The 139,153-nt window shown below is 33.0% G+C and overlaps 4 protein-coding genes and 1 long non-coding RNA gene across 7 annotated transcripts; 2 read left to right on the forward strand and 3 right to left on the reverse strand.

Moving 5' to 3' along the window:
* Positions 1-916: 916 nt before the first annotated feature.
* LOC148618402 (uncharacterized) lies at positions 917-7,212 on the reverse strand. The gene is made up of 3 exons (XM_088576878.1): positions 6,937-7,212; positions 4,401-4,469; positions 917-1,409 (listed from the first exon to the last, which is right to left on the reverse strand). The coding sequence occupies exons 1-3, from the start codon at positions 7,154-7,156 to the stop codon at positions 1,381-1,383; spliced, it is 318 nt and encodes a 105-aa protein (XP_088433004.1). The 5' UTR covers positions 7,157-7,212; the 3' UTR covers positions 917-1,380.
* A 916-nt stretch (positions 7,213-8,128) lies between these two features.
* On the reverse strand, positions 8,129-12,217 carry LOC148618403 (short-chain collagen C4-like). Of its 2 annotated transcripts, XM_088576880.1 has the most exons (4): positions 11,875-12,217; positions 11,564-11,632; positions 11,174-11,343; positions 8,129-8,833 (listed from the first exon to the last, which is right to left on the reverse strand). In XM_088576880.1, the coding sequence occupies exons 1-4, from the start codon at positions 12,155-12,157 to the stop codon at positions 8,804-8,806; spliced, it is 552 nt and encodes a 183-aa protein (XP_088433006.1). In that variant the 5' UTR covers positions 12,158-12,217; the 3' UTR covers positions 8,129-8,803. The 2 variants fall into 2 exon arrangements, with proteins under 2 accessions (XP_088433006.1, XP_088433005.1); XM_088576879.1 differs by lacking the exon at positions 8,129-8,833 and having other exon boundaries at positions 10,832-11,343.
* A 4,355-nt stretch (positions 12,218-16,572) lies between these two features.
* On the forward strand, positions 16,573-71,647 carry LOC148618404 (glutamate receptor ionotropic, NMDA 2B-like). Its single transcript, XM_088577255.1, has 17 exons — positions 16,573-17,139; positions 29,945-30,485; positions 31,070-31,272; positions 36,971-37,096; positions 37,667-37,812; positions 38,138-38,330; positions 38,846-38,999; positions 40,309-40,544; positions 57,795-57,942; positions 59,207-59,393; positions 60,172-60,297; positions 62,876-63,096; positions 63,963-64,123; positions 64,919-65,100; positions 65,790-66,025; positions 66,681-66,844; positions 70,681-71,647. The coding sequence occupies exons 2-17, from the start codon at positions 30,072-30,074 to the stop codon at positions 71,045-71,047; spliced, it is 3,264 nt and encodes a 1,087-aa protein (XP_088433381.1). The 5' UTR covers positions 16,573-17,139; positions 29,945-30,071; the 3' UTR covers positions 71,048-71,647.
* On the reverse strand, positions 21,015-24,858 carry LOC148618405 (uncharacterized). Its single transcript, XR_015921365.1, has 2 exons — positions 24,767-24,858; positions 21,015-23,474 (listed from the first exon to the last, which is right to left on the reverse strand). It is a non-coding gene; the product is annotated as an uncharacterized LOC148618405 (long non-coding RNA).
* Positions 71,648-89,594: 17,947 nt separating the features above from the next.
* On the forward strand, positions 89,595-127,741 carry LOC148618406 (glutamate receptor ionotropic, NMDA 2B-like). Of its 2 annotated transcripts, XM_088577256.1 has the most exons (17): positions 89,595-89,657; positions 105,755-106,263; positions 106,521-106,723; positions 111,826-111,957; positions 112,290-112,429; positions 113,847-114,018; positions 114,326-114,467; positions 115,196-115,434; positions 115,989-116,136; positions 117,017-117,203; positions 118,563-118,688; positions 119,318-119,538; positions 120,271-120,434; positions 120,695-120,882; positions 125,809-126,044; positions 126,256-126,419; positions 127,253-127,741. In XM_088577256.1, the coding sequence occupies exons 2-17, from the start codon at positions 105,835-105,837 to the stop codon at positions 127,533-127,535; spliced, it is 3,174 nt and encodes a 1,057-aa protein (XP_088433382.1). In that variant the 5' UTR covers positions 89,595-89,657; positions 105,755-105,834; the 3' UTR covers positions 127,536-127,741. The 2 variants fall into 2 exon arrangements, with proteins under 2 accessions (XP_088433382.1, XP_088433383.1); XM_088577257.1 differs by lacking the exons at positions 89,595-89,657; positions 105,755-106,263; positions 106,521-106,723 and adding an exon at positions 107,641-107,721.
* Positions 127,742-139,153: the final 11,412 nt, after the last annotated feature.

Below are 139,153 nucleotides of genomic sequence, written 5' to 3' on the forward strand. Positions count from 1 at the left end.
ATCCATGCATGAAGCAGCGACCCCGAAACCGTATTTTTGTTGATTTCATTTATTTTTGATTTGTTTCCGCGTGTTTTAACTCTTTGTTTTATCGCTTTGCCAACATGTATTGCATGCTCTGTTATTTATGTACCTTATGTCGGTTATAAAAGCTCCTGAGAGCGAATGTTTGTATTGTTGTAATGAACTTGTCGACTTGAAATAAAGCTTATTTGATTAAATTGATTTGAGCAATTAGTCGGTAATACACGGAAATTAGTCATGTAACTGTGCGAAAGCATATGCTCATGTGTGTCTTAAAGGAACGACAACCGAATGAATTGACAAATTATATATTTGTTATTACGTTTTTTTATATCGGTTACTTCCGGAATCCGTACAAATGTACTCTCAATGGAAGCTTGTATTGAAATATAAAGTTTATTTATGAAATTGCCAACAGAAAATCTTATTCTCAATGAGCTTTTGACGCGTGTCGCGGTTTAGAATATTTATAATATACCAAATCAACTTTAAAATATTGATTTGAGCGTAGATTTGAATATCTTTGTCCGAGAGGTAATGAATTGTAACCGTTTTATACTTGAATTTAATAAAGTTTTTTCAGTATGTAAACCGTGCCGATATCTTTGTTATTGTTAATACGTAGGCTTTATTGCTACTTTAATATAAGATATTATTATTTCGTCAAAAGGTCAATGAAATAGTTAAATAAACTGAGGTATTTTCTACTAGACTTGTTGTTTTCACCAGCTTAATGAAATCATTGATCTTAGAATCATACACTAATACTAGTTTCTCGTGCTAATAGATGTTATGAAATGATTTGGCGAATGCATGTAATAAAGTATAACTTATTTGATAAAAAAGTTTTAAAAATAATTTACAAGTACTCCTGAAAATGAAATAACATAAAACGGGTAATCATTTTTATTTTGAGCAAACAACACATTTAAGATATTTGGAGTCTTCATATGGAGGGCAAGGAAGCGATCCACAGACAGTGACAACAGGAAAGAACAACTTTCCATCAAGATTTGATCTTCTTCCCTCAAAAAATTGAGGATCTTCATCAACGCATGCGTACTCCGAGGCTGCTCTGTGTGCAAAATAGTTAGCCGTTAAAAATCCACTATAATGCTTTCGCCATTGAGTAGGGCACGTGTTTTTGGCTGGTATCATGATTGACACTGAAGATGATGTATTCATACATAAAGCACAAGGAACATCATCATTCACTTTAACATTACCATAGGAGAATTGAAACTCTGCACCCCAAATTCTCCCCTTGTATTCACTGTGTTCTAAAGCAGCTGGAAAATCCGGTGGAGCAAAATCAGGGTCGTGCGGTAGACATAAAAAATCCGTACCGCTTCCAGTTTACCCATAAGATCCACCGCTTGCGACTCCTGCAATGTAAATGAGTAATATAAAATCTTAAGCGACAGATTGTTCATATAATTTTTGTGCTTTTTTACTTAAATTGTATACCATTCAATATCTTCTAGAAAGAAACATGAGTGCATCAGATGTTTTGTCACAGCATTCAATTTCAATATCAATATTTAAAGTTTGTTTTGTCCCCCATTGACAAGAAGTATGGTTTCAGCTGTTTTTACATCAAACTTTAAAGTAAAAAACAGTAAAGGCATACAGACATGGCATTATAATGAAGCCTAAATATGGTTAGAAAATTATAATATTTTTGTAAGGAACTCTTAAGTGATATAATCAATCCAGATAACTAAATATCTGAGAATGCAAAAAAATATACCACTGATCCATTTTAAACTGTAGCCATAGATGTCAAAATAGTTACAAAAATCATTGTTCGAAATTGGTAATAAAGAAAAATGGACATTGAAATCATAGGACTTTTTAAGTCTATGGATTCAGATAATCACTTTCTCCAGAAAGCAGTTTTTCAACTATCAAGTTCAGATACCTGATGCAGAAGTCCAAAATTAACTAGAAGGGATGAATTTACTGATATTTCTCATCATTTAATCAGCATTATAGATGACGAAGTGAAGAAAGCAAATAATTACTTTCTTTGTATTTTTCTGTCTAAAATTAGAATTTTAGTTACCTGTTAGATATTGATGACTTTGGTTAAACTAAAGACTAAAGATGTGTACAATCAGAAAAGAAAGTTTCAATACCTAGTGCTTGATTTGATTGAATGTCATTTTGAAAGACTTCATTTCATTTTTAATAATGAATGAGTAAAGGAGAAGAATAGAACAAAGATAGTTTTACTACAACCGTTTTGTTTGAGCAGGCAAAATACACAGACTGTACATTTCCAAATGATATAGATTAATAACATTTTGCTGCGACAAGGCAAAACTTACATTGTTTTGAAGTATGTTGCTTTGAAACGTTGATGTTGATTTTTTTCTGCCTTAAAGGGTCAATTTTCTTTATGTTGGTAAAGACAATAATAATACACTGACTTGGCAAAGACCTTCCAATACAAATTCTTCTCAAACCGATTAAAGAACTCGGTCCAGGCTCGAATGTTCCCTCGGTTCTAAGCCAAATCTGTTAATCCGTTTAATGTTAAGTCAGTGGCATATTATTACATATATCTATATCACCTTGTGAAAATAATAACATGTACTTAAATAACACTATAACAATAAAGTTGAAAACGATAGCACTTCCATATATCCGTTCATTTCGTGCATTATAAAGCTAGGACATCGTTGTTTTGAGTCGATAATTCGACTATTTTGTGGAAATAAACCACTAAAATCCCAAAAAATCTTTCGTAATACAGTGTTAGCCAATCATTTGCACGATATGTGTGACGCTGACCATCAGCTGACTGTTCCTATACTTGGTTTAATTTTCGTTTTTGTGCTAACATATATACTCAATGCTGTTATAGACACGGTTTGCACGCATATGTAATATTTGTAATACATGAGGGGCAGAGGGGTTTCTTAACGCCCTCGGCTATCATTTTGGGTCTCTCATGGACGGTGTAAAGCATTGAAGCGTTTAGGTTACAGACCACCAATTCAACCAATGAGCATTTGGAACGTACGCAGAAATTACCCCTCTTCCTCATAGTGCTGTGAAAAAAGTTCTCATCTCATTTAAAAAATTTAAACAGTTTCTGAAAGGAAAAACATTTCTGTACATTTTATAGGTGCATTTTGCTTCTTGTGATGTGAAGCCTAATCTCCAGAATGATTTCTAAATATACCCCTATCTTGTGAAAACACTGGGATTTCCCATGCTATTTATAGACACTTCACTTCCGGTGACCAGTACTGCACTGCAAGTCTGCTAACCCCACATGCCATTCTGAGGATTGTGAGCTGACATATGTAGAATCATGCTGATATATAGTCCTCTGCAGGTTAAAGTTAAGGTAAAGTCCAGAGAAGCCATTGAATATTGTGAAATTAGCATAGAAGCCTATGGGAAGTGGAATTAGTGGTTTTTAGCCTTTACACAATCCCCGGGTATAGTCATACCCCATGAATGTGGGTCATGATGTATTCGGGGAAAATTAGTTGTCATGTGACCACGTTCATTCATTATATTCATTACATGCATTATCACGTGATTTAATGTCGATTCGGGACCTAGTGTTCCAATTTGTAACCTGTACGCTATATATTGTACAGCCTACAGCATTGCTGAATCTATGACCAAGCAAAATACTTTTTGGGATAAAATCAACGCCTCCAAGTGAATGTAAGACAGAAAGGTAGGTCAACTGAATGGTGCACGCCAGTCAATTGATGAGAAATCTCCAATGCCAAAAAAATAATGTTATGTTTCCGATCACCATTCTAAAATTTTGTCGAGTCGGTAGGTAGGAATTTATTTTTATTTAAAATTTTTAAAATGGAATTAGTCATAGTGATACCAAACTTAGAATACAATGAATCAAATATACAAAAACTAATAGACTTAGTCCACGGCCTAATCTATTTTGGGATTCGGCGCTTGAGATATTTTTTTGTTTTGACGGTAGTGGTCAAAACAAAAAAAATATTTAATTCAAGTACCGAATCCCAAAAGGGATTATCTACGACCAAGAGCACACTCACGGCAAGTGTGTTTACAATCGAATCTAAATATAAACAACCAATATTTCTCTTGTTTTGTCCATCTAGTTGAATAGAAATAAAGATAAAATGTTACAAAAAGTCATTTTTTACATAACAAATATCAACTGCTTCATGTAAATAATTAAAACCATTCAAGTGTTCAGACGTATTATGTATTAAATTATTTCGAAATATCCGATACTAAAATATGTCGTAACATTTTTATAAATCCTTTTTTATGTAGATAATGTTCAGTTCGATGCATATGCGACCATAACAGATATAATTGTTATGCTTATCAGAGATAACCAGTTGTTTCGTATAACTTACCTGTGTATACTAAATATGTACCATTTAATATCGGACAGTCTTTTCTTCCCCAACGAATGTAAGTTGAACCTACAAAAAATAATCCATCTTAGTAATTTTAAATAGAGAAATCAAATGAACCAGGATTACATCAGTTATCAAAAAGGATAACAACTACACAATTCTCATGGTACACTTACGTATACACCATAAAGATCTACGAATTAATTATGACCACCATAAAATTTGTAGTAATGACTTCAAGTTTGTAATAGCATCATCCTGTTCAAGAGTTCTTTTAAAAAAAAGTCTAGCACAGTACGAAAGTCTGATTATTTTGTCAAACATAATGTATGAATAGTGATATGAAAACTCCATACGCCGGTGCTGAAGGGATGTACCCTATTTGAAAGGAAAGTTTGGTATCTGTGTATCGTTGGTGTAAACAGGTCTCATGGACGCAAATTAAATTGTAATAAACAGAAACATCGTAATAACAACATTACGATTTCAAACTTTTTTTTTTAATTTCTAAAAACAATGGCCGTCATCAACGTTTAACCAAACTATGTTCAACACCAGTCATTTGAGTACACACTATTCTAGAGGACTGTAATACGATTTCGTCAGCAGTCCACGATATGAAACTGTTCAAACTATAATTGCCTACTATGTTTCCAAATCTCTTCCCCTCCCCAAAAAAATGATCGTACAGAAAATGTCAAAAATCATATTCTGAAACTAAAATATATCAATTATCAAAATTTCTGGTATTTTGAATTATCCTACAGTCAAGGACACTATCCCTGCTTATTTTGGTAATACTAAACTCCCTTTGCTATATTTATAAAAAAAATAGCTTCGACCATGTTTTTTCCTTCCCTGTCATATACAACAACCTTATCAAATAACTAATTAGTAAACTTCTCATTTCTTTACAAAACTATTTATAAACTATATCTCATAATCAAGTTCAATATTAACCGTTCAACATCCAAAAGTAGAAAAAACACCAGTTTTATATATTGTAAATTTCGATATGCTGTACACGTGTTTCAAGGAGTAACCTCTCATCAGCAGCACTAAATCAAATATAATCAAAATATTAGATGTATACAAGAAGTACTCATAACCAAAAGGATGGAATGATGAAATTTTTTATCTTCTACATTTTATTTGTCTATTTTTGATTATTTTCAACAATGTTCATATTACTATTTTATATAGTTATGATATTGTAGTCAAATCATTAAGGATGGCATTTTTAGGTAATAACATTGATTCGCTCATAAGGTCTTTACATAAAAATTAAAACACTATATTTAAAAGTAGTTTTTGGCATGACATAGGTTGTGTCCTTATTGTTTAACTCATGATGTACCGTGATTCTTAACCCGCATGTGAAGAATTAGGACTGATTTTACATACGATGGGGACATATATTTTTGTTGGTTTATGTGCGTTTTATTTTTCTCCCACAATGCCAAGATTTTAGAGGGGAAGGGTTTAGATTACGCCAAAGTACTAAAACCCTGCCGTATTTTTGCGCCTGTCCCGGGCATTTCTAGGAATTCAGTCAGGAATTCCTGGCCTCTGTATCTCTTGTTTCGTTTTCACAGTAAGTTTTTTGTTTCTTATGTATAAGGGCAACTCTTTCGCTGTACCTGCATATAATGATGTTTTGAGGCCAGCTGAAGCCTGCTCTGGAGTATGAGGATTTCATTGAAGACCAATCGGTGGCCAATCGGTGGCATTTTCATCCCGTTTGGGTTGTCCCTTTGACATATACACCATACCTATTCTCGATACATTATTGTAAATAGGCTCTTACCGGGTTCTCACTTGCTCGAAATAAAGGAGACTACAGAAACAGCATCTTTTTTGGACCTACATCTCGAATTTTACTACAGTGGTCATCTCAGCACTAAGATTTACAATAAAAGAGATACTACATTTCATAAAATATCATAATTTTTTCTTACCTGTTCAGCAAAATGCCTGATGTTAATATTTTGCAATTGATTCGCTACGCCAGAGCAAGTAATTATTCCTATAATTCCTTAAATATCTCCGTAAAAGACTCCTGAATCAGGGGTATAAGGAAATGTCTCAAAACGATCTCTTACCGATTTTTTTTAGATCTCAGCCCTTGGTTGAAAAATACTCAGTTTCTTCTAAAATAATGAGTAATTAATTGTTTTTTGTAAATTGTTCTTTGTACTGATGTGGCCGCTGATTTACCGATTATGACGCAGTAGTATGCCAATGCTGTTTAATTACCACTGGTATATTTACGCTGCAATGGAAGGGGGAGGTTTTGCGCATTGAAAAAACATAGATTTAACCCACCATTTCGTTCGTAATGGCTTTACCAAGTCAGTCAGTACCACAGCAGTACAAGCTGCTTCGGTGGTGTAATATTTATTTTGCCAGATTTAATTTGGACTTGAATTGATTTTGTATCGGATAAGTGTTCGGCAATTTTGTTGTTATCCTTATTTGCAATGGATGTCGTTGGCGGAACAGGACATATTTTGCAGTTAAAAAAGAAATTTACCGCCTTTAATTTCCCTAGATATCTGGTGTTTTAGATTTGTGTTGTCAGTTTCCAGAGAAGCTACTTTTATGTTCAGTTCGTTCAATTTAGCATTCATTGTTTTGAGTTCAGCTAGGATGGTTTCAGGGTCATTTAACAACAATCTTTTTTCTATATCCTTCTCTTTACAATATCCGCTTTGTCTTAGAAAACAAAAAGACAATAGAAAACAAATTAACATTATTATTTCAAGAAGAACAATATATTATACCAAAAGCTTTCTCAACTGATAAGGTACATGTAGGCGAAGTTTATAGTTGTGTCGTTTACCTTTAAGTATAATACCAACTTGTATTGAATCCAGTTAAGTAAATAAATATAAGCTGATTTTTAATTAAAAAATAATTGGAAACGTACTGATAAAGTCTACACAATTTGGTTATATGACTACGGATTATGGTCTTCAAAAGTGTGGTTTCTTTTTTAAATTTTTAGATTTGTGTATCATGTTCTTTTGTTGTAGGTAAGCACCGATTTAAAACTAGATTCAAATTGAAATAAAATAAGGAGTTCATATTACACTGTAAGGTTATTCTACCATCAATCAAATTCTATATACGGAGTAGATTCGTCTAAAATATGTTCACACCTGTCATTATAACCATTGAAAACAGTTTTATTCAGGATCACTAAGAACATTTATACGAATTTCACTGAATTACATTAAATTTTTGCATTTGTAATATTGTTATTTTGAAGAACATTGTTGTTTGCGTAGACTTTGTCATATATGCCATGTCCATACTATACAAGTTATTACTTCGCAACTAAAAAACGAATAAGAGTGATGCTGCCATTTAATTCGTAGAATACTGTTTATTCATTTATTCTTACGTTTTGTGTTTTTATTACTCTTTATTTGCTGTTTTTTTTTCTATGTTTTGCTGTATTTTTTGTTGTCTATTCAAGCCTAAAATATCCCAGCAATGTGCCATTTTTGCCCGTTTGTAATAAACATTAGTTCCTTTCTAGTACATTCTCCTATTTATTGGAGAATTGGGCAATGGGCAATGAGGGAATAGGGCGATGGGATAAGGGAAATGGATGGAGTATTAGGGGATAGCAGATGAGTAATTGGTATATATGTTATACCCACATTGCTGAAAACCAGTTTCTTATTAATTACAAATGTAGACTGAGTAGTAAACCAACACCTTTAAGTGATACAATGTGGCTGGGAGTAAATTTTGTGTTAACATGTGCTTTTTTGTTGTTGTAATAAGTGAATGTTTTCTTTTTAAATATTGCCCAAGGTCAAGTGTTATGATAAACCTTTAAAATGATTAAATATTCAGTTCTGTGATATATTCTGTGAAATGTGTACCAAGTCATGACAATTTTAGTTGTTTTCAACTTGACAGATTTTAAATGGGCTTGAACTTTAAGAAATCGCGAGCAGACTTTGGCCATAAAAAATCATAATTTCAAAAATTGTATTCATGATATCTACCCAAAAGAATTAAAGTTGACCAAGTTTATCAATAACAATCCTCGTGCATCTTTTCTTCACTTATATATTACACTAGAAAATGACAGCCTTCATACAAAAATTTACGACAAAAGGGATACTTGTAATTTTGTTATTTGTTATTTTCTATTCCTAAATAGTGATATTCCTGAAGCAACCCTTACGGTATCTACATTTCACAATTGGTCAGTTTTGCTCGAATTTGTGATAAAATGTCAAATTTTATGGACGCAACAGATTCCTCACTGAAAAAAGATTTTCACCAAAGGTATCAATATCATAAACTTCTAAATCATTTAACAGCCGGCATTCCAATGGGAACAATTGTACTCCTCTACTTGCTGACCTATTCCTTCATTCTTATGAGGCTGACTTTATAGCTGATCTGATCTGAAAGAAAGAATATCGTTTAACTAGATCCTTTAATCTCAGTTTCCGCTATATAGATGACGCATTATCTTTAAACAATTCTAATTTGATACATCGCATCTACCCCAAAGAACTTGAGATAAAGGATGCTACAGACAGTGTAAATTCAGCCTCATATCTTGACCTACACGTAGAAATCGATGGTAAAGGACAACTATTGACCAAACTTTACTACAAACGTGATGACTTTTTATTCAAAATTGTCAACTTTCCTTTCATCTGTGGCAACATCCCTACAGCACCTGCGTATGGAGTGTTCATATGCCAGAGCTTGCTGAGACTACGCAGAATTTTTGTTTCGCGCTAGAATTCTAACAAATAGGCGTCTGGAGCAGGGTTATGTTGCTACAAGATTTAAGTCATCACTACAGAAGTTTTATGGTCGTCATCATGAACTCGTTGATCCTTACGGTGTTTCCATCTGCGCCATGAAAACTGATTTGTTCAACGAGTCATAATTTTCCTCTATCCCGGACTTGAATTTTTATGAGCAACTCGGCGGGTTTTTCTAGAGAGGCGGAGGACGCTTACCCTACCGGTGCACCTTGCTCATTTGCTTTTGTTACTTTGTATGTATGATTTTAGTTACTCTATGTTCTTTGTTGTGTATGTCTGTTTTCCATGTCTTGTCTTTGTCCCTGGATTGCATTCTTTTGCTTACCGCTATAACCTTGGTTCCCTTGATTACTCTTTAGTTACTTTATGTTCTTTGTTGTGTATGTCTGTTTTCCATGTCTGGTCTTTGTCCCTGGATTACATTCTTTTGATTACCGCTATAATCTTGATTCACTTGATTACTCTTTGATTACCGCTATAACCTTGGTTCCCTTGATTACTCTTTGATTACCGCTATAACCTTGGTTCCCTGGATTACTCTTTAATAAGTTCTTTAATCGTTACAAAACTTTGATACAAAAATATTATAACACTTGCAGTTTCTTAATTAAAATGGTGCTGCTCACCCATTTTTATCACTTAGTCTATTAAGCACATTCTTTCAAACTAATTCAGATAGAATTTTTCAATTGCCATCATTAGACTTATTCGTAAAGGACACGTTGTTCAAATTGTTGTCTATTCTTTGAAATTTGTTTTCACAAAATGAGATATTCGACACCTAAATGCACCCATTTTTTTAGGATTGCACTAAATCAAATCTTGCCTTTTTAGTAATGGAATTGTAATGATTTATTATTACTAATGCTGATCGTTTTGATGATATCGTCAATCTTTAATAGGTTCTGAGCTACCTTTCAGTATTTCCGAGGTTTTTTTTTAAAGCGATATCTCATTTTGTCTATATGGTGTATGTGAAGAATTTGATGTATTATGGAGTGAATTATATGGCGTATTTGTTAGTTGTTTCTCTTTATTTTTACCTTGAAAAGGGGATTGTTAAAAACTAGTTTAATACCACCACAGACATGCACAGTCTGGAAATGGTTATTAATGTGTCATTACGTCGTTATTTGCAGTTTTAGTTTAAGAAGTGTAATCGTTCTGTGTATTTTTTCACTTTTGTAAAAGACTTTATACAGATCTGTGAAAGTATTTACTATTTTGTATTTAGATTATACGCTGGTTTATATGTTGTGTTTCCTCATGTCCGTACAATTTTCTATTGAATTTCGCAATTGTTATACAGACTTTAGATATTATCAGTTCTGTAATTTTGGACTAACTCTTGTTTTAAATGAACAACGTCGACTGTAAAGGGATGTTAAAATTTAACTATTTAACGATTAAACATTATCTTATAGGTTTTCCACAAATACAATTCCAACTGAATCACAAATAAGTTATTAACATTAAAATTGTCCCTTGATATGACTATTTTAGTTAATTTTACTGATTTGTACTATAGCATCAAATAAAAAACAATAACAGATAGGGCTGATGTATAAGTAAGGAATCAGACACACCAATAACACATTTAAGATCAAAGTTAATAATGCATTATAATGTACAAGTTTCCTACTACATCAAAGCCTTTTAATAAGAACAAACAACACATTTAAGATATTTGGACTCTTCATACGGAGGACATGGGAGTGAACCACATACAGTGACAACCGGATAAAATAACTTTCCATCTAAATTGGATCTCCGACCGGCAAAGTATTGTGGACTTTCATCAACACAAGCATATTCAGAGGCTGCAGGATGATTATAATAATTTGCTGCTAAATATCCGCTATATTGTTTACGCCATTGAGAAGGACAATAATTTTTGGCGGGAATCATTATTGATGAAGTAGTCGTTATATCCATACATACAGCACATGGCACGTCGTCATTTACCTTAATATTGCCATAAGAGAACTGAAACTCCGCACCCCAAATTCTAGCGTTTAGATCTCTGTTTTCCAAAGCTGTTGGGAAATCTGAAGGGGCACAATCAGGGTTATGAGGCAGACATAGATAGTTGGTTCCGCTTCCTGTTTCTCCAAAAGATCCGCCTCCGGCAAATCCTTGAATATTATATGCAGACATAATTAATATTGTTTTAGTAATATAATTTCGTTTTAAGGAAATTCATGCATTGCAAATTAGGCTTTATTTTTGTCTTTTCTTTTTTTGTTGAAAAAAATGGTTTCAAATGTTACCAGATGTTCTCTATTTAAAGCGGTTTGTTAGTACTGCTGGTTTGTCATCACTGAATTTTCCTCTACAGCAAATATATATAATCACCTGAGTAAACTAGTTTCGTTCCATTAAGTAACGGACAGTCTTTCCTTCCCCAACGGACATAAGTTGTACCTACATAACAAGAATGGGAGATTAAGGTGCCAATATTCATAATTTTCTGTTCCCTTGTTAATAATCGTTTATTTTGTTTTTTATTCATAACCGTGTTATTTACTTGTTTAAAAATACTAAAAACAAATAAAGCAGCATCGTATTCTTTACTAAAACATCTAAAGCATCAAGTTCAAATGTTTCTTGAATAGAAGTATGAGCTCAAGTGGGAACGAACTCCATTATAAAAATAGAAACATTACCTGCAAAATGATGACTTGTGTGTAATATTCGGTTTGTATCTGATAATCTGCTGTCTAGCCCGATGTCCACATTTTTCAGTGCTGTAATTTCATTAGAAAGCCTGTTATTTTTTAGCTTCAGATCGTCAATCTCCTCACACAAAGTCTTAAATCTAGATTCAATGTTATGAATTTGAGATGCCAATCCCTGTGCATCATTCAGGAATAGGTGTTTGTGGCAAGTACATATCCCAACAATATAATATGGAAATAAAACCATAATTAAATGACGGAAGACTTTCATTTTTGTATTCACCAACTTCTCAAGATCACAAATATATTGTCAGGGACCGCGGACCGTACGATGCTATTTTACCTTGTGAAATGAACCACTCCATAAATCAGACAAAAAAAATAACAAAAAATACAATAGTATATGATCATAATTTTTAAAGTATGATTTGCCCTTATTCTGACTGATAGTCTGTTCTACTCATAACTGAAGGTTAGTGATCTATCATTTCATAATGTCTAGTAAAGCTAAGCCTATAATACCTTCTAGTATTGTAACTGGTGACAAGTCAAGGTTTCTACATTTATGAAAGGTAAACTCCATTTCATTAATATATCCTGAGGCTGAATGAAGCTGAATTTATGGCTGATCTGATCCAGAAAAAAACATATCGTTTAGCTAGATCCTTTAATCTTAGTTTCCGCTATATAGATGGCGTATTGTCCTTAAACAATCCTAGTTTCGGGGATTTTATACATCGCATCTACACCAAAGAACTTGAGAAAAAGGATACTACAGACACTGTAAAGTAATCCTCATATCTCAATCTACACTTAGAGATCGATGGTAAAGGAAAACTGTTGACCAAACTAAACGACAAACGCGATGACTTGATGACTTTTCATTCCGTATTGGCAACTATCATCTGTGGCAACATTCCTTCAGCACCTGCGTATGGAAGTATACCCTACCATTAAAACTGATTTGATCAACGTGTCATAGTTTTCCTTTCCTCTTTCGTCTACCCTGGACTTGACTTTTTATGCGCTACTTGGTAGGTGTTTCTAGAAAGCAGAGGAAGCATACCCTACTAGTGCACCTGGTCCATGCTCTCGGTCTTCAGTGGAGTCCGAGTTGCTCATTTACTTTTGTTACTTTGTATGTATGTGTTGGTTATTTTATGTTCTTTGTTGTCTGTTTTTCATGTCTTTATCCCTGGATTACATTCTTTTGATTTCCGCTAGAATCTTGGTTCCATTGATTTCTCCTTCTTAACACAGTTCTTTTGGTTATAATTGGGTATAAAATATTTTTATTGATATAATACTTGTAGTCGTTATAAAATGATAAATAGTATTTTCTTGAAAAATAACATAAGGCATAAATATAGTTCATCTACGTCGTTTTGAATTTGGACATCATAGAATTTCTCAATAAATACATTATAATATCATCTTTCCTGTTTTATATTTCGCTAAGATGATTCGTATTACATCCGATGACGAAATAACGTACAAAGAATCAGGAACGTACAAAATGAACTTATAACAACAAAAATGACATTCTTCCTTTGAAATGTTAATGTTTATTGTGATTCTTCATTCAGCATTGCATTCATCAGTTTTCTTTTTCTTTAAAGATAAACAACCGCGAAAAGAATCTTATTTTCTAAGCTTCACTTATGTTCTTGCATTACGCACTTTAGACTTATTTATGTGTTCAATATAAATATAATTCGACATTTATGTGGACGATGGCTCACACAGATTGGATAATTAGACGACTCTTACAGCTATAATTGAATAAAGCATAATTATTTCACAAATTGTATTGAAATAATCGCAGGATTTGTATCTCAATACCATGCATTCTGATTAAATTTTCTTTAGCATTAATCTTGTTAGCATCTTCATGAGATGATATTATGCCGGGAAGTGAGACATCATATATAGTTCCTTTTGTTTTTATTGATATTTCCCTTTGAGGTAAGAGTAAGTAATGTTGTTTCATCTCTAACCTAAACTCCTACAGGGAATACAGAATTATCGGTAATAGATTTGGAACTTTCCAGATGTATTCTTATGGGATTTTACTTGGCAGCTAAATTCTGGAGAGGAGACAAAACAAATGGCTACATAGACTCCTGCATATTTCAAACAATTGTGTTTTAATTTTTTTCTATAGAATTTATTTTTTCATTTTTGAGATTTGTATAAGTATTGGATAAATGAATTGGCTTGTTTGTGAGTAATATTGTACAGCATTTATGATTATTTCTTAAAATAAAATACGACAATATAAAAAAATGACTAATTTGAATAATTCTTGGATTGGCTTGAACCAAATAAATGATATGTTCCCACTATCGCAAATCAAGCTTAGATTGAAATCGTGGTCATCAATATAGGATTAAATGTGGTGAATCTAGCACATAATGGCAATCATTTTGACCACAGAAACTATATTGATGTGCCTTCGCAGTCGTGGCGTTTGTAACCGGTGGTCCACTTCCAAAAAGTTAAGTTCATGTAACAGTATATATAATTTATTAAGACTGTCATTTATTCAATTTACATGTAGTAGACGTTTTTTCTTTATGATGATTGGATTCCTATTGGAAATAAATATCATCGCATTTTTACCAATTCGTTTCTATAATCAATCGACATTAAAGCGGTTTTTTTTCAAGATTTATAAAGAGAACCAAGATTTGAGCAGTAGTCAAAGGATAAAGTCAAGACAGGGAAATAGACACACACAACAAAGAGCACAAAAAAAGTAAATTATTATTTGAATGAATAAATAAAATACTTTTTTTCCAAACTTAAAAATCACAAAAAACTTGAACGCTATATCATACAAAACTGTAATAGAAGAACTAAGATTCGGTTGCAACCTCCATCGCATATTACATTACCGGAAGTTATTTTAATAAAGACTTGTTAACAGTTATTTTCATAATTATATCCGGTAGTGTTATTTGGTTGACTAAATGAAGACTCTATACTATTTGTTTAAAAGAAAAAAAATTGGTCAATCGACATATTTAAAAAAACACTATAGACTTTCACATTGATCTTAACATAAAAGAACCTATTATATGGTGATGCTTTCTTATTCATTGATAAAAATGTAAAGAAAGACTAAACTGTGCTGTGTGACAAACATTATTATTACCTTTATGGTTTTCATCTTTCAATGATTTAGTAAATGTACAAAAATGTCTTGTTCACAAACTATTCACATATTTCTGATATTTTGGTGTAATAAATACGTTTATATGTGTCACTTTTCACTGGGCTTGACCCTTCAATAAAACGCACGTGTCTAGCAAGCAGCAGGAATTGCTAACCCTTCCGGGTCACCCAAGTTCACTCACAACTTTAGTGTGATCCGTACTATTCGGTTTTCTATATGTACTATTTAATCAAAGACTCCACACATGAACCAGCATGATCAAAACTAAGCAGCTGATTATCAACTTGTTAGAAAATACTACTCATGCATACATGTACATTTAGTTCTTCTGTGTTGTACGATTAGTTTTTCGTCTTTTGTATTTCAAGTGTTGATGAGGGCGCTGCTTTGAAACAGATGTCCCCTCTTTTGTTTTCCAGCAATTGCTACTTCTATTATTCATTTTGTATGTAAACTGTATTGTGGAATATAGGAGAAGACTTCATAAGTTTGACTAACTTGTGTCCTATCCCATTTGTTCTAGTTGAGAAAATAAAATTGTTAAAACTATTTTGGAATTTAGGAGGATGGCTCTTATAACTTGCAATATTTTGTGTCCAAACCACGTGCTTAAGTATAGCAATCAAATTTGGTTAATTAATTTTAAAAATCCAAAATTCTCATATTATAATGAAAGAGTAATCAAGGGAACCAAGGTTATAGCGGTAATCAAAAGAATGTAATCCAGGGACAAAGACCAGACATGGAAAACAGACATTCACAACAAAGAACATAAAGTAACTAAAATCATACATACAAAGTAACAAAAGTAAATGAGCAACTCGGACTCCACTAAAAACTGGGAGCATGGACCAGGTGCACCGGTAGGGTAAGCGTCCTCTGCTTTTCTAGAAACACCCGCCGAGTTGCGCATAAAAAGTCAAGTCCGGGGTAGACAAACGAGGAAAGGAAAACTATGACCCGTTGAATACATCAGTTTTCATGGTGCTGATGGATACACCATAACGATCCACGAGTTCATGATAACGACCATAAAACTTCTGTAGTGATGGAACCGATCTGTATATTCTATATTCATAATAAATTCAGAACAATTACGTTGATCCTTTGATTATTGCAATGCCGTGTGATAATTGTTTTTATATTTGAATTTAACTTTTTATAAAAAAGGGTTTAACCGTGTATCATTGTGTACGTTGATTTTTTTCGATTTAAAGTTTCACAATGACATAGAACATCAACACTGTATAATATGTAATAGCAAATAGCAAAAAATATCAATTAGATATAAGGAAAAGTATTCTATTTTCGTTGTGAACTTTATGTAAATGTTTGAGAAAAAGGCAAATACTGCCACAATATTCGTAAAATCTCAATTTATTGGACACATTTTTAATGCAATTAACGAATTAAAACTAAGCAATTTATAAAGCCATTTAGTTTTCAGGAATATTGCGATTCTATTCGACATTTCTAAGGGTATTTGGATTTTGTGTATTTTCGATGAGTTTGTTATTGGGCGTCAATGAATCATTGCAGTGTTATTTAATGTGTTATTGTACGATTTAATGTTAATCCCGAACAAAGTGTACTAAAGATGTACTTTAGATAAATCATGTATGTTTCGTATACTTTGACAACTTCAACAGATGTTGATTGTTGTATCAGGATCGATATCGGAGCAACTACGCATATTTGATAACGGGTTTCAGAAACGTTATAATTATTTCCATAGAAAAACATCTTAAGACACAGACGGGAAAATAATTATCTGTTAAATAATGGTCAAATAAATGCAATAATGTGATAGGAAATGATTATTGAACTTGAAGCTAGAACTTAAGACTACTGTGATATAACAGCCACAGAAACTGAAAGTGCCTATATTGTGTTTGATACAGCAAGCGTGTCTTTTCAACTCTTTTGATTAGAATTAGCAGCATTCCAAGTATTAGATTTTCGAATTTTGTAAATTGGTTGGGAAATATTAGTTACTGGATATTTATCCGCTGTTTTTGTTTTCCGGTAAAGTAAAGATAAGAGAGAGAGAAAAAAGTCATTGAGAAATATAATCGGTAAGTATTTTTTTATAATTCACAAAAGTTTACTTCGAATGTACCTTTATCAGTTATTTGCAGTAATGTTCATGGATAGTAAAAAACAAAATATTATTGACCACCTAATGTACATATTGCCCAAATCGCACGTGTCAATCGTTTACACAAACTAAATTAACATTTAACAATTAAATGATTTATGTGTTTCAAAATCATTATAATGCAAACTCGATAGAAACAGTTACATGATAATTCGATGTTACAGTATATACTTCAAAATAGTTTAAGTAACATCTGTAAAATCTAAAATTTCAACATCAAATAACATGGTTACTATAAATTATATTTGTATTGATAAACCCGTAACAGAACAAAACAGTTAGAATACTTTTATTTACAGCAGGCCAATTAATTTTTTTTTTCAAAAAAAGATCATCATTATTTCTGAAAAAAAAATGGACCATACTTTTCTTCTTCTTAATACATTTTGTACCCATTTTCTTTTGAATTGTGATCAGAACATAAATTAACATCAGGAAAATAAAGCACCGAAGAGACAAAAAAATTATACGCAACTGTTAATATTAATAAGTAAGAAAATTCATACTTCGTATTGATCAAGAAAGTGAAAATTTAGTTAAACTCTGTTTTTTAAAAATACATTTACGACATATAATGTGAGAGTAAATCAAATTATACTGATAGAAACTTACAAACATGCAAAAGTTGAAATAATGAATAAAGTATTGCGACACGTTTCCAAGACTTGGGTCCAATAGCATATTTGTGACAAGATTCAAACCTCCGTAAAGCGCTTCAGCAAGTTCTAGTAAGAAATTACGATGAAATTAGGGCAACAATAAAATAAAAAAAAATCCCAAAATTCGAGGTTCAAAACAACGTGAATATATATTTAATAAACTACATATGCCTGCAGATAATAAGACAAGAGAAAATGAAACATAAAAGTATGGCCCGCGATAACCCTTGCCCTAAAAAACAAATTTCAACAACATGTGCAAATTATCCCCTTACTTAATACGAAGTATTATGTTTAAACTGAATCAAAATTTAAAGGAAACCAAATATAACATAAGAAGTAATAATGTTTAGTTTTCAGTAGTATGTCAGTAAAAAATAAATGTTTAAACGTTCATTAGTACAATAAAGAAGATGATTGAGCCAGTTTTCTGCACTTACTGAGGTCACCATTTCTTTACTACTGATTCTGTTGATTATTTTGAAAGCCAACGTTTCAATTATTTTCATATCGATATTGGTTAAAAGTATAGTAAGGCACTGCTGTGATAAGTACATGCAATTTTACGCTGTTTTTACAAACCCATCACTGTTATAATTGTGGGATTAATGGAATCTACATAATTACTCTCCTGGTGTTTATGGTAAACATATTAATTGTTTGTTTTAATTGCATAATTTGAAGTTGGTGCGTACAAATCATTGATACTGTATCTTGTGATTAAGAAATGTAACTCCCTCTCGAACTATAAAAATCCATAAAATTTTCCTTGGTATAGATTTTTTGGCTGATGTTAACCAGCATAACCATTTATAACGATACAGTCATAATAACATAGCACTGATGTTACTTATAGATTTGGAATGTATTATCATAAAAAATAAAAACAATAGAAAAGGGAATGAATCATGCAATACATCTATCAATTGTACGTTTTCTTAATGTTATTAATCCCACACGAGTCAATGCATTTTCAAAGAAAATAAATTACCGAATGCATATGTATTGTAAAACGATCCAGAGATAAAACTCACGAAAAGACAACCAGACATGCCCTCCATACGGACGATCAAAAATGTAATAAATCAAATGCTCAAAACAGTAAAATATTGATGAAAAAAGACGACCAGTACTGTAATTTGAGGCGCAAAATCCTAAAGTTTAATGATCGCCATTATGGTCTTATCTACTAATACAAAATAACCATTTCTAGTTTTCTACTCTAGTATGATACATGCCATTAAATATAAAATCGAATAGCCGTGTACCCAATGCCAAATTTGGGTGTTCAGTGTGTATTCTTTTGGATTCCGTTTGTTGTTTCTGTATCAACTGGGTATATTACGACTATAGGTCAGTTTTATTTGTCTGCTCCTGTTTCCGTTTTTGCTTTTCAAATAAAATACAAAAATTGCATTAAAACTAAGGAAAAACCTGTCATTGTGCGTTTGTACACACATTAACTAAAATGAATTTTGACACAACATTCGAGACATGAATCTTTCTAAAACTTCAAGTCGGCACTGTTAAAGGGCAAATTAAAAATGACACATAATTCTAATCGACAATCCTTCCCAATGTCATTAATATTGTGTTACAATCCAATAAATTCAAATACGGGATATTTAGACTGTAGTTATACAGTGTCACAGCTGATAAAAAAAAAACAACTACACTAAATTATCATAGTGATAGGTAGAGGAAATTGAGATGTAATGATTTATTACTGAGGTTACAAAACTCATTATCTTCAGAGTCAGAAAAGGATAGAGTACACCTTTTACTGAAGACAATGTAGCTCAGTGAACACTCACTAGTTTTATCTTCAGGGTCAGAGAACGACAAACTGTACCTTTACTGTAGGCAATATAGCTCTGTTGACACTCACTAGTTTCATCTCCAAAGGTCAGAAAACGATACACAGCACCTTTACTGAAGACAATATAGCTCAGTGAACACTCACTAGTTTTATCCCCAAAAGCCAGAGAAAGACACCCAGCACCTTTACTGAAGACAATATAGCTCTGCTGACACTCACTAGTTTTATCACCAGAGGATATGAAACGGTAGACTGTACGTTTACTGAAGACAACACAGTTGTGTTTACACTAACTAGTTTTATCTCCAGAGTTCAGAAAACAATAGACTGCACCTTTACTGAAGACTATATAGTTGTGTTAACACTCACTAGTTTTATCTCCAGAGGTCAGAAAACGATAGACTACACGTTTACTGAAAACCATATAGTCCTGTTGACACTCCTTGAGTTAGACAACGAAAGGGTGAATCAGTTACTGACGACAATAAAGCTCTCTTCAGACTCACTATTTTTATCTCCAGAGGTCAGAAAACGATAAACTGCACGTTTATTGAAAACAGGCAGTACAGCTCTGTTTTACACTCACTAGTTTTATCTCCAGAGAACGGTAGACAGTATCTTTACTGAAGACAATATAGCTCTGTTAACACTCAATAGTTTTATCTCAATGAGTTTGAAAAGGAGAGAATGCATCTTTTACTGACGACTATATAGTTTTATCCTACAGTCAGAGAACAATAGAGTGCACCGTTTACTGAAGTAAATTGAGCTCTGTTAACACTCACTAGTTTTATTTCCTAGAGTAGGAGAACTGAAGAGTGACCATTTACCGAGACAGTACAGCTCTGTTAACATTTACTAGTTTTATCTCCATGAATAAGATAAAATTAGATAGGCACAGCATTGCAAGTATACATTTTTCTGACGCTTGTTTAGTTGTGAAAAGAAGGACGATAGCTGAATGGCTCGTGAAGGGATAGGTGAACAGTTGTCCATTGAAAATAAAAAGAAATAAGCGTACCGAATCAAAATAATGTAAATATTTTTTTTTGTATATTTTTCATGAACAGCCTATTTTGATTTTAAATCAATTCAAATGCTACTTTCACTTCACTTTGAATTCCAATCCCTGACCCATTCCTATTTGATACCTATTCCGGTTGACAAGACGTACATTATTAGCCTCGCATGCGACGCTCCGTGTTATAATTGTATCATAGTGCATAGTTATTTAAAGTTAAAGGCTTGAATGACTTCCTGTCGTGATTCACAGTCAAAATCTATCAAAATCACAGAGTAATTAATACCACATAATTGTCTTTCTAATAAAACTTTTTTATACTTAAATTGAAGTTTCTATCTTTGAAACTCTCGTCTACAATTATCAACATATCTGTTTTAAGAGCGAAAAACAGATTTTCACGCCATATATATGATTAAATTTACAATTTCAATTACAATTTCAACTACCGATAGGTATTTTTGTACAGTCAAGTATTGTCGTCCAAAAGTGATCCCGTAGTTCTAAATTGCATTCACAGAAAAGCGCAAAGTGTTCTATTTTGTCATTCTATTTAGAGTTGCGTTTTTTACAAATTTTTTAGTCTGTTTGTGATATACATGTCACAGTTATGGCTAAGAAGAAAGCGTTATGCAGCTCAAGGACACTTTTGCCATCATCCAGCCTCGGAAACATGTCTGTTCTAGTTCACACACCTCGACAAAAAGTTTAAAGTCATGACTGTTTTTCATTCGTATTAGTCGTTCGTTGTTGGCATAGTTCCAAACACTGTTCTGCACTATTCTCTTCCATTCATGTTTATTGGGAAACACTTGAGACTAACATAGTTAACAAAGTATTCATCTGGTTCATATGTCACTAATATCCGGAATATAATCATTCGTAGTGTTAATGTTACTAAGGAAAGTATATAGCCCTCTGCTTTCTTTGAATTACTTATTTTCTTAGATTTTCAATACGAAATGATGGTAATTAACATTTTAAAATATTTTAAGCTCAAGAGCCCTTACAGAAGTAAATGGATAACTATATGCAAGTAAACATTATATATAAATGCGTACGGAGGAAGGTAATTATTGCCTTATGCATGAAAAGGGAGATAATCAAACTGAAAGGTTTAAGATGTTAAAACACTGTAAATACTATTCTTCCTTCAACACTCAATAGATTTTAAATATTATAAGAAGTATACAAATCATTAGATGTACACGAATAAGGATAACCAAGGTCATTTCAAGGGAATAATATCCAACTTTAGGGATTAACATGACTAATGTTCAATTGAAACTCAAGGAAGTTTTATTGATGTTTATTTAATCTCTTTTGAGCAGGAGGAATTTTTCCGTGATAGAAAACGTTTATGACTGATTTATATAGTGCCTTCCTATAAATTAGGAACACATATTTATGTAAATAAGCATGTCATAAAGTTTACCAATTAAAAGATTTATGGCTACGAGATCAACTCAAACAAACCAACCATAATAAGCGCTTATCTCAACGTAGCGGGAAGCTATTTATAATAAACATGTCGGTATAGTTGTATTATATATAGTACTACGATTTACAGCTTAATCAAGTTCAAATATTTGTTGAAATGAAACAATTAAAATTGGTAGCAAACGTTATTGATCAACAATAATTGATTAATTGCAACTAATATATTCTAATTTTTACCGAAATAAATGAAAATGAATTTTTTTAGACAGATTTCGTGTTGTTCATTTCACAGTTGTTATTTATAATAAGGACTCCCATTATAGATATAATATTGTGATTTTTAACTTACTGTATAGATTCGTCCCTTTAATTTACAAAATGTTGTAAGAAGTTAAGTAACAAACTTTTTATTCTTGATGAGATATGTTTAGCTAAATGTGAAATATTATCAGATGTGTCAATTGGTCAGTGCTTAACTTCAACAACTTTTAAACAAAAACCTACAAATGTTGTTAGGATGACCTTACAACCTGAAGAATGATGTATAGATGTAATTTACAACAATTATGTCGTTTTATTTTAGTGTCTTTGAACGTTAATAGATTCCATACAAAGGTCTACAAAACAACTAATCAATCTCTTTACTTTATATCCAAAACCTGTTTAAGTTGACGATAAAAAGGCGTCGAAGTGCTAAGTTCATACTTATGATTAATGTTGAGGTATTTTTCTCCATTTTTATTTTTTCAATTTATGATGTTCTATGTTTGATTATAAAGAATGAAGTGGTTAAGAGTTAAGGGCACATAATGCTTGATTCTCAGTGATGTAATGACTTTGGATCATAATCAGGTTTATTACAAAAGTAAAGTAATTTTTACTTGAAAAAAATCAATGAATAAATGTTGAATAAATTGAATGCAGTGAAATAAAATAAGATATTAGAAGTTAAGCGCTAATTTTTTTCAAAAAAGAGTGTAGGCGGACTTCATCTAAGGTTACCTAAGGAAAAGAACGCAAGCTGTCATATACCCTTAATTAAAGAAAAAGACTGTGACAACTTGATTTTAAAAATGTGAAAAAAAGATAGTTTCGGATATTAAATAGAGAGAGATTTGGAAGCCATCTCTCTTGGATATTACCAAGAAAATTGTTACTTTGTCTAGTTTCTTTTTCCCAAGTGTCACGTGATATCCGATAATCTTGCTCTTGTCGCAATACACGATGGCGTAATTTCCCTTCTCCAGGGCCATATACGTGAAATGGCTCACTCCATTCGTTTCTAAAGGGTTTCGACTTTGCCATATCTTTATCTGAAGAAATAAATGTTAAAGAAGCACAGTTTTGAATATTTGCTAATTTCTGATTCGGTTATATTTTTGTTCTTCGAAAATTAAGTGCACACAAAGTGAACAAAATATAGTTTTGTATAACTTCAGTCAAAAGAGAATGTAACAAAAACTGTAGTTAATCTTGTACAGATAACATTGATATTTGAAGATATACAAAGAAACACATGACTTGTGACTAAATGTAAGACATACCAATTACCAGTAACGTTCGGTATAGATATAAACAATATTCAGAAACATTAATGCACCAGTGGCGTTCTTGGAATTAAATCCTGATAAAGTTTGAAGTTTTTGTTGTTAAATGAATTGCCACAGACCGTTTATTACACACAAAACCTGAGAAATGCCGACACTCACCATTGCAACTTAGAAATATGTTTATCACATACATAACTTGTATGGGGGAAAGATTCCCATTTTATGGTATATGGGGGATGGGGATTTTAAATGAGAAGGTTGAGGAAATAATGTTGAAGAATTTAAAAATATAAAATTCAATTTGACATTGTAAATATTCGATAACAAATATGCAATGGGGTTTCTCTAGGGGGATTTGGATATTTCCATGGGGAATGGGGATGGGGACAATGGGGAAATTGGGGGATGGTATATGGGGAGTTTATATAATTCAAGAGTGTACTTAGTAAAATCCAAAAGCCCAAACAATAAACGTATTTTGAAATCCTTTATTACAACAAATGTGTATTAATTATGATAAGAGCATTCACAAATACAATGATTTCTTAAGGCAATTGTGTTCAACTTGACTGTTATTGTAGTGTTTCTATAAAATGATTAGTTGATCTGATGTACATTGCATCGTACATTATAGGAAACTGATTTCTAGGGATTAAGTTACCACAAATTTCAACTTCTATTAGATCTGCATACAACAATTGATATCAAAATTGATTTATATTTAAATGTAATCTCTCCTTTTCGTTCCACATTTTTACAATGCTTCTTCTTGATTTTAATAAAAGTAGGTAAAAAATGATTTTCTCTTTAACATGAAAAAAGCTTTTTTGAAAACTAGAAGTTTCCGAAATGCCCTAGACATAGTCAAGAAGTAATGTGATTTTAGCAACAGAAAAATAAAGCATGCTATAAACAAACATGATTTACTTGTTGATTGATTTGTTAATCTATAGCATGGTGATGTACCTACATCTAAATCACTTAAACATTTATAATATAAATCTTTACCTAATAAATCAATGTCGAAATTTGAGTTGAAACCGGACGTTACTTACCTTACCCTCTGTAGAATTACCCGAAATGTACCCGAAATGTACGTAAAAGTAAATACACATACGTTACTTACATTACCCTCAGTAGAATTACCCGAAATGCAAGTAAAAGTAAATACACGTATGTGTTTAAGGACATCTAAGATATAATATTACACATTCTATAAATAGCAATACAACAAACGAAAAACGAAACAAGAATAGTTTGTTTAGGAAATATGATTGATTTAAATGCAATATATATAAACATGAAGACAAGATAACGGTAGAACGCCCAAAAAATTCGTTTATCGTTACAGAATGATATGTCCTTTTTAATAATATCAAATTTACAAACGTAAATAACACACTATTAAACACTACCTGAAACATAATAAAATTGTTGAATGAATGTTGTAAAGTATACGTCCACCATTCAATTAATAACAGATAAATAGTGAGAGTGTTTTAATGAATGGTTACAAATCTATTTCCTTCTATACAACAAATAAGTCATTACATTGATGGGAACTAATCTTTTGAGCAACCAGAGTAAATTTAACTTTCTAAATGGATTGGCTTGATAAAATACAGACTGATTTAATCTTATCGAGCAAAACTAACATGACAAAAGTGACGTTAAACCGGATATGTACAAAAAAATCAAGTTACATATCATGAAAGAGCCATTGATGGGTTAGTTTGATGTTTTCTCATCTTTGATTAATTAAGTTACTTATTTCACAATGAAAAAACCAATATGACAAATATTATAAATGAAGCGTAAGATAAGAGTTCTATAAGAACTCTCAACGGCGACCATAATAACGCTTATTAAAGTAAAATCAATGTCCAATAGCTAGTATCTGGTATTCACAGTTTAAAAGTGCCTCCGCATCTTCAGATTATTATAGAAAGAGAAAATGATTCCACGAGCTACTGCTAGTAATTATTTCGTAATGTATTCTATACCGAATAAATTAAATAAAAGGAGCTTGTTAATTTGATTTCCAGATTGAAGCTTAAAGCAGAGGTGAAACAATTAGTCACCATCACGACATGATCTTAAAATCTTTAAGAACGCTTATTACATTAATTCTGCTTTTCAACACGATTTGTGCAGAATTTTAAGATGAAGAAAGATGAATTTTTTCCCTAGCATTTGAATTAATAACGGTCATAGATTTGCTGCTATGAGCAATAAGTTTTTTACAATTACACTGAAATTACATTAATTTGTACAAAAAGACTCCAATTCTTGCACTGCATTCTATTTCTGCTTTTAACCCAAAGAAAAGTGGAAATACCAAAATGAAATCATGTAAGATACTTATATCAATTGACAGTTTACTACAAGTATATTAATAAACCAGATGTATAGTCCGTTTGATTTCTTTAGTTGTAAATGTAAATCTACAATCGAATATAATCGAATATAAATAATTCAATAATTATTCGACGAACACATTTTTAACATCATACAAACACTCGGGATAGTTTACCTGGGAAATTAACACATGAAAGGCATGCCAATTACCCCTAATGCAAAATGGTCTTTTTATCTTATGTTACAAGTTAAAAGCAGTAGACCAGGTATATGCAGAAGGTGCAGTTTTAGGTTAACAGAAGTGAGGCTTTTGTTTTCAAAATAATATAAAAATAGTAAGTGTTGTATGATTGCCAATGAAACAGTCATCCACCAAAAGTCAAGCAACGAACAGTTAAACTTCTACAGGTCACAGCCATCAAGGTAATGTTATCATATCTCACGATTGACATAAACCAAAATGTTTTTGTCTTATTTACATGACTTCGTTAACTTCGTTTTTTTCTACCAAAGAAATTAGCATATCCATTGCCAAAATTGTATATGAAGTGACCGAAATAAGACCATTATTTGTGATTGTGTGTTTGTCGGAAAATGCTCAAGACATTTTTGCGTGAGCTAAACAATTTTTTTAATTCTGACAAAAAATAAGATCGCTTTTTCATTCTTCTATAAATTCAAAATATCTTCATCTTCCTCAATTAAGTTATACTGTATCTGTTATACTTTTCGCATTAATGTCGAAAATAAAATAATAACTGTAGGTTTTTTTTTGAATTTATGAAATAAATAGTAAATGAAAGTCGAACACTTTCTTCAAACCAAGGGATTTGAAATTAAATGTACGAGTGTCAATTGTAAGAAACTCATCCGACTAAAAGAAAAGGGGCAGAAAAAAGCTCGGTCATAATTATTCAGGGACGGACATCGAAAAATCTTCCGAATTTGATTTCATTTTTAGATATCATTATTCACTCAAATCATAACATATGACAGAGCCCATAAGCTGTCTTCTACTGAATATATCAGGTTTGCTTATATATCTCTATTGTCCTTCATTCTGATGAGCTATGTGTTGGAAAATACATGTACAATGTGTAACAGTTCAATTAGACATATTCACCTTGAGAAACAGATTTGTTTAATTGTCACATGATACTGAAAATTTAAATGAAAATCAATAGTTGCTTCCCCTATCAATATTTGCTTAGAAATAAAGAAATAAGCTATCCAGTATTTTGTTTTGGTTAGAAGATTCGTTTGTTTTTTTTTTAACTAATTTATTATTATTATTATTATTATTATTATTTTATTGTTGTTTACAATTTTGAAAACTCGTAAAATCATTCAATAAAAATCTGAAAATGTTAAGTACTCAATTGTAAATTCTGATACTTTTTTCTTAGTCACATCAATTCAAAAAAATCAAAACACTATATACTAAGTTCATTATTTATATACATGTTTAAAGAAATAATCTCATATCAGCAGCATTTCAATTAAATATTTAGAATGATCAAGATCGAGTTATATTATATACTAGAAATTCTAAATACCAAACATATCGACATAGAAAGGCTAATCCGTTGACAAGACGTTCTACCATGTACAATACAAGGATGAAGCCATAGGATTTAGGGGGTTTGAATTTTGTGGTATTGAAAATGTCGGTAAATAATCTATGATATAGTTAGTGATAAAAATCTGACTACTTGGTTGATGAATACTATTGGAAACCGTTGTTTTGAAATTTTAATTTGCGTATTAAGAACGACCTAACAAACTATTTTTCAACCCTGGTTCAGATGACAAGACTGCACAAATGTTAGCACACATGCAGATTCATATTTCTAATGTAACTATTTATCAATCGATAAAGGTCTGCAAAAATCTTGAAATTTTGTATCATGTCCCATGAACTACATTTAACAACTTGGTCGAATAACACTTTTAAGAATAACGTGTCAGGGTTAAATGAACTCTACAGACTCCTCACAGAGAAGTTCTTGCACGAGGGGTATCGATATCTAAAAGTTCTAAAAATGTTTACTTAGTTTTGTTTTCACCGTTACAAAACTTTGATACAAAAATATAAAATGTTGCACACCCAGTTTTTTGTACAGAAAGTTTAGTCTATGAAACACATTCTTTCTAATAAAATTCGAGAGATTTATAAAATGCGCTTCATATATTTATTCATAAAAAAACCAAATTTTACCGATTTTGACTGGTGGCAGTTTTATGCTGCCCATTTGTGGATAAATATATTAGAAACAACTAACCGTAATGGAAGCTAGAGGTTTAGTGCGTTATTAAACCTGGCTTAATGCCTGCACCAAGTCAAGACTATTTCCAACTTTCCTAATCAAAAGAATGTAATCCAGGAATAAAGACCAGACATGGAAAATAGACATACACAACAAAGAACATGAAGTAACTAAAATCATACATACAAAATAACAAAAGCAAATAAGCAACTCGGACTCCACTAAAACCTGGGAGCATGGACCAGGTGCACCGGTAGGGTAAGCATCCTCTGCTTTTCTAGAAACACCCGCCGAGTTGCTCATAAAAAGTCAAGTCCGGGGTAGACAAACGAGGAAAGGAAAACTATGACCCGTTGAATAAATCAGTTTTCATGGAGCAGATGGATACACCATAACGATCCACGAGTTCATGATGACGACCATAAAACTTCTGTAGTGATGACTTCAATCTTGTAGCAACATAACCCTGTTCCAGAAGCCTATTTGTTATAGTTCTAGCGCGATATAAAAAGTCTGCGTAGTTTCGACAAGCTCTGGCATAACGTATGAGTTGTGATGTGAACACTCCATACACAGGTGCTGAAAGGATGTTGCCACAGATGAAAGGAAAGTTGACAATTCTGAATGAAAAGTCATCACGTTTGTCGTAAAGTTTGGTCAATAGTTTTCTTTTACCATCGATTTCTAAGTATAGGTCAAGAAATGTTGTGACTAATTATTTCTAATGCTGGAATTTCTGACCTTGTTGTAAATTACTGCAAGCGTTCCTTAATGAGATATCTTATTTTGTCTGTATGTGTGTATTTACAAATAAATGAAGAGTATGGGATGTATTATTGGTGTGTTTGTTTGTTGTTTCAGTTCAGTTTTTGACCATACATTAAAGGGGATGATTTAGGCCCCCTAGTTTAACCCCACTGCAGTCATGTACATTATATTAGGCATTAATTTGTCTTTGTGTCATTATTACCTTTCAGTTTGATTTCGAAGAAGTGTAATCGATATGTTACCATGGATTTTATCACTTTAATTGTCGAGGCCTCTCAGAGCTTACTTAAAAGTGTGCTTTCACTTGTTGAAGTACTTTTTGTGATCTCTAAATAATGGTTACAATAAAATTACCAAATACTAATTCAATCCATAATCAAGTCAAGTCCAAAATAAATCTGACAAAATAGATATTACTTCACCGGAGTAGATGGTACCACAATGGTCTTGACTTGGTACGGGCATTTCAAACGAAATGGTGGTTAAAAGTATTTACTATTTTGTATCAAGGTACTACGCTGGTACAGTTGCTGCGTTTCACCATACCTGAAACTTTGTTTACAATATGAAAAATTAATATCAACTATCCTCATACAAGGATTGTAAGCTAGTCATTTCATAGGCTATGTAGATTAATCGCTTTTATCTCTGCAACACTTTTTTTAAAGACTGAGAGTTGCTGTTCCGTAATGAATTTAAAAAAGTAAAAATAAAGATTTTTTTACTTGCTCAGCAGTTTGTTTTGTGTAATAAATTCAAATTAAAGATAAATAAAGAAATATTGATTAGTCTTATCATTCTACCGTTGTACTCTGTTAATAATTTTTATTTTTATTTTAGGTTGTTTGTGTTTCTAGATGGATATGTACGTTCTGACAAGATAGGGTTTTCCACGAACTATGCACTATGACAATACAGTCAACAACACACAATTGTTTAGATTACACCATTCCTTGAGGTCTGCAATATGAACATACCCTGTCTATGCCACAGTTTCGTACAAACCGTCCTGCTTCTTTTCGGATTCTTTCAGGATTTTTCGCTCTCACTTATCGATGTTGAGTTTCTCGTCATTGTCCCCTATACTCCTCAGTACACTAAGCTGAAACAGAAAGTAATTAAGGAAAGCTTTTTATTGAAAAGAAATATACGAGGAGTTTACGACTTTAAAGTTGTTGAAAAAATTCTGGAAAATGAAAACCCAGATGAAATTCTAAAAATATTTTGTAATGACATTTTTCCGAACAAGATTAACACTGTGATGTATTTGAATATTAACCCTGATAAGAGTTTTTCTGCAGGAGATTACGTCATGAGTATAGCTCAAGACTTAGGATTTCCTTTTATCGCATGGGACCCAGATCTTCCAACTAGTACACAGGTAAGCTTAACATGCATTTTAACAATTATCTTTATATTAAATAGGTTTCTGAATTAGCAACATTTAAATAAATTGCTTGGTCATTTTACATTGTTTTTCAATTGCCATTATATACACCAAAAACAAGTGATAACATCATATGAAATTATCAAAGTAGTTTAAAGCCCTTTCGTACAAACATAATTATGTTACAGCCGATCTATAAAAACTTTCAAGTGCTTACAATTTTAAATTAGTCTCTCAATCAAATCCTAAATGATGGTACTGTATATTTGTCACTCATCAATTCAAGTATTCAAGAAACAATTATGGATCAATCATTTCTTTGACATTTAAAGATTGTATATCTACAAATATGTATGTTTTTTCTGCAAAGAAAATAGTTTGAAATAGGTGTGTGTGTGTGTGTGTGTGTGTGTGTGTGTGTGTGTGTGTGTGTGTGTGTGTGTGTGTGTGACCGCCCCTTTATTAGCCCCTTTATTGCTGTGGTTTGTAGACTTTCTAAAACAAAATTTTTTCTTCAAAAGTAAGATGGGAGAAGATTGATGTTGCAATGTTATAATTAAAATTTGGTAATATTTCAGCAATCTGGAGATTCTAGAATTCTGCAAATGGCCCCGACAATAGTACACGAAAGCCATGCTATGGTCAGTTTACTCATCCGTTATAATTGGACATCATTCACAATCATCTCTACAACATCTGTACAGTACTTAGATTTCTTTAACTCTATAGAGCTACAAGTCAAACAGTACAATGAGAAAGGACATATCACTCGCATTAACAGGTGAGCATAAAGGACAGTTTACTCACATCAACAGGTGAGCATAAAGGACATATTACTCACTTTAACATGTAAGCATAAAGAACATATTACTCACCTAAACAGGTAAGCATAAAGGTCATATTACTCACATTAACAGACTGGCATGAAGGATATACCAATCTCATTAACAGAAGAGCATAATGGACACATCAATCTCATTAACAAATGAACATTATGGACATGAAATGATACAAAATTTGCATGAACAGGTGAGTTTAATGGTCATGTCATTTGCATTAAGAAGTGAGCTTTTAAGACATGTCAATCACATTAACAGTTGAGATCAAGTGACATATTGATCCCACTAACAGGTAATTTGAATAGACACATATTATTCGCACTATTGGATAAGCTTTAATTACTTATCACTTACATTAACAGGTGAGTTTGAATGACATATCAATCACATTGACTAGAAAGATTAAAAGACTCAGCACTCGATTTTACTAATGAGGTTAAAGAAAACTATATTATAAAATAAAACAGGTGAAAAGCCTATGAGATACTGATCGCATTTACTAGTGAGCTTAACGGAAAATACATCGCATTCAAAGGTCAGCGTAAAGGACCTCTCAAAACTGTGTAATATTAAATATAAAATATTAGCAGATGAAACAATTTAACTTGTCAGAATAACTGATAGAATAGTTTATATACAGACACAATAATATCTTGCGAAATATATCAGCCATAATTTCTTTCAAGAATTTAAGGGGAAACTTTCGAAATATTCACACGTTAAGACAAGCAAAAAACCTCTAAGGATCAATTTGTATTCAAATTAAACAATTTGCATTTTAATTATTATGCCTGAAACTGCCGTTTTATGTAAAATTGTGTGTCACTTTGAAGCCGTTAACTGTTCAAGAGAAAGCGTGATATTTGTAACAGCTACAATTCATTTTTTTTGTTGACGTTCTGCTATCTGTGTTGAGATATTATATTAAAGTACAATTATGGTGAAACTATCATTAAATAGTGTTGATCAACATGCCTATTCCAAATAGGGAAATATACATTCTCCAAACTTTCTTAATATTATCTTAAATGTCGACTTAAACTCGCGGGACTCAAACTCGTACCGCTTTGACATCTATGGCAACACCGCCTGCACAAAGTCCAGCGCCCAAGACCACTCGACCAGCTAGGCTATATAAAAATATAGCTTTCGCTGGCCGGGTCATTCCTCCTCGTAGGATTAATCTAAGGCTGTAACTTAGTACACCATGTATGGTAGTACGGGACAGTTCATTTAGATGTTATTATGTAGGATAGAGGATCAAATTAATGATCCCTGTATCAATTTGATCCGATGGAGCAGTGTAGCGAATAGAGTCGTCACATTCTGAGACGTTATATATATATATATAGGCCGAGTGGTCTTGGGTGCTGGACTTTGTGCAGGCGGTGTTGCCATAGATGTTACGGCGGTACGAGTTCGAGTTCGCTGAGGGAACAACCAAATATTTGCTTTGCAAATTTGGCAGTTCTAACATCGTTGGGAATTTTTTAGACCCTTATATATTCACATTACCTTCACTGTATAAATTCTCTATATACTTGGTTCCCGTGATTACTCTTTCATCCGATGGAGCAGTGTAGCGAATAGAGTCGTCACATTCTGAGATGTTTGTAAAATATTGATTTGTTGTGACATGTATCGTTAATTTGATCCTCTATCCTACATAACAACACCTGGATGAGCTGTCCCGTACTACCATACATCGTGTACTAAGTTACAACCCTAAATTAATCCTACCAGGAGGTATGACCCGGAGAGCAAAAGCTAAATTTTTATATAGTCTAGCTGGCCGAGTGGCATAGGGCGCTGGACTTTGTGCAGGCATCGTTGCTATAGATGTCACAGCGATACGAGTTTGAGTTCCACAGAGGGATCGACCAAAAATGTGCTTCGCAAATTTGACAGTTCTAACGTCGTTGGGACTTTTTCAGACCTTTCTATACGTTTACATATCTTCCCTGTATCAATTTGATCCGATGGAGCTGTGTAGCGAATAGAGTCGTCACATTCTAAGACGTTTGTATAATATTGATTTGTTGTGACATGCATCATTAATTTGATCCTCTATCCTACATAATAACATCTAAATGAACTGTCCTGTACTACCATACATCGTGTACTAAGTTACAGCCCTAGATTAATCCTACGAGGAGGAATGACCCGTCCAGCGAAAGCTATACTTTTTTATATAGCCTAGCTGGCCGAGTGGTCGAGTGCACTGGACTTTGTGCAAGTGGTGTTGCCATAGATGACAGATGTCACAGCGGTATATATGTATAGTAAACATTCGTTATTAAAAAATAGTTCAAAGTATGAGTTGTAAATGTATTATGTGTCCTTATACTCCTTAAACGATTGGAATGATAACTTCATAAAAAAGTAAGAATTCTTAAATGAGAAAGACGCATTAAAGAAAGAAAAACAAGAATATCAATAATTATAACTATGTTATTAGAACAAGAATAAAACGCAAACAAAACAATATCAACAATTATAACTATGTTATTAGTTAAGGTAGTGATTCCCTTTAAGTTCGATTTAATAAACGTTTACTTCCACTTGAATGTTATTTTCTAATTTATTATGTCATAACTTTGCTGTAGACTAACATTAGTTCAATAAGTCTACTCGGGTCAATATGAGTCTGGCCATCTAATAACTAATAGCCTGTAGCATGTCCTTCACCATACACTTTGAATGAATTTTCAATAGCAGTACAATTATAAAGTCATTCATTCTTAACATAAAAATGCTTAATTTTAATATCAATACTCCCTGTATATACAAAACATCAAAATGTAAAACCAAGAAAGTTATAACGGAGATCAATCTCTATCCAAGCTTTGTTTACTATGGTTTTTATTGATGAAGATATTGGTAAACGTCTTGAGCAATACAAAAATTGCTTGTCAGATCCAACAAAATTGAAATGTCACTCAGTTGGACATTCAGTGGAACTTGGAAAATGATATCAATTCCAGTAATCCAGCCTCGATATTTTATGACATCTCTATTGTACATATCATGAGTAAGAAGTTATCTTCTCATTGTCGTCTATCTAAATTCTATTTAGATGCCTTTAAAACAGAGGAAACATAACAATAGAGGATTTCTGTGCAGATAAGTTAGAACCGTAAATTTAAAAAAAGAATAGTAAACAGTAACTTTGAATGGTCGGTCTGAATTTAGATAACTTGTGTTACTTTTTCTGTTATTGTAACACAAAGACCGACCAAAACATTTACATTATTTTGTAATTACATTGCTAAGTTATAAGAATGTATTTTTTCATCTTAACAACAAAATAAAAAACTGCAATTGTTTACATAAAATTTCAAAATTGTATCAAGAAAATATACAACTGATACATAACACAATTAGTAATTAATGTAAAACTACATTTTGCAAGTCACCATTCTATTTAACAAGGTTATGTTCGTACACTGGTACCATATATTATATTTTTTTCATTCTATTTGCAATGGAATTGATTTTTTTCTCATACAAATGCAGCTTACGACCTCGTTCTGAGGGAAACTAACGACGAATCTTTCACATTTACGATACAGATGATTGTTTGTTTTCAAGGTCCAAACAGTTAATGAATTTATATAAAATAAAATATAAGAATGAATGTTCAATCATATTTTCCTGGGAAAGATTATGATTTCTGTATTTATGGTGAAAGCAGTTCAGAATAACCATTAGCTAAGATGATTAATGACAATTATTACATTTTAGTGGTGTCATGCCATATGACTTGGACTCAGACACATCAGATGTCAGTATCAATGACTTGTTAAGATTAATGTCATACTTTATAACTTATATTGTACAATAGTTTACCATATACATATACAATCTAAAAAGTATACCAAAACAAATTCCAGATTATTCACTCTGTCACTGTCCTTTTGTATATAATTTAAATCAAAATTAGCCTTAGTTATAAATCAAAAGGTTTCGGGTAACAAAAACAATATTTGTGTTTTGTATTGTTTAAAGTAAAAAAAAGGAGAGTTACAATTACCAAATGTCACTTGAAAAACAGACATCGGATCTCAACTGTAATGCAACTAATGGATTCACCCGGTGATCGTTAATTTGCATTTTTAAAAGTTTTTAATGATGCATATGCGCTGTACATATCAGACTGTGTGCAAGTGTGTATGAGGTCGCTGAATATTTTGGCATAACTAGGCGGAAGACAATAACTCACTGGATCGAATTTTTATATATATATACTATTATTTAGACGATTTAATATATATATATATATATATATATATATATATATATATATATATATATATATATTAAATCGTCTAACTAATAGTCAACAATCACTCTTACGGGGTGATGGATCGTTAAAAACGAGGCGAAACATAACAACAAATTAAATAAACGTCTAAATATGTTTAACATCACCAGAAGATGGTAAAATTTAAATTGAATATTTCGGATAAATGATATCCTTCCTCAGCATAAAACTCACAAACTTCACGAGCATAAAACTCACAAAGTTCCAGATCAAAACAGATTCAGAAGCTGAATCGCGTACGCTGTGGGTGATTGCACCTTTATCAAAGGCTCACATAAGCAACTGATAAGAAGCCTGAATGAAAATAACAAAGGGGGTCTTTTTTCAATGTTACAATTAACTGTGAAAAACAATTTAAAAAAAATAAAAAGTCCAAATATAGTAGTCCGGTGTACTGGTGTATAGCAAGTAGTGTTGTACCAGCCTTAGAGCAAGACCTAAAAATGAATTATTTTTCTCGTTAATTCCATCTGAAGAAGTTGTTTGCAATTTCTTCATCCAAAAGCTTTCCCGAGATACTCTTTTACATTTTGACCAGTTTTTATTATGTTCTATGATCGTAACAACAATGTTGTGGAGATCCTCCTGGTTGTGTCCGGCGGATCTAAGATGGAGACTTAGAGGGATGTCTGGTTTGCATTTGTAGTCATTGCGATGACCATTCATATGCCTGTTGAAAGGTTGTTCTGTTTCGCCAACGTACTGCATACCACATCGGCACTGGAGAAGGTATATGGTATTTTCGGTTTTGCAAGTCCCGTCGCAGAAAATGGCAAATTCCTTTCCAGTACAGTAGCTTTTAAACGTTTCGGTGTGCAGCATCTGGGTACAGGTCTTACATCTCTTATCTCCACATGGTCGACACTGGCCCGTTGTATTTTGTTTGGGCTCAGATGAAATCTCTGCTCTTACTAGGGCATCTCTTAGGCTCCTATGTCTACGGAATGCCAGGACATCTGTTAAGACATCTGATGCTGTTAAACATATTTAGACGTTAATTTAATTTATTATTATGTTTCGCATCGTTTTTAACGACCCATCACCCCGTAAGAGTGATCGTTGACAATTACTTAGACGATTATATATATAATTCCAAAATTTCACTTAAAATTATTTTGCATTTTCAAATAACTCAAATCTCACATATTTTATATTTCAAGCGATCCAATTGGTGCTTTGTAAAGGTCAGCGATGAAATTGTCAAACATTAATTTCCACTAAAAGCCAACATTTTTTTTTTTGCTTTCCAGATCCACAACATTACAATGTTGTTGATCTTTGTTCCACGTGTGCCTTTACCTTCGTTTTTATTTCAGGATGAATATTCATTCAAAGATTCTTTTGGATACGTCGGGCCGAGATGACATAGTTATGACAAAAATGAAGAGAGATCTTCTGAAATATCACGTCAAAGAAAACAGAATATTTTTACTTTATTCAGGGTAATTCACATTATTCATACTGAAAGTATCATTCGAAATATATAAATGGAGTAGTGAAACTTCAAAACTTAAAACTTAATCTACTCCAAATAGAGTGCATTGCCTTAAACGTAAAAGCATTTGTTAAAAGTGAATCATGATTTGAATCTCGATAATTAATATTACTGTTTGATAATAAAACAGTGTTTATTGTAATAAAGTGTATTTCGACAATATTCAATATTATTACCGCTCATGATAAAATTTATAAAAAAACTTTTTATACCATTTAAAGCGAAAAAAGTTGAGTTCTTTACACAGGTAGTAAATCTGTCTTGTTATTGTAACAAGCCACTTTGATAATTTTAATATAAATTGCCTACACCACAGAGCGGGAAGTTTGTTGATGGTCAGATTTGGTTTTAATAAATGATTATTAGTGAGTTTCATAGGTTTTTGGTTTACAATGAACCCCAATTTCTATGAGATACCAATCAGAGTGACGAAACATGATTTAAAGCTCAGATTCACCGATCTGTTTCCAAATTCTCAGTTTTATATTACTAGTACATTGAATTACATGAATTATAGGTCTATAGAAGCAAAAAATCTGTTTGATATTGCCAAAAGTCTTGGGCTAACAGACAAAGAATACATGTGGATATTATCCTCTTCAAGTCTCGGCAGCATACCAAAGTTTAAACGCGTAGCTCCTTCATATCCTGTAGGAATTTTAGGTAAGCATTCAATAAAGAGAGCATACAAAACAAACATATAGATATGCTAACATGTGAAAACGTGGTAGTGCTTATTTTTTTCCGTCAGTGCGAAGTCTATAGACCAGAAAAATGTGATTTTCAATCAATAAACATCATTTTATCGAGTAAGTTCTGGATAGGCAGATCATCATATTATATTTGATTAGTCAGTGTTGACATATGTTCTTTTTTTTTATTTCTAAATTAATGTTATTTCTTTCCACAATAGTACAAATCGACTCTTTAAAATATGCTTTCGAAATGATTTTGTATATTTTACCTGCTCTTGTTATCTTTGTTTCAGGTTTTAAACACTACAGTGTAGATGAGCCTTCTTTAGAGAACGTTCTAGATGATGCCTTAAAATCCTCTATATATGTCTGGGGTTTAGCCTTAAAGAAAATGTCATATTCCCTTGCCAATTATACAATCACACCATCAATGTCTTGTAAGCAGTCATATCTAAAGTACTGGAATGATGGCCATGTTCTTTATAAGTATGTTTATTATTTTTATCTATAAAATACTGTATAATAAAGGAAAAAATTGAATCACAATACGATTAGGGGATTCCTGTAAGGTAATAACACACTGTTTCATTAAATGTTAATAAAATAATATACAGAATGGCAATAGTAAAAAAAACAAACTCGTATAACAATATCATGGTAAAACCGGAATTCTAAAAATCACCACAATGGCCCTGACTTGGTACAGGTATTTCAAAATGACAGGTGGGCTAATCTAGGTTTTGTAGCGCGATAAACATCTTTTCCATCCTGCTTTGTTATTTCTGGTAATAACTATAGAAGAACACAAATAACCATTTTTTCATGTCTGGTCTTTTGTCCCTGGATTACATTCTTTTGATTTCCGCTAGAAGTTTGATTCCCTTGATTACTTTTCCATTAATTATTATAATTTTCTTTCATATTTTGAATTTAATGTCAGTTATGTTCCAATATTATTATGTTATATTAACAAATGAATAACTTTTGACATACTATTCCAGCCAAATGAAAAAAGTTCAGAATGTAACATTGATAAACAAAGATTTACCGCCAGTTCAGTTCAGTTCATCTGGAGTTAACCAATTTATAACCCTAAGGATCTATAATACTCAACTACAAACAGTCAATCTGAAGACAACTAAAGTCTGGAGACAGGTGAGAATGATAATACATATATTGTTATTAATTTACCTGTATTGTAAATACAAAAATACCAATCATTTGTATTGTAAAAAAATTAATATAATTAAGAAAAAAACTAATTATATACATCAAGTACTCAAAACCCTCCCAAAAAAAAGAAAAAAAAAGGAAAGAGGAAGAGGAAGACAAACCCATTGAATGAAGCCTCGGTGTTTTATGTTATATAGAGATGAATGAAATTAAATCAGGTCGTCATTTTATGGTGCTGGATGACGAAGATTTGTAACAGAATGATATTTACGTCGTTTTAAGGATTTGACAGAGTAATCAAGGGAACCAAGGTTATAGCGGTAATCAAAAGAATGTAATCCAGGGACAAAGACCAGACATGGAAAACAGACATACACAACAAAGAACATGAAGTAACTAAAATCATACATACAAAGTAACAAAAGTAAATGAGCAACTCGGACTCCACTAAAAACTGGGAGCATGAACCAGGTGCACCGGTAGGGTAAGCGTCCTCTACTTTTCTAGAAACACCCGCCGAGTTGCTCATAAAAAGTCAAGTCCGGGGTAGACAAACGAGGAAAGAAAACCTATGACCCGTTGAATAAATCAGTTTTCATGGTGTTGATGGATACATCATAATGATCCACGAATTCATGATGACGACCATAAAACTTCTGTAGTGATGACTTCAATCTTGTAGCAACATAACCCTGTTCCAGAAGCCTATTTGTTAGAGTTCTAGCGCGATACAAAAAGTCTGCGTAGTTTCGGCAAGCTCTGGCATAACGTATGAGTTGTGATATGAACACTCCATACGCAGGAGCCGAAGACAATTCTGAATGAAAAGTCATCACGTTTGTCGTAAAGTTTGGTCAATAGTTTTCCTTTACCATCGATTTCTAAGTGTAGGTCAAGATATGAGGCTGACTTCACAGTGTCTATAGTATCCGTTATCTCTTTTGGGTAGATGCGATGTATCGAATTCCCGAAATTAGGATTGTTTAAAGATTATAAGAACATTTTCGCCTTAGTTGTATCAGAAAATATACCGTTGTCATTGTGCTAAACTTGGTTGTATACAGCTGTAGATTTATTTACGAAATTGTTGTTTAAATTCATGTGTTATGCATAAAATTATATAAATGGCACGTTCGGGGTAGACAAACATAGTGAATGTATTGATTCCAGATGAATTGATGCAGATGGTGTATCAGAAAATAATTGTGTTAAAAAAACTCAAAAAGGTTGGAACAAGCAACATGTGTACACCTTTTTTTTCTCGTCTTGAATTTCTTTAACTTTTGTTAAGGTTGGAAAGTGGGTACCACGAACTTCAGACTTTAAAACTGAAATGAGTATTGAAATGAATGATATAACTTGGCCGGGAAACAGTAAATCGCCACCGAAAGGTAAACCAGATCGACGACACTTTAGAATTGTTACATTTAAAGAAGACCCATACGTCATGTACAGAAAACTCAACACAGAAATGAAATGCGGACATTCAGAAGTTCCATGCCGCCTGGTTTACGACCCAATTGAACAGTGAGTTATGATTTTATCATCCTAAAATAATATCACAAGTTACAGATTGCATAGATTTTTTTTACTGAAGCAAAACCTCAAAATGTTACTGGTATTATCATCAAAATCTCTGTTAGAAGGTGTCAAGCCACAATGAAAAGTTAAATGGCCTAAAATTATAGAAAATTCATTTCTTCAATTAAAATCATCTGGCTTTCATAGAAGGATGCATTCTTTAGAAAATGAAATGACGTAACATGGAATTGCTTAATTCAACTATTTGTTTTTTATTTTACATTGTAATTTTTGAAATAACTCATCCGATAGTCATTTTGAAAAAAAAGTAAAAAAAAAGTATACTCAACAACTAAACGAAGGTGAAACGATACATAAATATATGATTACTGAAAAAAATGTTTACGAAAAAAGATTAATTGATTGCTAACCTACACATTTCCATACATGTAGATGATATAAAGCATATGAATAGCTCACTACTGTTCCGTTTGATATGAAGTATTTAGGAAGTGACGTAATTGGCCGAGAATTACGTATATACGTTTCCCCGTTGGCCGAGATATCACACATAATAATATCGTTATTTGAGTATAATTAGTTCTGTCCTTCGTGGACTTAGTAGTGCATCTGTATTAGTACTGAAATTATCCGTATAATTGTTTGTTATGTAACGCATAAATAAATGCTGTCTGGAAGCGATAGTTAAGCAGTTGTTAGTTGCTGAACCTTGAAGTTTGATTTTATACTTCAATATGGAAGCTCAATATACATCTGTATTCAATATACAATAGTACAAATCATTTAATACGATATACCTCATTTCTGAATCCAAAATCATATTATTGAAACTGAAAAAATCGTAATGCTAAATATTAACAAGAATCTCATGAACGTGTGCTTGATACTTTCGGTTTAATATTAAGCTGTAAAGTTCCTGTCTGTGTCTTGTCAGCTTTATTTAGATTACAAAATAATTCATTTAAAACTATCAGTAGATTAAAATACTTTTAGGTGAGAAAGTTTTGTTCTCAACTCAGCTTTTTAAATTAACAAGTGGCTCTCGAAGAGCCTGAATCTCTAACCTAGCAAACCATGCCTATTAACTAAGTAAGTAAAGGTTTCTTGACTGATTTACTTTTCTATGAATAGTTCATGTTTTGTTACCATGTTTGACAAACAATTGCTGCAAAAGAGCATATACTGATGAATGCTGTAAGTTCAAAAGAGTACTTAAGGCACTTTAAAATTTTGGAAATGCCTTCAAAGTGTTTTTAGAATAAAATATTTGGGCAGGGGTCCCCCTATGCCCTGTTATTCCATCGGGTCTGAGGGGGCATTAGCCCAGTATACATTTGATAAAAAAAATGAAGTTAAACCATGGCTATCCAACATTTTCATCATCAGCATCATTCAACTCAGGAGACCATGTTTACTATATAAACCAAATATCATTGAAATCAAAGCAGGTATAAAAATTATCGGGAAAGTGGCCCCCATAAGAAATTTTCGTCATATCCATTACACTTAGAACACAATGTATGTTAAAGAAAACAAAAAATCATTGAGCAACTGGTGAAAATGGTCGCAAAATGACAGCCATTTTAAATATGGCCACCTAAAAAATTCAATAATGCCAGTCAACTCGAAATATTATCTGTATTATATGAGTAGCTTTCATTTCCATTATTCCAGGGAAAAAATAGCAAAAAAAGCATTTTGACCCAAATGTTCTATTTTTAGTAATGACGGCCATGTTTTTTGATCTATGAAAAATTTTAAATGATCAGTTTGTGCAGGAAACCCTAAAAATTATTCCAACTTTTATAAAAAATTTTTGCAATTGGTGGTCTTTGTCCCTGGATTGCATTCTTTTGGCTGCCGCTGTGGCCTTGGTTCCCTTGATTATTCTTGCTAAAAAAATCGTTTATTGACCACTTTGTTTTATTTTTAGTAACAGCGGTCATGATTTTTCATTGATCCAAACGGTCATTTTGTGCAGGATACAATAAAACAACAATACCAACTTTCATTGAATTCTGTATAGTAGTTTCTGAGGAGAAGACTTTTTTAACTAATAACATCAAAAACAGCAAAAAGAAAACATTATCCAACTGGGCAATAACTTCAATATGTGTCAACAGATTTTCACCAAATTTTGACCACAGATAGATCTCATCATGCCAAACACTGTTATCTCATGTCAGAATTGGTTAAACATATCTGTTTTTGAAGATGTTTGCAAAAATCTACTGTCTGACCCCATTGTACTATTTTAAGTAAGGCAGTAATGTTTTTCACCGATCAAAAATCCAAACGTTCATTTTGTTTAGGATATCCTAAAAAACAACTATACCAACTTTCATTGATTCTGTACTTAATAACATAATAATAATAGAATTGAAATGTGATATACTGCTCCGAAACTAAATATATATCTATTTTCATTACCATAGTATAAAGAAAACTGTCGAATTGAAATGGCTACAAACACAACAGAATAATCACAGATTTTGGATGTTTTACCCTTTCCATCTTGAAATTCACAATTGTGCCTGCGCAAACGACTTTTATATTTAATGTTAATGCCATGAAATGCCGTTGATGAGAGATTACTTCTTGAAACACGTGAACAACAAATCCAAATTTGCAATATTTATATGAGTAATATTTTTGTATATCACCTTTTTGTTGTTGTAAGTGAAGTATTATCGTATTTACTTTACACTAAAACATAAATCATTTATACTTTTATTAGATTTCGTATTGTAAGGTTTCCATTTAAACAATGTATTTCTGACACACCCATATTTTGTGATATTGCATGCCTGACGTTTTGATTACAAGTGATATTGTTCGGCTGACGTCAGCTGTTTATATTCACAGAAAAAAGTGTTATATCTAGCAAATTTATTGAGTTAATATCAATTGGTCAAATATCTAAGAAGTATATCACAAGCAGATTACAGAGAGAATCAAGATTCTAGCGAAAATCAAAATAATGTAATCCAGGAACAAAGACCAGACAGGGAAAGCAAACACACACAAGAAAGAGCATAAAATAACCAAAATAATACGTACAAATCAATAAAAGTTAATGGGCAACTCGGACCATTAAAAAATAGGAGAATGGACCAGGTGCACGTTGAACAAATCGGTTTTCATGGTGCAGATAGAGCACGTATCGATCCACAAGTTCAGTATGACGACCATAAAATTCTGTAGTGATGACTTCCATCTTCTTGTGGCAACATAACCCTGTTCCAGAAGCCTATATGTAGAAAGTCCAGCTTGGTACAAAAATTCTGTTTTTTTTTGCAAGCTCTGGCATAACGTTTGTGATATGGCAACTCCATACGAAGGTGCTGAAGGGATTTAGGCGGTTAAACAAATAATCTTTTCCACATACCGTCATGTACACATTTACACTAACTTACATTAACCACTTTCAGATTAACTTTCTCGATATTATGACCTTCAGACATTTTGTATTGCCAAGATTATGTCATAGTAAATGTTTTCTCTCATTCGTTATTGTGGTAGAGCCAGGGTTCCATCAACTTAAATTGCATCAAAAGGACGGTAATTTTGTTGTGCCTTGTGCGTTTCTTTATTGATGTTTTTACCAGACCACTTTAGAGCAAATATGTGGTTATTGTATGAAGAAGGAAAAGTTACGTCAGCATCATATCTAAATTACTGATTTGTATCAGAAATAATCAAGATTAGAAAAAGCATTAAGAGAACCTACATCATTTGTACCCTTAAAATGAAATCTAGATTAAACCTTCACTCAAACTAGAAATTTAAATCTTACTTTGAGAATTTATGCTTTTGCGAAGGGATTAGAATACATATATCAGTTATCTGCAATATTGCCCTTTTTAAAAATAAACATATTTCTGATGTTCGATAAGAAGAAGCACCAATAACACAGAATCAAGATCTTTTACAATTCTGTCGCAGAAAAGTAATGTCAGTAGATCAAAGGTTAATAGATGATGCAAAAGGACAATATCGGGTTAAAGGTTAAAGTATCAGTCCCTGTAAGAACCAGGCAATAGGTGAAACATGATATGAAAAAGCCCATATTTGATAGTGTAATTTGACAGTATGGCACCGTCAGAATTAAGGACAACAGACAAGAGTATCCATTGCAATGCATTGAAAATGAACATTTCAAGGGCAGATAACGCTGTCGAAAAGCTCATTTTTAAAAGATTCTGTTGAAAAAATGTCTGTGCAAATCCAATGATGCAGAGATCAAATAACGGTCTTTTCAAATAGAGAAAGAATCTCAATATTCAACAGGACAATATCAGGTTTACAGTTACTATGTAATAGAATAATTACAGTCTTACGGTTACTGTGAACTCACTACAACAATATCTGGTTTACGTGTACATTGTACTCAATAGGACAATATCAGGTGTACGTGTACATTATACTCAACAGGACAATATCAGGTTTTCGGTTACAATGTACTTCGTTCGGTAATTTTTTTATGTTAAAAACTTTCTATCTGTGCTATTGAGGTTTCACTTCACTCATCTGAATTATTTGGAGTAATATTTATCATAATTCATAATCACTGTGAGTGATTTTACATAAGGTTTAAAATGCCTACGAGTGAAAATCTACAAGGATTAAATGCATTCAGAACGATATTATAAAATGTTTAAAGTCACTCACTGAGAGCAATATCATAAAATGGAGTGATTTTATACATTGGGAATACGTAGTAGAAAGACATTTATTCTTCAGAAAAATTCTATTGATTCTGGTTTATAATCCTCGTAAATTTAACATCCAATTTTCGGCTTGTCAAACCAATAATTTGTATGATGTTAACGATATAGGGAAAACAATTCAGATCTCGAGAAAAATTATGTGCTAATAATTACACCAAATGTCTTTGTCGTAGACGCGGAAATTGAATTAAATTGAGAAATGTCTTTTCAAATAAAGAAAAAGTGCCTAGTATAATTATCTTATCATTAAAATATACAGACAACATCTCAAAAACCGAAATCAATAGTAAAAAAAAATAAATAAAATAAAATAAAAAGTAAAAAAGAAATTGGCAAGAAATATAAGATAAGCAAATCAGAACATAACACAGTATCGTTTCAACCTTAAAAAATATGCGTTTTTATTGTTGATATGACATTTATCGCATTTAAAATTCATTATATATGTTATATATAAATTACAAGGTTGTATCCAGTGTTGATAAATCGTAATCCAAGGCCGTGTGGTGGACATTAAGTACACTTTACCCTAAGCCACACACATCTATTTACTGTCCAATCCACATTATGACTCTCTTACAACCATATAACGTCACAAGTAAGATCAGACAGTGACAAATCAGAACTACAACAATATAAAATGCTTAGAGTAATACTCACACATTTAATTTGTATGAACGTGATATTGGCATTGAAACCTGCGTAAAATGTTTCAAAGTTGGTCATTAATGTGTCTTCGTGTCGTTATTTGACTTTTTGGTTTATTTTTGAAGGCGTGTCATCGTTCTGTTACCGTGGATCTTATCACTTTTTGTCGGGACCTTCCAGAGCTTACTTGGAGGTGTGTTTACACTAATCAAATACGTTTTGGTGATCTCTGCATGCATTTACCATTTTATTGGAGTTATACGATGGTACATTTGTTGCGTTTCACAATACCTTTTCCTTTTTATATCACACTCTGAGTGCTTTATCATACAATAAGTTTTCTCGTTGATAATCAGGTCATTACATGTATATTGGTCTTATATTAAATAACAATAAATTGGAAAAAGACGGAACTTTCCGTATAGTCGTTACATCCTTCATTTCGTTCATTATAAAGCTAAAACAAATTAGCTTCGAAAATATTATTTGATTATCTTTGTGGATATAACCACAAAAGTCCCCAGAAATCTTTTTCTTTTAATAATTCAAAGATAAAATTAAGAATAAAGTGTTCAACGAACAGTGCAAGTGTAGTTTAGATTGTTAATTATTGCAAGTCAATGCTCACCTACATGTTAGACTAACCCAATGTTGCGCGGGAAATTAGTGTTGCCATTATCGGAGAAGAAGAAGATTTGCGGAAAAATTATGTAAGTTATTTTTTACTCCAAATGTGTTAAGTTTTACTAGAAATAAATGTTTTAGGTCTTAAACGGTTCCACAAGGCAAGGGATAGTTTAGTAGTTACAAGGATTTAATTCTATTTAATATAAACATGAACTATCAAGCAGGCATTTCTATAAACAATCATTAAAAGCCAAAATAAAATCTCCACATATTGATGCTATATATTTACAATTTATTAGAAGCAATTGAGTGACCCAGATTCGCAAGTCTCAATTAGAAATAATTATTTTCCTACATGTACATGTGTCTAGAAAAAAGAGTTTTTGAAAGCCTTAATTGCTCAACTGGTAATGTTAGTAATCTAGTTACTATTTTATTTGTTCCGGCAGAACATTTTTATTTACTTTACAGAGGCCTATACTAATACACTGGACATCTTTGTTATATCCATTTCTATATATATTGCCCTATTATAGGAATCCACTGAAAGGGTTTTCTATCTGTACATGTACAAAATGTAGCTACAGCATGTACTACAAGTATTATGCGTGGTTTTTAAAGATAATACATGATGAATCCGGTCTTCACACTACACACAATTACTCTTCCAAAAAGTTTAATCAAATATTTGATTAATTATGTTTTATTCGACTTTAAAAAATGATGTGACACAATGATTTGACACTGTTGTCAATGCATGTCCATAGATACTTAGTTTCGTGTGATAATTGCGGTACATGTAAGTATTAGTTTGTTGCTCAAGTTTTCAAATTCAAAAGAAGGTTGGTATTGATTATGAGAGATGTGACCGCAACCTTTAGACCAAAAGCAAGCATTCCAAAGAATTGAACTATATACATGTTGCTCAAGTAAAAAAAAATGAATGTCCCTAATATTACTCTATAATTTTCTATATCACTAAGGTTTGAATGGTTGTGAACCTTTAAGAAATAATTGGCCAAAAAAGGGCCAGAAACCAGCATTTTCCTGAAGTGCCAGTTACTAGAAAATGGATCTTTTTGAGAAGGTACTACAAGGTGCAATTTTGGCGGTTGTGACTTGATGTAATTAAGAACTAGGGTTTAAATCAAGCATTGTCCTGATGCCTGGATGATAACTTGAGTAAAACAGAACTGATCTCTTTAAAATTGTATCACAATGTGCGTTACCTCTAAAGGAAAATTCACACTGTTTGAACCAAATTAGGGCCAAAAAGGTCCGCACTGATTCTGGAACATTTAGATTGATTTGAACCAAGTAAGGTCCAAAAAGGGCCGCTTAGATTTTGGTGAAATATCATTCTGTGTCAAAGCAATCAAAATTCAAATCTGTATCAACCTTGAATAGTATATATCCCTACTTTTTTAAGGTTCAACCCTGCAATCACATAAAGCTGTCATAGAGGACGTATTTTACTGGATTATGGGATTTTACATTTTTTTTATTTTTTTGAACGAGTTCAAGGCCATACACTGTGTAGATGTGTTATTTAGACATACACTGTGTAGATGTGTTATCTAGACATACACTGTGTAGATGTGTTATCTAGACATACACTGTGTAGATGTATTATTTTATTTATTCTTTTTTTTTTCAGGGAATTACAGTATAGTTATCATTGTATTACCAGGTCATTTGACTAGAAGTTAATTCTGACGTAGAGTCATACAGGGGTATTTTTTTCTTACTATATCAGGGCAGTTTCATATTTTAAATCAATTTAATTAAGGTACGTTTTGAACTAAATTTAATCATATAACCTAAACTATATTCTTAATTTGTCCCCTCCGGCGGCTTAATTTAGATTGGCACTCCGTCCGTCAATCAGGAAAAAAAATTAATGTAAATTTTAATTTCCAAATGATTGCAGATATTGACTTGATTTTTGATATATGAGACTACCTTAATAATTTTTGTCCGAGTTATTGCCCTTGAACTTAGAAAAAATTACCGAGATTTAAGTTTTCCGCACTTTTTTTTCTAAATGCTTGCAGATATGGAGCTGATTTTTGGTATGTGAGTCTGCCTTGATGAGTTAACACACCGTTCCGCTTTGCTGATTTTTTTCCACAGTTTCAAAATCAAGGTCATTTCTTCAGTTTGTCATTTTTACTTGATGATCCAAGGTAGTATTTGGGTCAGTAATATAAACAGCCGGTAGGGGACTATGTATTGTTTTGCAATACTCTAAGAATGCTTGTTATATATCATGTATTACTTTCAAAAGATTTGTAGTAAAATTACTAGTCTAATTGGCATCGAGTTTTGGGAAATTTATATTAATACAAAACTACAACATACATTGATTGTGTGGACCCACCGATGGTCCCAAGGTTTACATATTCACTTATTATAGATCAATATATCATCTCACACTAATTTCATTATTTATTTTGCAGTCTCTGAAGAGCCAGTACTGTCGAAATGCACAAGAAATTGTTGCTTGAAATAAATTATTGCTTGCAAGAAATTTCTTTGCGTTCTTTCTTCTAAAGATACAAAATGTCAGTAAAATGACACCAACTTTATTGTTTTGATTTTTTTACACAACAATGTAAAAAAAGTTTTAAGTTAAATACATGTAACTTCATGTAATCTATAACAACAATGCAGCTTCCTTTCAGAGTTGTGGGACTTAAAAACTTCAGTACAAAAATAACTTTATTCATTGTAACTGATAGATATCACATTTTAGTTTCTATTAAACTAAAACATCTTAGAGTCCAGATTTAGAGCAACATACCTACATTAAGCGAAATGGTCCCACCTTAACATGGCATAGCAAAGTTCAACACATCCATGCAAGTACACCCTCAGGAAAGAAGCATAGTAATGTATATACATACAACTTGTCTTATGATATATAAGTCTAGACCTTAGTTTACTAGAAATAGCACTTCAATTCTAAAAAACAGGTAAATATCATCAATTATTTTACCCCCTTATTGGGGGTGTTATATGATTAGTCCAGATTTAGAGCAACAAACCTACATTCTTAACATGACATAGCAAAGTTCAACACATCCATGCAGGTACACCCTCAGGGAAGAAGCATTGTAATGTACAGGTGCACCTCCTGAAACGTGTAACATTTCCGTTTTAGCGTGCGTTGTGTGCTTCGTGTGCGTGTTTCGTGGGATCGTGTATCATGCAGTGGGCTTCGTGTACGTGTGCCTTTCGTGCGCGCACTTCGTGCTTCGTTCTTCGTGCAACGGATCTGTATTCTGATTGGATGATAAAAACAGCTCCTGTGGTAGTTCAATTTTACGGAATATCGTTGTAATTTCGTTTTCTATACCAAAATCAATATTCCTTTTACATTGAAAAGACAGCATTTTGTCAGGAATCAATACTTGAAGGAATTAATTGGTTTCGAACTAGTCCGAATTTCCTCTGACCATGCAACCTCCTTTTTTTATTTGGATATTGATATGTCGGGTTGGGGTCAGAACGATGTGCCATACAAAAAGTTGGAGATTCAGCGGTACCGCGGAGTCATCAAATCTCGACAAAAAGAAGTTTGAAAGCCGTAAACCAGGGTCAGCAGCCAATGACTTTCGATTTCCAACTTTGCGTGACGCAAGCGAGATTTGGCCGTATGCAAATGAGATTCCGTCATGCACAGATGGTCACGTGAGATCAATAAACACCGCCTACTTCGTGTGTCTAAACATGCGTGTGTACTGGAACAACATATTATGAAAACACGTGGTTGGATCCAAGTTACAATTGATCACAATTGTTAGGTGATCCTGTTGCAATACTTTCGGTTGAAATATGAATTTTTAGATGTGTAAAACATTATATGTGGCACCCTATCCTTAGAATGTCCTGATTTAATTGTTTTAAACTTTAGATTCTTATTTTATTGAAGTTTAACATAATGCTATTTCAATGTGAGATTGTCATAATTGCACCTTTAACTAACAGTGTTACTTGTGATGATCTCCATGTCTGTATTTTTTTAATTTATTTTTATTAGATTCTATGCATGGGGAAGCGAGGGCGTAGGGAACTCAACTATATAAAGCTGTGAAATTATCAAACATCTCTGCAAGGATTACCTCTTACTGTAAATATGTACACATACTCCTTGGGATGAGCTTGCTATTTGTTAATTGTGCTTCGCGTTTAAAAGGAGAGTCAAAGCTTTTTTGTTTCATTATATTCAAGTCAGACTTTCTACACAGGTATTTAGTACTTGCAACTAGCTAAAGTTCATCCGAATTTCCTCTGATCCTGCAACTCTAATCTTTTTTATTTAGTTATGAATATGTTTGGTTGGGATGTCCAAGTAAAAAAAAGTGGGTCGCAGATTCAGAGGAAATTCGATCTGAGTTAAAGATTAATATTATTTTCAGAAAAAAATCCAGCCATATCTCTTGGCATTTTATAAAAACTATCAGTAATACTTATATGTACTACATCATATGAATGTATGCTTGATTCTTACAACTGAATACCAGTGTGGTTCTGTTGACTACATGTAAGTCCTAATAAGTTACTATAGATGAGGACATCAATTCCAAATTTTACTCACTCTTTGGTCACAATAAAAGACATCTACATGTATTCACATGTCTGAGTCCAAATTATCTCAAATGTTTATACGACCCCAAATATTGTTCACTCATATATTGGTTTGGATTTGTTGTGGTCATCTGGAGAAACTTAGGGGCATAAATGGGTCCTAAAACAAGAAATTCATTGAATTTAACAGTACAACTCTAATAAAAGTATAGCAATGCCTATGCTATTGTTTCACAATATTCTATACCGCAATAAGCAGACTTGGATTGATTTTTTGGGTTGTGACTTAAACCAAGTAAGAGTAAGGGGCCAGAAACAAGTATTTTTCTCCTTGTTTTCTTGAGAGTAGCTTGCTTATTTCTGGTTTGATTTTGAAAAAAAAATTGTAGATGTCACATCAAACTCCTTGCCTGCATTTTTCAATTAGATTTCAAATATCTTTTACAGCTTTCAAATTATAAAGCAAGCCAGGCCTTAACATATCATCTTTGTTTTTATTTTTTTTTTGGTGCGTTTTCAAGTTTTTTTATAACAATCCTTATGAAAGTCCATGCCTACATGTTTCAATCAGATTTCAGATATTTCTTATGGTTTTTAAGTTAATAAGTGCAATTTTTAAACTTTTTTCTAATGGATGCCAAATAAATCCAAGCCTAAATACAAGAGCTTTAAGAAGTATGCTTACCAAATTAACCAATTTTTTTTAAATAATGAAGTACAAAGTGATCCATGAATGCATTCTAAAGCAGACCTTTATACTTATATTGAATTTCAAAATATTGTGCAATATTGTGTCCAAATGATTTGTTGTGTCCATAAGGAACTGTAAGTCTCAGTGTTAAGTGTGTCAATAACTAATATTGTGTCCACACTTGCAGAGTTTAATTGTCTGTGGTCGTATCATGCTGCTTTTGGAAAAAACATTTTATTTTAATTTGGACACGTTCTTGAATTGTAGGGTTTCACTTTTTTTCAATTTGTTTAATTGCTGAGGAGTTTTCTTAACTTTTTTATGTTATGGCGAAAGTTATAACATCCACATTAGATAATTAAAAGTTTATTTGGAATTTACTTGAGTAAATACATGTTTAGACAAAATGTTGCACTTGTCTCTATTACTATCATAAATAAAACAAGTTTATGTACTAGTAAATTTAGTTACATTTTCCAGTGATAATATTCTTGTAGGAATTAGGGGACAGGGATTTGATGTCAGATAAGACATTTTTGTTGCACAAACACAAATTTTTAGTTTTAATTCAGAAGCAACCGAAATCAATATTTGATTTTGAAAAAAAAATGCCTTCTTTAGTAATTGGAAAAAATAGAATCATTATTATTCTACTTTTCAATGGAGGAGTAAAATATTCTTTTCAGGAATTTGGAACATTTTTAAAAGATCTCTCTCCCCTTGCTAATAATATGGTCGATGGTTGAACAAAGACAGATTAATAAAACATAAGACATGGTCCATTTTACAAATCATTTTTTTATTAATCAATGTCCAAAACATTACTCTATACAAAAACATTGGGATTTTAGAATTTGAGAGCCAGCACAAATATTAGCTGTTTCAATTTGCAGATATAAAAAAGTACATTTACATGTATATATAACTTTTAATTGTTTGGTAAAACTGACACTAAATATGCCTCAATTAGCTCCAGTACAACAGATATGTCATTTTTTATGTCTTTGGTTGAAGTTGCAGATAGAGTGAGGATTGTGCAATTTATTATACTTTAAATAATTCTAACTTTTCTATAGTCCTCTCTAAAATCTAATCACCTGTAAAATTAAATATGGATTTTATTGTGTAATGTAAAAAAAAACTAAATATAATGTGTGCCAACTCAAACAGTAACCCTTACAAAAATGCCCTTTTCATGTAAAACATATGTTAATACATATTGGGAGGCAGCTACCAGTACACGGTGGGTTTGCTTTTATCAAAATATATAATAATTTGCTAAATGTTACATGTTGTAATTGCCATTTTATGTATATCTACAAGACATTTCTAACCGTACATACATTTCTTTATGTCACTATATACGACATACCATTCTGATATGCAATGTACCTCATCATATGCAACATAATTTTCTTCAGAATATGTTTCTGACAGGATGTCTCTCTAGTGCTTTTTAATCACATATTCTGGTGATGCCAGGAGAATGGTAGCATAACCTTCTTTGATACCTGAACCAAAAATCAGTTAATTGAAAAGTTGTCATTTCTAGTGATCATGCTAAATGTACACAATTAAACAAAACTGTTTACGGACTTGAATCATTCATTGATTTCACAGAACATTTCCAATACATAGATATATTGCATTTATGACTAAACATCCTCACTTTTTTTTATGTCCCATTCATTTGTTTATGATTAACCTGAAAAAAAATCAAGATTATTATTTACCTAAATGACAAATACATATACCATCCAATTCATTATCGGTTATGCCTTCATAAATTTCATATGAAGAAATCTATGGCTCCTTATATAATTTATGCACCTGTTCCTTGATAAGATATATGTCAGTGGGGGAATAAATAGACTGGAATAAAAAATATAAAGACCTCAGCCACCATTTTGATGGTGTCGCTTTTTCGAAAAAAAATGCATGTCGCATAATTTGGTTCAATTTTCGGGAATAAAATTGCGGGAACTGAATTACAAATATGAATAATGAAAAATTAAGTGAAACTTACTAAAACTGTTTAAAGTCACATTGAAATATGCGTCCATCAAATTTACGACGATCTCTTTCGTTTTCCACCTCTATTCCAAATCTCTCCAGTGTCCCAATTCAGAATTATCGACTCCATGTTGTTCCTGTACACACGCTTGTTTAGACACACGAAGTAGGCAGTATTTGTTGATTTTAAATGACCATCTGTGCATGACGGAAAGTTCATTTGCATACGACCAAATCTCGCTTGCGTCACGCAAAGTTGGAAATCGAAAGTCATTGGCTGCTGACCCTGGTTTAAGGTGTCATACTACTATTTCTGGTCTCCATTACTTTCTATGTTAAATTCAGCTTTTTATAAGGCTCAATTTCTTTTTTACACTAGTACTGATGGTGCTAGAGGGGTATCATTATGATGGTCACCCTTTACCTTTACTCTCATAAAAATATCAAAATACTTTATGTGCCTTCTAAGAAAGAACGGTGAAGTGAAAGTAGATAGGTGCAGAAATCACTACTTTCGTTTTGAAATTTAGCCATATCAAGGGGCCTAGAGTTTTGTTCAGAATTGTTTTACCCTACACTGAATAAATAAAATGAAGTTTTTTGAGTATTGCTGATTCATTCAGCTTTCAGATGACACCAAGTTTGTATACCTCTACTAAACAAGGAGAATGATAGGGTGCAATATTGGGACTACTTCGTGTCATTACGAACTACTGTCTTGTATGTTCAGGCGACTGGTTTCCGAAATAATGGTATTACACCTTAAGGCTTACAAACTTCTTATTGCCGAGATTTGGTGACAAAAAGCCAATACTTACATTAACATAAAGAACAATGAATCCTGAATCGAACTAGGTATGCATCACCTACACTATTTCAACCTGAAAGTCGTGTGAAGGGCGGAACTCCTTTTGCATGGCACATCGTGCTGACCCCAACCCGATATATCAATATCCAAATAAGAAAAGGAGGGTTGCAGCGTCAGAGGAAATTCGGACTAGTTTTAAACATTCGAACATTATTTGTACATATAATAAAATACTGTGAATGTTTGAATGGCTTTCCGGAATGATCGGGGAAAAATTTCCCGAACTATAAGTGTCTATGATTTCATGGCGATCATTCTCTAATGGTAAAAGTTTGTCTTCTGAGAATAAAAAGTATATATAAAATGTACTTTTTACCAATTTTTTTTATGAAATTTTGGTATTTGTTCTCCTGGAACAAGGTTAATGTGTTCACAATGATCCATATACAACAAATATGGACATTTTTCACATAAAAATTACTTCCTTTCATATTCAGACCAATAAGCTGGTATCGCATAATAAAAAAAATACTCTTTTATCTTAAAATTGAGTATATTTTCCCCCAATTTATTGAAATTTCAAAATTTCAATACTTTGAAACCAGTCAAAATGTGTTCGCAATGTACCATGTATAATCAGAATGGACAATTTTCATAATAAAAATGCAGTAGTTTCTTTTTTAGACCAATACAATGATATCCCATTAATAAAAAATGGAGTCCCATTAGTAAAAAAAGCTGAATTATTTCAAAATAGTGTGCTTTTTACCAATACTTTATGAAATTGTGGTATTTTTATTCTCCTATATACACAAAATATGGATATTTTTTCACATAAAAATTACTTTCTTTTCATATTCAGAGCAATTAGATGGTATCACATCTGCCAAAAACACTTCTAAAAATGTTGTATATTTTACCCCAATTTTATAAAATTTTAATATTTTCTTATTCCAAGACCAGTCAAAATGTTTTCGCAATGTACCATGTATAATAAAATTGGACACTTCTCATATCACCAATGCAATGTTACCTTTTTTTAGATAAATAAGATAATATCGCATTAGCTAAAATAGCTAAATTATTTTTTTTTAAAAAGTACTTTTTACCAATACTTTATGGAATTTGGGTATTTTTATTCTCCTGAAACAAGGAAAATGTGTTCCCAAGGATCCATTTACAACAGATATGGACATTTTTTATATGAAGATTACTTTCTTTTCATATTTAGAGCAATTAGATGGTATTGCATCTGTCAAAAACTTCTCTTTTATCTAAAAGTTGATTATATATTACCCTAATTTTACGGAATTTCAATATTTTCATACTCAGAGACTAATGAAAATGTTTTTGCAATGTACCATGTATGATAAAAATTGACATATTAACAATGCAGTATTTTCTTCTTTAGACCAATAAGATGATATCCCATTAAAATAGAAAATTATTTCAAAAATAGAGTGCTTTTTACCGATACTTTATGAAATTTGGATATTTTTTGTTCTCCTGGAACAAAAAAAAAAAAAAACACTTTATTAACTAAATTATTTTTAGAATTTTTCAATTTAAAAAAAAACTTTCAACATTTTCATACTTTCAGACGAATAACAATGTATTCGCAATATACGATCTATAACGAAAATTAACCGGATTTTAGAAACATCTATAGACATTAAGAAATTGTGTATATCGAATGTGTTTATTAAAGCATAATACGCATTAATGTAAAAATACATGTACGATGTTAGCAATAAACAAAATACGACGAGCACGTACACTGTATATCATGAATTATTATTATAGTTTCATTTTGCAAGTTAAATTTCGAAATATACCAATTACTGAGAAGAATACTTCAGGTGGACATGATCATTCGTTTATAGTGCTTCGTGCAACGTGTTTCTTGTGGCTTTCGTGTATCTTATGCTTCGTGTGTATGTTTCTTGGGATCGTGTTTCGTGTGCTTCGTGTGCATGGGATTGGGAACATTACACGTTTCAGGAGGTGTATGTAACTTGTCTTAAGATATATAAATTTAGACCTCAGTTTCTGAGAAAAAGGATTTCAGAAAAAGAAAGTACTCTTCGCTTCCTCTGTGTATAGCAGAGGAAATTTGCTTAACTATTTTACTAATTTTAGTGGAGGTTTATAGTGCTTGAGGTGTCCATCCTTCCTTCCTTCCTCCCGCTACAGAGAGGAGTTCCTGTATCTTAATGTTGCTCCTCCTACACAACTAAATGGAATTTAATGAAACTTTCATAGAATCTTTTAGCTGATATTTTGTATTTGAATAGTGTGGGTTACAGAATCACAGCGGCATCCCCTATAAAAGAAATATTGTAGTGCCCAAATACCACAACAACATTTAGTTTTCTAGCCAGTGAAAACACATTCAAGGCAAAAAATAACTTGCTCTTCGGACAATGCCAGTTTTATCCATACTTGCCCCTCGGGCAATACCAGTCTGTCTTCACACTTGTTAAATAGTAATATTTTTCCAATTTTCATGGCGTATTATTTACTTGCTGATGTATGATTTGTAAATATTATTTCTAATATTGCACTAGGTCAACTATTGTTATATTAGAATTAGTGCAATATGACTTTATAGTGTTCCTTAGACTTTTTCTGATTTTAATAAATAAAAACATTATTTTCTCATTTAAAATGGAACATGAAGAATTGCATTGATTTTCTCTCAGTTCTCTAAACTATCGGATGAGTCGATTGGCCAAATGTTCCCATTTTATTTTGCTTTCAAGTGTGCAATATGGGCAATTTGAAAATCGAAATTCGGAACGTCTGCGTATTTTCCCGGAAGATATAAACAAGACGAGAAACAGAGTAAATTATCGGTGCATACTGCACTTTTTTAATTGAATTGAATAGGCAAAAGTTTATACTATATGATAAGGTACAAAAAGGCTGAAGTGATACAATGAATATCTTCTCTCTTATTTTGGGTATATTTGGTTGCTTATTCTTGAGAATATTTCATACTAATATAGTATTATGAAGTTTTACATGGAATACAACTGGACCCCCTTTTGTACCATTGTTTCAACGGTGGTTATACGATCTTTCATTATTTTTGGTTTGGAGCCACTAATCAAAAACTTTTTTTCTAGTGGTAATGACAGTACCTTGCTTAATAACACTGTGTTACGTTGCTGTGCCGGACTTTGTGTTGATCTATTGAAGATATTAAGTACGGAAATGAAGTTTGATTTTGACTTCTATGAAGTTCCGGATCGTACCTGGGGAATACCAAATGAGGTATATTTTCAGTTATTGAATTCATAAAAGATAAAGAGTCTCATTCAAATTACTATGTAATCTGCACTTCTGTTAAACATGAATAATCATTTTTAAATGTACATTTTATGGCACATATTTCGTAGTAAAAGTCCCACATATTGACTCTAAAAAGACATTAAGATAAGATTGATCAGAATATCCAGCAGTGCTAAAATAAAGAAGACAAAGGCGGTATCATATAAGCTTCATACTAGTGCCAGTTTAACTGTCAGGTGTGTCTTACAATTTCAAAATTTATCTTAAGATGTGTACTTATGCATTTTTTCTGTCCTCGCTGTTTTTTAAAACTTTGTATTTTTTCGTACTTGGCATTTTCCCTATGACAACAATGTTATTTACTCTAGTTTAAGCCATATTGTCATCCATCTTCTGAAACGTCGGAAATATGCTATTGAATATGATGAATATGGGCTAATCACGAAAACTAACTGACAGTTTTAACAGAAAAGGAGCTAATATGGGCAATTCAAATTCAATAATTCTAAAACCTAATTTGTAACATCGATTTGTTTAAATGCAGTTTGCAGGTCAAATTAAAAACAATCTTTTTAGGTTCAGTTTCAACACTAAAAACTATCTTTCTGTAGATCATTGAATGTCTTGACTCGAGTAGAAACAGAAACAATCAATTAAATTTCACGAACAACATTAAATGCATGCTCAGTAACTGAGCTTTTAATGTTATAATGAAAGGGTTGCAGATGAAAGGACGTTGATAGGCATGATGACAACTACGATATAGAAGTGTAAATGTTTAATTGGCATGGAAATGTCATGACAATTGTTCATTTTATCGTGTTATAGCAGATGAGGGTTTGTTTTGTTATACAGAAGATTTGAAATGCTTACTTTAGCCAAATGAGAAATGATGGATAAAACGTTACATTATTGACTAAACATTATTAGATAACCAATGGAAAAATATCACAGTCGGTACTTCTTCACAGCTAGAACACTCAATGTCATTAAACGGCCAATATCGTGTTACAATTCTCATAATGGAAAAATCATGCATTTGATAAGCCAATGTGAATAACCAAAATATATGTCAACAAGATCTTACATGGCAAAGGATAAATATGAAAAATGTATTTATAAAACTAGGTCATCCAGTTATATCATTTTAAGAAGATAGAAACCCTAATTTTTGAGACAAAAATGTTGGTTGTCTAAACAAATTGCTACTGGTTTAGGGTTTAACATTTCTAATTAAATATTGCAGCAAACAGGAGAATGGAATGGTCTGATAAGGGAAGTGATGGATAGAAAGGCTGATATGGTCCTTACATCACTAAAGATTACACCAAAAAGAAACGAACAAATAGAATTTTCAATCCCATTTCTGGAGACTGGTATAACAATTATCGTCTCAATCAGAAAAGGAGCAATATCACCGACTGCTTTTCTAGGTAAGAATTGGACAATAGGGAAAGCCATCCGTGAAGGAAATGAAAAAAAAATCTCATTCAGTGTTTCCAGGTTAGGAAATAGTAATGATAGCTCCATTTATCTAGGTAGAGGAGTAGGTAACAATATAACTAACTTCTAGGTAAGGAGATGGCAGTAGAACGTTTATTCTTTCCAGCAATAACAATGTGACACTATAATCACCAGTATATCTGGACGAAATCAAAATAACCAGTATTGGAATGGTAATTGAAAAGTACATTTTCCAAAGATAAGGACATCACTATACACTAGGAACGTGAATTGGGTGCACTGGTTGGGTAAGCGTCAAGAAAACATACAGAGGTGAGACAAGAGGCAATACAATAAACGATCTTTATACTTTTTGTACTTCCAAGTTTTATTTTGGTACAATATAAAAATAACCATATCATACACAAGCAATATATATAGAAAAGATTTTATAATATTTCTTATAAATATGAAAAAAAAAGATGAATTAAAATGCATATTACATACGCGACCTTCATACTGCGTTTCCTCCATAAAGAAGTTTATTTTCAATTGTTTTTTTTTTATTATCAGTTGCCATATTTTTCGAATCCCAAGTTGTTGATTAGTACAACTGTTTTATCATGTTCTCATTGAAGTCTTCGCACTATTGCTAATTGACGTTAATGATGTTTGTGTTAACAGATCAAACAGATTCATTAAAACAGTTGATTTTTTTTTAAATAAAAGTTTATGTAAGAACAAATAGGTATATTTTTAATCTTGTAGAACCGTATGACTATCCGTCTTGGTGTTTAATACTTGTGTTTAGTGTGCACGCTACAGGTGCTTCCATCTTTATTTATGAATGGCTGAGCCCAAGTGGATTAAACAGAGGACGTTCAAACTTGCGAGGTAACTGAGGTAAATTGTAGAATCGGCTAAAATCTCGTCGCTCGTTGGTAACAGATGTCTATCACCTTACTCAATAGTACATTGTAGAGTTGTGTGTCAACCTCCATCGTCTGTTAATTGAAATGTTTATTTCCTTTCTTCTTCGGTATCTTGTATTGTCTGACTACCTTAAACGGAGGTTTGCTCCTCGTCGATCAATCGTTTGTAAAATCGTCCGTTATCTTTTTTTCGTCTGTCTACCTCCCTAGTCAGTAAATTGTACATTTGTCTACCTTGTACTACAATTAATCATATGATTCCATGTTTTTTTTGTAGTTTTATCTCCGCTATCATTAGTTTTTGTTTTCGAGAAATTGCTCTAACCATGTTACTGTTCCATAATCAAACATATACAACAGTTCCTGTTATTGACATTAATCGTTTATCAATCTACTATTGTCTAATGACTCTAAATAAAATAATGACAGAGAACATTTGTGCCCACTTAATATTTGGAAGACTTATAAATGTAAAACAAGTATGCGATTTACTCTGTCACTTTCTTCCGTTGGGAGCGATTTCTAATGATTTCTAAAAGAAAACAAGCTGGGTGTCTATATGTTATACTTTGTGCATTAATTGTTATAATGTAAAAGCCCCTCTATACAGGATGATTTTTTTAATATAGTGATTCAAAGAAATTTTATGAAAAACTAAATACTTTAGACGATTCAATTAAGAGCACACTCTTCACAAGAGAGCACTTAGTATTCATGCTAATACAGTTTGAGTATAACACAAAACCAAATTATTAAATGACGAAGATGCTTAGTATAATTTCATTCTGCGTACTTGAAATAAAAATCAAATATCTTTCCAATTTCTATGATAAATAACATCATGATATAAAAGTCATTCAATCATTTGACATAAAAGGTCATAATGGTCTTCCTTAGATCTTCCATATTATAACAAACTTAATACAAGTGTCAGACAATTGTGAAGATCTCTGGAGTATTGTGGAGAGAACTCAATTCAGCTAAATTATATTGCTATTTCTAATTTATCAAAATGATAGACCTATTGGTATTTGATTACTCTGGCCTTCCAAAGGATATCTGTGAACAAACACTTCCATAACTTATCAAAAGAACACTTTCGGACTGATCGGAATGTAAAATTAAGACAATTGGTCTCCTTTTAAACCACCTTAATGATGTATTGTTCATTAAAGCATGTTGAAATGTCTCCACTAAAACGACCTTAAATCATTCAAAGTTTAAGAAAATATTCTCTAATGTTAATGATCATGCCTAATAAAACAAGCAAAATCGGAAGACAGTATATATTTATTTTTAATGGTTATAGAAGTATTTTTTTCACCTACTGGACTAAGAATATTCTCTGATGAGAATCATGAAGATTTTGATCAATACGTTTGAAAATGCCAAATCCCAAATGATTGGTTTTGAAAAGTTAAATATTAAAACTGGATCAATAAGACATCTAGAACTTTCAGACAATCCCTCAAATTTCCTGCTCATTGATTTACAAGGATTTTCAACCAGTTATTTGAGTAATTATATGGATATTTGCAGAATAAAATAATTTAGAAAGGTAGCTTGACTACATTATATGTAAATTAATAGTAAAAAAAAATTAGAAAATGTCTTAGATAAAAAAAAAGAGCGCACCTTTCTTGTTTTATAACTTTTGAATCTTATTGGAAATATGCAGTCAAATATCAGTTTTGTTTTACATTATAGTGTGTGTTCGTTGTCGTTTGTGTATATTTACTCATTAAGCAAGGTTAATTTATTTCAGCTTTACTACACTTTTTATTTTTTGCTTGCACATACCCAATTAGTTTACTTCAATTGATTTTTCTAAGATTGAGTATTAGCTAAGGGCATCTATTTATAAGATTTATTTTGCGTTTATCCACTTTAATGCGTTACATGCTCATGGAGGATGACTTTTTCGTCTCTGAATGTATATTCGAAAAGGTTTTGAAAAGAAAATGCATATAATTATAGGATCAACGGGTATCATAAGGTTTTATTACTATATACAGATAAATAAATAATGTAAAACAGTGCAAAAGAGATGTGTACCTGAAAACTTTCTAGAAAACAGCCATTTGTTTCAGTACAAAAGTAGGAGTATTTACTCAGAATAAAAATAAGTAGAAAAGATGAGATGACGGCTCGAAAAAAATAAAAATAGAGCCACAAACCTTTCAAAATATATATTCAAGGAGAAATTCAAATTAAAGGAGACATGACACAAAAATTATTTTGTCAGTTGTTGGTTTATTTGATTCAAAGTCGACGATGGCCCAAGCCATGCGAATTATAATTAGCCATGTTGTCACGTGACCGTGCTACGTCATTGGTTCTCAATTCATAGATCGAGTGGTTGAAATGCATGGGGCTTCTGCATTTTTTACGTGATTTCTACAAATGAGAGTGAAAATATTGAAATTTCAATGTAGTAGAGACGTAGTTTATTAGTTGTTCAGATATTATTTAACAGTATCTACTGGACATTGAACCATTTGTTATTGCTTCATTGAACATGTTTTTCCTCTGTTTTTCAGACCATAAGTTTTCCTTGTTCAGGGCATTCTGGTTAATATGGTCAATGTTATTCGGAGCCTCAGTTTCAACGGATAATCCACGGGGCGGAGCCAGCAGATTCATGACTAATGTCTGGGCTTTGTTTGCACTTGTGTTTCTTGCTAGCTACACAGCAAATCTTGCTGCTTTTATGATAACGAAAGATGAATATTATAAACTCTCTGGGATCACAGATCAACGGGTTAGTGCCAGAAAATTCTTCATATTTTAAAGCTTGATATATGTGGGGGAAAAAGATACGGTATAAAATAATAATTGAAAAAAAAACATCACTATATATGTTATTTCTATAGAAAAACTAATGTAATGTTGATTAATAATCTGTAATACTGAAGGTATATACCTTTAAGTCTTACTTGTACACAAAATAATTTGATTTTAGGCACCAATTTTTGCTACATAAAAATCACTTACGACAGAGTTTTGGGGAAAATACTTAACAGGTTTATAGCTAGGGGAAATGGAGGAACCTTTTTGTACTTTTGCATACTAAGAAATATGGGCACACATTTTGGTTCGTCAAAAAAAGTAAAGTAAAAACGTGTACTTTCATCTTCATTTTGTGACCACTTAAAGTATTTGTTTTATGATTACAATCAATGGTTTGCATTGTTAAAAAGTACATAACAATTTTATCCTCACAATTATCTACCCACAAAAACATTATAAAATCGGATAAATACAAAACACAAGCGCATAACACCTGGTATATATGATTGATGCACCAAGAGTAACATTTAAGAAATAAGATTGATATAATTACTTAAGACGAATTTACACATTTCCTCATTACATTTTAAAGTTAGTTTAACCGTTCATATTACCATTAGCATATTATGTTGCAGTATTTCAAGGCTAGACACAGTGTTACCGGAAAGGGTCTTATATTATTGAGATAATTTCTAGTTGTCTGAAATAGATACAATTTAAATAAATTGTGATGTAATTTACAATGAATAATGTACTAGTCTTAAATGCTTTTGTTCGTTACAAGGTTGTCCATTCTGTCAGGTAACAGTTCTTCTTCAATATAAAATATTTTTGTAGTTACGGTATCCTAAATCGACGAAGCCACCGTTCAGATTTGCAACAGTTCCAAATGGTAGCACTGAAGAAAACCTGAGGAAGAATCATGAAGAAATGTTTACGTACATGAAGGACTATAATAAAGCGACAGTCGCTAAGGGTATCGAGGCATTAAAAGCACAGTATGTAGGCTCTGTATTAAATCCCACGACAACGCTAAGAATAGTCCACACCAAACAACATACAAGAACAAAAGTACAACACAAAAAAACATGTTTTTTTTTACTTCAATATAATCAGAAATTCTACATTATCCAATTAAGATAATCTCTAGTTCGTTGTTAAAATGTTAATCGAGAGGTCATAACAATATGAATAAGTTTACTTTTGTTAGTCGGTAAACATGTAATGGGTGTTAAAATGTCTGATATAATAAAACCAGCATAAATATTGAATTATAGGGACAAATTCATTACATGTGTTCTTATCCTTAAGGTACTTTTTCATCTTTTGATTTGAATTATTATATGTTATGAGTATATTTCAAGCTATTTTGCCTACTATTTTGTATTATACTTTGCGTCAAATTGACTGATTTTAAACTAAAAAACACATTACTTTCTTTTTTATGAACAAAGGAAGTGAAGGTATTAGAAATATCGATATTGAATAAACGTACAAGAAAAAAGATACAAAATATTGATGACTTTTCAACTGAATCAATCAGCCACTGTAAAGTGCACATTGATTGTCAGCTGGAACAAAAGTAGATTCCAGTGAATAACAAAAAAATGGTCAATTAATTACTTCTTCAAACCCGGGTAAGAACATGCTTAGGCATAGGTCAATTTTTCATTAGCGGGAAATAAATGGAATTGAAAGTCAGAACTCTCAAAGGACTTGAGATTTCTTTACCAAATGCAATCTATTGCCTATCAACTGTACGGGAATTATTCTATGATTAAATTTATTTCTAGGGAGATAGACGCCTTCATTTATGACGCTACACCATTAGAATATCAAGTTGGTATAGATAAGGACTGTAATTTGATCACAGTAGGAGAACGATACGCTATGACAGGTTATGGTGTTGGAGTCCCCAGGGGATCTGATTTATTGGGCGAGATCAATGACATAATTTTACAACTTCAAGAAAACGGTAAAACATTTGAAAATGGAACTTAAGCACAATCCTTAAAACAAAATCATGCATGTTCTATAGACCTGATACTAGATTACTAGTTCCGAGTTGCTCATTTACTATTGTAACTATGTAAGTCTTATTTTGGTTATTTTATGTTGTAATAGTTGTCTGTTTTCCATGTCTGGTCTTTGTCCTTGGATTACAAATTACTTTCTTTTAATTTCCGCTAGAATCTTGGTTTCTTTGATTACTCTTTTTCGGAACAGAATATTGGTTGTAATTATATGTTTAGGGAACATTGTAATGTCCATTATGCGTAACTGTTATATTTGTTTAAAAAAAGTCTGAAATTTCCCACCATTCTTTTAAGGCCTATATACTGTTTTGTCTTGGTTTTGAGTCTTGTTGAGCTGTTGTCTCTTTGACACATTCCCTATTTGACCTTTCTTCGCATTATATTGTTTTTTTTTAAGATGACAGACTATAAACGTGTTTATATGTTTATATTACATAATGTTTTCTCAACTAGTTTTAGTTGGAATTAAATATCTGGAATGAGTAACAGACAGTCTATAACAGTCCAAGAATAGCTAATGTACTTAGATGAAAATGATGCCTGTTTTTGTTTCTGTCGTTATTTCGCTTAAAGTACGAAGTGTAAATGATGAAATAATAAAACCTCATGCAGAATAATTCTCTTTTAGGTGAATTGGAACGATTAAGAAAGTTCTGGTTAGCAGGTGCTTGTCACAGAAAACAGAAACGTGGTCAACATAGCCGAACGATAGGCATTCTGAACTTCACCAGTGCATTCATTTTGCTTGCTGGAGGTATGCTTCTTGGAAGTGTTCTACTTCTTATTGAGCACCTTTATTTCAAATTCGGAAGACGATGTTTACGTAGATATGATAGATATGGCTGTTGTGCTCTTGTGAGCTTGGTGAGTAGAAAATTTTATATCATAAACCATAACCAAATCTGGTATCTACTGATAAAAGTAAAATGTATACCTTAATGTAGTATTATTAAAATGCTAAAAAAAACAGAAAACTTCTATTTAGACGTGCATTGACCTACACTGACTTACACTGACGAACACTTTGTCATGTCTTTTAACTAATGCCGAGACATTTTCAGAATACTTGATCTATTTCTTACAGAGGTCGAGGAAAGCTGGTAAAATTCCAGCCAAATCATCATAAAAGTCTTCTTAATTGGTTACGAAATAAACGTTATGTCCGAAACTTAGTGATAGTAGTTAGATTTAATTGAGTTAGACCTCTACATTGCAATTACAGATCAAGTGTAAAAAGGCACCAGTAAGAGCATTAAAATCATATAAGCTTCACCGATAACTTTGATTTGTCCAGTTATATAAGTTGTCTGTGAAGGAGATCATACAAATAAATGTACCAATCCTCTTTATTCAAAATATAAAATCAAAAGTTTAGATTTGTATAAAGTCGTTTTATTCAAATTTAATCATATTTATTGTTGTACGATCAATTAGATTTTTATTTTTGGTATTTATTTTGCTTTGCTTTATTGTAGACGTTATATTACTACATAATATATGAAATAAACCTTTCTTTTAGAGCATGGGAAAATCCCTGAATTTTGAGCAATCAGTTAGAGAGGCAATGGATCTACACAGAAGACATAAATGTAAAAATGCTATGTGTGAACTACAAATATGGAAAACAAAGCATGAATTAGATTTGTCACGTTTGAAAATAGAAAAACTTCAGAACCAATTAAGGTAACAAATTAATGAAGCCCAGTTCTTTTAAAAATTATACATTTATTTGTTAGATTTTTAGCTTATAAGGATTATTTAATTCACTATTAATGAATTAATTAATTTTTTCATTAACTTGTATGTGCAAATGCTCTTCGTGAAAGGTCAAAGGTTTACTTTATTCATTTATATTACTTCTTTATTTTGATTGAAAAGTGTAAATAGTCTTTACCATCATGAGTTTTTATAAGATTTCTATCTGTACTTTCTTCACTGTCTTTTTTTATGCATGTACTAAGTCAGGACCTGGCGTTGCTTTTCCAACATTCCGGGTTACACCTTGATAATGATATATTTTGACTACTACCTAGATTTTTTATTTTGTTATTACCCACTATTAATAATAGGGATACGTAGGTTCATTATCGCTATTAACACATATACTTTATAACCTTGTTTAGTATTACATGCTCAATAATTCTTCCATCGAATGAAGTATTTCTTTAACTTACTGGTGATGACACCAGAAAAATCTCTATTCTTTAAAAAAAGTATTGCTAAATTTAAAATTAAAAAAAAAATATCTGTTACACCTTTTGGAAATGTTTCGGAAAAAACCAAAAGAGATAAATAAGATCAAATAATGATAATATTATTCAGCTAAAAGTAGTATAATCTTATGGCAGCAAAGACAGATTTATAAAGGAACATTTTCTAATCATAGTTGCAAAATGTACCACCAAACCTCTTTCAAAACATTTAACTTCTATACTCACAACTGTCAAAGAGGGTCTACAGTCCTATCAAAACACTTGTTAATCCCGTAGTGGTATTAATTCAATTTGGATCCTGAAAAATTCAAAAGATCTTTTGGAGACAATCCGTTCAAGACTATTATCTGAATATAATAGCATTAAAGCCTATGATTTTTCAACACTGTATACTTCTATTCCCCATACTCAGTTAAAATCCCGACTTAAAAACATTATACATCGTTGTTTTTCCAAAAAAGATGGTACACCTAGATACAAATATATAGTTCTTGGTAGAGATTCCTCATACTTTGGAAGAAATAATTCCAAATCATCTTCCAAATATATAGAGGAAGATGTTTACAAAATGCTGGAATTTTTAATCGACAATATATTTGTCCAGTGTGGTGGACGTGTTTTTCAACAAACGGTCGGCATTCCAATGGGAACTAATTGTGCTCCTTTACTAGCTGACCTATTCCTTCACTCTTATGAGGCTGATTTATAGCTGATCTGATCAGAAAGAAAGAATATTGTTTGGTTAGATCCTTTAATCTCAGTTTCCGCTATATAGATGACGTGTTATCTTTAAACAATCCTAATTTCTGGGATTTGATACATCGCATCTACCCAAAAGAACTTGAGATAAAAGATACTACAGACACTGTGAAGTCAGCCTCATATCTTGACCTACACTTAGAAATCGATGGTAAAGGAAAACTATTGACCAAACTTTACGACAAACGTGATGACTTTTCATTCAGAATTCTCAACTTTCCTTTCATCTGTGGCAACATCCCTTCGGCTCCTGCGTATGGAGTGTTCATATCACAACTCATACGTTATGTCAGAGCTTGCCGAAACTACGCAGACTTTTTGTATCGCGCTAGAACTCTAACAAATAGGGTTCTGGAACAGGGTTATGTTGCTACAAGATTGAAGTCATCACTACAGAAGTTTTATGGTCGTCATCATGAACTCGTGGATCGTTATGGTGTATCCATCAGCACCATGAAAACCGATTTATTCAACGGGTCATAGTTTTCCTTTCCTCGTTTGTCTACCCCGGACTTGACTTTTTATAAGCCACTCGGCGGGTGTTTCTAGAAAAGCAGAGGACGCTTACCCTACCGATGCACCTGGTCCATGCTCCCAGTTTTAGTGGAGTCCGAGTTGCTCATTTACTTTTGTTACTTTGTATGTATGATTTTAGTTACTTTATGTTCTTAGTTGTGTATGTCTGTTTTCCATGTCTGGTCTTTGTCCCTGGATTACATTCTTTTGATTACCGCTATTACCTTGGTTCCCTTGATTACTCTTTTAGAATTTAATTCATTCACTGGTGATTGAATTGATTTTTATACTAGACTACTTATATTTTTTTATGGCTGACGGGTAATTTCTGTCTTTAAACGTTTAGTGGTATTAAAATATTTTAATAATTTAATTGAAAGAGCCAGCATTTTTATTTTTGTGACAAATGTGCAGCAATTTAAAGACTTCATTAATGAAATACCCAGTTTTTGTGCAAACGGTTTTCATATAAAAATATTTACAAATAGTTTCATGTACAAAAGATTGTATAATGATATAACTTATTCCAACATTTATCAATATTAAAACATTGTTCTGCTTTAACATATATATTAAACATGAATCTAAATAGCTTTTTCACAAGCGCTTGAACGGACACAGGAGCGACCTAACAAAAAAGGCTTTACTCCCAGTGAGTCAACACTTCAGATTACCAAACCACTGCCTCGATGATTTCAACAAAATGAAAATCTTCATCGTTGAACAAAACACGGTCTGAAGACTACAAAGAGTGAAGCGGGAGGGATTTTGGATAAAAGTATTAACACAAAAAAAACACATTAAGTTCATCCTATTTTGTAGTTTCTTATTACAGTGTTTGTAAATATATTTAGTTTTATAGTTCAGTGTTCAAGATCAACACACAACATGTGTCTATAACACAATGTTCAAGATCTTCGTTAACTGTCAATGTTATTGTTTACGTCACATGTATTCACCTGCTTAGGTAGTGAGTTGTGTTCACAGACCGTTTACTTTCATACACTCATTTTATTAAAGGCACTGAAGAAGGTCATTTGTTGACTGAAAATTTTGCTAATTATATATTTTATTATAGTGTATTAACATCTTTATCGGTATCGTTGTACAATCTTTTAGTAGACTTATATAATTTTTTTGTTTGGGCTGCATCATCATGACTCGGCGATCCGATACCCATTAGAAAGGTCAGAAAAATTCCCAACGATGTTAAAATTGAGGATGTGGTATGCAGTTCGTTGGCGAAACTGAACAACCTTTCAACAGGCGTATGAATGGTCATCGCAGTAACTACAAATGCAAACAAGACCTCCCTATAAGTCGCCATCTTAGATCCGCCGGACACAACCAGGAGGATCTCCAAAACATTGTTGTTACGATCATAGAACATAATAAAAACTGGTCAAAATATAAAAGAGTGTCTCGGGAAAGCTTTTGGATGAAGAAATTACAAACAACTTCTACAGATGGAATTAACGAGAAAAACGAGCACTACTTGTTATACGTCAATACGCCGTACTACTATATTTGGACTTTTTATTTTATTTTTTTTATAATTGTTTTCCACAGTTAATCGTAACTTTGATAAAAAGACCCTGTTTGTTATTTTCATTCAGGCTCCTTATCAGTTGCTTATGAGAGCCTTTGATAAAGGTACAATCAACCACAGCGCACGCGATTCAGCTTCTGAATCTGTTTTGATCTTGGACTTTGTGAGTTTTATGCTCGTGAAGTTTTGTGAGTTTTATGTTCATATAGTGTTATGAGTTTTATGCTGAGGAAGGATATCAGTTATCCGAAATATTCTGTTTAAATTTTACCTTCTTCTGGTGATGTTAAACATATTTAGACATCTTTAGATTTAGATTTATTTAATTTATTGTTATGTTTCGCATCGTTTTTAACGATCCATCACCCCGTAAGAGTGATAGTTGACTATTAGTTAGACGATTATATATATATTTCAAAGAAGAAGGCTTTAAAGAGCCTTTCACTAGAAGATCAATTATCTCTATGATTTTATTATTACAGGGCTCTTTCGGAGGAGTGCGAATCATTACCAAAAGAAGTTCACAAAGTCAATGGAGCACCCGCATCTTCTGTTAATAGACACATACAGATTCATTCTAGTTATAACAATAGATTGACAGAGCTTATTCATCACTCATCACGTGATCAGGTACAACAGGGGCATTCGAGAAAGGGTTCAGATGATTCAACGAAAATATTTTGTACTGACAATCCAAGGTGGAACAAACGCTCTTTGAAGAGATCTTCTAGCTATACTAATGCAGTAATGGTCGACCTTCCTGAAAATCTACCCAACAGAGGAAGATATGACAGTGGAAATTATTATTTAAGACTTCCGACACAGAACCCGGATGATTCGATCACATGACATTTATTGATGTAAATAGTTTTTCATTGCTCATCAACTATTTTGCATGTTTATGATAGGTAGAACGATTTCTTGTTTAATGTATAGATGACTGAGTAAGTTGCAGAGGGTTTTTATTATGTGTGCATCATAATGTTTAGATGCTTTTTTATTTTTATTTTTGTTTTGTGGAATTATAAAGAAACAGAAACAACTGTATTGCCTATTGACAATTCTTTTGGCACCGATATAATTACGTCATTCTTTGATAAAGTTTCACCAATAAGTCATATTGGATTGCTGTCTTCACATACAGATTTTACTCTCATAGTCATTCTATGTAACAAATATGGCACCTTACTATACTAAGATACTTTTGCTCTTAATTTTATTAAACTATGTATTCTATTTAATAGCGCTGTAAATATTATCACGATACATGTAGTATTGTGTTTTTATCAAATCAAATGACCTTACATTTTGTTCGTTTTTTCCTTGTCTGTGATAAACATCACTTTTAGGGCCTAAAGACAATCTAAAATAATTCAGGTTCACAGCCTATATGTTACATTACCTCGTAATTCCTGTAACCTCTAGAGAATACATTTTTTGAATTACGAAGCTTCATGATATTAACCACTGATAGCAACCACAGATCAATGAGAATAAAAATAAAAAAAATCACTTGTAGAAATATCGCTTAACTTCCAATTCATAACGACATCGGTAACAAAAATATTAAGAAGATTTGAGGGTCAATACACTCTAGCGATATCACATGGTACTCTGGACAACATTCCAAATATGCATCCAGTAACACTGTATAGTATCAATCATCTATACGTGAACTATGAATTCAGCTCCTTTACATTTTAATAAAGGCAACGTCGCCCACCTTTTTGGCTTCAATGGTAGAAGTGTTCATTAAAATGTGCCAATACAAATCATATTTAATTTTGCATAGTTCGATATACTGTGCACATGTCTCATTAGCAGCATTAGAATTAAAATGGAAAATCTGAATCCAAAAATGAATCAAGAAATACTCAAAACCTTAAATTCAACATCCCTGCTAATATGTTTCATTAAAAGGTCAGGCTCTTACCTAAACAGTTGGAGCCAGGGTAATCGAGGCTTCACATCCTGTAACATTATTCGTCATATGTAATACAAACATTCTCATTTAAACAAAATAATTGACAGGCAAAACGAACGCCACTATAGCCGGTTCCAGACAAGATGCACCGGTATCGTTAGCGTTCTTTGTCATTCTAGAAAGAGGAATATTTGATTTGAAACAAAATATCGAAAATAAAGAAAATATAATAGGTAATAAGGACGCCACTAAAAACTGAGAGTCCAGACTAGATTCACTGTTATAGTAAGCGTTCCCTGCTGTTCTAGAAAGCGGCTGATTTAATTGTAAGCAAAATATCGAGCTGACAGCACATTTTCTACATATTTACATATTTGTCTTTTAAAAAACTGCTGAACTCAAACCCTTGAAACATTGAGACTCAATTTTTCAAATTGCAAATGGCAAATCTCTCGATGCTGTATTTAACTTCATATTTCGATATATTAGGATTAACATTACTTCTTGAATACATTTTTTTTTTATTCTCGGCCTTGTTGTGTGTTTGGTTCCAATGCTGCTGATGAGAAGCTACTCCTTGGAACACTAATACAGCATTACGATTTTTTAAGCACAAATTGTATTTATATATAATTGGTTGGACTGGTCAGCTTTTTAAAACGCTCACTTTGAAATCATCACCAGAAGAAAAATTATGGCTGAACTTTAACAAAAACGTAAACGTCATAACTATTCATTTTAAGTTTATTTTATCTGTTGATTGTCGTTTTTTCATTTTTTGTTTTTTTGTTTTTTGTTTTTTTGTTTTTTGTTTTTTGTTTGTTTTTTATTATTTTGTTCTTGTCTTTTGTCTTTTCTACTACCTGATTGTGGACATTCTGTTACTTTCAAACAATAAGAGGACTTGACCTATAAAATTGAATTAAAACCTAATGTAAACAAATAAAATCCACTTAAGTACTATATAATCATTTGGTTTCTTTTAATAAACCTTAATTATTGATGCCATGAGGGATTTTCTCAAAATTTAAGATTTAGAAACGAGTTAATGTCTTAATAAGTTCTATGCTTATAATTATTTAAAGACACAATTATATGCTTTTGATCAGAAGTTTTCAAATACAGATTTTTCTAGATAACTTTAAAATGACGGAAAATTCTTTGATAAAACACAACAGGAAACAAATAAAAAGAATTTAAGAAAACTGACAGAACAAGTCATAACAACATAACCTATAAAGAACATATAAAACGGGCACGGTAGTTGTGGTGATCTTGACGACATATTGTCTTTAACCAATCTAAGTCTTTGTGATTTTAAACATTTCATCATCCCCCACAGAACTTGAGATCAAGGACACTACAGACAATATGAAATCAACCTCATATCTTGACCCCCAAGGAAAGGGAAATCTACGACAAATGCAATCACTTATTGCATGTATTCCTTATTGTCAATTTTCCTTTCATCTGTGGCAATATCCCTTCAGAACCTGTGTATGGAGTGTTCATATAAGAAATCACACGTTATGCCAGAGCTTGCCGCGACTACGCAGATTATTTTGTATCGCGCCAGAATTCTAACAAATAGGCTTCTGGAGCCGGGTTATGTTGCTACAAGATTGAAGTCACCTACACAAAAGTTTTATGATCGTCATCATGAACTCGTGGATCATTACGGTGAAAAAAAACCCCGCTTTTTTATGGCGGACATGGGTTTTATACTAATGAATTTTACATTTAGAATTCAACAAAGGGGAGAGGAACACAATTTTACTTATATTTTTGAAACTATGCCTCCTTTCGAGTTTGAAAAACAAGAATAAATTAAGAAATTTAGATTTAAATTATCAAAACCGACGACGAATGATTCTACTAAAGTCACCGAGTGCAAACACAAAATTGCTAGATTGATTGATCATTGTTTAATGTCCTATGACATACTTTTCAGAACGAGAATGATTTACCAATCAAACAGACCCTAACTTGTATTGGTCCGGATTTTTAGTGTGCTAGCTCACATTAGAAACAGTTCGCAAGTAGGCAATCCGCCATACTCGGACATATTATTTGTCTACCATCACTTTATACCCTTAAATACAGTATGCTTGACGGAGAAGCAGTGACTACCAATTTTAAATAATTTGTTTTGACTTGGTAAGGGGTCGAACCAAGACCACTCGCACTCGAGGTGAGCACGCTACCCTTACATCACCAAAGCGGTTCAGACACTTGTTAACATAATATACATAAACACAAGTATTCGAGTATTTGTAATGAATTATAATGGAAAACGAAATCACATGCTTCTGGAACAGGGTTATGTTGCTACAAGATTGAAGTCATCACTACAGAAGTTTTATGGTCGTCATCATGAACTCGTGGATCATTATGGTGTATCCATCTGCACCATGAAAACTGATTTATTCAACGGATCATAGTTTTCCTTTCCTCGTTTGTCTATCCCGGAGTTGACTTTTTATGAGCAACTCGGCGGGTGTTTCTAGAAAAGCAGAGGACGCTTACCCTACCGGTGCTTCTGGTCCATGCTCCCAGTTTTTAGTGGAGTCCGAGTTGCTCATTTGCTTTTGTTACTTTGTATGTATGATTTTAGTTACTTTTCTGTTTTCCATGTCTGGTCTTTGTCCCTGGATTGCATTCTTTAAATTACCGCTATAACCTTGGTTCCCTTGATTACTCTTTTCCATGTATTTAGCAAATAAAGCACATCTGAAATATTTCGTATTGAACGATTTCAGATTTACAACAAAATGGAAATTAGAAACAAAGCTACAAAAAACTACATAATCCAATGATAAAGTTGGGCAGACTGGTGTGGATCGAAAAAATTGCTACCGATGTTCATTCAATTCAACACTTAAAGTAGTACAAGCGTAATCAAGGAAACCAAGATTCAAGCGGAGATCAAAATAATTCAATCCAGGAACAAAGTCCAGGAATGGAAAACAGACACGCACAACAAAGAACATAAAATAACTGAAATAATACATAAAAAATAACAAAAGTAACTGAGCAACTCGGATAACAAAACTTGGAGCATGGACCAGGTGCACTGGTTGGGTAAGCGTCCACTGCTTTTTTGAAACATCTGCCGGGTTGTTCATAAAAAGTGAAGTCCGTGGTAGACGAAAGAGGAAAGAAAAACTATGACACGTTGAACAGATCAGTTTTTATGGTGCAGATTGATAAACCGTAACGATCCACGAGTTCATGATGACGACCATAAAATTTCTGTAGTAATGACTTCAATCCTGTAGCAACATAACTCTGTTCCAGAAGCCTAATTGTAAGAAGTCCAGTGCGATACAAAAAGTCTGCGTAGTTACAGCAAGATCTAGCATAACGTACGAGCTGTGATATGAACACTCCATACCAAGGTGCTGAAGGGATGTTACCACAGATGAAAGGAAAGTTGAAAATACTGAATGAAAAGTTATCACGTTTGTCTTATACTTTGGTCAATAATTTTCCTTAACCATTGATCTCTAAGTATATGCTAAGATATAAAGCTGAATTCACAATGTCTGTAGATATTTGGGGTAGATGCGATTTTTCAAACCCCAAGGATTGTTTAACGATAATACGTCGTCTATATAGCGGAAACTGAGATAAAGGATCTAGCCAAACGATTTCCTTTCTTTCGGATCAGATCAGCTATAAAGTCAGCCTCATAAAATTTAAGGAATAGGTCAGCAAATAGAGGAGCATAATTTGTTCCCATTGGAATGGCGACCGTTTGTTGAAAAACGCCTCCACCACACTGAACAAATATGTTGTCGATAAAAAAAATCAGCATTTGAAAATATCTTCTTCGGTATATTTGGAAGATGATATTTATGATTAATATAGTTTTTATTATTATATTATTTTTTACAAATTATGAGGAATCTCTACCAAGAACTACATATTTGTATCTAGGTGTACCGTCTCTTTTGGAGTTACAACGATGTATTATATTTTTGTCAGGAGTTTAACTGGGTATAGAAAATAGAAGTATAAAGACATAAATCAGAAATACTTGTTCATGCATGTTAAGATTATACGCTCCGAACCGAGCTTAAATTCTGTATTATCAACTAGGTATCGATTAGGTCATATCCTGTTTATAAATTGATGCGGGAGTTTAAAAAAGCATCATAAAAGTATCCTTTTTGTATACTGTTAAGGCTTATTGCAAATGCAAATGAGAACCTAACAAGTTTTGAAAAACATTCTATAGCTTCGGTGATTAGATATAGATCGTATCATAACTTGTTTTCAAAGATGGGAATGTCCATAACAGTCAACAGTAATGCGCGCAAATTTTTAAGAAAATCAGCTTTATGAATGCCAGACTATTCGGGCCCATGCAAAACATTTGGGACCAAAGTTACTCGGAAAGTGTATATGGACAGTTGAAACCGTATATCAGCAAGATTTATACCATACTGGAAGGTCATACAATGTAAGGTGATATGAATTTATGTTTCGTCGGGAGCATTCCAGCTTTCACCAATCGCATATCATATTTAAAACGTTGAATTCTACAAGTGATTAAATGAAATTAACGATGAAGAATGTCCTTTCGCATAAAGTACGCTTTAATGACGTCACAATGTTGCCTCAATTATAAGTATTTTAACAAGAATTGCTAAGATTTGTAAATAGTGTTGTTTTTGGTACATCTTAATAGGGAAATATATCTGCATTTAGAAAACAACTGATTTTTTTCATATTTGATATAATGAATGTAATTACTGAATATCCAATTCTTTACCAGAAATATGAAGCAAAAGTGACCTAAAAGAACAAAATGAACAGAATTTCACATGATATAAATGTTGTATTTAACATATGTGCGGAATATTTTAAGTAAATTAACTGGGATGTTTTATATAAACATTAGAATAGTCATGGTTATGTGAACTATTATTGATTTGATTATTTAAAAAAATATTTTTGCTTTGACTAAACATCCAATTGAAGCAACTATTTTTTTTTACAAAATCATTACATAATTATTATGGTGCTACAAGTAAAGAATATAGACGTTATACATAATCAAGAATTATGTTAATCCTACTTTACTGAACTGCCTTTTCAGTCAAAATGAACAGGGAATTTAATTAATTAAATAGTATTGATCTAAGGAAGTTTTCTTTAGTGATGAATTCTTCAAGTATCAGCTCAAGAAATATAACTCCATTGACTTTGACCATTCGCTTCAATTTGTTGAAATTTTTATTTATCATTTTTGTATGAAGAATGAAGTTTTGTGACTTCAACTAATCTCAGGTTGACCAAGGTGTAATTAGACTCCATGTGATTTTATATTATCTACGAGTATCTTAGATTAGACTTGATTATGAATAGATTTAACTTAAATGTGACTAAATGTATCATGTATGTTACCTGATGTTTAACTTATAAGTTTAACGTAAATGATATTTTAGATCAAGTATGTTTTTGGAGATTTTAGTAGGACATTACTTGATATGCTGTTTGATATATGAGGCGTAATAATGATGTATGGTATCTGAGGTTTAAATTAAATGAAACCGTATGACTTGTATAGTTTCTGTGGTTTAACTTAAAGAAATAGTCTGACATGAGTGAGATCTAAGATATAACTTCAATAGATCTTTGATTCGTTTTGTACCTGAGGGATAAATTTAATGACAGGTTAGGGCTGTTATGTTATTTGAGATCAAACTTTATTCGACATGTTCCAAAGGAATCTCAGTTTTAACTTTTATAATAACTGAGATCTAACTTAAGTGTTATTTTATTACTTTTATGGTATCTGCAATGAAACTTTAATGTGTCTTTATTGTTTATATACTATCTTAGATTTTTATAAGACTTTATGTCTGGAATGATTTGAGCTTAAACTTAAATGAGACTTAAGGTTACAGACCACCAATTCAACCAATGAGCATTTGGAACGTACGCAAAAATAGTCCTACGCAGAAATTACCCCTGTTCCTCATAGTGCTGTGAAAAAAGTTCTCATCTTATTTAAAAACTTGAAAAGTTTCTGAAAGGAAAAACATTTCTGTACATTTTATAGGTGCATTTTGCTTCTTGTGATGTGAAGCCTAATCTCCATAATGATTTTTAAATATACCCCTATCTTGTGAAAACACTGGGATTTCCCATGCTATTTATAGACCCTTCACTTCCGGTGACCAGTACTGCACTGCAAGTCTGCTAACCCCACATGCCATTCTGAGAATTGTGAGCTGACATATGTAGAATCATGCTGATATATAGTCCTCTGTAGGTTAAAGTTAAGGTAAAGTCCAGAGAAGCCATTGAATATTGTGAAATTAGCGTAGAAGCCTATGGGGAAGTGGAATTAGTGGTTTTTAGCCTTAATGACTTTATGTAATTTTAATAATGATTTTTTATGATGCTTTATCACTTTTTTACACTAAGAAAAACATTTTGCATTAATGCAAATTAATATTGCAGTACCTTACATATTTACAATCCTTCTCTGTGGATTTGATCTTAGAGGTAATGGAATAAAACCTGAGTCATTCTTAAAAGCAAATTCAAGTACACAAAGTTTTGCATCCATTAACTGTTAAGATTAAAATATTAGAACACATTATTTGTAATTAAACATAATTATTATTATCAATTTTATTGAGAATCATATTCCATTCAATGATTGTCATTGTAAATCATTACTTTTACTCCTTGTCCTATGGTTAAAACAATAGCATACAAATTACTTATGTGTTTAACTTATTAATTCGTATAAAAGAGTAGTCAAGGGAACCAAGGTTATAGCGGTAATCAAAAGAATGTAATCCAGGGACAAAGACCAAACATGGAAAACAGACATACACAACAAAGAACATAAAGTAACTAAAATCATACATACAAAGTAACAAAAGTAAATGAGCAACTCGGACTCCACTAAAAACTGGGAGCATGGACTAGGTGCACCGGTAGGGTAAGCGTCCTCTGCTTTTCTAGAAACACCCGCCGAGTTGCTCATAAAAAGTCAAGTCCGGGGTAGACAAACGAGGAAAGGAAAACTATGACCCGTTGAATAAATCAGTTTTCATGGTGCTGATGGATACACCATAACGATCCACGAGTTCATGATGACGACCATAAAACTTCTGTAGTGATGACTTCAATCTTGTAACAACATAACCCTGTTCCAGAACCCTATTTGTTAGAGTTCTAGCGCGATACAAAAAGTCTGCGTAGTTTCGGCAAGCTCTGGCATAACGTATGAGTTGTTATATGAACACTCCATACGCAGGAGCCGAAAGAATGTTGCCACAGATGAAAGAAAAGTTGACAATTCTGAATGAAAAGTCATCAGGTCTGTCGTAAAGTTTGGTATATAATCTTTCGATTCGTTATCATCTATATTAATCTTTAATTTGACTATTTAATTTAAATACGATGGAATCTTTGACGTATATTCCATTCAAAACTAAATTAAAAAGGATTTTCTCATCATATCATCCATGCATAAACACAATTATATGACATTTTGGTATCTCTGAAAATATAATCATGATCCGGTGTAATCTCGCGAGAGTGTTCCGTTACTTTCTTGGAAATTGTTCGTCCTTATTTAGAACGTTATGGTCCCAAGAGGTTGTTTTTCTGGTCTGTCAGTGTAAACGTATTTTGATAGACACTCAGTTGATTTTAATTTACCACTTTACTGTAGAAATCGACTTATCTTCAGTTGGACAGAAATGTTCATTGAATACTACTTTACAATAAAAAGAACGATTTTATATCGATGATGAACAGAGTTAGACTGCCCCAAAGGGCAAAATGTTTTTTGAACGGCAACGTAACATCTGTATTATATCAAAGCAAGTTGCTTTGTCAGTTATGTTTTCAATAAATCAATATATGACAGACAAATTCTAGAAGGATAGATAGATATTACTTTTTACATTAAATTTCGAGAACAAAAAACCTAAACGATCACATAGTAGTAGCTTCCGTTCAGATTGCTACACCATATCAAGTTTGTCAAAGAGCATACTTTTCATAGATATATAAATATAAATTTTCCTAATTTATTTTCTGTTTGTTTTGAATTCATTTGTTGTTAGTGTTAATAACATTTAATTTTTATTTTTCAAACATATCAGAAGATCTGACAAATTGGTCGCCCTTTTTAGCTTTTGTAAGTATAAAAGTTTACAAAATATCAATTATCTTGACAAAGTGTGTCGGGAGCTACAATGTTTTTGCTAGATTCTTACCGGATTTCTGATGGGTGCAGTTTGCAAAGTACCTGATGTCATACCGGTTCCTTTTTGTGGAAGTTTATATGGCAAATGCTAAAGTTTTGAGTGTGCTTTCTTGCATTCCTCGACTGCAGTATGAATATGCGATTATATTCAATTATTTTCTTTGAAAAAAACGAGAGTGAGAATTGTCTCTGTTTCTGTTTTCAGAGTAAGACCACAAACTTGAATTTTGATGCCTCTGTATATAAACTAAAGAATAAAATCAAATTCATAAACATAGGCAAAAGATTTTGTAGAAATTTCGCCAGACCAACCCATATCTATTGATAAAAGGGAAAAATCGAAATTTCTTGTCTACAGTTCACATTTCTATAAACATTTTACAGCAAAAATGAGATATTCTAAATATAGCCGTGATTCAATTTACGGAAACGCAAATGTTACGTTAAGTATATAAATGATACGATGAATTAGGTTTGAATGTCAATTTATTCCTTACCAAACATGCAACTAATGTTTTCCCGTCATTTGATCTACCTACTTTGGTTTTATTTTCACGAAAAACAAAATTACGTAGAGACCAACCCCGTGGACCCAGACTATTTCATTATAAACTATTCACTGTGTTTTATCAACTGAAGTCTGATTGAATTATCTGTAATTGGCGTCAGATATGAAAACGATTTTTTTTTATACATTTCGTTAAAAGCTTTGCATCCCGACATGAACTCAAAGGAATGGTATCTAATTGTATGATAGAATGCAAAGTAACGACTTTGTCATCATCAAGTAATCTTTTCCATTTCTAATTATACCATCAATGCAAATCATTATTTTAAGTCTTTAAGAACCAATACTATCTATTTCAGTATCAATTGGCGTCCAGTCTTTAGCATTTGACAATAAAATTTAAAAGCAGAAAATGTAAGTACTCTTACGTATTACCAGAAATGGAGTAGATTAGATATTTCAATAGGACAACCTAACAATTAATTAATTTAAAAAAAGTCATCATTTCTCTTTGACATGCAACGATACTAGAAGGGGTCTGGTTGCTAAGTCTATGCAATTGACAAAGAGAATTCATGACAATAACTAAACGTCTGGGCATCTTATTTTTGTAATACTGTCATTTGGGAGACACCCCTGCCATTTAATTCTGATGTATGGATTACACAAAGTAATAACATTGTAACAATGTAATTCTTTCTTGGTATTATCCCAATATAGCAGTAGACTATTCATTCATTATTTGAGGAAATAGAGCGCTAAAGACCTTTGTGCTAAAAAAGCGCTAAACACTTATGTGTTAAGCAAAATAGAACTATATCTAAGAAAGAAGAACAATTTTTAATTATTAAAAACAGAAAAATTACAAATAAATCCTGAACAAATAATCAAGCTGTAATATTGACCAAAACTTAATAAAAAACAATTAAAGTTTATGCTATGTACAAATCAAGGTAAATCGTCAAAGTTTCCTTGAACATTTTATATTACCTGCCATAAGTTTAAGAGGGTTAATTTTAAAGAAAGAGGCATTCAAAACATCAAAGAAATTAAAGCACCCCAATCTTCAGTCCGCAATACAATGAAATGTATTTGAACTTTAATAGTCGTTTTAAAGGGAAAAGAGAATCCGACCACCACATTCCAGTCAATAGCAGTTACTCCAGAGGTTCATACAAGAGTTGTGATTGAGATACCAAATATTTATGTGAAACGTCTCTTCATACGGTTTAATGTTTACTCGTGGTTTAAGATTTTAGTAAAACACTGAACATCTGCTCAGAGCTAATGTACTAATTAAAAATAACTATCTCCCATATCTTTGATGTCTTGACTTGTTATTCGCTTCCACGATCTTTTTGTAGAACTATAACAAAAATGTATGTGTTATAGAACACTAAACCTTACAAACAAAACTTTGAATCAATGAGTTGACTTTGATGAATTGTTTTGCTACATGCAGGTATAAAGGTTGTAAGATATAATCGTTTTATGTGGAATAACTTTGACAAGTAATTATAACAAAGGGAGCTAAAGTAGAACATAATATTTAATGTTTCGGTAGATAATTCTGAGTTTAACAAGCGATAGATACTTCAATGGTAGATCTTACATGATGACATAAGAGAGAAAACGATTTCACTGTCCATATGTAGTAACTTTAGCCTGTAGTTATATAGGGTAAATTGAACCTCATCCATATGTATACAATTCGTACAATACTTAATTACCTGGTTATTTCATTCTTGTAGCCATGTACTCGTTTTCTCATTTCATATTTTTCGACATATTTTGTGCTTGGGCTTGACTTTTCATTCAGAATTGTCAACTTTCCTTTCATCTGTGGCAAAATCCTTTCAGCACCTGCGTATGGAGTGTTCATATCACAAGTCATACGTTATGCCAGAGCTTGCCGAAACTACGCAGACTTTTTTGTATCGCGCTAGAACACTAACAAATAGGTTTCTGGAACAGGGTTATGTTGTTACAAGATTGAAGTCATCACTACAGAAGTTTTATGGTCGTCATCATGAACTCGTGGATCGTTATGGTGTATTCATCTGCACCATGGAAACTGGTTTATTCAACAGGTCATATTTTTCCTTTCCTCATTTGTCTACCCCGGACTTGACTTTTTATGAGCAACTCGGCGGGTGTTTCTAGAAAAGCAGAGGACGCTTACCCTACCGGTGCACCTGGTCCATGCTCCCAGTTTTTAGTGGAGTCTGAGTTGCTCATTTGCTTATGTTACTTTGTTTGTATGACTTTAGTTACTTTATGTTCTTTGTTGTGTATGTCTGTTTTCCATGTCTGGTCTTTGTCCCTGGATTACATTATTTTGATTACCGCTATAACCTTTGTTCCCTTGATTACACTTTCTAAAAAGCTTACCGTAGCAGTGCATGCTTCGAGTTTCAGTGGACTCTGAATTGCTCGTTTACTTATTGTTCTATAAGCGTGTCGTTTTTGGTTATTTCATATTTTTATGTGGGTGTCTATTTTCATTGTGTAGTCTTAAAGGTTTATTATTATTATTATTATTATTATTATTATTGTTATTATTATTACATTATTATTGGAATCATGGTTCCCATCTCGTCTTGCCAGAGAAATTTATGAATGTGTTAAAACATCAGCCGAGGGCTGTCATATGGCCTTTTATTATTTACTTCTGAGGGAAAATACCACGTACGTAAAATATTCTCCACAAACAAACTTTTTGCAAATCGATTGTGCTACATCACTTAGTTTAATCAAATGCATGTTAGGAATTTCTTCACAGTAAATAATTTGACATTATAAGTAGATTGCTTTTTCAATAAAAAAAGACCCTGCACATCCCTTGTCAACATATATAAAGAGATTTAACGGATGAAAGTTGTGAAGTAACCACCAAAAGAGCTATTGAGGTAAAGTTGTGTTACTGCATTAAATAGACACGCATTGATACTATCTTCATTTTTTTATTTTTTTTTATTTTATTTATTTTTTTTTTTTTGGCAAACTAGGAATTTTTTAAGGACATACACGTGGTTTTTTGAATACGTATTACTCATTCGTAGCTTGATATGACTCTTAACCGAGTGATTAATTTATCAAATACTTTTCGCCATATTTTCTCTGATTATTTGTGACATACTGAATATAATTTTCGCTTAAGTTGAAATGTTGTCTGTGTGTAATGATTTTATTTTTCAATGATAACAAACAAACAACGGAGACATTCGAAAAGAAAAGTAACCAAACCTTTTCTTGGGTCGCTTAAACAATAATATGAATACAATATCAGATTATGCATTCTGTTAAGTTTTCACGTACATGTTAATCATTCTCAATAATTAGTAATTATTTAATCTATTCGTATCTTGGAGGAAGCATTTTTTCCTTCAATATATATCAACTTCCTTCTTAGTAATATTTCTGTAGATAAGATCCTGTCATAACAATCAAGACACCACATTGATAAATGGCACAAATCGTGAAAACGATAGTAATAATGATTGCAAGTTGTACTTATATGTCTAGTTTAATTATTACCATTCAATAAACTGATGGTGACATACACCACGAGTGAAAGATTCCACCAAAAATAATGTGTTTTTTTTTTTAATTATATGTCTTGGTAAAAAGAAGTTTAATAAGTTGCATTAAATCATTATGTGGTTCGAATATTAATTTATAAATAATCATGCTATCTAATGCATTTAATATAAATAAGAATGACTAGTTAAATCTGTCAAAAACTTGATAGGAATATTTCGTCAAAGACATTTTATGTTTTGTTCTAACCTTAGTCTATAGTCTAGTAATTCTGGTGGATTTAATGAGAATCTTTACACTGCTAGGACCATTTTCTCCATATGCGTTTTGCTGTCAGTAGTCTCTACAAACTTGAGACTTTTTACACCTTTTTTAGACCTGATTTACAACCGGAACTATTATGGGCGCAATGAAAGCGGGATGTACCAACTCAAAACCATAGTTGCTATTTTTTTCTGATTTAACCTTGATTTTATTAGTCTGTACTATATTTCCATCTAGATTCATGATTATGAAAGAGTAATCAAGGGAACCAAGATTCTGTTAGATTTAACAACTCATTAAATCCACCAGAATTACTAGACTATAGGCTAAGATTAGAACAAAACATAAAATGTCCCAGTTTTTAGTGGAGTCTGAGTTGCTCGTTTGCTCTTGTTACTTTGTATGTATGACTTTAGTTACTTTATGTTCTTTGTTGTGTATGTCTGTTTTCCATGTCTGGTCTTTGTCCCTGGATTACATTCTTTTGATATAACCTTGGTTCCCTTGATTATTCTTTGAAAACACTAAATAAATTCAGTTTAATGTATCTATGTTATCAAATGTTTCGAAGTCATTTGTTTAAACCATTGAAGCGAATTTGACTTCATGGAAATAATAAAGTGCTCCATTTGACCAGATCAATAGTGCTCAAAATCTTATGATTATTCCAATAAGTTTGAAAAATCATAAATATGAGTTAAAGAAATAATTAAAAATCGAAGTCAAAGTTCTATTCTCAATACATTGTTTGTTAAATGCTCAAGTGTCGATCAAACAAATCTCTAATCATGTAAACACTGGGCTCCTTAGAAAACAAACTGTCAGAATTCTCTCTTTGTATTTTTCAAAATTACTTTCACCTGCTCAATATAACGGGTAATAAATTCTTTACAGTTTGGCATATTTATCTATAATGATTAATAAAAGTATCTGCTGTCCAGAGTTTATTACAAAGGTTATCTATGTGCATGGAAACAATTCAAAACTGAAAGGATGTTATGTGTAATCCGTATTTGTTCATTTGACGTCCACCAACACTCTTGATATACACCTAATAACAATTGAGCTATAACGGCGAATTATCAACGCCCTTATAATTACTTTGTAATTGTTTTTGTTTGCTTTTGTTTGTTTGGTTGTTTTTTTTTAAATAAGGATTTAGTTTAATTGATCTGCTCTTTATTATTATAACACTGTAAAGGAATATTGTTAAAAAACCGTTTTGTTTCTTCAAACTTTCAAACTTGACTAAAAGCCTAAATTATATTGATGTGCAAGGTTTGGTTATTTTCGTTTAAAATATTATTATTGGTTGAAGGGTAATGAGCAAAACATACCTACAAGTAAAATGTACATGTATTAATCTACTAAAAATTTAAACACATTGCAAAAGTCATGAAACATGTTAAGTGGTTATCTTGTTCATGTTTTTTCATCTGTGCAGTTTTGTTATTTCTTTATGAGTGTTGGTTTTGAACATTACATTGTCCCTAAATTCAATTGAGTTCTACTCTATTTTGACAGCTAGACACTGTCATTTGTTGCTTTTCTTTTGTTTGTTTCGTATACTGTGTATGTGTCGTTTTGCTTGGTTTTCTTTTTCATTCGAATTCTTGGTTCATTGTTATTTTCCTAACACCTATCCCTCTGCTATATTTGAAGATTTCTAACTAATTTAATAAATTACAAAGTAAGTTATCTGTTTAGTATGTCAACGTAAATACTGTAACATTATTATTTTGCGATGTCTTTTAGTTTGTTTCCAACCAGGTTTGAAGATACAATATCATTTTACGGCTTTGTGTAGTTTTTCCAACGCAACATTCGTTACTTCAATTTGCAACATAAAATCGGATACAAAACATGCAGTACAATATTTCAACGATAGTTTCAAAATACACTGTACTTGATTGATTCTCCAAGCTTTCTCGAGTTGTTATAGTCATTAGTTCGTTGTGTTGCACCAGAAATATTATTTTATGATTATTTGCTAAACAAATTTGTTAACATGCTTTGATGTTACAAGGATTTTCTAGTCGATTGTAATATATCCAGTAATTATTTTTTTTAAATATGTTCAGGCATCAATTCCTGCTTTTATTCATATAAATCATGTTTTTTTTTTGTATATCTCTCTCTCTCTCTCTCTCTCTCTCTCTCTCTCTCTCTCTCTCTCTCTCTCTACATGTTTTCTGTCGAAGAACCGGGTATCAATTACCATTATGATAAAGTATAGACAACAACAGCAAATGGAGTCTAACTTCCTGACCTTCTTTACTTCTTTAAACTGGGATAAATGAAAGTACTCGATTGCTTTCATTTGCATGATTATATGAATTTGAGTTGTATTGGGTTGTTAGCAGCGACTTTTGTCGGGTATCAAAGTATTATTTGTTACAAAATAATATCAATAAATTATTATCATTCTATATGAAACCTGCATTTTACTCAACATTTGAAACGTTTTGTAAAAAAAAAATATGTAATTCTCGGGACAACAAAAAACGTCAAAGATTAAACTGTAAGAGTAATCAAGGGAACCAAGGTTACAGGGGTAATCAAAAGAATGCTCGGACTCCACTAAAATCTGGGAGCATGGACCAGGTGCACCGGTAGGATAAGCGTCCTCTGCTCTGCTTTTCTAGAAACACCCACCGAGTTGCTCATAAAAAGTCAAGTCCGGGTAGACAAACGATTATGGTACATATGGAATGAAGATTACCTCATCCAACAATTTGTTGTTTACAATAATCTAAATAATATACAATATTCGTAACGGTCATTGGAATATTTAAACGATGTTTTATGTTGTTTTATTATCACTAAATATTTGGAGTAATTATGTAGATAAAAACTTATGGTTTTCATTAGAGTAACAAATATAAGTAATGACGAGTCTAATCGTTTTTCTCCACGGGTTCGTCATTATGACTTAAAGCGTAATATAATATGACCAGAATGAATATGTATTAGGCAATAAGATGGTCGTGATGGTAATTAGGACACTCGTTATAACATTGACTAGAAAGCTTCGTTTGTTTACTCCTGCTGATATTCATTAACACTCATATCCATGATGAATATCCATTTCTATCAAACTACAAACATCATATCCCCATGAGTAAGGGTTTTATGAAAATCTATCTCTTTTTGTAGACCCGGATGATCGTTTTTTATTGATCGTAGTTACTCTGATGATGTGTGTATATATACATCAAGTTTACCTCATACCGGCCGAGATATTCAAATAAAGAAAAACCCGTGAATAGATGAAGTAAAATGATGTTCAATATTCGTTGGTAGTGTCAAGTGTAATTACAACTATCTTGTAAATTGCCTGTTAAATGCTACCAAGTTATAAAATAAGTAATAGAAACATTCAGCGTAAAATTCAATTAACATTCAATATTTGTCCATCAATAACTCTCTCTCGAGGAGATAATTGGTGAACTGCCGATCACTTTATTTATTGTTGTTTCAATTTTTTTTCTGTTTTTGCTCAATGTATATTTGATATAATCATAACACATTTTCCCCTATTTCTTATTCCTAATTTTATTTTTTATTTGCTCAAATTTCATATACTTCTGATACAGCTATCGTATTTTTTAAAACTATTTCAGTAAATTACCCTTGTATCTCAAGTTTGACCTCTTTTGGGGTGATGCTATGTGTATCATATAATATATTACCTTATTTGTTTAAGAGATTATTGTACCCTCAATACAGCTTGTGAATTGTAAACCAAGTTATTTTACATGTCTTTAACAACCAGAGACTATTATCTATTCACTGAGAATGCAGTTTAATAAAGAGTGTTTTAATTTGCTATTAAATTTTCATATTGTTAATTGAAATAAACTTTTGCTCATAGTGATAATCAAAACACCGTTCGTTATATTAAACAAAGTACATTCACTACTTTAGCAAGCAAGTTATGTGTGTAGATTTTGGTAAACTTCATAACCAGGATAATGCCTTTTTTATGGGATAATTCGTTATCTGACTATCTGTTTACTGATATCATGGTCTAATATATTATCTGAATATTTTTCCGTATTTTAATTAAATGATTCACAGTAAATATTACAGTTATTCAGCATTTAATTGCCGTTATGACATTCTTCGCAAACCGTACCAATTTCTCATTGTCATTTCACTTTGACAAGTGTCGCTTTTCAAAAATCACAATTGCAAATACATCACAGTTCAATTTTCATTTTATTTTTTTGTATGTTTGTGATTTGTTCATTTGTTTGTTTGCTTTTTTGTTTGGAACACATTAATTCTTTACCAATAAGTCTATTTTTTCTAATAAAATATTTATTTTTAACTTTAACTTTTATTATTACAATAGACGTCATCCTGTAACTTTTATTTATAAGCCATAGTTTTCAGCAAATATTTATTCAACCAACTATTTAGCAGGCTCTAATGACAACAAACTAGACCTAACACATCTGTAATTACGAAATTAAGCAAATCACAAAGAGAAAGATGGTAGCTGGTATTATTATATGAAATGAAGCAAATTCTCATTGATTGTATCTGACAAGTTGTAATGACCCTGCCAGCACACTTCAGATAGCTGACCTATCGATTTCATAATATATTTTGACAAAAATATCTTTTGTTGAGTATGTGTTGGACGCATAATCAAAAACATCATATCTGACAGAAAACAATTCCGAAGGATAAAAGGTCACTAAACCATTTCCTTTGTTAATGTTATTATATAGTTTCGAATACTTTCGTGCAATTTACATGTTAGTGATGCGTAACCGCATTCAGCATTAATTAGCTGTGGGTAGAGGATACAGGTTACCAACAATATTGTATACGGATGCATATGATCACAAACTTGGCAAAACGCAGGCTTCTCTAAAATTAAGTACACGTTTTTCTGATACTAAGAACTATTGAAGAATTGATTACAACAGGGGAATAGCAGTGAAAGTGACGGCATGTTTCTTTGAGTCAGGTAAGATTTTTTTCCATATTCTAAAATTTATCAGATTTATTCAAAATTTGAAACTTTTAATGTGTTGTTTTTGTTTCTATGCATGCAACCAATGCGAAAAATACATTGTATTTTTGTGTGTCTTTGATAATCAAAATTGAGTTGGTTAAATTTAATAGCAAAAATATCGCAAAATGTAGAAATCTGCAATATACACATTTTGCTAATATTTCAACAAAACAGCTAGATCTTAAAAGCTAACAAACAAAATTACGGTATACAAGACGTACTTGAAAAACAAATTTTAGACATAAACATTTAAAAATGAAATTCTACGGAGACATTTCTCCCCACTTTTGTGTCACTGAAAATTTAGAAAACGTGAAAAAAAAGTTTAGTTCAAATGGTTTACTCCATAAAATGGCATACGTTTGACAATTCGTGCTTCGGTATCTTGTTTCCGTTATAATTAACTGTTCATATTTCAAAGCATTTTAATGTCACTATCAAACCATGAACAATTATGTCAATTGTCCTATTTATTTTTGCCCTTTATAAAAATAAAGAAGATAATCGGCAGTTATGCAGTTTGATTGTCAAACCATTAAGAAAGTAAAATCCCTGTCGAACTAAAAATATGTATAACTAAATATCTTAATAAGATTATTGGTTTATTAATCATCTGAATTCTTATGTATGTGTAGGCAAAATGACAATATTGACATGCTAAATAATTGGGCTTTGTAAAAGTACTGATGGTTACTGGCTTTTTAACCAGGGCATGATACAATATATCGTCACAAATCAATTTTAGAACAATAGAAAGCTATCCACCAGCTGTTTCGTATAAAGTTTTCCTGTTAAGTCAGATTTATAGTAAACGTGTCTTGCAAATTAATGAAGACATTGCAAACAGATTTGTTGCGTAATGATGGATAGATAATTATATCCAACATCAACAACAACAATGAAAAGCAATGTAACATGTAAATAGTGCTGAATGCCTAATTTAGAATAGGTATGTCTATAACGTCTGGCGAACAGTAGATGACTTTGACTCTAATTCAACAATACCGACTAATTACTAAACCTAATGCTTTCTGACGCGTTTCTTTACTTATGAGAGGTATCTGTATAGTATTTTGTCGAAAATATAAAATTGAAAGTGAACTCGCTAATTTCCAAGTGTAATTAAATTACGACATTTATCATCTCGCCTCCTTGTATAACAGTTTTTTATTATTCTCTTTGGGAATGTCTGTGTGTATCGTTTAGTCAAAATCAACCTAAATTTGATGTGTCGGGGTAAACGTCCAAAAGTGTTGGTATGCACGTCTTTACATGAATATCTCTACTGGGACTTTTTTGTTTGTAGTTTTTATCTTCAGGTTAATATACTTTCTCAAATGATTTGGCCACAAAGGGTTTTGAAGAAATTCGCCCAGTTTGCTGAGGAATGCAAAACTTAATTTGCTTCAATGTGGGCTGTACTGTTGCTGGACAATTCTTTGGTTTTTTTTTTAACTACAACTTCATCTCAGCCTTATACGTGCTATTTCACGTAATTCTGGATATTGCGTTGTTGTTTGTGAAAAAAAACAAGTACTTGTTTGCTATTGCAACCGCTTGTTTGATAAAATAATAAAATGACGAAACATCTGCTATATTCATGACTAACGAAATTCTGTCACTTGTGCCAATATCGCTGTTTTTGTAAGTAGTGCAGCGCACTTGTTGAATCTTTGTGGAGGTCATATTAAGCCATTGGCAATTTTATTGCAAAATTCGACAGGTTTTTTTTATTCAACATTACCTATAGCATTATGAATTAAGGTGTTTTACAGATTCACCATTACATGATATTAAAGTTCAATTTTCGTCCATCTTTTTGCGTTGAATACGAAGACCACTGGAATATTTGTTTTGCAAAGTGGATTGAAATAAATGTTATAAAATAAACCTGTGTTTGCGGTGTAACGCTATGAAAACATTCTTATTAACAATTATAATGGACTTATTATGGTTTATTTATTCTTTGTCAGAGCAAACATATTCTCTTTGAAACATCTGTAAACATTTATATTTTTTCGTTCTAAACTTTTGATTGTTTTCGACTTTACATGTTGAATTAATCGTTGACAAGTTGACAAGCATCGTCCAAAACCTTAAACATGTTAAATTCAAATATCAAGTCTAAATCCTAAAGCATACGTGGCTAAAATTAAATTGAACGTTGCTAGTGGATTTGTCAGCATAACCTCCCAGAATAATGCACCACTTCGTCCTCGGTTTATTTTTCAAGTCATGGTAGGCTGAAAGGATGAGTATAAAGATATGATACCAGTTCACCTGATCTTATCTTCCTCGTTGATCATGCACTTAGAACAAGTAATTAGTAGACTTTCTAACATGATAAATAGATCCGCAAATCAACATAATTGAACTAGTGTAACTTATGTCTACTCCGTAATAAGTACTCAGAAGGGTGTTAGCAATTTACCATAGTATTTTGTAGATACGTACCAGATGGTAACACTGCCTTAATGGCACATTAAGCGAAAAAATCAAACTTACGTCTATTGAATTTTGTCGATTTTTAAAATTCTATTATCAAACATGTTGAATTAATATAAAGCTATTTTTTTCTAAATACAAAAAAAAAATTAGTTCCAAGTTGTAGGAAAGTGTAGCACAAAACGTCTAGTTTCGGCAAGCTCTCGGACAACGTAGGAGTTGTGATATATGCTCCCGCACAACGTATGAGTTTTGATATAAGCTTTCGCATAACGTATGAGTTATATAACTTCATACGCAAACGCTGAAAGGAAAGTAGACGAAACTGAGTGTGAAGTCAGCGCGTTTGTCGTATAGTTTTGGTAATGGGTTTTCTCTTAGAGTAAATCAAGATATGAACTAAAATGTCTGTGGTATCCTTTATCTCAAGTTCTTTGAGGTAGAAGATACGAAACCTTATACTAAATATAATACTTTAAAGTATCAAAGAAATGCTTCTCAATTGTTCGCTACTTTAGTTGAGACAGAATCTTAAAGTCTATGTTATGTTCATTCGGTGTCAAACATCTACTGGACATCAATGACAGTTGTTCACTATACGTCAGTACTTACTGGACATCAATGACAGTTGTTCACTATACGTCAGTACTTACTGGACATCAATGACAGTTGTTCACTATACGTCAGTACTTACTGGACATCAATGACAGTTGCTCACTATACGTCAGTACTTACTGGACATCAATGACAGTTGTTCACTATACGTCAGTACTTACTGGACATCAATGACAGTTGTTCACTATACGTCAGTACTTGTAGATTTAATATCAAGTATATTAACTTTATATTTAATATAAAAATCATTTAACTCATAAAGTATGAAATTTTCATGATGGAACAAAATGGGTTAATTATCCCCGTTAGTCCAGCTTAATCATTACTACATATTTTTGAACATTTTCAACTCAGAGCTGAACTAAAACAAGAGGAAGAATGCACGTTTTTATTTTCAGATGTTCATCATGACGGAGTAATCAAGGGAACCAAGGTTATAGCGGTAATCAAAAGAATGTAATCCAGGGACAAAGACCAGACATGGAAAACAGACATACACAACAAAGAACATAAAGTACAAAGTAACAAAAGCAAATGAGCAACTCGGACTCCACTAAAAACTGGGAGCATGGACCAGGTGAACCGGTATGGTAAGCGTGCTCTGCTTTTCTAGAAACACCCGCCGAGTTGCTCATAAAAAGTCAAGTCCGGGATAGACAAACGAGGAAAGGAAAACTATGACCCGTTGAATAAATCAGTTTTCATGGTGCAGATGGATACACCATAATCCACGAGTTCATGATGACGACCATTAAACTTCTGTAGTGATGACTTCAATCTTGTAGCAACATAACTTATTTGTTAGAGTTCTAGCGCGATACAAAAAGTCTGCGTAGTTTCGGCAAGCTCTGGCATAACATATGAGTTGTGATATGAACATTCCATACGCAGGTGTTGAAGGGATGTTGCCACAGATGAAAGGAAACTTGACAATTCTGAAGTCATCACGTTTGTCGTAAAGTTTGGTCAATAGTTTTCCTTTACCATCGCTTTCTAAGTGTAGGTCAAGATAAGAGGCTGACTTCACAGTGTCTGTAGTATCCTTTATCTGAAGTTCTTTTCGGTAGATACGATGTATCAAATCCCCGAAATTAGGATTGTTTAAAGATAATACGTCATCTATATAGCGGAAACTGAGATTGAAGGATCTAGCCAAACGATATTCTTTCTTTCTGATCAGATCAGCTGTAAAGTCACCCTAATAAGAGTGAAGGAATAGGTCAGCTAGTAAAGGAGCACAATTTGTTCCCTTTGGACTGCCGACCGTTTGTTGAAAAACACGTCCCCACACTGGAGAAATATGTTGTCGATTAAAAATTCCAGCATTTTGTAAACATCTTCCTCTGTATATTTGGAAGATGATTTTTCGAAAGGGAAGTTTACCGACCAGTCAAATACTTGGCTTGATCTCATTTCATATAAATAAACTATTTACACCTTGAAAAAAAAACTATTAAGCTATAAGAAAAGTTACACATTCTTCTGAATAATAAATTTTAAAAAAAAATTCTATGTATGTAAACTTGAACATCATTAAATCCGACACTGCCAAGAATTTATTATTGATATAGTTGTTAATATCCGCAAGATGTGTTGACTTATTCAATACCTTGAATAAAGTTTGCTATTTCCATAAATTCGTCATACTGTATTGGAAAGGTAAAGGATTTCCGTAGAGATACACTGAGAATATAATGATTTCGAAAATTCTTTTTGTTCTTGTTGTTAAAATATTTTTTGGGGATCATATAGAATGATTTAGTTCTGAAGATCTACCACTGGAAACAACACTATCAATCTTTATTCCTTGTTCAAATAAAGCTACGGTAGACAGTGAAGATGTAAGTGTCAAACTGCTATTAACAATACATTTTATTTGGTTTCATTAAGTAATCTTTCCAGGCAAACATCGATAGCAATGATCATCAGAAAGCAAGCAAGTAGAAAACAAACCTCATCATATTCTTATTAAGAATCTTCCACGCAAGGAACGCAGTTATACCAATTCCTGATGATAATTTCGCGAACGAAGATTTATTTAGTCTTTAAAAACTTGATGACTTGATATATTTCTTAATTTATTTTATTGTTTTTAATCACTAATAAACTAGAGTAGAAGAAAAAGAAAATCACGATTTATTTAATTTCTGACGTTGATCATTTTCTTCTGATGCAATCATTAGAAGAACACACACTGTATATTATATATCCGAAGTCTTTTCTGTTTCTAAGGGTTATTGTTCTTTATAGATTTATATCATTTCAATTTCTTGGAATGTCTGTTTTATTTACAGGATTTTACAGCTCACTTTCTCTTATTTGTGAACATTTTGAAGAGTAATCAAGGGAACCAATATTATAGTGGAAATCTTAAGAATGTAATCCAGGGACAAAGACCAGACAAAGAAAAGAGAGAATCACAACAAAGAACATAGAGTAACTAAAATGATACATACAAAGTAACAAAAGTAAACAACTCTGACTCCACTAAAAACTGGTAGCATGGACAATGTGCACCGGTACGGTAAGCGTCCTCTGCTTTTCTAGAAACACCCGTCAAGTTGCTCATAAAATGTCAAGTTCGGGGTAAATAGATATTTGAAGATTATCATTTAGCAGAAGAAATAGAATTAAAGGTAACATTTCGATCGCATTTAGTTGCGATTCACTTCATATTTATTGTTCTTATAACACTATATAATCTTTAAATTCGACATAAAGGAATATAAAATATGAATCAGTTCATGTCCTTGAAGTAGAAGACGCTTGTTTAATTCATTTGATACCCGTGAGATATTAAAGCCTTAAATGAAATTTTATTCTGATTCTTACATTACTTTTACATTTGTTATTTCCACAAAAACTATACAAACATACGTACCTTTTAATGTGAGGAAAATAATACATATAATACAAAAAATATCAGTCATATAAATGTTGCTGTTCAATAAATTTATCAAATTATTTTCCGTAACAGTCATCTGAATCTTTAATACCTGTTGTATGATAGATAATATTATTTCAAACACATTTCTCCTCAAAATGCCTTTTGAGTTGAATGGCAAAATGTTGGATGAATTAACACTATCGTGTCTGTAGATAGTCCTTTATAACAACTCGATTTGAAATGTGCTAATGCATATGTAGAATAAAACGTTATAATAAGACAGAATTCTGTCTGATTTTGTTGAATGAAACATTCTCATTCACAGAAGCGTAAGTTAGTAGTCTTCTTTATTGATGTTCTTCAACATAAGTATACTTTAATGGTTCTTCATAGTGAAATACTTTTGACATTTTTAATGTAAAACAATTCATTCGACTGTTGGTTTCTCTGTTTTATCTAACAAAACTACAGACATTTTTTAAAATAAAATTCAATGTATGATACACAATGCAGTGACAAAACTGTTTCCGTGAATCAGTCATTTTGTTATGCTATAGTTATATTTTAATACACATCTTCCCCCAAGAAACCAAAATCCTAAAGCTGCATGTCACTAATTGTAAGTGCATGCTTCTCATACTAAGGTGTTCAGGAGTTTTCATTGTCAATGATTAAGTGTTTCAAATATATATTATATATCAAAGGAAGTCTTTTGAGGATATTAGTAAAAAACAGCAACTCATACTGCCATAAATAGTATTCTGATACATCACAGTAGGTAAGTGAGAGCTGCAGAAATACTTAAGATTTACAGATGATTGTTGTTTAAATGGTGTTGGTTCTGTATTGTCAAGAACCTATTATGGACTCTCGTCCTTCAGATGCTAAAACATTCTAAAAATAAAATAGAAATATTTTTCTTACACCTTACGCTACCATACAGAACTGGAATCAATTATCACAACACGCTAGCTTCGTTGTATTGCGTGCAAAGATACTCTTACTTTCAACGAAGCTGTAACCTACATTTACACTTCTTCAATATTTTGATACTTATATGCCGCCCCGGAATGTTACAATTTATTCAGAAAATGCAAACAATGGTATTAATAAGTGGTAAAAGTTGTAAAAAAAACCTGAATTAATATAATAAGCTTTTGTTTTGTTTTCGACATACTTTTCCGTTCTTTTCAATTCGTGTCCGAAAGTATGCAAAATCATTCTCTACAGGATAAATACATTAACAATTTAATTAAGAAATAATCTGTCTATGAAGATCAGACGAAGTCAAATTGTTTTTAAACAATTAAAAATGAAGGCTACATCAAACTTGATTAGTAACTCCCAAAGATGTGGTAACTATTTCTGGTGTTATTTATACTTAAAAACGTATTGTACAAATCATTATTGATCTTATGACTTATGTAAACCACATGTAATACTAAAAAAAATAAGTAAAAAGGAATTGCTTTAAATACATGCACATGTCCCTCATTCAGTTATTCAATAGTTCCAAGCGATATAAAATCGCAAAATGTTTTGGCATTGGTAGCCTGAGTCATTCACATGTTTAATTTATAGAAATGTATTTTCTAGGTTTAATAGTTAGTTACTTTTTTGCGTATTACTTTATCATATTTCCAATAAATGATATTGTCTAAAACACAAAGTAAGATTTCTTGATACAGTTAACTTTTTAAAGCCATAAAAAAACATTTCGAATTAGAACAATTAAATCTCAGCATGTGTAGGCGCCATTTATTTTTTTTTTCTAAAGCTTGATATAGCACAAAAAATAAAGGTGTAACTATTTTAGAACAATTGTAAAGCATTAAAGGTCACCTCACTAAATCAGAATGTTAACATAATGAATCCGAGACAAACTACCATTATTGATGCTGTTTACATGATGACTTCGTCTTGTTTTCACCTGTTAGTAGCAAATAGAAGTTAGTTTCTAGATAAATAAATGTAATTAAAACAGGTCACAAAGAGGCTTAATGAAGAGAGAAAAGCAAGTAGACAATACTGAAATGACAGTGAGGGTATCAAAGAGGGGAAATTTATGGGAGAGATAGGCCAATGGGGTCATCAAAGAGGGAAATTCTATGGGAGTCATATGCAAATGAGTCATCAAAGGGGGAATTTCATGGGAGATATTCGCCAATAGGGGCATAAAAGAGAGGAAATCTAAGAGAGATCTAAATGGGGTTATCAAAAAAGGGGAAATCCTTGGAAAAGATATGGTTTCAAAGAGAGAGTAATCGAGGGAACAAAGATTTTAGTGGAAATCAAAAGAATGTAATCCAGAGACCAGACATGGAAAATAGACAAACCACAACAAGGAACACTTAATAATCAAAATAATACATACAAAGTAGCAAAAGTAAATGAGCAACTCGGACTCCACTATAAAACGGGAGCATGGACCAGATGCACTGGTAGGGTAAGCGTCCTCTGTTTTTGTTCTAGAAACACCCGCAGAGTTGTTCATAAAAAGTCAAGCCCAGGTTAGACGAAAGAGGAAAGGCAAACTATGACACGTCGCACAAATCAGTTTTCATGGTGCAGATGGATACACCGTAACGATCCACGATTTCATGATGACGACCATAAAACTTCTGTAGTGATGACTTCAATCTTGTAGCAACATAACCCTGATCCAAACGCCTACTTGTAAGAAGTCTAGCGCGATACAAAAAAGTCTGTATAGTTACAGCAAGCTCTGGCATAACGTATGATTTGTGATATGAAAACTTCATACGCAGGTGCTGAATGGATTTCGCCACAGATAAAAGGAAAGTTGACAATACGGAAGGAAATCTATGAAAGAGATATGTCAATCAGTTGTTGCTTTCCTAGGAAGTTATTCTCAAATAGCTTTATTTAAGTCACTTTAAAAGGAAAATGACGATACACGTTTTACTAATTTTACAATTTGTTTCGAATTATAATGCGGGTATTTGGTTATAGTATGCATTTATTTCTTTGTCATTCAATTTGGAAGAGGATGTTTTTAAGAAACAGTAGATTAAAAATAAAACAGAATAAAATTAACCAACAAACATCCCTTAAACTGAAAGTTTTTCTTACTTAAAAGGATATTTTTTATATTGTGGAAATGCTTAAGTTAGCAGAAAAATATTTATCTATGTTGAGCGTCATTTTCTATGATTGTTACATCATTTGCACTCTTTGTTGTTATGTAACATTTCAAAAATGTAAAATTAGGAGGCCGATACAAATTACTTCTCAATCCTTTCCTCAATATCACAGACTTATTTACTTGGAAAGTGATGTTTGAACGATTTATCATTCAAGACACATCTATCTGAATCGGATATAAACTGTTTATGAAAAACAAACTGCTACATATTTAGTATTCTCAAATGCGCGGTTAACTCATGCAGTTAAACGGTTTTCAATGACGTACTTAAGGGGTTATATTAGAAAAAAATATATAAGAAACCTTAACCACAAAGCGGTTGATAATATTATAAACTGGCAAAAACGAGGTTGGTATGTATAACCTATTTAAACATTAATTTCTTATAATTTACTTTCTAATATATTCCTCTCCAAATATTACATTGCATCGCATGCGAGGCTAACGATAGTCGCTCAGTCAAATCGGAATAGTATCAAACAGGCCCGCAGAAATGAGTCAGGGAAGTGAAAGTAGGCTAAGTTTTTACTTTGGTTTAATTTAATCATGCAATTAGAAAAGCAAAGAAAAATTTTTTAAAAAGGAATTATGTACAGTATCTAGATCAGGTACACTGATTTTCTTTAATGAACAACCGATTCATATCCAATCTAGCCCCTTTCAGCTATCATCCTTTTTTTCAATGATTTTACAAAGGTACGAAAAATGAATAAGTGCAACGCGCGGTTGTAGGCTGTGCCTAACTCATATTAAGAATTGATTCTTATTCAAAACATTTGAAAGGGATTATTGTGATTTATTTCGATTCGTATAGGATAAATTTCTTGAATCTTTTGGATAGATGCAGCCTATGAGTGGTATGAAATGTTGGTCATGTGTCTATCACTTTTTTTTTACCATGGCTGTGGTTTAAAGAGCTTTGAAGCATGTCATATTAGAATTAATGTTTCTTTGCGAAATAAGTAGTATTGTACTTATTCTTTTATAGTTTTAATTTCAATTTTTCTTTGATAGACAATTAAGGTTGTAACCGTTGAATATTCTCGACCTAAACTCGAATGCTTCCACTTTTGATTTTTTATATTGTCCCATTTCCAACAAATATAAGAATTCATCTATTTTGACAAATAAATGGCGTTCTTTGGCGTTTAAAAAAGTAGCTGGCGTGTAAGAGTTAAACGTTGTAGTTATAGCATGACAAAATACGCCAGGTGGCAGAGTTAAAATTTAATGTACTGTGCTGGATAAACTATTTGAACAAATAAATCCACAACATACATTTAAGTTGTTAGAGACGATATTAATATATTGCAAGGTAATAAGAAGTTGAAGGAATCAATCATTACTTGAAAAAAAATCTCAACATTCACTGTTTAAATGTATTAAATGTACTATTTGAAACAAAACTATATTTTGTTTGTATGTTTAAGGAATTATGCTTTTTTTCTAAATTTTGATCAAGTTTGTAATAAAACATACGTTAATGAACCGCGAGGCAGTTTATGAACAAAGGTCATTTAAACTTGCTTGTTTAAATGTTGAAAACAATCCTCATTATTTATTTTATCTATTCCAGTCAAAATTAATCAGAACGTTTTTTTTTTTTTTTTTTTTTTTTTTTTTTTTTTTTTTGTAGTTTGGGATTATTTGAATCGCTGAATGCGGACAAGTTGACGTTAATGACGTCATACTACCAAATAATTTATGTTGTCCAAAGAGACACAACAGGACCTTACCAACATGGCTGCCGACTTCTGTTTTGTTTTTTAAAAAATATTGCTGAATTATGATGCAGTCTATAAACGAACAAGAGATATTGAATTCCGCTCTAGATAACGTATACTGAAGAATTTGACATATCCAACTGCTTTCATTTTTTTCTGAAGCAATGAAAGATTCAATTTAAAAATTACCTGATTTTCATTTAACCAGGTTTATTGTTATAGATTTATTCGTGGAACTTGCATTTGAAATCTTATACTGTTTAATTAAAAATTATTTTCAAGGATACTAAATTACTTCATTACAAAATGAAAGATAATTTGTTATGGTTCCGCTAAAGTCTAAGTCTATAGAACATTACTTGTCCAGACAGTCAAAATTTCAAGAATGTAATCAATATCTTCGTGAAGTTTTGAAAATTCTTCTTTATATTGTTTATAAATATAAGTACATTCCATTTTTAATTAGCACTTTTACTGGAACAGATTTTTGTTTGAAAATGTAAACATTCTGTAACTAAATAAAATATCACTGATTTGCAAAAATAAATGTCATGCAAATCACTTGTACATATATTGATATTTTGTTATTATTGATGTAGGTATTTAGCTGGATTATAGCACGATATATCCTAATTCATTAAAATTCAAGCAGATCATTCCAAGCTTGTACTGCAAGTCTAGCTGGCCGAGTGGTCTAGGGCGCTGGACTTCGTGCAGGCGGTATTGCCATAGATGTCACAGCGGTATGAGTTAGAGTCCCGCGGAGGGAACGATCAAAAATTTGCATCGAATTTGACAGTTCTATATGTAACATCGATGGGAATTTTTCAGACCCTTCTATATATATATATATATATATATATATATATATATATATATATATATATATATATATTTTAACCCAAAGGGAATATAAACTGCCTATCAAACATAATGATAAATGGAAAGGTTTATGAACGGTCATCTATAAATTAATTAACGACTTTCAATAGTGATCGAAGTGGCCAGTAAGGAGTAAATAAATATTCAAAATTCTTCATTCTGTTTCTACGCCATATTTAACAAAGATTGGTCCCAAGAAAGAAGGTATTTTGACAGATATCCCATGATAAATTTCATTTAATTCACTGGTCAGACAATAATATTTCATTTGTAGGTACCACAGGAAATTAAAGGCGATTTCGAACTCGGTATGATTTGTGTAAATCTCTGGGCAGATGAAACAAATCCCGGACATGACAACTTGTATTAATGAATATCTCTGGATATGATGGAGATTTAAATTGATCTTTGTATCGGATGTCGACTACATGAACGATTCTTCTACTCCAGAACACATACTTTCTCTTAAACCTTATGAAATATGGTACTTAGATGTAGAAAAATATATTCTACGTTGTCAAATATAGATTCAGACACGTTTCGATCACATATTCATCTATGGATAGATATCAGCTAACCAGCTTTAAGTAATCGTTTTTCAGAAGAAGAAAAAAAAGCCGACAATACTTTATCAAAAATACTTTGAACTTTTATTTTTCCTTTTGGCAAATATTTGAAAAGTATTCATCTGAGAACATTTCATAACGACGAGAAAATAAATACTTGAGATGATATTTTAATAACATTAGTTGGACGGAACCTATTATATCAATTATCTTCAACAATGTTATGGAATAAACTGTTTTAATTCAGTCGTTAATGATTCGCTATTAGCAGTTCAATTGTCTCTAATCAGAATCAATTACAATTCAATTTAGTCTCTAAAGTATTGTAATCTAATAGAGAAGTATCTGCTTGAAAATTGCTACCATTTTAACACGAACATCAATTTGTTGCGTTGTTATGAAATGTTTGCCTGTGAAGGGAATATCAAACAATTATTCCTGACGTGCCATTATGGATTTTTTTTATCTTTCAACCTAATACGGCGACCTTTAAGCATGTGCTGTCAGATATATAATCTGAATTATAAAGAATTAGAGATTTTGACCAATATTTTTATAGTAATGGTGATTGTTTGTAATGGTGATTGTTTGTAAATCGGTGAACTTGTCTACAGATTATATAAACCATTTATCACGGCATAATGCCATCCAGTTCATCATGGTCTATTTTTAGTTGATTATGCGAGTTCTGTTTAATAGTTTCAGTTGGGATTGGGAATATTGTTTTTATCTCGTTCTTGACTCATGGCCTTTGAGTATTTAAATGCAGCTTTAATCCTTTAAACACAAAAAAAGTCTTATAAAAAAGATGAGAATCATATTGAAGCATTATTGCCCTCGAAATAGAGGTGGTAACCGAATTCGAAGTACATGAAATAAGTGTGTTCTGTGTTATATGGATTTATAACGAAAAGATCAAGCATATGAATTAAAAAAAAACAAAAACAAACAACTCTATTGTCTACAGTGTAGGAACGGAAGTGTACAGTTTTGCTGTATATCGCACAAATTTGTTTGCAACATGTATATTTCGTACAGTCATGTCAGTTTCGTGTATGTACTCTCGAAGAAATCAGAAAAACTGAAATTCATTTTGGATTCGTGTACGCTTAAAAAATATGAACAATACTACAATAAATAACATTTATAATAATTATCTTTGAAAATGAATGTTCGCTTAGAAAAAAATCGAAATGCAACATTCATATTTTGATTCTGAGATGTAGAACAATGGACAAAAAGCATAAATTCTGCTACTTAAACTTCTTCCACGTTTTTTTTGTACACTGTATACTCTGATTCAATAGAATAACCATGTAAACCGACTTTTTGACACGTGATTTGTAACCCCTTTAGTTGCTGTTCAGTTTTAAACACGTGTATCCAATTAAAGTATTACTATATGGGGAAAATAAAAATTATTGCACGAATATTTGTCAGATGTATGATACATATATCATACATGTACGCGTGAAACAAGTAATAACTCAGTTTTGAAAACTATTTGACTCTAATTCCAGCCTCGTATAAATTGAATAATATACAAATGACACGTACGTTGCTAAAGAGACACCGCTTTTTTTTTTTGCTTGTACTATATAGGTTTAGCTTTAATTTTAACAAGTTTGCATTTTTAAGACATGATCAATAAGTACATCAGCTAAAGATAAGAAATCAAAGTCTTTACCATAATGAATCTGTAAACTTATCAGATTATTCTAGCATGTACTTTCTCACCGGCATTGGATATCGTTCATCACCTTGATATTGGAGATTGCTGGTATCAAGCAATTTTCTTCTCTACAAAATTAATTTCAATGTCATTCAACTAATTAGAAAGATGTGATGTATTTCCTATAACATCATTAAATACGCAGTACGGTATCAAAATAATTAAAATTCTGATAAATAGTTTTGTAGAGCATAAGGAAATGTTGGTCTGTCAGGAAATATACATTAATCTTTATCAAGCAGATGTATAATTTTAAAAATCTTTGTTCATCTATCAATTGTAGATTTTTAAGTATTTTTGTCATCCTAAAATCAATAGATGTTTAAAAAGGTGATGATAATTTTACTCAATTATTATAAAATGAATGTGTGCATCACAGAAACTTTGTCTTCAGATGTATAATGTGTATTCATGGAAATGTTACATGTATATCACTTCGGTGATAAAAGTACACAAAAAGGAAAATAAATCCAAGAAAAAGAGAATAATATATAATTCTAAAACTGTGTTTGTTCATTTACTTTTGTTTCTTTGTAAGTTCATGTTCTTTGTTGTGTTGATCAGTTTTCACTGCCTAGTGATGACTTTTCATTCAGAATTGTCAACTTTCCTTTCATATGTGGCAACATCCTTTCAGCACCTGTATATGGAGTGTTACGTTGTATCCATCTGCGCAACGAAAACTGATTTGTTCAACGTGTCATAGTTTTCCTTTCTTCTTTCGGCTACCCCGGACTTGACTTTTTATGAGCAACTCGGCGGGTGTTCTAGAAAGCAGAGGACGCTTATCCTACCGGTGCACCTGGTCCATGCTCCCAGTTTGTAGTGGAGCCGAGTTGCTCATTTGCTTTTGTTACTTTGTATGTATGATTTTAGTTACTTTATGTTCTTTGTTGTGTATGTCTGTTTTCCATTTCTGGTCTTTGTCCCTGGATTACATTCTTTTGATTACCGCTAGAGCCTTGGTTCCCTTGATTACTCTCTTTATCCTTGGAATATGTTCTTTTGTTTTCCACTCGAATATTGGTTCCCTTGATTATTCTTTTACTACGGGTTTCCAAACTGTTAAATTATAAATTTTGATCTTGATGACAAAACTACTTAACAGAGAAGAAAGTGGACGGAGAAAAAAAACCAAATAAATGAGTCGAAGGCAGTTTACTGGCCTTCACCTTTACGGCGACGGTCGTTAGTCCTGGATTGGTCCATGGATCACTATACCGCTTCAGCGGAATGGGTATCACACTATACCCCTTATATGAAAAATAACACACGATCAACGAATATTTGAGGTTGACTCTAAAATCGTAAACTTTGTATGAATAGCATGATAAGTGTCCTGTAAACAATTAGGTTCAATGCCGATATCTATATCAAGGCAAAGCTCCGGAGGGGAGAATCAATATTCATTCAAAAAATGCCATCTTTAATGATTATACTATATGACAATTATAACCGGCATGACTTTTTTAAAAGATTAATTAATTTATTGGTCAATATTGACATTTTTGTGCTTTGTGAAGAATATAAGCATATAATTTCTGAGATTTTTTCGATGTCTGCTTTTAGATTCATATTTTCGAATGATGTCCTTGTATCGATGAGAAAATTTAGTAAAACTTTTGACAAGAAAATCTTGCAGGCGCGTAGCTGCCGTTAGGCAAAAAAGCTTTTGCCTGCACTTAATTTAGCCAATTTTACATATATATAATACATCCAGAAGAGGCATAAATGATGCTTTAAAACGCTATCTCCACGGAGTTTCGGGGAGGGGGGGCTTCGCCCCTGGACCTGCTGGGGGCCTTAAGCGGCCCCCAGACCCCCTTCCGTAATTTTGCCTACACTTCAATTTGGCCTCAGCTACGCGCTTGTCTTGATTTACTCCACGTAGAAAATCAATAAGCATGCACACATTCTTACTTAAAACTGAAGAAAGTTTATGCAGAGTGCCCTCACTTCTACAGACTTCTGCAATTTTACTTTAGTAATTCCAACGTTTTATTTTAATTTATATATATTTTTATTACAATAGGTAACGAAAAAGAGGAACATAAGGTGTGAATGTGATGTATAAATGGTTTGGTAGAGAATTTCAATATTCTATGCAAAAAAATGTATACCAGGACGCCGATTACCATTTTAGTTGGCTTTATGTGTATGTACCGTTTGGTGACGACCCAGAGAAAAGATGTCACACTCCCCATACTCGTGTCAAGCACTGGACGTCTAAAAATGCCTGTCCGGAACGCCGTCATTGAAATTAAGAGAAGTGGCATTGTTACAATGTTAAGGAGGGCATACAATATCGATATAAAACCTATCGAATTAGATACAGGATCAAGTTACAGACAGAGTGACTATAGTCCGGATGGAATTTTACGGATGTTTAACGATTCAATTGTAAAGAACAGCATTAACAGTGTCTTAGTCATACAGATACAGGAAGTGAATACTGCATCAACAGAATATATGATGACTATGCTGGAACAACTCGGATTACCTGTCTTATCATTTAACCCGTTCTATCCTGGATCATTAGAGGTATGTTAATCTACCCGTTTTATTATTTAATCGTTTTATTATTTAATCATTTTATCGTGGATCACTCGACAAAGTTTTACCAACCAGTTTTATCATTTAACCCGTTCTATCCTGGATCACTCGAGGTATGTCAACCAACCCGTCATAAAACCAGTTTTTTGTTGGATCAACTGAGGTATTCAAACAGTAAATTTGAGTTCAAATACAAATTCATGTAGTAGTTACCCGACAGTTTTTTTTTAAATTTTTTTCTTCAGAAAGTACCGGACAGAAAGGTATTACAGTTTGCACCCACGGTATACCATGAAGCTCAAGGAATGTTACTGATGTTGGAGAAATATAATTGGACACACTTTACCATCGTGACATCAACAAAAACAAATTATTTTGATTTTATTGGATCTGTTGAAAAGTTTGTCAAAGAGAGAAATGCAGAAATAGTTATACCACCAAGGGCTGAGTAAGTAAACATGTGCGTAATTATATATACATATAATTCCAATCTAATTAGCATTTACCTTTTTTCGTGCTTTATGATTGGTTGTTCACCTATTACGATCTCAGCGATGTTTGTTTTACAACAGTGTAAATTCCATGCACAAATCGTTAACAACTTGGCTACCGTCGCTTCGACAATAGATGGAGCCGTTCAAAGTCTTAAAATGGTATTATCTGCTTTATTATTTTCATATTCACTTTTCGGCATAGTATATTAAAAACAATTTTGAAAAGATTTAGTTATCCGTAGCCCGTAAATACTTTGAGTATTGAAATTGACAACCATGTCATGTTGTCGGTTGAATGCCAGAATTTATGGATGCGTAAAATCTGACCATTCACTCACAAACCAGACAAAATGTTTCGTGAGTGAATAGTCCGATTTTACACATCAATAAATTGGAAAACACAGTGTTTAAGCCTATAATATCAAGTAAGAATTTGTGTAGCTCGGGTACCTGAATTTTATCAGTATCCTCATGTCTCTCAGTAAGTCTTATTGTCTTATTACTTTGTATAGAAGAGTAATTAAAGTAACCAAGAATCGAGCGGTGATCAAAAACTTATTCCAAAGATAATGACCAGACAGGCAAAAAGGATACACACAGCAAAGATTACGAGGCAACCAAAATAACAGCTACAAAGAGACAAAAGTAAATGAGCAACCCTAACTCCTATAAAAACTAGGAACATGGATCAGGTGCACCAGTTGAGTAAGCGCCCTGTGCTTTTCTAGAAACACCCGCCGATTTGCTTATAAAATGTCACGTCCAGGTAGACAAAAGAGGAAAAGAAAATTATGACACAGTGAGCAAATCGGTTCTCATGGTGAGGATGAATACACCATAACGATCCATGGAACTGTTGTAGTGACGCCTTAAAGCTGGTAGCAACATAACCCTGTTCCAGAAGCCTAATTGTAACAAGTTTAGCACGATACAAAAAGGCCGCCTTGTTTCGGTAAGTTCTGGCATAACGAATTAGTTATGATATGAAAACATATGCAGGTGCTGAAGGGATGTTACTACAAAATGAAAAGTCACCGCGTTTGTCGTATAGTTTGGTCAAAAGTTTTCCTTTTTCATCGATCTCTAAGTGTGGGACAAGATACGAGGCTGACTTCATAGAGTCTGTTGTATCCATTATCTCAAGTTCTTTGGGATAGATGTGATGTATAAAATCCTCGAAACTAAGATTGTTTTATCACGTATCGGGGTATGTGATCAAAGCGCTCTTGGGTTCGTGCCAGAGTTATATATCTGGATACAGCGACGGCACTGTAATGTAGCGTGTGACAAAATGAAAACTACCGTTGCACAATACCAGTGATACATTGAATACCTTAGACCGACCGACGCACGAAATTTCACGAGATGGACCACGGACACCAAGGATGCTTAATCTAGCCATATACTATGCAGTTATCCTATGTATTTCCTTGACTAGCACAGCCCGCAAAACAAAAATACGGTTTTATCAGCAATGGATCAATACTGAACTGAATTATTTAAGCAGAGGTAGCGATGTTTAGTCAGATACTGATGTGTGATAGTTTTTGTAGTCAATGCAAGCAGAGGTCACTTACTGTAAATGACCGCTGCACTGATAAAGGTAGGGCTTGATGCCACGGCTTAGACGTGACCAATGCGTCTTCAGCAATGGTATAATGAGTTGTCTTATTTCTTGTTCCTTACACAGTAACACTTCAATAATTCTTATTCAGAATTATATACTGTAATTCCTTTTTCAGAATTACCCTGCAATTCTAACCTAAACTACATGTACGTACTTCAAATATCTAGCTTCTTTTTTCAACTGTTTTCGATGATTAATTACAGACTGACTGACTGATAAATGATGATTGGGGGTTTTTAACGGTCTTGACTATACTTACGGATCTCGCACGACTGCCCCTTTCGGAGATACTGTTAGTAATGCCATTTAGTAGTAGAAGGTAGCGGAGCCCAGCCTTCGGGATACCTGACCGAAGAACTCAGTCAGAGTATGCCCTACTAGCGGCTGGGCTGCAGTGTTGACGCTCTGGCCTACCCCCAGACCCCACGTGGGTCCGAGAGCGTTTATCCACTCTATCTGGGAGTACGTCAACGTGTAAAGTGAAATAACTGACTGATAAACAAAATTTACTGTTTATATACCCAAAATAATCTCGAACAAAAAGTATAATCTCTAAACCAATGACATGATTTGTCCCACTTTATGTCACAACATATCAATTGTCGTACCTGGAGAACACTTCGCTTTTTTCAACTGCAATAAAGTTTAAAATTTGGTATTCTTTGAAATCAAAGTTCCGAATGATTAACCTCATGACATGTTAGTAGACACCATGACCATTGATTTCCTTTGCTTATTCAGCAGTGTTTCTGAAGAAAACTGTTGCTTGTACATCAACATCTCTTTCTTCAGTAGTACATATATCAACAAAATACTGTTGCTTATTCAGCGGTACATACAAGCTATGGTCATTAAATTGTCTAAAACTTGCATGGCTTCCATTCAACCAAGATAACATAACGAAAGAGTAATCAAGGGAACCAAGGTTATAGGGTAATCAAAAGAATGCAATCCAGGGACAAAGACCAGACATGGAAAACAGACATACACAACAAAGAACATAAAGTAACTAAAATCATACATACAAAGTAACGAAAGCAAATGAGCAAAACTCTGACTCCACTAAAAACTGGGAGCATGGACCAGGTGCACCGGTAGGGTAAGCGTCCTCTGCTTTTCTAGGAACACCCGCCGAGTTGCTCATAAAAAGTCAAGTCCGGGGTAGACAAAGGAAAACTATGACCCGTTGAATAAATCAGTTTTCATGGTGCAGATAGATACACCATAACGATCCACGAGACAGACAGAAAATGATCTTTGTTCCAATGGAAGATAAATGAATCTACTAATACACGGACCTCGGTTTAACGTCTCATCCGAAAGACACTCATACTATACATATATTATGACAAGCAAAAACAAATAACGAATTCTGTAAAATAAAACAAACAAAATATAGCAACACTAAGAGGTAACAACTGTATATACATTAACTATCCTAGATAAATGTATATGTTTTACAAAGTTTAACCTTAAACACTGTAACGCAGTCATGGAATCAATACTTCACAAAATCATGGAATCAATACTTCACAAAATCATGCAGCCACTTCAGTTGCTCAGTTAACGTACGCCGTATCTTGTGGTTCACTCTCTAAATCCCTTATAGAGTCGATATCATTTGAAAATTGCTCAATCGGAAAGTCGACTCCATTGCAGTTCCAAAACCCATTTGTTGTGGTATTTTCTTGATATAATCTGGAAGCCCTTACATAATCATAATGTCAACTTATGTAATAACCTCTCGACCTAGCATCATGCGGTAAGGTGTGCTGCCGGTTGTTTCATGGGACATTATAACAGTTATGATATCCCAGTTCGAATGTTGTTTATCTAAATAAGTGTTCAGTCTTTTGGCTACTGTACCATTGAATCCCTCGATCATTCCGTCTAACGTTGGTATGATAGTATTGACGTTCACTTTTGCTTCCCATTCAGGTTCGAATCCACACTGCTAAGCGGATCTGCGTTTCGACGTTGACTTCCAGCTCTTATGTTTAATATCCATATCATACGAGGTCAAGACTTCGAGAAAGCGCCAATTGACCCTCAGCGTTTTTAAAGTTTATTAACCACTTCAAGGAGCTGTGTTCCGTCCTAATCAGAATTCTCCCACCATAAAGGAAGTGTCGGAAATGTTAAACAAAGTGAAAGACTGCAGGCAACTCTTTTCTAGTAACGCTCGCTTTTTGAGAGAACTCTACTGCTATATGCAATATCCTTCCTTTCCATCAATTTCTTGTGACAGAAAAGCTTCGATAAAGCCCTGGCTTGATCATTGTCTAGAACAAAGGCTTGCCAAGTCTAGATGACAAAGAATTGATGCTTCTATGAGTTTTGATTTCAATATTTCGAAAGCATGCTGGCAGTTTTTGGTCCAAAAATTAATTGACACATTTTAGGTTTTAATTTAGGACCCGCTTCCTTTAAACGGTTGATTACTTGTTCCAGGTTGTCTAGCATTTCCTCAAAACTTCTTCCTATGACAATAATGTCATCTAGATATACTGAGCAAATACTCAATTGAAATCCAGCCATGACTTTCTCCATAAGGAGTTCAAACGTGGCGGGTGCACAAGCTAATCCAAATGGCATTTTCCGGAACTGAAATAATCCCCTGCGAGTTTCAAAAGCCGTTTTTGGTCTGTCATTTCCCTACACTTCCATCTGCCAATACCCTGAGCAAGAATCCAAAACAATGTATGTCCACTCGTTTATGCATGGCAGTGAATACGTGTCATTCACTGTTAGATCATTTAACCGGCGATAATCAACGCAAAAACGAGTCGACTCATCTTTCTTTCGTACCAAAACCATTCCAGAGAACCAAGTCGGTGCAAGTTCGACGACACCGAGTTGTAGCGTCATCAAAGTGACGATCGACTTCTTCGCGCATAGCTACGGGTGTCCTTTGCGGTAGTTGCTTCACCGGCTGATTAGACCCAGTGTCGATTTTATACTGCACAATAATAGTGCAACCTAAATCCTTGTCAAAAAGAGCCAATACAGTTTCATGCCTCCTCAAGCACAGCACAACTCTTTCCTTTCCCAACGAGTAGAAGAGCACAATTTGTTCCCATTGGAATACCGCCCGTCTGTTGAAAAACAGGTCCACGACACTGGACAAATATGTTGTCAGTAAAAAATTCCAGCATTTTGATAACATCTTCGTTGTATTTGGTGGATGATTTGGAATGGTTTTTACAAAGTATGGAGAATCTCTATAAAAAAACTTCGTTTTAGATGTGTTTCATCTTTTTTTTTACAGTACCAACGATTTATAATGCTTTTGATTCGGTATTCCAACTGGTTATTGGGAAGAATAATATAAAGGTTTGAAAAATCAAAGGTCTTGATGGTATTATATTCCGTTAATAATCTAGCATTGAGTGTTTCTAGGAAAATCAGAAATTCATACATTTTTTTTAGTATGAAAATTTTGGAGACGGTAGTCTTTGACATTGGGGATGAAGACGACGACGACATTATCAGAGAAATGTTTAGATCATACTTACGACGAAAAGCACCAAAGGAAAACAGGATATTCTTACTACACACACAGTAAGTCAATGACGGCATAAAATACGAATGTCACAATTTTATCAAAAAAGCTTCTTTTCCAACTTAAAATGATATTACCTTTTACATATTAATTCCAAAATGTTTAAATTAACTTAATTTATGGGCTCTTTCTTTCAAATAGTAGTACATTCAAGAAATGAAAACAAAACATTCATCAACTGGTCTCCACATTTTAAAACGTTTCTTACAAATGGCATGGCATAACAGAAACTAATACGTTTACTCTTTTCTCAGTAAAACTGATATGATAGATATAGCTACATTACCTACTTTATCTATGACACGCCCTACAGAAGCAACTTCTATTTAAGATCTAAGTATGCCAAGGCAATACTAGAAGCGGCGACACTTGAAGGTTTAACACGAAAAGAATACCAGTGGATTCTGACATCTTCAGCCTCGGGTTTGGTCCAAGGGATTGCTCACAGATCGTATCCTGTCGGTGTAGTTGGTAAATATATGAATATTGTTGTTTGTTGTTAAGAAAAAGGGAAAAAACAAAAATATTTCCTCCATCTCATCTATCCTAAAGTCCCCCCATTTCATCTACCCTAAAGTCTCTCAATCTCATCTACCCTTAAGCCCGTACATCGAATTTACCCTAAAATCCCTACATCTCATCTACCCTTAAGTCCATCCACCTCATCCACCCTTAAGTCCTCAATCTCATCTATCCTAAAGTTCCTTCATCTCATCTACCCTTAAGTCCCTCAACCCCATCTACCCTAACGTCCCTACATTGCATCTACTCTTAAGTCCCTACAACACAACTATCTTAAAGTCCCTCCATCTCATTTACCCTAAAGTATATCCATGTCATCTATCATATAGTCCCTACATCTCATCGATCCTAAAGTCCCTACATATCATCTACCCTAAAGTCCCTCCATCTCATCTACCCTAAAGTCCCTCCATCTCATCTACCCTTAAATATCATCCATCTCATCTATCCTAAAATTCCTTCATTTCATCTATCCTAAAGTCCCTACATCTCATCTACCCATAAGCCCTTCCATCCCTCTTATCTACCCTAAATTTTTTCCGTCTCATCTATCCTCAAGTCCCTACATCTCATCTATCCAAAAGTCTCCATCTCATTTATCCTAAAGTACATCCATCTCATCTATCCTAAAGTTCCTCCATCTCATCTATCCTAAAGTCCCTACATCTCATCTACTCATAAGCCCTGCTATCCCTCTTATCTACCCTAAATTTTCTCCGTCTCATCTATCCTCAAGTCCCTACATCTCATCTATCCAAAAGTCTCCATTTCATTTATCCTAAAGTACATCCATCTCATCTATCCTAAAGTTCCTCCATCTCATCTATCCTTAAGTCCCTCCATCTCATCTATCCTAAAGTACATCCATCTCATCTATCCTAAAGTACATCCATCTCATCAACCTTAAATAACATCCATCTCATCTGTTCTAAAGTCCCTACATCTCAACTACCCAAAAGCCCCTTCATCTCATCTACCCCAAAGTCCCTACATTTCATCTTTCCTGAAGTCCCTACATCTCATCTATCCTAAAGTACATCCATCTCATCTACTCAAAAGCCCTTCCATCCAACTTATCTACCCTAAATTCCCTCCATCTCATCTACCCTCAAGTCCTTACATCTCATCTACTCTTAAGTCCCTATATCTCATCTACTCTAAAGTCCCTACATCTCATCTATCCTAAGGAGACGTTAAAGACATGCGCGAGTCAATACGACATGACTGACCGATATGAAGTACCTGCTACTCAGGTTGTTTGGTTTGCACCACATGACTGAGATTATTTATTCATTGACCGAAAAAATATAACAGTCATTCCTTATACATATATGTATATATACGTCATACTGACCTGACATTTTAGGGTTCACCTACAGTGCCAGTAGTAGTGATGAATCAGCTGTAATTAAGGATGCATTGGTTAGTGCCGGAACAGTTTGGACTAGAACAATGATGCTGTTATCTAGAAAGAAAGTGCAACTCTTCCCTAATTATAGTAGTCCGGACAGGTGGAGCTATGGTGCAGAATTATATCAGTAAGACCGGATAAATCAGACACATTTATATGGAAAACATACATGTAGAAATAAAAAAAATCTTAAATGTAGAAATAAAGATAAGATACAAATTTTGCTAAAATTCGCTACTAATTCTTAATGTCACGTATAATGTTGGATGATAATAATTAAGTATATCTTCATTGTATATAAGATACATACAAATTTACATTAAATATTGTGTCATGGAGTTAACCGATGATTTCTGAAATCTGTTGAACTTTTAGAGGTAAAGTGTACGACTTATTTCCACGACAGACCGTTTAGCTATTATTTCTTGTATAAGGCAGATGCAGAAAACTGTAGTAAAAACAGAAAACCCAGTAGAATTCACAGACAATGGCATGAATAAGTATACTTCACTGCAAATCATTAACTGTCAGGAGCAAAGCGATAGTCGGGGACGATCAACAAAGAAATGGATAACAGTAAGTCTTCCTCAGAATCAGATGAACAAATCTTGTATATATATATATATGTCTTTGACCAAAACGTTCCCAGTCCTAGACGTCTACTGTTTTTCATTTGTCATTGTCATGTGACATTTCGCTTTTATAATTGGTAACAGAGGAATAACAGTTACCATTGTTAATGAATCCCCCTAGAGTCTCTAGTATTTGCTACTGATAGTAAAAATGTTACCTTATTATTTGGGTTGTTATAACGTAAAATTAGAAATCATACCTTACTTATATTTTAGGATTTTCTTATTTCTTCCACCTATACGGTAAAATTTTGTAATTTTATTAGGCTTGAAAACTAACTTGCAACATTATAAGAGGCCATTTAAACCTGAAGTTGGATACTTGAATATGAATGTATCTATTATACAGATTTCCGAGTTTATAGTTTTCATAGGTTTCCTTTCCTCGTTTGTCTACCCCGGACTGGACTTTTTATGAGCAATTCGGCGGGTGTTTCTAGAAAAGCGGAGGACGCTTACCCTACCGGTGCACCTGATCCATGCTCCCAGTTTTTAGTGGAGTCCGAGTTACTCATTTACTTTTGTTACTTTGTATGTATGATTATTTTAGTTACTTTATGTTCTTTGTTGTGTATGTCTGTTTTCCATGTCTGGTCTTTGTCCCTGGATTACATTCTTTTGATTACCGCTATAACCTTGGTTCCCTTGATTACTCTTTTAAATATAATTTAGGTAGGTAAATTGGCTCCTAGACGAGAGGGCTATAACGTAGAAACTCAAATAGAATTGCAAGGAATATCATGGCCGGGTAACGAGCCATTTCCTCCTCTGGGACGTCCAGCAAGACGATTCTTTAAGATAGCCACTCTTGCCGAAGCCCCGTATGTTATGTACAGATCTAGAGATAACCAAACAGGCGTGTGTAACTACCCCGCTGTCGACTGTAGAATCATCTACAATGCTACTGAACAGTGAGTCTATAAATACATTTCTATACATGGTTTCTACAAGTGCATTAAAAGCTAAATTATTCATATGCTACAGCTTTATACCTTACGTTCGTGTTAAGAGCATTTGTTGTAAACTTATTTTTGTTTTCCACACAACAAATCATAGATATATGAATATTATACGATGCTGTTCCAATGATGGTTGTTACTACCTAAGCCTTGAATCTGTAGAGTTGGTCTATTCATCGTTTCTTAAATTGTATATATGATTGCCATGATAATTTAAGATGTATAATCGCGTTGGTTTTCCTTTATGTTTTGTTTTATTGTGTACCTTATACTAATTGTATATAGATGTATAGTAATGGTATATGGTTAAAATGATCATTTAGTAGCCTTAGAGGTCTGTAAAGCTTGTGTTGCTTCTCGAAAATCGTCTGTGAGCAACTGTAGCATCAGACAAAAAAATTGCGTAATTTGCAAAGGTAAAATAATTTAAACTTACTAATATATGTACGCTATATATCGCTTGTATAACAACTAAATCTTAAATCAAAATACGGAATGTATTACAGTGGGAATGATACAACGTTACAAAATGGAACTGTTAAGATGTGTTGTACTGGATTAAGTATTGACCTACTAAGGACATTCAGTGACAAGATGAAATTTGACTTTGATCTCTTTGAAGTTCCAGATAAAGCTTTTGGTATACAAGATAAGGTAACACCAATAATTGAACGGTTTAGAACGGTTTTGACGCTGATAAGTTTGTGTTAGTTCTCCAATGAACAATATTTGACACTTATAATAAAAGACAGGTTTATGACCGTTTTAAAAAAAGGTTAGTTTCGAAAAGTACGAGACAAGCACGGTTTCTGACCGCAGCAAACCATAGGGTTAGAATAGATCCAAGTTGTTAATGCTTACATGTAGTCTATCAATTTATATATTACACCGGCAATATTTTCATTTTCGTTATTTCCCTCAAAACATGATGGTTGTTTGGTTGCTGGTCCTATTAGTTAGCTTCAGTAAGAGTATACATTACTAGTAGTTTCCTTTTTTATTCAAGAAGTAATCAAGGGAAACAAGATTATAGCAGTAATTAAAAGAATGTGATCCAGGGACAAAGACCAGACATGGAAAACAGACATACACAACAAAGAACATAAAGTAACTAAATAAAATCATACATTCAAAGTAACAAAAGCAAATGAGCAACTAGGACTCCACTAAAACTGGGAGCATGGACCAGCTGCACCGGTAGGATAAGCGTCCTCTGCTTTTCTAGAAACACCCGCCGAATTGCTCATAAAAAGTCAAGTCCGGGATAGTCGAAAAGGAGAGGAAAACTATGACACATTGAACAAATCAGTTTTCATAGCGCAGATGGATACCCTGTAACGATCCACGAGTTCATGATGACGACCATTAAACTTTTGTAGTGATGACTTCAATCTTCAAACGATGGCAAACTATGTTCAACATTTATTAATATCTCGTTTCTTTGTTTCAATAGAGAACTGTCAGATACATTAGAGTGTAGGTACAATATAATTGCCTGTATTGAACATAACATTGTATAATATGCTTCCTGTAGATAACTGGTGAATGGAGTGGCTTAATTAAGTTCTTGAAGGAAGGTAAATCTGACATGGTAATGACGTCACTACAGATCACGCCAAGTAGAAGTAAAGCCATTAACTTTTCCATGCCTTACCTAGAGACTGGTACCACTATTGTTGTATCTCTGACAAAAGGAGCCATATCAGCTACTGCAGTTCTAGGTCAGCATCGATAGATCATGAACATACACAGAACATTACTGTCTCAACAGTCAGCTTAACGACAGCACAATCCTCGGTTTTCAAACTATATATTATATCATTACCTAATTATAAGGTTTTATCTTGTTTATTAAATATACACATATTTTTCTCTATTTTCAAAATTTATTCAGGACAGGGCGATCTATTGCACTGTCGATATACTATTGCACGGTGCAATAGTCTCCTTGAGGAGTCTATTGCACTGACCCCATAATGACCTTTATCTAAGCCTTTTGATTGGTTGAACTTTTTTAAGCGCTTCATTGAATTGGAGTTTACACACAAAATAACTCCTGTGTAAAAACGTAGATGTGATTCTCGTCTGCCAATTCGTCAACATGGAGCGGTCAATTTCCTATTCCTGGTCGAATGGTTGTCTCTTTGACATATTCCCCATTTCCATTCTTTATTATATCTCATTGACAAATTAGGTAATAAAACAGTTATTAAATGGGTTGGATGCAATAGACCAGAACACTTGATCATTCTCATTACCTCAGGACAAATGTTCTGGTCTATTGCATCCAACCCATTTAATAACTGTATACTATTACTAATTTTGTTTCTGAAAAATATAACATCGGTATAAACATATAGTTGAAGGTATGCAATATAGTAATATTAAGGGTCGGGTGTATACCTTGCACATGGTAACTAAGAAAGTTTCATGTCATTAGCAACCACCTTAATCTATAAAAGACACCAACTTTTGTATAAATACATTTATTAAATACATGTTTTGACGACTGTAGCATTGCCTAGCGCAGCCAAGTGCTACATATGATAATTATATGTTACTTGAAATATGACTTTCATATGATTCTCGTTTGTAAATATTGGCTAACTAACATATGATTGTCATGTGTAAACTGAAACATAAATTAATTATATCACACTCGATTCATACATGTATGATAATCACTTATTGCACTTAAATGATTGTAATGTGTGGCACCTTACGGTGAATAAAGCGTTACTTGATATTTTTTTTAGTTGAACAGTCATATTATCGCTCCTAAAAGTTACCACCTTAAAAGATCAATGAGGTTTTTATCAATGTTCAATATTGATTTTTTTTAAATACTGCCTAGAACCATACGTTCATTTCATGTTTGTTTTTAATTTCCTTTATTGCATTGTCAGTACTTGATCCTCTTTCAAATCAAGTGAAAACATCTCTATAATCATAGAAGAAATGCAAGTATGATATATTCGTTCGGTCTCCAACATGAAAGCTTGTCTTTGTCCAAGGCTTTTATTTTATAATTACATGAATCTGCTGGCTAATTTCCTTATTCATTTTTAATTTTGTTTCAGAACCTTACGATTACCCCGCCTGGTGTCTTATCCTCGTGTTTAGTGTCCATTCCATAGGAGCATCAATCTTTATATTTGAGTGGCTTAGTCCTGCGGGACTAAATCAAGGGACTACTCCAATGCGAGGTAACTAAGAGGTAAAGGTCAGACAAACCACAAATCACCTGTTAATTCTTTAGTGTTGAATACTTGTCGACATTAAACAAATTTCAACGATTTAACAATTTTATAAAACAAAACAAACAAACAAACAAAAACAGCCAGTAAAACACAGAGCTGTGATTATTTTCGTTACAAATTGAACCATAGTCATAAAGTGTAGCATATATGATGCATTACTTTATAGATGCTAAACTTAAAAAAAATAATAAAAGAACAGCGGATCATGTGCCAGTCTAAACTTGTCTGTATGTCTATAAGTTAATTATTGTACAACATTTGCATATTAAGTTTTTTATCCGGATCCGTAGGGAATAAGTGTATAAGATCGACTCCAAAAATCTGGAAGTATAAATTTTATCAAAATATAATTTGACTTGTAGATGTGAGAGTGTTTACACGATGGGGCGCCAAACATTTTTGAAGTCCCCTCGTCGCATTGCCGACGGGAACAAAAAACTTAAACGAGAATCGAGACAATAAAAAAATCACTGCAACAGTAGTGAAATTTACTATAATGACCAGTTATTTCATAAACCCAATGAAAATTGATTTCATACGTATCTTAATCAAACAGTATGCGATTTCTTTTTCAGAACACAAATTTTCCTTGTTTAGATCGTTCTGGTTGATTTGGGCTATGCTCTTTGGTGCTGCTGTATCGACAGACAATCCACGCGGTGTTTCTAGTCGTTTCCTCGGCAACGTATGGGCTTTGTTTGCGCTTGTATTTCTTGCCAGTTATACTGCCAACCTTGCCGCTTTTATGATAACGAAGGAGACGTTTTATGATTTGTCAGGGATTCAAGATTGGAGGGTAATTTTAAATTACATATATATTGAGATTTAAACCGAGTAATAAGTTCCAGGGAAAAAATCAATTGATGAATAAAATTTAAAAACGAAACAAAACAAAAAACAGATTAAGACTAAGTCGTACTATGTAAATATGATAGTAAAATGCAAGTTGGTATTTATCGAAGACAAAAAGAAAAATACACGACGTTGATCAGAAAATTTATCTACTAATATATGTTACTTGTTTTGTATTTTGAGTCTAAAAATGCAAGAAAATAAAAACTTTTATAATTTTTCGGAAAAAAAATATGATATGAAATTATGTTACATGTATCAGAAAAATGCAAAATAAATATGCACATTATCAGTGTGTAAATCATTTTGAGAGAATGGGGGAAATTTTAGTGAACAACTTTATTTTATTATTCCCCAACGTTTTTCGGTAGATCTACAGTGATCGCTGCCCGTTATCCGTTCACCACTTTGTCGCTATTGTTGTCTCTGCAACTACTTTTCAGTCACTTGATTTTTTTAAAAATGCTGTATGTAGGCGTATCATATCGTGATATTTGATATTCGATTTAAAACTGCGCATGGAATGACATTAACTTCGTGTTTGTCCATTGTATGGTCACTGGGGTGGGGAGCCAGGGTATTCTTTTATGGACTTTCCTTTCTTTCATTTTTTTAATTCAATGGTAAAAATTAAGGATCAGTAAACTTGAGGTTATTTCCATTATTCTTTTCTTAGTTGACTAATCCTTTATCACATAAACCACGTCCGTTTAAATTTGCCACGGTGCCAAATGGTAGTACAGAAGAAAATCTAAGAGAAACAAGACCTTCAATGTATAAATACATGCAACAGTTCAACAAACACTCAGTAAAGGAAGCCATAGCCGCTCTAAAAGCACAGTAAGTATATCGTAAGTCGGTTCTTGTAGGAGGTGCCATAGGTAACATACTTCTGTATATTAAAAGGGTAATTTATGGACTGTTGATGGCTTGATAAACGGTGATTGTATTCTAAATCTCATTAAAATTCTTTGCATCATATCAAATGTTGAATAAAAGAATGTCATTTTCGGGTAAATAAATGCTTGATCTATGATGCTTCTCCCCCATTTTACATATTGCATCATATTCAATGTTGACTAAATACATGTCGTTTTCAGGGAAATAAATGCTTTTATCTATGATGCTACTCCTCTGTACTACCAAGTAGGGATAGACCCCCAGTGTAACCTAAGGACTGTTGGTCAGGCCTATGCCATGACGGGGTATGGAGTAGGATTCCCTCCAGATGTAGACCAAGATCTTGTGAAAGAAGTTGACAAAATTATACTTGAACTTCAAGAAGAAGGTAATCGTTTGAAAAATGTGATGTTTATATTTAGCGTTTTTCAAAATGTTCAACAAATTTACAGTCATGTCACTCGGTTGAGGTTTTATAATTAGTAAGACGCTCCGTAAACAACTATTGTGTATTTTAAAATCAACAAAAATGAAAAAAAAATTTATAAATATTAACTACTGTTTTATATGAAGAATATGAATAAATCATTTTTCTCTCATTGTTCCCTGCCCTTGGCAGCTGTAAACCACTAGTCCACGCCGAAGCATGGGGATTATTGTCTCCAGAAAATACCGATAAGTGCCGGTCTAAGTTACTATTTTTTTTTTCTAGTTTGCTTTCTACATGTAACTACAGAATGTTGTTTTTCCTTAGGGAAGTCCTCTGTTTCCTTGTACTACTTTTTTCTTACATAATATACGACTTATCATTTGTTCATCTTTTTTTATAGTTGGACACAGTAAACTTGAAATATTGGACACAAAATTCGGCAAGCTATCGAATTGTTGAATGTACCAAAATTAGGAACGGTGGTTGAATTTCGTGATCAATCTTCATTAAATGTAAATTGGTTATGCAATATGTGCGGTAATGACTTTACAGTGACGAAAAGCTGTCACCGAAGTAAAATTTAATCTAAAAATCACACATTAATATCTATAATGGCTGAAGTAATTTCTCAGTGTCTCAACTATAAAACGCACTTCGAATCGTATGTGACAATTGGAAATTGAAAAATAAATTAATATTCTAACGCTTTTAAAATGGTTTTTCTCTTGAAGCTTTCATTCATTTATTTTTATAGCAGGCATATAGCTTTCATTCATTTATTTTTATAGCAGGCATATATATGCCTGCTATAAAAATAAATGAATGAAAGCTTCAAGAGAAAAACCATTTTAAAAGCGTTAGAAAAATGTATCTGTAAATTTCACTTGTTTTTAGAAAATCGTTGCACTGTTCGAAAATTAAAGGAGTCTTAAACATTTGCAGTCAATGGAAAAAAAAGGTCTACACATTACATTTGTATGAGCTGATGTAGCAACATAATTATGTAATATTCAAAAACATCTAGTTTATCGTTTTAAAAAATACCGGTCTCTTAGAGATAGTAAATATACTAATGACAAAGGTCAATTAACACATTATCGTAAAATACGTAACAAATGGATTTTTGTCTCAACGAGGTATAAAAAGTAGCCAAAAAATACAAAAATGCTTCAGTTTATTTTTTGGGCGACAAAAATGTTTGTAAGTATGAGGTTACCTGAAAATTATATTTTGGTTGATGAGTGGGGGGAGTGCAAAAGGGGAGGGGGGTCTCAGCCCACGTACTATAATATAGAAAATCAAATAATCTCCAAATATTAAATTCCCGAAATAACCCTTTCCATTGTGTTTCTGAGAACATATCACGTGTACCGCTAAAATACGCTTAAAGCATTCGTGTGACGTTTCTCCTAGGTGGACAGGAGACATGTCCATAATGTAATATTTAAGTAAAAAAATATGTATCCATGTAACCAAGCTACATTTTTGGCTGCATTCGACGGATGTATTTTAATCCGTGTCCAGGTCTACAAAATACCATAGCGAACATTCAGATTGCTCATCAGATTTATCTAGTTTACACGATTTACTTTCCAACTCGGTTTCATTTTTACATTTTTACATTTGAACGTCCAAAGTCTAATACCATAATTAGACTTAGCTACAGCAGAATTTAGCGAGTTTGTTATACTTTCCTTTACTGAAACTTGGTTAAACGACACAATTACACCTGGCTCGATCGAGCTCCTCAAATACCAAAAACCATTTCGAAAATATAGGGCTGGTGATAAAAAAGGGGGAGGGGTAGTTGTTTATGTTCATGATAATATTTATGCCATTAGACGTACTGACCTAGAAGTGCCGGAAGTTGAAGCACTGTGGATTCAGTTAAAAACTTGTCGCAAAAAGTTCCTTTATGGTACTTTTTACGTACCACCTAACAGTAGCATTGAATGTGGGTCTAAAGTTGAACGCTCTATTGAGTCAACAGTGAACGATGCAAACTGCGATCATATTATTATTACTGATGATTTTAATGATAACCAACAAAATGTGAACTCTAAGGTAAAACAATTCTGTATGTCATATAGTTTGGAGCAGACGATCGATGAGCCAACAAATTTCACCGAGCATTCGTTGTCTATGATTGATTTGATAATAACCAGTAGTTCATATTTAGTACAATATACTGGAGTTTTGCTCCCTTTATTAAATCAGATAAGATACCACTGTCCTATATTTGGAATTATAAACAGTCCCAAACCACTTAAAAAATCGTTTAAACGTAAAATATGACTGTACGATCGTGGTGATTATTACGCATATAGACGTACATTGTCAAATATTAATTGGAACGATATTTTTGCAAACGGTGATGTAAATTCTATAACTCGCGAAGAGTCGACGCGTATTTTGGATGCGGCCGCCCAGTGTATTCCAAATAGATATGTTACAGTCCGTAAATCGGATCCAAACTGGATGAATAACAACATTCGTAGACTCATACGTAAAAAATGGCGAATTCATTCACAAGCAAGGGGGTCAGATTGGGCAAAATTTAGACATATTCGAAATGAGCTAACTACTCTTATTCATCGCTGTCCAGATGATTATATTGCAAATGTGGTTAGTAAAATTGTAAACTGCAAACCAACGACCAAAAACTGGTGGAAAATCAGTAACCAGATTTCTGGAATGAAGCGATCGAGTGTTGGCATCCCCCTTTGTTAAAAACGATGTGCTTATCTCCGATGATAACGAAAAAGCAAACAAATTCAATCGTTTTGTTTTTGTTTTTGTTTTGTTTTTGTTTTTTGTTTTTTTTGCTTTGCAAACCGTGCTGGATGACTCTGCTCTCAGAGACGGACGTTGAGGATGTCCTGCTCAATTTGAACATCAGTAAGGCTTGCGGACCTGACCTTATAAATCCACGTTTATTGAAAGCTGGTGCCCCAGTTTTAAAAACGCAGTTATGTAGACTCTTTAAATTGTCGTTTACTAATGCAATTTTTCCAACAGATTGGAAAAAGGCAAACGTTACTCCGGTTTTTAAGAACGAAGTTAAAAACTACAGACCGATCTCGCTGTTAAATATTATTTCGAAGTATATGGAAAGGTGCGTCTATAAGTATGTACATAACTTCCTCTTACGTCACAATGTTATAACTGCTCACCAATCTGGATTTACGCGAGGCGATTCGGCTATAAATCAGCTAGTTGATATATCGAATACTTTTGGTAAGGTTTTGGATAGTGGGAAGGAAGCCAGACTAATATTCTGTGACATAAGCAAAGCATTCGATCGCGTATGGCACACTGGTCTTTTATTTAAACTAAGGAACCACGGTATTTCAGGAAAATCGTTTGATTGGTTTAAGAGTTATTTGAGCGGTAGAACTCAACGCGTTTGTTTGAATGGGGGTATCTCCAAATGGACACCCATAAATGCCGGCGGACCGCAAGGTTCGATTTTAGGACCTCTGTTATTTATTATATTTTTAAACGACATCGTTGTAGACATATATGAGACTATTAAGTTTTTTGCTGTCGATACTGGCCTCTTTGTAACCGTCGATTCGTCTGCTATCGCCGCGAATATCTTAAATAATGACCTGGCGAAAATTCACCAGAGGGCAACTAACTACATGTCTGGTAAAATTTTATCCACAGAAAACCGAGACGATGCTTTTTTCGCGCAAGTCTATACGAGTGGTACATCCGGTATTAAAGATGGACGATCACGACATACAGGAAGTGACAAGCCATAAGCATTTGGGTATAACATTTTCAGATAACGGATCGTGGCATAATCACATCGACAATATTGTCATAAAAGCGTTTACCCGTGAAAATGCACTTCGTCGCTTGAAATTAGTTCTTGATAGATTTACACTCAGAAAAAATGTATTTCTTTGTAGTTTGATACCAAACACGGTTTCGGACCTTCATCATCATTTTACTCGACATTCCAACGAAGTACGTACGAGAACCAATATCTATTCTGGTTACTTTTTACCTTCAAGTGTCAAATTATGGAACAACCTGCCTGTCGACATTCGTTAGAAACGTCCAAGAACTATTTTAAAGTTCAGAACGTAAATGCCCAACATACTTCTATATCGGCAGTAGAATCGGTCAGGTGCTCCATGCACGATTACGTATGGATAGTAGTTCTTTGAATGCTCATTTATTTGCGCGAAATCTTGTCGATAGCCCATATTGTACATGCGGTCAATCTGAAACGTCAGCCCATTATGTTCTTCACTGTAACAAGTATGCAGCAATTCGCCAGACATACATATTGTCGTTAGATTTATCAATCCCGTTAACTCCAAAAATTTTGCTTCATGGATAAGATGCTCTAACTTAAGAACAAAATATTTATATATTTACAAATGTGCAAAAGTATATAGTAACAGTAAACGGTTTGTGAACATCTAACTATAACCAATTACCTATTAACGCATTTCATCCCTTTTTTTCTAAATACTTCATTTTCTCCTCGCCACAGATTATATTCTTCAACATGTGAGTGTGCAATAGAACATATGTGCTAACCAAATTTTCATTGTTATAAAGAGACGGACTTGGTATAAGCTATGCTTGTTTCCGAATCCTTGTCTTATTACTATTATGTTTTGTAATTTATTGTAATCAAATCTGAATAAAATATGTTTAAACTAAATTACCATTTTGGTTAATTCATTTTAAGATATTTATCGATACTTTCCTAAATGTACGAATGCGACTGATTTACTGTTTACTGTTTTCTAAACGTTCATATATTGATTCAAGTCAATGCAAAAATAGGATTGATATGGAAATGATGAAAATCTTTGGAAAAATAAGGCCAAAAAGTTTTAACACCGACTTAAAATATTTCAGGTGAACTGGAAAGGCTGCGGAAATTCTGGCTTGCTGGCGCTTGCCATTCAAAAAACAACCAGAAGAGATCTAGTGATGAGTTAGGCATCCTTAACTTCACCAGTGCATTCATCCTACTTGCTGCAGGCATTGTACTTGGTGGGTTACTTCTGATCCTGGAACATATGTACTTCCGATTTGGCCGGAAGTGTTTGCGAGAATATGATAAATGTGGATGTTGTGCTTTGGTTAGCCTGGTATGAATTTCTCTCTTTTTTAAACTCTTATAACAAATGAACCTTTAAACATTTTGGAAATAGATTTTTTATTTTATTTTTTTTTTAAGTTTTCGGATTTTTCGCTAAAAAAGAGTTTACTAGTATACCACTCGTTTAGTACACATTTTGTATGTTTTTCTAACTATTTATTTATTTATTCTTAGAATGATGTCGAGTTTTGTCTTTTCAGAGCATGGGTAAGTCTCTAACATTTGAGCAAACCATCATGGAAGCCATTGATCTTCACAAAAAACACAAGTGTACAGATCCTCTGTGTGAAACCCAGTTGTGGAAAGCTAAGCATGAGTTAGATCTGGCTTTGCTGAAAATTCAGAAACTAAGCAGAGAATTAGGGTAAGCTGAAGTTACTATTAAGTAATGTTAAGCAATGTCAGCGAACATGTTCTATGTTTCTTTAAAAGAGCTTAACTGAAACGGTAAACAGGTTTAGCGTTTTTAAGTTTCTCGATAGACGAAGGTTGGCGCTTCATTAAAATTCCAATTGAACGAAGTTACACTGCTACATAAACAGGACGAGTTATACTTTCATTGTTTGTCAATACACTTACAGTGATTTACACTTAATTAAATTGTTTATGTTCTAACTCATTCAATCTAAAATCTACAAAATATGTTTACCGTTCATGTCATAGGGAGATAACTTGCTTCCTGGATTACGCCTTTAAAAGCATGAATCAACATAGATGACTTACAATACTTGTCTAATTTACACAGGTAAATCTGGTTGCATTGAAACCCCTCTGATTTACACAAGTATATTTGACTGCATTGATCTGATTTGTTGAGTATAAACCGTGATCACAGTAAACACAAAGAAAACTTTGTGAATCAAATTATAAATGGAAGATAACAGCAACAATTAAAGCTAAAAGTAAATACAACGATGATTCCTACAAAGACACGTCCTCTTATAGTCTGAATTATACCCGCCGAAGTTTCTTATACCACTGAAGAAGAGAAAACGTATAGTCTTGAAGTTGCGCAAGTAGACTGTAAGAGCTTTATACATAACGCGGGACTTATAATTACCGGTAATGGATAAAATAAAAGATAAAACATCAATATAATGATAAAGCACGGGAGTACAGTTAAATAAGGAAAGACAAGACGACGTTCTTTATTGGTGTTTCAATTACAATTTTTTTTTTTTTTTTTTTTTTTTGCAGTGCAATAAAACAGGCACCAGCAATCAGATATAGAGCAGACAATAAAGATTCAAAATTAACTGATGAAAATTTGACTTCAAAATCTTCACAAAAAGTGGCAGAAAATTCTAACGGTGAAATGCGACAGCGGCGTAGAGATTCTACTTTGAGAAGATCGCCCAGTTATAACAATGCCATTGTAAGCGGCAACGACTTAAGTAATGGACAAAACGATAAAACTGTTACAACGGACATCAACGGTCCACAAGATCATAAACATGTATTTGGAGAAGGTGAAGTGTAGTAATGACGGAAGACAACGAAGTTTTAACTGCTGGAGGTTTAGAATCTAGATAATGTACATATATATGAGTGATTGTATTGGAATCAAGTTCATGGTGCCTTTATACTCGTGATAAAATGCAATATTCTATGTAATTTATGCTGACAATGTGAACATATCGTTTATTTTTAAATATTTTATAAAATAATGGTAATTATTGCCTAAAACTGTGTTGCAAAATTTCAAAGTAACTACTTTTTTGTCTAAGGAGTTTCAATTGCCTTCAAAATGAATAAAAAAAAGTTACCACAAATTAACAACGGTAAAACTAAGATTTAAAAATAGAAGTAAGCAAGAAAAAAAACAAACAACAAAACAAAATATAATACAATACAAAGCATGTTAGAAAAGATACCCTTCATATAAAACCATATAAAACAATATGTTATTTCCATTCACATCCTTCTCTCGTATTTTATTGGCCATGACATGTACCACTCTGTGAATGTTTCCACAAAAACTGAGGATGCCTACCCTACCGGTGCAACTGATCTGATTATCTTTTTCTTTGTCTGTGATTTAATTTGGCTTCAACCATATAAACCCTTGCTCAGTAGTTAGGAAGCATTGAATATCGTTAGCTAGAGTTGGATATAGATCAAGGAAACATAAAACATAGAAAAACTTTTAAAAACGAAGACTTCTGATGGAAACGTGATGATCATCATAAGACATGTATAATATCAACACCGAGAGAGTTGTAAACGTCAAAGTAGGAACCAGTATAGCATGAGTGGGATAATTTGTATATAAAATTAGATAAAGGTCAGGATACATATTCCATGTAAGACTGAACCACCAACTCATTATGCTTTAGTATAAATACCGCTCCAAATTTAAGTATTTAGCCTTAAGTAATGTATCGCATGCATATATAAAATGGAGAATATAATCTGTTTAAAATCAAACACTCAAGATGTTCTAAAGATAAAAACAATGAAATGGCATACTAAAGATTATGACTGAAACTCTAGGAAAAAAATGTAAGGTCATAACACAAATCATGCCTGATAGTCACTGGTTTCAACACTACCGAAATAAAAATAACACAAAAATAGGCATATCATTGTCGTGCCGCTGGGTACTTGGCGCTTACCAATTTTTTCTCACGACAGATTTAGAGATGTTACTTTTAATATCACCTTACAGAAACGCGTTCAGAAAACAGTTTGACTGGGATCGATCCTAGTAATAAAACAAGAACGGTTTGTATCCCCGGAGACACGCATTGTACGTTGACAAATATAATTGTTGGTTATATCAAATGTGATATATGTAAACTGTTACAAGGAAATTGGAATGTTTCAACACCACAACTTTCGCGAACATTATGAGGGCTATGAAACAGATAATGGTAACATTGAACAAAAGTAGTGGAATAGTTGACAAACGACTGGTAACTTGTTTATTTTATTGTTCTACAATGCATTTTCAAATTAAACTCTTCCTTTTTACTAAACTTAATTGTCTGTACATTTGTTCAATTTTAAATTCTCACTTATTTAAAAATATTGTTTTCTATTGAACAGACTCTCTTTAAACAGTTTGTGAATACATTAAACAGATGAACTTACGCAGTCGTTACAGCTTGCCTCCTGATTTTTTCAGTCAGTTTAAATTTGTCCACAAAAGCAACAATTGTATAATTAGTAACATCGTATGGAAATACTTTATTTTTGAAAAAGAGTTGGGTAACTACTAGTATGTACGGACATTACGAGGGCTGTAAAAGATATAAGTTATAATGTAGATTTAGTGGGTTTAAAAAACGGGATTATAATAGCATTAAGGCATGAAACAATGCATTATGCAGCCTTGAGATATACATTAGTAACAACGTACGGATATTGTAAGTACTGATCGCTTACATTGTGCAGAAAGAATGGAGCTTTGTAAAAGACATTGGTAACAATGTGATTGTAGGGATATAAATGCAGCTCTGCAATACATTGGTTAAAATGTTGGAACATTATTTAGCTTTGAAACAAACTCTACAATATGTTTACAATCACCTGTTTGTTTGATTACTACACACTATGCCAGGTTAGAGCAGATTTACTACTAACAATGCAAGGAGACTATGCTGATTTGAAACATTAATTGGTAATAACTCATGAACTACAAAATTGAATACTTACACTGTAGACATTATGGGGCTTTGAAGCAGCCATTGGTAACACTGTACATACATTATGGAGCTTTGGAGCAGACATTGGTAACACTGTACATACATTATGGAGCATAGAAGCAGCCATTGGTAACACTACATACATTATGGAGCTTTGGAACAGCCACTGGTAACACTGTACACACATTATGGAGCTTTGATGCCGTCAAGACGCCCTAAGTCTACCCAGGACGACTCTAAACTTAAGTGACATTGATTAAATCTCTTCTAGCTTATAACTTTGTCCTTTTGCAGTTTCATTAGTTAGCAAATGTGGAAAGTCAAAGATTCAGTTGTGAAGAATGCAATTATTTTATTATAACCTCTTTATCATACTTGTATTAGAAGTATGGCGTAACATGAGATTTTTGCTACGTGGTTTCAATAGTTGTTCAATATCTTCTTTGCACCTGCTTTGTACGTGCAGATATGTTTTACACGTCATTTAAATGAACAATTTTATAACAATGAAAACAATGTACTTAATACAACACTTTAAAAACCATTATCATTTCGGTTACATAGAGTTGGCGCTAAAATTAGTACTTTACAGGCCAGAGTGAGATATACATTGCAAGTAAATCAAATTTTAGATAACCGTTTGAAAAACAAATACGGTTATTTTCTCAAAAGGACGACAACCATTAAATCAGAGAAATTATGATAGTAATGAAATTGAAATTGTCAAAGTATTTAACTACTTGGGAATTTATATGTCTAGAATTGGAAGCTGGGCAAAAGCACATTATCAAAAAAGCTACAAATACAATGTATGACTTCCTTTATAATACTCTATGGGTGTGAAATTTGGGGTTTTGAAAACACTGGAAAGAATACAACTTTAATACTATAAACTACTGCTTGGTTTAAAATCAACAATACCAAGCACGGTTCTCCATGGTAGGAATACATTCTTTAAAATCAACAATACCAAGCAAGGTTCTCCATGGTAGGAATACATTCTTTAAAATCCACAATACCAAGCACGGTTCTCCATGGTAGGTATACATTCTTTAAATGTTGATATAAAAGTAAGAATAATAGCAAAAATATTAACAAGGAAAAGTGTGAAATTAACTAGTATTATTTATAATTTATTTTGCAGCTTGTCTTCAGAAAAAAATAGCCAGTCAAAACGGCTTAAATATATATATAAACCACATTAAAAGAATGTGGTGTCAGCTATATTGGGGAGAAAATAGACCTTCCCCTTTGAACTATGGCTTAAAATGGTATTAAAATGGTATTAAGTGATCAATTTAAACAAAAGTAACTATCGGATGTAAATGATGGAGCAAAAACTTTGAACTATCGTATTTTCAAAATAAAGCACGGCATTGAAAACTTTTGTTGATATCCTTGATAGGAAGGACATACCAACTTTCAGCAAAGTCCAAATGATCAACCACAGATTACAGGACGGTGGAGAAATAAACCAAGAAATGAAAGGATATGCTCCTTGTGTGACGAAAATATCATTGGGGATGAGTTCCACTACATTTTAGATTGCAAATATTTTGAAGAAAACAGAAAACAAAATTATTGATAGTAAAAATTTCAATAACTGCAATATAGTTAATTTTAAAAAAAATTAAAAATAAATCACCATTAAGGAAACTGTTTTCTTTCATTAGAATTGTAAATAAAGATGTAAGTAAGTAAGTAATTTTTATTTAACCCCACAAAAACATAAGCTCTTATGAGCTCTTAAACCGACTACATATAAGCATACAAACATCATACATGTTTAAACGACATACAGGTATGCAGATATACACAAACAAACTTGTAAATAAACAAGGCATAGTGTAAAACATATAAACACCATCATAATACATATATAAAGGAGGTGATACTAAAACAACATAAAAAGAAATTAGCTTAATTCTCGCAAATCACACACTAAACATCTCTCCGTCTGTCGCCTCGCGAATCACACCCTCAACATCTCTAAGTCTGTCGCCTCGCGAATCACACACTCTATATCTCTCCATCTGTCGCCTCACGAATCACACACTCAACATCTGTCGCCTCACGAATCACACATTCAACATCTGTCCCTCACGAATCACACTCAACATCTCTCCATCTGTCGCTTCATGAATCATGCACTCAACATCTCTCCATCTTTCGCCACAAGAATCACACACTCAACATATCTCCGTCTGTCCCTCACGAATCACACTCAACATCTCTCCATCTGTCGCTTCATGAATCATGCACTCAACATCTCTCCATCTTTCGCCACAAGAATCACACACTCAACATATCTCCGTCTGTCGCCTCACGAATCACACTCTCTACATCTCTCCGTCTGTCGCCTAACGAATCACACACTCAACATCTCTCCATCTGTCGCCTCACGAATCACACACTCAACATCTGTCGCCTCACGAATCACACACTCAACATCTGTCGCCTCACGAATCACACACTCAACATCTGTCTCCTCACGAATCACACACTCAACATCTCTCCATCTGTCTCCTCACGAATCACACACTTCACATCTCTCCATTTGTCGCTTCATGAATCATGCACTCAACATCTCTCCATCTTTCGCCTCAAGAGTCACACACTCAACATATCTCCGTCTGTCGCCTCACGAATCACACTCTCTACATCTCTCCGTCTGTCGCCTAACGAATCACACACTCAACATCTCTCCATCTGTCGCCTCACAAATCACACACTCAACATCTGTCGCCTAACGAATCACACACTCAACATCTCTCCATCTGTCTCCTCACGAATCACACACTCAACATCTCTCCATCTGTCGCCTCACGAATCACACACTTCACATCTCTCCATCTGTCGCCTCACGAATCACACACTCAACATCTCTCCATCTGTCGCCTCACGAATCACACACTCAACATCTCTCCATCTGTCGCTTCACGAATCACACACTTCACATCTCTCCATCTGTCGCCTCACGAATCACACACTCAACATATCTCTATATGTCGCCTCACGAATCACACACTCAACATTTGTCGCCTCATGAATCACACACTCAACATCTCTCCATCTGTCGCCTCAAGAATTACACACTCAAAATCTTTCAATCTGTCGCCTCACGAATCACACACTTCACATCTCTCCATCTGTCGCCTCACGAATCACACACTCAACATCTCTCCATCTTTCGCCTCACGAATCACACACTCAACATCTGTCGCCTCACGAATCACACACTCAACATCTGTCCCTCACGAATCACACACTCAATATCTCTCCATCTGTCGCTTCACGAATCACACACTTCACATCTCTCCATCTGTCGCCTCACGAATCACACACTCAACATCTGTCGCCTCACGAATCACACACTCAACATCTGTCTCCTCACGAATCACACACTCAACATCTCTCCATCTGTCTCCTCACGAATCACACACTTCACATCTCTCCATTTGTCGCTTCATGAATCATGCACTCAACATCTCTCCATCTTTCGCCTCAAGAGTCACACACTCAACATATCTCCGTCTGTCGCCTCACGAATCACACTCTCTACATCTCTCCGTCTGTCGCCTAACGAATCACACACTCAACATCTCTCCATCTGTCGCCTCACGAATCACACACTCAACATCTGTCGCCTAACGAATCCCACACTCAACATCTCTCCATCTGTCTCCTCACGAATCACACACTCAACATCTCTCCATCTGTCGCCTCACGAATCACACACTTCACATCTCTCCATCTGTCGCCTCACGAATCACACACTCAACATCTCTCCATCTGTCGCCTCACGAATCACACACTCAACATCTCTCCATCTGTCGCTTCACGAATCACACACTTCACATCTCTCCATCTGTCGCCTCACGAATCACACACTCAACATATCTCTATATGTCGCCTCACGAATCACACACTCAACATTTGTCGCCTCATGAATCACACACTCAACATCTCTCCATCTGTCGCCTCAAGAATCACACACTCAAAATCTCTCAATCTGTCGCCTCACGAATCACACACTTCACATCTCTCCATCTGTCGCCTCACGAATCACACACTCAACATCTCTCCATCTTTCGCCTCACGAATCACACACTCAACATCTGTCGCCTCACGAATCACACACTCAACATCTGTCCCTCACGAATCACACACTCAACATCTCTCCATCTGTCGCCTCACGAATCACACTCAACATCTCTCCATCTGTCGCCTCACGAATCGCACACTTCACATCTCTCCATCTGCCGCCTCACGAATCACACACTCAACATCTGTCCCTCACGAATCACACACTTAACATTTCTCCATCTGTCGCCTCACGAATCACACTCAATATCTCTCCATCTGTCGCCTCACGAATCACACTCAACATCTCTCCATCTGTCGCCTCATGAATCACGCATTCAACATCTCTCCATCTGTCGCCTTTAGAATCACACACTCAACATATCTCCGTCTGTTGCCTCACGAATCACACGCTCTACATCTCTCCATCTGTCGCCTCACGAATCACACACTTGACATCTCTCCATCTGTCGCCTCACGAATCACACACTGAACATATTTCCGTTTGTCACCTCACGAATCACACACTCAACATCTCTCCATCTGTCGCCTCCTCACGAATCACACACTTGACGTATCTTCGTCTGTTGCCTCATGAATCACACGCTCTACATCTCTCCATCTGTCGCCTAACGAATCACACACTCAACATCTCTCCATCTGTCGCCTCACGAATCACACACTCTACATCTCTCCATTTGTCGCCTCACGAATGACACAATTAAAACCTTTATTTGATCCCATCACTTTAACGTCTTTCTTTCCCTTAAATACCACATATCAATTTATCCTTTTATATGTTTTTTTATTATAAATGTATTGTATACCATTTATGTTTATTATTATTTCATGTCACATCTGTTAAGTGGCAAATACATAATGTGAATATCATTGTACTACAACGGTTTATCTTCGTGTATGTTCATCAAAATTCCAACAATAGAAGAACTCTAAAGTTAATATAAAAAAACTACTTTGCATATTTTATTAGATGGTCAGAGAAAAAGGGAAATATCGACATTGGAATGGCCATTCATATCAAGAGCTTCATCTTAAAGGGGTATATTCGGTTTATATCAAATTCGTTCCTGAACATAAATATAGTCAAATTGGTACAGATATTGTATGATATTATATTAATGTGTGCTTACTTTGCCAAGAATAGACAAGGAACGGATATGGTAAAACGCAACGAATACACCAGCGTATAACCTAAATATAAAATAGTAAATACTTTTAGAGAACACCAAAAGTCTTCAGTAAGTGTAAACACACCTAAGATCTGAAAAGCCACAATAACAAAGTAATAAAATCCCGTGTAACTGAATGATGACAATCTAAAAAGTAATATAACGACACAAAGACACGTGAATGACCATCATCTCCTGATTGCGGACGGGCGGGTGAAATCTGTGGTGGGGTTAAACTATTTTTATAAGGCCTTAACCACCACCTGAAAACCTTTTTCGCAGTTCATCCACGGATAACATGGAAACCTTAATGCAAAATGGATACAAAAAGATAAATTCTTCTAAATTTGGGAAACATTTGATTTCAAATACATTTTTCTTTGCAGGAGACTTTTGTCACATACTTAAACAACTGTCATATAAGCCTATTGTATATCAAGATAACTTTTGACAAAATATTTAGTTTGTCGAAGCAGATGACCCTCCAGTCCTAATTTCGTTAATGAAGTGCATAGAAACGATACTTCGTGATGTCATTTTGACGATAATTTTGAAACAGCTCGTTTTTTTTACATGTTTATGTTGTAACAGTTAGACAATAAATTTTCTTTTTGACACACTATAATGGTGTAACAGTTCGTTTTCTTCTTGACACGGTGATGTTGTAACAGCCTGTTTAATGTTGCAACAGCTAGTTTTCTTTTTGACATGCTAATGTTGTAACAGCTCGTTTTATTTTCTCTGTTATAATCATCTTTATAACACAAAAATATTCTTTTTAGTTCCTAAGCTAAATTGTCAGTAAATAACAGGGCCAGAAACTGGTGAAACAAATATCCTTCTTTTAAAGGGTAGTAGATCCGGAGGGCGGTAATTAGATTCACAAGACGTCGCTGGAAACTTTACTTAAATTGTCCCTGCCTCCTTGATAAAGAATCCAGCAAAAGGCTAAATGGTGCGTCTTTCTTATATAAGCAACTATAACAAGATTATATTGTAATCTAGAGGCAAATTAATACTGATATATAAGATTTATTCATGTGGATAAATAATTTAATGTTTCGATAAAAGTATAAAGTAAAAGAACATGTCTTCTAGAAATAAATATGTGAGATTTCAACCACAATACAGTATCATGGAACGTTTTGTGGGTGATCTATTTGTCTTATAACAGCATTCTATTAAAGTTAGCCTTGTCTTGTGTTTCGCTTCGGCTTTATTAAAACTAAAAGAATTAACTTTCATTATAAGTTTGTCTTGTGATTTATATATTATATAGTGTTACTTTAAGTCTTTTAGGATAAATAACTTCGGAATAGTATTTGAAATCTTAGGTAAAAACAAATGTCTGCATTCTTGTTGCACAATGCAATACTTTGAATACTAAAATAAAAACAGTTTACACAAAACTGTTTTACAACAACCCGCGTCATTTATAACTGCATTGTCAGTATACGATCATATGAATTCTAATTATGAATTCTTTGTTCCCAGAATACTTAAGCTAAATCCCAAGAGAACACTTTAGCAGGAGAAATAGAGACACTGATTAAGTTAAATGTTGTAAATGTATTTAGAACTTTAGGTTTTTGCATCAGTTATACTATACAAATAGTTTTGAAGGTGCCAATTACGTCAACAAGTAACATACATCTTGATTTGTCCTAGAAAGTTGTATAATGACACATTTTAGGGTTACGGTTAGTTGAAATTTAATATCGGGTCTAGTCTTTAACACATCTGGTGTGAAAAACGACAGTTATTATGATATAGATCATAAAATGGAAATGTTTGTCTACATTAACTATTGCAGTTTTGTTATTTTAGGGTTATATTCGATTTAATCCCCGATTCGACTCGGAAACAACCTCACCTTTGTAATGGCCAATGCTACTCGTGCGAATTATTGGATACAAGAGCGCAATTATTCAAAATGCAATTTCCGTATGAGGGGTCCTCACTTCATGATAGTGATTTATCGTCTATGTACTGGATTCCTAAACTTCACAAGAATCCATACAAACAACGTTTCATAGCTGGATCTGCAAAATTTACCACCAAACCTCTTTCAAAACTTTTAACGTTTATACTCACAACTGTCAAAGAGGGTCTGCAGTCCCACTACAACACTTGTTACTACCGTAGTGGTATTAATTCAATGTGGATCCTGAAAAATTCGAAAGATCTTTTGGAGACAATCAGTTCAAGACTATTATCTGAGTATAATAGCATTAAAACCTATGATTTTTCAAGACGGTATACTTCTACTCCCCATACTCGGTTAAAATCCCGACTTAAAAACATTGTACATCGTTGTTTGTCCAAAAAAGATGGTACACCTAGATACAAATATATAGTTCTTGGTAGAGATTCCTCATACTTTGTAAGAAATAATTCCAAATCATCTTCCAAATATACAGAGGAAGATGTTTACAGAATGCTGAAATTTTAATCGACAACATATTTGTCCAGTGTGGTGGACGTGTTTTTCAACAAACGGTCGGCATTCCAATGGGAACAAATTGTGCTCCTTTACTTGCTGACCTATTCCTTCACTCTTATGAGGCTGACTTCATAGCTGATCTGATCAGAAAGAAAGAATATCGTTTGGCTAGATCCTTCAATCTCAGTTTCCGCTATATAGATGACGTATTATCTTTAAACAATCCTAATTTCGGGGATTTGATACATCGCATCTACCCAAAAGAACTTGAGATAAAGGATACTACAGACACTGTGAAGTCAGCCTCATATCTTGACCTACACTTAGAAATCGATGATAACGGAAAACTATTGACCAAACTTTACGACAAACGTGATGACTTTTCATTCAGAATTGTTAACTTTCCTTTCATCTGTGGCAACATCACTTCGGCTCCTGCGTATGGAGTGTTCATATCACAACTCATACGTTATGTCAGAGCTTGCCGAAACTACACAGACTTTTTGTATCGCACTAGAACTCTAACAAATAGGCTTCTGGAACAGGGTTATGTTGCTACAAGATTGAAGTCATCACTACAGAAGTTTTATGGTCGTCATCATGAACTCGTGGATCGTTATGGTGTATCCATCAGCACCATGAAAACTGATGTATTCAACGGGTCATAGTTTTCCTTTCCTCGTTTGTCTACCCCCAACTTGACTTTTTATGAACAACTCGGCGGGTGTTTCTAGAAAAGCAGAGGACGCTTACCCTACCGGTGCACCTGGTCCATACTCCCAGTTTTTAGTGGAGTCCGAGTTGCTCATTTACTTATGTTACTTTGTATGTAAGATTTTAGTTACTTTATGTTCTTTGTTGTGAATGTCTGTTTTCCATGTCTGGTCTTTGTCCCTGGATTACATTCTTTTGATTACCGCTATAACCTTGGTTCCCTTGATTACTCTTTGACGTACACCCGCTCAAGAATATCAATATGATACTGGTACCCACATGTTGTGTTGATGTGAAACGCGCGATAACTCATTTCAAATTCCATTTTACTGTGTTTTTTTAATTTCTTTGCAAAGAAAAACTGTATACTACAGTACTTGTTTTGCAGCTGTATAAAATATACCCAGAAGCACTGACAGTATCATTTGGATCTAAAACCAACATAACGTGTATGTACATTCAGCACTTCATAACACTGTCATTAACTTTTCTTTAGAATCTCTTTTTCATTAAATCCTGTAAATCTTCTTCACAATTTAACAAAACTAAGTTATTTTTTACGTGTGAATGAAAACCCTCAGTCCGTGATGTATTACAAATACCACATATGTGTGCAAACCGGGTCTAACAGTATTGAGTATATTTATATATATATGTTAGATATACTAAGTATATGAACAGTCAGCTGATTGTCAGCGTCACTCATATCGCGCAAATTATCGGTTAACGCTGTGTTACGAAAGATTTTTGTGTATTTTAGTGGATATATCCACAAAGACAGTTAAATTATCTGCTAGAAGCAACGATCTCCTAGTCTTATAATGCACGAAATGAAAGGTGTAACGGATATACGGAAAGTGTTTCTTTTTTGAACTTAATGTTATTTAATTATTATCATTTTTCTTCAAAAATACAGGGTAAATATCAATCTATGACTCTAAATACTTGTTTTCAAGGAAAAACAGTATTGTCATGAAAAGATAATGCTTCAGGAAAGAGGTCTGTTTTATGAACTCAGAAT

Source organism: Perna viridis, chromosome 4, assembly GCF_037379345.1.
Source record: "Perna viridis isolate PV_CMFRI_1.1 ecotype Kerala chromosome 4, ASM3737934v1, whole genome shotgun sequence".
NCBI classification, from domain to species: Eukaryota; Metazoa; Mollusca; class Bivalvia; order Mytilida; family Mytilidae; genus Perna; species Perna viridis.

Excerpts from the sequence above, each read along its gene's own strand:
- LOC148618402 (XM_088576878.1), bottom strand. The coding sequence starts at position 7,156 with ATGTTAATTTGTTTTCTATTGTCTTTTTGTTTTCTAAGACAAAGCGGA. Across the intron at positions 4,470-6,936 it reads ATCTAGGGAAATTAAAGGCG|GTTCAACTTACATTCGTTGG; the intron begins GTAAATTTCTTT and ends TATTTTTTGTAG. Across the intron at positions 1,410-4,400 it reads TACATATTTAGTATACACAG|GAGTCGCAAGCGGTGGATCT; the intron begins GTAAGTTATACG and ends TTTACATTGCAG.
- LOC148618403 (XM_088576879.1), bottom strand. The coding sequence starts at position 12,157 with ATGAAAGTCTTCCGTCATTTAATTATGGTTTTATTTCCATATTATATT. Across the intron at positions 11,633-11,874 it reads CACAAGTCATCATTTTGCAG|GTACAACTTATGTCCGTTGG; the intron begins GTAATGTTTCTA and ends CTTGTTATGTAG. Across the intron at positions 11,344-11,563 it reads AACGAAACTAGTTTACTCAG|GATTTGCCGGAGGCGGATCT; the intron begins GTGATTATATAT and ends ATAATATTCAAG.
- LOC148618406 (XM_088577256.1), top strand. The coding sequence starts at position 105,835 with ATGTATACCAGGACGCCGATTACCATTTTAGTTGGCTTTATGTGTATG. Across the intron at positions 106,724-111,825 it reads GTTATACCACCAAGGGCTGA|TATGAAAATTTTGGAGACGG; the intron begins GTAAGTAAACAT and ends CATTTTTTTTAG. Across the intron at positions 118,689-119,317 it reads AGGGACTACTCCAATGCGAG|AACACAAATTTTCCTTGTTT; the intron begins GTAACTAAGAGG and ends TTTCTTTTTCAG.
- LOC148618404 (XM_088577255.1), top strand. The coding sequence starts at position 30,072 with ATGAACATACCCTGTCTATGCCACAGTTTCGTACAAACCGTCCTGCTT. Across the intron at positions 59,394-60,171 it reads ATCACCGACTGCTTTTCTAG|AACCGTATGACTATCCGTCT; the intron begins GTAAGAATTGGA and ends TTAATCTTGTAG. Across the intron at positions 66,026-66,680 it reads GTTGTGCTCTTGTGAGCTTG|AGCATGGGAAAATCCCTGAA; the intron begins GTGAGTAGAAAA and ends CCTTTCTTTTAG.